Source organism: Mauremys mutica, chromosome 4, assembly GCF_020497125.1.
Source record: "Mauremys mutica isolate MM-2020 ecotype Southern chromosome 4, ASM2049712v1, whole genome shotgun sequence".
In the NCBI taxonomy this organism is placed as follows: domain Eukaryota; kingdom Metazoa; phylum Chordata; order Testudines; family Geoemydidae; genus Mauremys; species Mauremys mutica.
Window position 1 is genome coordinate 5,707,984 of NC_059075.1, and position 144,179 is coordinate 5,852,162.

The 144,179-nt window shown below is 46.2% G+C and overlaps 1 long non-coding RNA gene across 2 annotated transcripts; it reads left to right on the plus strand.

The window, feature by feature from the left end:
* Window positions 1-245: 245 nt before the first annotated feature.
* Window positions 246-116,182, plus strand: LOC123369883. 2 transcript variants are annotated; one of them, XR_006579171.1, is made up of 4 exons: window positions 246-655; window positions 101,758-101,811; window positions 102,493-102,537; window positions 115,784-116,182. It is a non-coding gene; the product is annotated as an uncharacterized LOC123369883 (long non-coding RNA). The 2 variants fall into 2 exon arrangements; XR_006579172.1 differs by lacking the exon at window positions 115,784-116,182 and adding an exon at window positions 110,548-111,491.
* The last annotated feature ends 27,997 nt before the right edge of the window (window positions 116,183-144,179 follow it).

Here is a 144,179-nt window from a genome sequence, read left to right on the forward strand (position 1 = left end):
TTTCCTAGTAAATGATTACATTGGCAGGAGTATTCCTGGAAACAGCCAATTTTAGGAGAATATTCATGGAAAGCAAATTCTGAAGTCATAAATGTGAGTTTCCCACTGGACACCTGATGTTCAGACTTACACTCATCTAATCAGGGGACAGAAACACCCCATGTGATCTACAGTTTGTATGCAACAACACAGCTGAACTGTGAATACTGAATACTTTCAACACATTGTTTGCAAACCATCTACAGAGCAAGAGCTATTCACTGAAATTGTTCAGCAAATAATGGTAAAGTTTCCCCTTAATTTTGCATTTGCTGGTTTTCTTAGCAGGGATATGGCCAATGGCTGCCCCTGTGAGTCAGCAAGCCTTGGAAGGACATGTGACTTGTTCATGTGACTCTGGACTCCATCTTGTGGCAGTGATTTTCCACAAACTGTTTGTGAGCTTTGTTTGGGACAGGCAAATTCCAAGGCATGGCAGAGGGTATAAAAGACCCTTGAAATATCTCCATGTTGCCTCTTTCCTGCTCTGATTCTTGGGACAATGGATTTACAACTAAAAGGAGCATATTGACTATAAACCCAGGATCTTCCAGAGTTACCAGAGACTTTACAAACGTCACTGCTACAAACCTGATATAAGAACATTACAATCATTGTAAGTATATGATCTATTAACCATGTTAACTCTTTTTCTTTTCTTTATTAATAAATTTTAGATTGTTTTAGTTACTGAAGGGTTGGCAGTAGCATGATTATTGGGTAGGAGCTGAGTTATATATTGACCTGGCTATGTGGCTGACCTCTTGAGATCAGAAGAACCCTTTGTTTGATGAAATTGGTTTTCAGGAACCATTTAACATGAAGTCTGGTGTCTGGGTGGTGAAATGCCTAAGGAGACAGCATTTTTGACTTCTTGTTAACCAGTGTGGTGAGACAGGAGTTTACTTTTGTTATTGGCTGGGTTTCTCTAATGATAGGCTAACCACCAGTTTAGGATGAGTCTGCCCTATTTCTCAGCAGTTTGTCCTGAATCTGGTATTCTCAGCTGTCACCCACTGAGGCATGGTGACTCTAGGGTTTTCAGAACCCAAAGCAGTGGTAACTTAACTGTTTTCCAGGCAGTGTCAGGAATAAATCTATGGGGACACAGCTCCTCCATCTGATTGATACAAACCATAGTACTTTTATCTAAAACGACTCTTTTTTGAGGTCCCAAGCACACATATTTTTGTTATAGTGATAGGTTCAGAGCACCCGAAGACATAATTACCAAAGCCTGAGATAGTTTTGAGTGAGTAACAGCAGGTCACTGTTGGCCAGTTGCCTTCCCACTGGGGAGTAGGGGTCAGAGAAGAGACTCCCAGGATTGCTTCCAGGAACTGCTCTGGGGTATTTACTATTACCTAATCTTTTGTAGCTAACTTAAACAAAGCACATAACTCATAGTGACTCCTAGTGGATCACCAATTCTCCTAGTTTGAGCAAAGTACTCATTATCTCTCATCAAAGCATTTCTTGTCATAACAACAGTAAAACCTATATGTGAGGAGCACTTAAAACCAAGGTTGCCTGTCCAAACATTCCTTCCATTCTCATGGCACATTAACTCTGTCCCATCCTCCCATTCTGATTAGCAAAACTGCAAACCACGCAGCAGTTTGCCTCTCAAAGCCCTAAAGATTATTCCTAGCTTTGTGGTATTTGGTTTTCAGCTAACAGTGGCTGGACACACAAAATGGCTGACTGAAGTTTGGTCAAATTCTTGGGTTACAGTACCTCATCCCTAAAATAATGTAAATGCAACACACCCCCACATGTTTGCCACAACTCCACATTTCCTAGTATTTGCATTTGAACACTTAATAAACTCTTGCATTCAGACAGGGTAAAATGATGTCTCTGCAATCCTCACAAAAAACCCATGGTCTAGTGAATGTATAGGGTATTCAACACCATGGTATCGAGCACATACATTCTCCATAATTTATTACGATTTACCCACCCAGCTCTAATTCTGGGCAGACTCTTCCATAGTTGCCCTTCATGTGCTCATGGGAGTAGTGGCTGCTTCAGAGCAATGAAAGGCACCGTGGGTCCCCTTTAAAATGTTTCCTTAGAGCTTTTTACCATTAGCTAATTGTCACAAAGGCATGCTGGTCCTTTAAGGGAGACAAGGGTCAAGCATGAGCCCTGTCCTGGTTCTGTATGGAACAAGGGAATTCTGGGAGTTGTAGTTCCGTGAGGGACCCTGGGAACTGTAGGCTGCAGCAAAGCATGCTGGGAAGGAATGCCTGAAGACACGAAGATAGAGGAGAGCCAAGGAAATGATGATTTAGGAGGAAGCCTGTGAAAGACCTGCTAGATGGAGGGTCGGCAATTCAGTGGAGTAATAGACTGTGATCTTCCATTGAAGGGTGATTGGCATCTGGGATAGGAGGAGAGGCATGACCTGGAGCGGGCACCTTCTTTTATTTTGGGTGTCAAAGGCAGAGGATTCTGGAGTGGGGAGGATGATTCCCCTACATTCAGGTGGGAAAACCAAGGGGGGACCCTGGGTAAAGGATTGTGTTGTTTCTTGTCACCCTGGAAGGGGAGGACTTTACGGTTGCACTAGAGAGTTAAAGTACATCCATTCACCCAACCAGCTGGAGGGGAAACTGAGGCACAAACTCTCCTACCAGCCTGGGCAGCCTGAGGGACAATGAGGCAGGGGTGCACCTGATGATGGACCAGGTAAGCCAACCACCTATACTAAAGCCATTAATGTCTTAGTGGCATTCTCCATTCTAAACCAGAGCCTCAGATGGTTATGGTGACTGGGGGTTGTGTGTATTGCCTCCCTGGTCCTGTTTGTTTCCTGGTTCCTGAACTCAGTGTTCCCATTGCTGTGTCTGTGTGTGTGTCTGCAGTATTTGGTGTGTGTGGCCTGCTGCTACATACCTGCCATTTGGACTGTTATGTTTTGTTCAAACTCTTGCTGACTTACCTGGTTCACGTTTATTACATGTTCTGATTGACCAATCCCTGTGTGTCTAGCTTCAATTTCCTTCTGTTTTTGGAATTGCTTTTGTAGGCGCATCAGAGCGTAACACTGGTGTAAACTGTTGTAGTTCCATTTAATTCAATGGCTCTTTGCCAGTTCACACAAGCTGAGGATCTGGTCCTGTAAGATCATGGAATGCCTACTCCCACTTGTAATCTTTGCCTATACGAAAAAAGGTGCTTGCTACATTACAATGAATGTATATAAGCAAAACTGTGAGGGTTTAATTGTGTCTTTCCCTGAGAATGTTGGAACTGTTAATGAGCAAAATTCGGAAGGTCTGAAGACAGATTTTGTTTTGGAGAAGCATCCAAAAAGTCACATCTACATCTAGACCTTAAATCTGAAACGTTGGGCTGGAAATCTCATGAAAAGAGAATTTCTCGTGAGATTTCCAGTACTTCCTGGTTTGAGTCACATGAGACGTCATGAGAATAGCCTCTATTTATTATTATTTGTATGATTCTAGGACCTGGTATCTCCATCCAATGTCAAGATCTCATTGTGATGGGCACTATACAAACACATAGCAAGAGTCCTAGTATTGACAAAAACATTGAGTCAGGCCCCCAAAATCATAGAATATCAGGGTTTGAAGGGACCTCAGGAGGTCATCTAGTCCAACCCCCTGCTCAAAGCAGGGCCAACACCAACTAAATCATCCCAACCAGGGCTTTGTCAAGCTGGGCCTTAAAAACCTCTAAGGATGGAGATTCCACCACCTCCCTAGGTAACCCACTCCAGTGCTTCACCATCCTCCTAGTGAAAAAGTTTTTCCTAATATCCATCCTAAACCTCCCCTACTGCAACTTGAGACCATTACTCCTTGTTCTATCATCTCGTACCACTGAGAACAGTCTAGATCCATCCTCTTTGGAACCCCCTTTCTGGTAGTTGAAAGCAGCTATCAAATCCCCCCTCATTCTTCTCTTCTGCACACTAAACAATCCCAGTTCCCTCAGCCTCTCCTCATAAGTCATGTGCTCCAGCCCCCTAATCATTTTTGTTGCCTTCTGTTGGACTCTTTCCAGTTTGTCCACATCCTTCTTGTAGTGTGGGGCCCAAAACTGGACACACTACTCCAGATGAAGCCTCACCAATGTCAAATAGAGGGGAATGATCACGTCCCTTGATCTGCTGGCAATACCCCTACTTATACAGCCCAAAATGCCATTAGCCTTCTTGGCAAAAAGAAAATACAGAAAGTAGGATTTAAGTGGTTCCAAGTAGTAGCAGACAGAACAAAGTAAGTTACCAAGCAAAATAAAATAAAATGCGCAAATCTATGTCTAATCAAACTGAATACAGATAATCTCACCCTCAGAGATGCTTCAGTAAGTTTTTTCTCAGACTGGACACCTTCCAGGCCTGGGCACAATTCTTTCTCCTGGTACAGCTCTTGTTCCAGCTCAGGTGGTAGCTAGGGGATTCTTCATGATGGCCCCTCCTCTGTTCTGTTCCACCCATTTATATATCTTTTGCATAAGGCGGGAATCCTTCGTCCCTCTGGGTTTCCACCCCCCTCCACTGGAAAAGCACCAGGTTAAAGATCGATTCCAGTTCATGTGACATGATCACATGTCACTGTAAGACCCCAAGCCTTCATTCCTCCCAGCCTGGCTCACAGGAAGGCCTGCCTGCAAACAGAGCCATCCAGTCAATTGTCCTGGTTGCTGGGATCCATTACGATTCCAAACCACCATTAATGGCCCACACTTTGCATAATTACAATAGGCCCTATGAGTTATATTTCATATTTCTAGTTTCAGATACAAGAGTGATACCTTTATACAAATAGCATGACCACACTCAGTAGATAATAAGCATTGTAATAATACCTTACAAGAGACCTTTTGCATGAAGCATATTCCAGTTACATTATATTCCCTCATTATCAAATTTTTATAAAATCATATAGATTGCAACATCACACCTACCCTCCACTGTATCAACCACTCCTTCCAGTTTAGTGTCATCTGCAAACTTGCTGAGGGTGCAGTCCACGCCATCCTCCAGATTATTAATGAAGATATTGAACAAAACCAGCCCCAGGACCGACCCTTGGGGCACTCCGCTTGATACCGGCTGCCAACTAGACATCAAGCCATTGATCACTACCCGTTGAGCCCGACGATCTAGCCAGCTTTCTATCCACGTTATAGTCCATTCATCCAGCCCATACTTCTTTAACTTGCTGGCAAGAATACTGTGGGAGATCGTATCATAAGACTGGCTTAAAATTATGAGGGTTTTTTAAATAATAAATGCTGGGTTCTCTTTATTTGCCTTCTGATTTGTGTTCCTTTAGAGTGCACTGGCTTTCCATTTTGAAGTTTCTCTCCACAACCCTGTCTCTTTCTCTGAAAGCTGAGACTTGCAATGCTGCTGTCCCTGCCCTGAGTAATTTACAATCCTTTAAATATGGCATCGTATTTTGACACTTGTGTTTCCCTTTCTTGCTAGAACTTGGAAGAGCACAAAGATGAAGAATATCTATATTTAAAAGTTAACTCAATTTTTGACTATAAAAAATAAAAAAAAGCTTGGTGTGAATTCACTTCAAGTTCTGGGTAAAATGTTTGTTTGCTTGTTAGTTTTAATGCAAACTGGCTCATCCAGCCTAAGATACAAGTTTAATATTAAAACTTAAAAGTCAGCTATTTGCCACCTACGGTGTCCTTGAAAGACTAAATCTCTGAGCAGAGAGAGAGAGAGAAACACAGATGCCAGGAACCTCATGTTCTATTTGGAGAAATGCTTCAGGGAGCAGGGTTGGACACAGGAAAACGATACTGTCTGATCCCTGGGCAACAATCAGAGAGCCCGGCAAAAAATGTTAGACAGAGAAGGTGGGGGGGAAATCAGTTTCTTACAGAAATGTGCTGAATGGCTTGGTAGAGCTGCCAGTTAGCTCTGTATAGGAGGATGCCTCTGTGACTGGTTATACAGGAATTTTTTCACAATCCACTAATCATTAACAAGGCAATGAGATGAGGAATAAATTTCTTGAATGCTACAAATACCATTTAAAAAGAAGAAATGTGTTTCTTTTTTAGAAAAGCACATTTTCATATTTCTCAGGCTAACACTAATAGGGAGTGACATGACTCCAGTAATAGGATGCTTCGTGTCATGACTTAATTAAAATAACCCAGCTAATTGGGGAAATGTATGTCAAATGAAATAACATCAAAGATCCTTGCTCATCGAAGAAACACTTGCAAATGTTGCCTATCTAAAAGACATCTTATAATTCATGCAGGTCCCTGTGATTTTTGTTTTTAATCTCAACTGGCAGAGACGGAGCTCAGATGCTCAGGCAAACAGGCATACTAATTGCCAACAGTTTAGATTGTGCAAGGCTTCGATGTCACCTATTAAAACTTTTTATGATGGTTTTCTCCTCCGTTTGGTTTCTCATAAACCCCACCCTATTCTACTCACCGTGATAATAAGGATCAATATCTGGCCACGCAGAAGAACGAACGGGTCAGTGAAATGTTCGTGTCTCATCTCACTTCAGCAGGTCACTTTGGTAATGAGCTTGGGCACTGACAGCTCAAATTCAGGACAAGAGATGTGCAGATATTCTCTGATGCAAGGCTCGTGCTGTAGCATGGGAGTCTCCGATAAAACGAGCTCTTTCTGAAGCAGAAGCCAGGAGATGAAATTCAGATGAATGCTGACTGAGATCGCCTCCTCAGTCACTTTTAAATGAGACTTTAACTTCTTGCTCCAGCGTTTCCCTCCCTGATGTTCCCTGAGCTGAGACTCTTGTGGTCACCTGCTAATGTTAAAAAGAGAAACTTTGCTTCTGTGAGATTGGAGAGAGTATCTGTATCTATCTGAGCCTCTTGGAAAGCAGCCACATAGTCATGGGAGATGAACCTCCAACTCTCTATGGGCCGGATTGTCACGGTCCTTGATCCCTTCACACAGGGTCGCAAGAGGGTGTAAGATCCCTTCAGTTCCCTTGAGTCTGACAGGGAGAGAAGGGACCATGTAACTGATACAATCCAATACAAGCAAGAAGGCAGGAGGGAGAAGAGTCCCGGACTGGGCAGTAGTGATCCATGGAGCACCAGAGAGCTGAAGTCCTTATAACCCACCCTATGGAAAAATTGGAGCCCAAGCCTTGGGGAAAAGCAGGAGACTGAGAAGCTGGTGGGTCCTGGAGAGGATCTGTCACTCACCTATTCGAAGCTAGGCACATGCTTAAATGTCCAGGTGTGCAAGGGCTACTGTGGTGAAAGATGTTACAGATCTGGCCATGTTCCCACTGCTGGACACTCCCACTGAGCTAGTGTGCTCAAAATTGTACCGTGGCCAGGGTAGCACAGGCAGTGGTCAGCGGCCGCCCAGGCACACCGACCCATGTGTAGATGTGGCCCTTGTGACGTACCCCCGTCAGCAAATGGCTGATTCCATACAGACTGAGGGGTAGTTATACAGCGAGTCCATAGCTCTGCAGTGAGCGATTCTCAAAACCATCACAGAAATCAAGGGGGAAAATCCTGGCCCCACTGATGTCTTTGGAAGTCCTGCCGTTGACTTCAGCGGAGGCAGGAGCTCGTGCAGAAAACGTAGCCCTGTATCTTTCAAATGTTGACAAGACACATGCGAAGAGGGAATTTTGGACACTTTACTTCTCCGGTGATTTCAATCACATAAAACTGATGAGGCGCAGGATTTATTAATAAGTTATTTAGATGATACACTTTTGACTACAGCTTTGTAATCAAACTGCAGCTACCATTCAGCCATGTAATAACCAGACCCGGCACATCTGCCTTACCATGCATATTTATCAAGAATGGAGGGCTAACATTTATTTACCTTTATTAGTTACATTCCCTGTGATTAACTGAGTCACTGTGAATAGGTTTCAGTGCTTGGACTAACTGCAATTATACTTACATTAAGGCTCTCCAATCTTTCAGTGTTCTCTTGCAGGCAGGTGTGGTTTTGTCAAGAGCATTAAAGCACAGCTAAAAGTAATCTTAAAACTCGGCTACAAACTGATCGTTCAAGGGAATTCACTGTGGGGGTAAGGGCCACTGGCTCTCCTGCTTATCTGCTAGTAGTTCAACCCCCAGCAGGCTAATGAGCACAACTGAGCTCCTGATTGGCTAAACTGCCTAACTGGACAAGGGATCAACAGCCCTTATCTTAACCAGCACAGCAGCAGGGTGCTCAAGGCTTTTGCCTGTGGTTCTGTTAGTTTCTGCTCCTGGACTGGACGCAGCCCTGGTCCTACCCTCCAGGTAAGCTGGTTCTGACCTTCCTCTCTGATTCCTGTCTCTGATTCAGGCTTGTCCCTTGGTTCTGGTATCGAGCCTCTGACTCTGATTCTGTCCCTCCTTCCACTTCCCTGCTCCAGAAGCCTGTTGTGACCACTCAGGAAGACCACCCATGCCCTGACCCGCTAACATTCACATTTACATAGGCACTTCTGGGTTTTTTTGTGTTAAAGTAGTGTCTGGAGGCACCAATTGAGAGCCTGTTGTGGTCGGTGCTGCACTCCTGCTCGGAAGAGCTTACAGTCTAAATAAACAAGACCGCCAAAGAATGGCAGATGATTGGAAATTGAAGGCACAGAAATCAAGTGATTTGTCCACAAGGCGTCCATGGCTGAACTGGGAAATGGACCCAGGTTTTCTGAGTAGAGCTGAGTGAAACTTTTTGACTAACGCTATTTTTTGGCAAAAAGTGTAGCTTTGGGTCGACCAAAATGTTTTACGAATTGGTGTCTATTTTTGGCCAATTGTTTTGGGGAGAAGAGTGGGTTTTTTTGTTTTGTTTTTTTAACAAGAATGTTTGTTTCATTTGGACATTTTTGAAATAAAATGTTTCAATTCTATTTTGAAATTACCTTTAATTTTATTTTTAAAGAATAGGTGAAAAGGGAAAAGCTCAAAACCAAATGGAAACATTTTGTTTTGGGCAACACATGCCGTTTGACCCCAGATGAATTTGTTTTCAGTTTTTTAGAATTGCCAGTAAACCAAAAAATCCAATATTTGCAAACCAAAATATCCCGAGTCCCCGTCCAGTTCCTGGACCACAAGCCCCCCACTCCTTTTTAAATTTTGTGTGTGTGTGTCCTTAGCACGGTTGTATAAACCAGGCCCAAAATCTGACTTCTTTTCTCCTTCCCCGGTCTGGTTAAACATTTCATTTAATTCTTTATGAATTTTCTTCTCCAAACAAACACTTCCACTTTCCCAGCAGCCCTCTGGCAATAAACCTGTGTGTGCAATGAAGGCAAAAGGAGGGGGAAACTGAAAAAGAAACAGATTTAAGAACGTACACAAATGAACTACATTTAAAAAAAAAAAAACCGCCATTGGACCTAACTCTCTGCCGCTGTGCAGCCCACACCCGTCACTTACACTGGTGCAAAGCAGAGTCGGTGGAAAGGTGTTTTTCAAAACAGTGTTTTGACCAAGTGCCTTATTGTGGTCCTGGTGCAATGGATTAAAATGTCTGAGCCTCAAGAATTTTCTGCCTGAGGCAGCCGCTGCCGTGCTTAGACTTATTTCAGCTGTTACTTGCTAAATGGTGTATAGGAAACAGAAGATCACAGATCAGGGCCACTGCACCTGTATTTCCCCAGCAGCGTTCCTGCAAGGGAACGCACTCTCTGGCTTCTGACTTCCCAGACATCGCCTCTCTTGGGTCTGACAGACGGGATGATAATTTAGAAAACCAGGACAGTCCAGCTTCAATCCGGATGAATGGTCTCCCTAGTGGAGACCCGTGACTCTCTCCCGCCTGCCTGGGGTATTCCCAGGCTGAGCAGTTCCTTGCCTACGCTGTGTTATTCCCAGCAAAAGACAGCCTGCCTGATGGGGCCTGCTTCTCTTCTCCTCAGGGATGGACACCGTGTAATTGCCACAGGCATAAGTTACCACCCAGCTCTTTCTCAGCAAGGACGTTTTATTGTCAGGCAGAAGCATTACAGAAAAAAACCTATTCAACAGTGAAAGAACCTACATGCAGACTAATCAGCTCAGCAGTGGTCACCTCCACTACAATTTGAACTCTGGCAGTGGCAGTCCTTCCAAATTCCCCTGTCCACTACCACACCCCAGACTTTTCCAGTCGTTTCAAGTTCTTCACCCCCTTTTCTCCAAGCAAAATCCCTCCTGGGTAAGAGAGTCACTCACTTATCCAGCCTGGCTCTTTGAAGAGCTTGCGAACGGGTAGACAGTGTGTTATATTAGGACCCAGCAAAGAAGGAGATAAACGCAGGGGAAGCTGATTTAAAAACACAATGTCACACAGTCAGTCTCTGCTCAAAGTGAAGCTTCAAAACGATGGGTTGGAGGGGGATCACTTGCGTTCTCCTCACCCCCAAATATTGCCAAGGTCATCCACTTCACACGCACTGCCCCCCAAAGTCCTCTGCAATTCCTAATACCTCCCACAGATTACATTCATCCTGCCTTGCTCCTGAATGAATTCTATGCAACCCCCCAATATTACACACCCATTTGCATGTTTAATACAATGAACTGCGCCAGTATTCAACTTAATTCAATAAGGTTTATTTTAATCCCATGAGGTTTGTCTGGGATATTGCCTTGTCTGTCACTCACATGCTGTGCATAAGGAAATAGTTATTATTTATATTGCATTGGAAGGACAGCCAGCATTTTGCAATTGCAGAGTATACTAACCACCAACTAAAAACCCTGCTCCAACGAGCCAGCAGTCTCTGGCCTCACTAAAGTCAGTGGAATCTCTGGCATTGTGCATAAGTGGGAGACCAATGCCAAGCACAGCTGACCAATACTGTCTCACTGTGCTCCCATGTCTGTATCCATCTGTTGTCTCTTGTCTTATATTTAGATTGGATTTTCTTTGGGAGCAAGGACTGTCTTTTTGTTCTGTTTGTACAGCACCTAGCGCAATGGTTCCTGGTCCATTCCCAGACACCAGGTAATACAAATAATAAAATAGTGTCCTCGGGAGCGGGCTCTAAAAGGTATAAGTGGGAACAGGAATAGCAGCAGTACAGTGATGCAGGGCTGAGCTGCTGCAGCCAGCTGTATGCAGGTTCCTATGCGTGTATGTCGTAAGTCTGGCTCAGTCACATAGTGTCGCTCATGACTTTGTGTTGTAAATTTGCGGGTGAAATTGCGCCGAAACTGGTTCTGTTTGCTGCCCCCATGACTGTTTTTCTGTTGGCACTTAATTATGGAGTTTAATTTGTTTCAGTTGGGAACCAGGTGGCTTTTGCCTGGGCTGAAGCCTACCCTGGTCCAATCTAAAATCCTGGATTTTTGTGATGTGCCAGCGCTGTGGGAAGGCTTCCTTAGCACTGGTTAACATTTGACCATTCCATTAACAGGGCGCAGCTGTGGCTTTTATCCACATCATTGAGTAGGGGGTGCTGGAGAGGCAGACTGCCCCTGGGGGCAATAGGGGGCACTGGAGAACCAGACTGCCCCCATCCTGGCTCTCCCAGACATGCCAGGGGGAGGATGCCTGCTGCACCATCCTGCCTACCCTCAGCCCTTTCTCATGCCCCCAGTCCTGTAGTTAGGACTCGCCCATGCATCAGGTGTACAAGGGTGCGAGGCTGCTTACATTCACCACTTCTTGTGCCCGAGCCTGTCACAGTCTGGCCCATGATGCTGAGAAGTTAACCATTTGCAGGCTGCAGAACACACGCGCACCCATCCTCCTAAGCAGCCATTTTGCTGGCGGTCTGGAAATGGCCCGTGTTAACGACATGCCATTTGGGATTCAGCAGAGCCATGCAGCATCTCTTCTCGTAGCTGATCATGACTTATTGTCTGCAGGTAATAGGGGTGGAAAGGTGGACTCGCTGCATTTACTTTATTTTTTTTATGTGACAAAAACATTTGGTACAACTGACCCCACTCAATTTTGCTGTCAAAACTACAGGCACCATATTTCTCTTCCAGCACCTTTAAAAGCCTCAATGCATGCCCGTAAGTTTTGCCATGTCCAAGCAGTACACAGACTTTCCCTTGTTTTGTTGCATGCTAGATGAGGAATCCCCGAGGGTTTCATTTTCATATGCTTATTGTTTTCCTTTTATGTTGTTGAAATCAGCACTAATCTGATGGCACATTCATGCTGCTGCTAACGTTCTTTGTTTCAGTGCTATCGATATGGATTTAATCAATGACAAATTTACAGTGAGATTCTTTCCCTACCGAGGCCAGTTAAATTAATATGAACTTTCTCCTGAATGCCTCCAAGACTGAGATCGTAGTGTTTGGCAACAGAAGTAAAATGGCACTATTGAAATTATGCTGGGATAAGGAGGAACTGTAGGATAGAACCAGGTGCCCACGATAAGGCAGCCCAAGTCTTTCCCCAGAGCTCAAACACTAACACTGTTTGCAATGGCTTTGAGCTGGAAGTGCATTCTGGGTACTAGAAGCCATCAATGAGCGTCTCATTCTGCTTCTGACTTTCCAGGCCTAGTTCTAGGCACTGCGGCAGTGTGCGAAATTTCTTTCTAGTTAGGGAAAAACACGTGTTCTGCTGTCCTGCCTGTTGGGGCTCAACTGCACTGGCCTGGTGTAGCTACATCCTAATCCCACTTCAACCAGTGGCCACGAACCTTGAGCCTAGCCAAACCCTGCTTGGCACAGGATGCAATGTGGGCCCAAAGGATCGAGCGTGGTCTTTGTTGTTTAGGTGGAAGATGGGGACTTGGAAGGCCTGTGTTCATGTCCCAAGTCTACCAGGCACTCTGTGCATGACTTCGGACTTCATCTCTCTGGGTCTGTTCTCCATCTGTAAAACAGAGAGGAGACTCCGCGTCTGCTTTAGAGTGTAAGCTCTTTGGGGTCGATTGTACAGCACTTACCACAGTGGGGCCCACGTTTTAATTGGACCTCCAGGACCATCTGCAGTAATGACTAACACCACAACCTGATCACTCGGCTTCAGGGTGGGGACGGCTTGGCCTTTGCAGAACTGCTCCATTCTCCTCCACAAACGGATTATCCTGAACTGGGATTATAAATGGGTATCGCTCTTCAATGCTGAGAGCATTAATAGCTTAAAAAGAGAAGAATCTGTATGTCACCAAGGGCTCGATTGCTTGACTATCTTCATTACATCTCCCAGAGACGGGATCCTTTGTATCACTTACACCATTTTAGTTCGTTTGTAAAGCATCTTAGAAAATGTCTGTTGGGAAAAGGCCATATCTCCTCCCCTTCTGCTTGCTAATTGCAGTCATTTTACCTGAGGAACGTCGTTAAGAATCTCTCTCAAATGTTCATCCTCGCAAGTGGCAACCAGAAATGCTGTTGGTTTGGTCACCACACAGTAAACTGTATTAATTGTTGAGAGATTTGCAATTTTGCGGTTTTAGCAAGATTTATCTATACAATTACACACGCACAAGTAGGGTTGCGGAGTCAAGCACTCCAAATTTAGGAAATGTCAGAATTAAGGTGGTCCTTGCAACTGTAATCCCGCCCCCAAGTGTGTATATGTTGTGATACAATCTTTAATTAGATGATGACCTACACTCTTTCCCACAGGACCCCTGCTTCATTCAGTGCCTAAGATGGATGGTGCTCACTGAATAAGCAGCTATTCAATAGTTTTTTCAGTCAGTACTGGGTTTACATTAGAGCCAGGCAGCTCCCCGCTGCTCGCTCCTCTTCACCCCTTCCCCCGGTGCGAGCGGTGGGCGGGGCCTCAGGGAAGAGGCTGTGGGGGGGTGGGGCCTAGGGGCGGAGTGCAGGTGGGGCTTGGGGGTGGGGGGAAGAGGCCAAGTGGGGGCAGAACCAGGGTTCGGGCACCGGGACCCACAAATGATTAATCCGGCCCTGTGTTCAGTTTGTGGCTTCTGCCATATTTACTGCCTATTATTCAAACCCTGCTCTGAAGACAGAATTGTTAATTTGCTTGTGGATTTTTCCCAGGTGCTCGTCACTGTAGTATCTGAGCATTTCATAAATATTAATGAAATTATTCTCTCAACACCTCTGTGCGAGGAGGGAGGCTCTTACAAATGGCAGCTGAGCACAGAGAGATGAAGGTTGAAAGTAGCTGTTAATTTTGGGTGCCCAATTAGAAACCCCTAGGAACGGATATTTTTTTTTTCCGAGTACTTAGCATTATAAAGCACTTTATGTTCAAATCATCACTCCTATTGTTTGTAGCTGTGAATATTGTAATAACTGGGCCTACAAATTTACCCGAATTGTGAGCTCAACTGATGAGTTGGCAAGTGAGTGAAGGTTCATCACATGTCACAAACTATAAGAACATCTGTTGATGGGAAAAGGTATAAAAAACTCACTGAATTAGTACACACCAAAAGGCCTCCTGATATAACTCAAGGACTGTGTTAAAATCACGCCTGGTAAACGAGAAAAGTGTAAGACCATAAATCAATTAATCGAAATTGGTGTGGTGGAAATTAGGTCTAATTAGTGGGCAAAACAATGGGCTATTCTGCCCATTGGGGGCCTTCAAAATAGACTTTGTGGGGAAAGCTGGCAAATGTGACACTGCCTGACTGAAAGACAAGAGCAGGAGAAGGAGTGAGCTTCACCGTCATGGGCAAGTCCCTTAGTTGCTCTGTGCCTCAGTTTCCCATCAGTAAAATGGGGATAATGGCATTTCACTCCTTCACGTGGGAGTTGAGGTTTGTAGCCTAATAGTTAATTTGGGATGTGAAATGCATTTGTCAGTAATACCAGGTTTCTTCTTTGGTGGGTACATGGAGATGAATGAGTAAAATGAGGGGTGAGACACCCACAGAGCCTAGATGAGTTTTATTAATACCCTGATTGATGTAAGCAAACTCACAGAACTAGAAAAACAAGGGTAAGAGTAACAGTCAAATCTGCTTTGCGTGTTCTCACCAATCCACGGGACTGGGGCTTCTCCTGAAGGTGAGATAAAGCATTAAAGTTGTCACCATCCTGGCATCCGAAGGTCCCACTGAGGGTTGGGTTTGATTCACTTTTGTGCACCTATTTCTTACACCCACCTATTTCCGAGACCATTATGTAATTACGTCTCAACCCCGTTGTCCATATTGGGTCACTCCTGCTACCCATCTGGGGGGTTCTGACAATTGTCATAAGCATTTGTGCAGATAGAAGGGTCTCCATACAATGCAGTGAAAAGTCTGGCTAAATAAAGCCTTTACAGTCTAGACAGATACTGCTAAATCTTCCGACCCAAGGATACTCACTAATGCTAACTTTCATTAGGCCTCATGTGGCTTTATGCTAACTATAACCTACCACTAGGCTTCAGGCTGACTGCAAAGCCCATTCTAAAATAATGTTTAAGTGTCTCTGCTTGTTCCCCCTTGCATTATAGCTTTGGTTTCACTTGCACTCATTTAGCAAGCGTCTTGAGTCTTTCTGAGATATAAATGGCTATTTACCTGAAGACCCGAGCTTAGGTCATGGGACAAAGTCAACAGGCGATGGGGTCTGTACAAGTACATTAGATAGAAGCTCTGGGTGGAATTGTGCCTCAGAAAGACTTTCATCCACCTGCTGGAGCACGCAAGGAGCAACACCCACTCTCCACCATTCTTGGTAGGATGCAGCATGCACACGCCTGCCGGCTCTGCTGGCTGATGCAGACGACTGAAGGAAGGTTGCTCTGCTCCCCTTGGGCTGGCTCACATCCTGGAGTGGGGCGGGGTGGGGAAGCACAACAGGGATCAGTCCCAGGAAAAGTGCCTATGGTGCCTTCTTGTGCAGCCATGCCGGAACCAGCCAAACCTGGCCCAGTGACTTTATTTCCTCTGGTTAAAACCAACTTAATGCTACCCCTACTTATCTGGGTAACTCTGAGCCCATGCCTGTGTTTAGAGCAGCAAAAAAATATGTATTACAAGGAATTTAGGCAGCACAACAGACTAATGCACTTTCCTTTACCCTAATCATGGTTAGACATTAGTGTGGTGGTCTCATCCTGGGCCTGTCTTCCCACTCTGCTCCAGAGACCCTCACGGGTGGCTGTGACGGGATGTTCACACCACACTTGCCCTGAAAGGGTTAATGAAGACAAAGATGGGGGCTAATTAACCCAACAGGCCACCGCTGAGGGGAATCAGGTGGCCGAGTAATCCCCGGACTGAGTGAGGGAGCCCAGCTGAAGAGGAAGGAGTCTAAAGACAAGAAATTGGAAATCGAGGGGAAAGTCTGCAGTCACTCCCTGGGAGAAGGGAGCTGCCAAACCCAGAGAGGAGGGAGGCCAGGCAGATGGGTGAGGGCTCAGGGAAAGGTAATATGGGCTAGAAGGGAAAAGACCTGGACTGCTGCCTAGAGGTCCCTCTGCTGGAGCCCAGAGTAGGGAGCGGGCCTGGGTTCCCTGGCCAGCTGCTGAGAGAGTGGCACTCTGAGGCGGTGAATGGGAAGATGGCCTAGGACTGCTGAAGGAAGACCTTGGTACCCTGGCAGGGGAAATGCACTGAGTGAGCTGGCCAGGGGGCTGAGGCATGAAGAGGCTGCTGCGGTTCCTGGACGGAGAGAGGGGCTGCAGGCCAGGGAGAGAGACGGAGTGACCGTGTACAACCACGGGAAGGGGCATCGACCTGAGGAGCCAATCCCCAAAGCGACCAGCAGGAGGCGCCAGACCAGCTGCACGTTTTATGTGCTCCAAAATGCAAGAATATAACTTGTGCTTGTTCCCCTCCATATGGGATCCTGAACGACCAGCTCCTCCCTCCAAACGCTGAGGAGTTTGAAAGGGATGGGGGGGGGGAATGGTTTGTTCTTTACACATCTGGAAGGTACAGTCAATATTTCTGCCCCTGCCGTGCTCTGCCATTTATCTCCTTTATTTTTACTGACTCTCTGAGCTTGTGGGCAAGTGCAAGTCTCTGTGACGCTGGAGACTGTAAATCACAGTTTCTCTCCTATCCATCACAATATTGCACATCAGCCCTGTGTCCCCTCCATTTGCTGGTGCTCTGTTGTCAGTTAGTTGTCTCCCCACTAGAAAAATACACGGCCATCATGCAGCCTTTGCTAGCTTACAGCAGTGTCTGTAATCTGTTTCTTGGTTTATACTAGCAGGAGGGTGGCAGGCTGGGTAAATTCCTCAAGGGCAGTAGTTACACTTTTGTTCTGTGGTCGGAGGCATATGCACTGTATTATCCTGTAACAAAAAAGTCATTTTCTCTGTGCAGCAGGAGCTCCCCTCGGAAGGCACTGCATCTGTGTGTAAGAGCACAAGCTGCAATAGCAGCGAGCAGCAGAATTGGAATGTGGCGGAGTGGTCTGTAGCTTTTCCTCAGGACTCATGGCCTGGATCTAAAAATATTCCTTATACACCCCCATACTGTACTTCCTATTTAGAATCTCACACAGATGCAGTTGAGCTCCAGAGTGCGCACATTCATAGAGGACTTGTTATCTTGTGAATGAGCACACACTCTGGGCTCTCGTCTCTCCGTCTGTCTGATCACGTCCCATTGATAACTATGTCAGTTACACAAGTACGCATGTCAGAGTCTAGCCAAAGCAGCTGGGACCTAATTCAGACCCTCTTCACTCTTACCCCGGAATCACGTAAAAATAATATTGCAATGTTGTTTGGTACTGTAGTCCACTCACCCACACAAGCGGCGCACAACCAACCCTGCAGGTAATTCATCCAAAGAGCACAAATAACCATAGCATAGCATAGAGAGGGTGGATGTTTAAGTGGTCAGGCAGGCACCCAGTAAAGGCTAAGCTTGTAAAGTGCTAAAGCCCCACAACAGATGTGCTGAGCTCTTCTGAAAATCTAGAAATCCTTGGTGGACCAGAACTTCCGTCCTTCACACAGATCTGGTTATAAACTTAATCTGTAACCGTGGTATTGAAAGAAGCTACTCAACAAAGTCACAGAAATGAGGTAAGCTGAGTTTGCCTGAACAAACCATTGACCTGAAGTTTTTCAAGGCTTCAGGTGAAGTTACAGAATTGGGTTAATACCAGACTCAGATGTTGTTACAGATAAGAGGAAGCTGGCAATTGGAATTGTTTTGATTGGTCAAGTTTGATGGGCTAAGTGACCTCTCATTTTGGACCATTTTGCACCAGCCGAGGATATGGCTCATTCCAGCACCACTGGACTCAAACCACCTTTGTTACAGAGGGCTACTGCCAACGACTGCACAACATACAGCACAACAGTTGGTTGGAAATTGTTGGCTTAGGGGTTTGCCCTGCTGTCCTACCCAGCTCTTAAGGGCAGGGAACATGTCTTCTTTTGTATTCAATAAACTCCCCAGCACATTTTTGACGGTGTAAAAATATCAGCCAGCAATCTCACAGAAGCTGTGTTGGGGTCATAAGGTCCACACAGAGCAGATCAGACCTTATGGGGTGATTGTGAGAAGTGTAGAGCACCCACAATTCCCAGTGAAGTCAATGGGTGCTCCAGGTGCCCAGAACCTTGGAGAATATGGCCACGGTTAGTTTGGAAGATCTCATCCCAGGTCCATAAAGCTATCCTGATGGAATTCAAACTGTTGGTTTGTCTCAAGAGGTGTCCCTCTTAGGGAAGACCGGCTGCTATCTGGTACACTAAATCTTTGCTTTAGCATGGAGAAAGTATAGCTACCTCAACACCCCACTGACTGAGGCTTCTTCTAGGCTACAAAAAGCCGGTGCTAGAAAACCATTTCCCAGGCTGATTAAACAATATTTCCCCATTATTCTCTACTATTCAGCTAACGCTGAGGTAAGTACAAAGGTGCATGTGATTGCAATCTTTCCCTGTACATTGGCAATGCTAAATTTAGATCTTGTGGCACCTTCCCTGGAACAAAAGCAGCTAAGTACTTTCAAGCTATGTCTGCAAATTTCATAGCACTGCATGTCTCGCTGGTGCCAGCCAGTTCAGTGCGTATTTGACACAGGCAAGACAATGGGGTTTTGTGAGTGTCAGGCATGGGGGCTAATGAAGAAATAGCAAGGAAATAACTGATGAATAAGCTTGTGCAGCTTCATAAATGAAATCCTTCAATTTCATCCAGCAGAACAACCTCACAAACTAATCAATGAGAGATTCTGATATTTAAGACGTTCCTGTTTGGATCTAAATTAGAACATTCCTGTGTCCCCCTAATTAGACTTTCTTGTAGTTCTGTTGTGAATTTCTTCCGAGCATTTCTCATTTTGGAACATCTGTAGCTTCATGGAGCAAATTCATTAGATGTTCTGCCATCTGTATCTTTATTTTTAATAAGAACTGGTGCTTTTAAAGTCTTGCAAATCTTGTTGATCTGCATCAAGAAGCACAAGAATGAGACACGTCTGGATTTTTTGCCTGCGGGTGATCAAAAGTTTTGGAACAAGCAACCAGGTTTTTTTCTTTTTTTTTTCCAGCTGACTAAAGTGTTAACAAAACTAAAGCTGGTGACCCAAATTAACAGCCCTCGAGCTATGACATCCGGCAGCTTATTTTCACCTTCAGCTATGCTCCTTGGGATAGAATGGACAGTAGCAAGCCTTTAATTAACAGCCCTGACTGTCATGTTGCAAAACCCATCGCATGTCAGTCTTATTTAATTTTACTCTTTGCTCTCTCAGACTTTAACTTCATTTTTTTTCAATAAAAGAAATGAACATAGGGTTGTTCATGCCACAGCACATGCAGACTGTCCATAGTAACCAGGAAAAATCAAATCATTCAGGAATTTCCGACCGTGTTACGTCAAATCTGGGGCACAGTTCATAACAGGGCAAATACAATGCCTTGCACAATGGGGTATATTGTAATATTATTGCCTCACCGGGGTATTTGTCATTCATGATGCTTGCCCCATGAGTGGTATATGTGCTACTGTAAAGTCTGATTGGTCCACAAATGTGATTTCAAAAGCCACTAAACACACAGTCACATGACTGGAAATAGTTTGGTGTTCAGTTTGGACCCAGATATGAAACGGCCACAGAGACTATGCTAGAAATCAAAATGAAACAGAAGATTCTCAGGTACTTCACACTATAAATCTTGTCTAACTTATAGCTTCCAATTTCTTCTTCTCACTCTCTCTCCTTCCTCCCAGTGCTACTTTCCTTAGTGAAATCATAGATCACAACAGAGAAAGTATACATTTCACTTGGGCCACTTTGCAGGAGTGACTCACAGAATGTGATTGTCGCTGACATCTTCCCTGCTTGACCAATGAAGTAATCAGTTCCCCTTATGTTATTCATGGTGTCTTTTAATCTTTCGACCTTTCCACTTCTGGTGATGAAATTCTTTGATCCACTCTCACACCTCAAGTGAGAGTACCCAGCTAAGAAGACGTGAAAAGGACAGTGTATCTTGATCTGTCGGGGCTTGGTCAAGCTTGAAGGATGACAGTACAAATTTATGCACAAAAATGGTTACAGAAACAACCCTCAGAACACACAGAATTCCAAACCTCATGAAAACTAGTCTTAGCTAGAGCTAGTGGGGAAAAAATGGTGTGAACTTTTTTCACCAAAAAATGCAGATTTGAGCCAACTGAAACAGTGTACAAATCTGGGTCTTTTTGGCAAATGGTTTCAATCGGGGGGGGGGGGAGAAAACAGTCCATTTCAGCATCTCCAAAATGAAATCTTTCAACGTCCTGTTTTGAAAAGACATTTTATTTTGTAATTTCTCTAAATTTTATTTAAAACAAACAAACACTTAAAATGTTTGTAAACCTTCATACTTGAACCAAAAGGGTTTGATCAAATCAAAACCCTTCTGACATTTTCATTTCTCTGAAAATTTCCTGATTTTCACCTTGGGCTGGCATGAAATCCTTTCTTTTCCAGTTTCATTCAGGCCTGCCACTGAGCTGAGTGTTTAGTTACTTGCACAGCCTTAATCATCACTGTTTTGGGTAGCTCTAGAGGGGGCTAACTGCAGTGTAGCTAATAATATTAGAGCTGCTAGAAGAATCCAAGAGTGATTCACCCTATTTTCATGAGTAATAGTGGCCTTCTACTAATTGTAGGCCTACTTGTGCGGCACCATTAGCAGGGCCTGAATCTTCCTCAACCCAACGGGGCCTGATCCTCAGCTGGGGAGAATCAGTGAAGTAGTAGCATAGTGCCATTTTGTGGGTCTTCTAGGCTACTTTCATGTCCCGAAAGACATATGGAGGCAAATGGACTTTTCTGGTGCCATACGTCATGTTGTTTATATGAGAGTTGAATAAAGCCTTTCACTGAAACCCCAGACATGCTACTTCCCTTAAGAACACTACAAAAGTCAGTGGAACTATTCCAGTTGATACTAGCTGTGGAATCTGGCTGTTCGTCTGGAGAAACTCTTCACCCCACGCAGCCAATATCAGGAGCACAAACACTTTCGCTCCCCCAACAGCATTAGAAATATCCCCGGTCAACTCCCAATCCACATTAGAGCTGCAGTAGCCGCTCTCCTAACAGCAGACTGTGGGGCAGTCTTTCTCAACCTTGACAAAAGAGAGGAGAGGGATTAGGCCGAGATGAACCCACAGGAGGTTAATGGCCCAACCACTGATTGGGAGGCAAGCAACGGAAGGGAGTCAGGAGAGAGAGAGAGAAGTGATTCTGATTCTAAAGGTTACATTGACCCAACAGCTGAGCAGTAAACTCCCTTCTCCAACCCCAGTTCTCCCATTCTGGACCTTTGGCTGGATTCTCCATACTGCAGGTAGGTTGTGGAAATAGATTCATTGCATTTAAGGCTGGACGGGACCATCCTATTAGATCAGGGGTTGTCAAACTTCATTGCACCGCAACCCCCTTGCGACAACAAAAATTACTTCATGACGCCGGAGTAGGGACCAAAGCCTCAGCCAGCCCGAGCCCCACTGCCCCGGCGGGGAGCCCAAAGCCCAAGGGCTTCAGCCCTAGGCAGGGGGCCTGTAACCTGAGCCCCATCGCCCAGGGATGATGTCTTCTGGGCTTGGGCTTCAGCCCCAGGCCCCAGCAAATTTAAGCCAGCCCAGGCAACCCCATTCAAAGGGGGTTGTGACCCACTTTGGGGTCCTGACCCACAGTGTGAGAACCGCTGTATTAGATAATCTAGTCTGCCCTCCTGCCTTACACCCAGTTACGCCTGTATTGTGCCCAATAACGTGTGCATGGCTAATGCATATCTCCCAGAAAGGCATCCAGATTTGATCTGAAGACATCAAGAGATGTCCCTTGGTAATACCACTTCCCTTGGTAGTTTGTTCCAATGGGTAAATCACCCACGCTGCTAATTATTTGTGCCTGAATTCTAATTTGAATTTGTCTGGCTTCAGTTTCCAGCCATTGGTTCTTGTTCTTGCTTTCTCCGTTAGATTAAAGGGACCCTTAGTACCTGGTGTTTTCTGCTCTTGAAGGGGCTTATTCACACTAATCAAATCAACGCTCACTCTTCATTTGGATAAACTAAACAGAGTTAGCTCTTTAACGCTCTCACTTTCTCCAGCCCTTGAATCACGTGTGTGGTTCTTGTCTGCATCTTCTCCCATTTTTCAAAATCCCTTTTAAAATGTGGACACCAGAACTGGCTGCATTGCTCCATTATTGGTCAAATATATGTCCTTATATGTCAAATCACCTCCTTGGTACTCCCATGTTTATGCACCCAAGGATCGCATTAGACCTTTTTCCCACAGCTTTGCATTGGTACCTCATGCTGAGTTGCTTGTCCAGTATGACCCCTAAGTCCTTTCCAGCACTGCTGCTCTCCAGGATGCAGTCCCCCATTTTGTATGTCCTGCGGTCTTTGTTCCTAGATGTATCATTTGGCGATGTTAGAATACGTTTTATTTGAATGGACCCAGCTCACCAAGTGATCCAGATCTCTCCATACAACTACCCTGTCCTCCTCATTATTTAACCACTCCACCAATCTTCGTGCCAGCCACAGTTTTTCTTGTTTTGTTTTTTTTAAATCAGCCATGTTTTTAGAAAGGATTGAGGCTAGACTCTAATCTGAGACTAACGCAGAAGATAATCTTTCCTAGATTAAGGTGTCTCTCTACCACTGCCTCTTTCAGCCTGAACTCAGACTTCAGATCTACGGTGAATGAATGACTTTATGCCTTGATCCAAAATACAATGTTTAATACTACATGCGGTAGGATGGAACTGGGAAAGTAAGAAAATTCTGTGATCTCCCTTTGCTGCTTCGTTTCACTTCAGTAACAACAGCATAAGCTTCCTTCTTGCCAATACATCTTCCTTCGACAGCAGCTGCTTAGTGACATCATGATACCATAAGCACGCTGCAGTTGTGACGATGGTTCTCCTTCTTAACACAATTCCAGCCTTTGATTCCTGTCATTAAGCCAGTTAGGAGAATAATGTTGCATAGAAAGGTTCATAATTTTCACTTATGTTTAAAGCAAAATTCCCTACTTAAAATCTTCTCAACAAGCGAAAATAATACAACATCGTGTTCTTCAACACAAAACACATCAGTCACAGCGAAGAGAAACACAGTGCATATTTTAGCTGCTTATTCAAACTCCTTCCCTACTTCATGAGTTGTTTGTTGTAGCACTTTGGATTTCCACTGTTACCTTTCCTTACGAAAACAGGAAGCCCGTTGCACTGGGACAAGGGGAGTGACACTGGTGCGTTATTCCATGCCTTCTCATCACTGAGTATTTTTAAATCCAGATGGGATACTGTTCTAAATGCTCTGCTCTGGGGATTATTTGGGGGAAGTTCTGGGCTCAGTGTTCTACAGGAGGTCAGACTCGATGATCACTACGGTGCCTTCTGGCCTTGGAATCTATGAAGCTGAGGGTACGTCTACACTACAAGCGAGAGGTGTGATACCCCGTTCATGTACGCATACTTGCATTAGTTCACATCGAGCTAGGGTGAGTATAAATAGCAGCATAGCTGTCGTAGCACTGGCAGTGACAGCAGAGTCACACTGACTGTGAACCCGCCTGACACTGCTGGGTATGTACTCGGCACAGCTCATCCGTGCCTCCATGGCCACTCTCGGTGCCACCACGGCGGCGCTGCAGTTTATTCTCCTGCTAGTTCAGTTAGCAGGGGAATTACCCCCTAGCCCACAGAGTACACCTAGCTTTGTTGTATCCCGTGCCTAGATACTATGTTGACTGAAGTTCTATAAACATTTGCGATAGCCAGAGCACTGGAACGCTTCACTGGTATTTTTAACATTCATATTCGGTCATGAACAAAGTATCTAGAAATATAAGGAAATTTTATAGGCCAGATTTTCTGGCTGGCTGCAGTCTGTTTGTGCCTCAGGAATGGAAAGCCACTAGCTCGCCTTGATGGGTCTTCTCTGTAGAGGACCTGCTGAAAGAGGACCTACAGCAGCCATGGTAGTATATCAGTCATCCCCAGCTGGCAAATGGCCCCTTGTGGGCCACAACCAGCCATCAGGAATTAGAGCAGCCCCCAACTGCTCTAGTGTATGATACGGCCAGTGTAGAACCAGCCCCAGGAACTGGTAGCTGCAGCTGGCTTCGTTTTAGCCCCCTGTGTTTAACTCTGTTCATGTGTTTCAAAGATTAAGTCACAGGTACTGCTGAATGTGATACTTTCCAGGCTACAGTGAGTATAAAAGGCCCTTTGGTGTAATCTGAGGCGTACTACACAATGTTGTGTGGGTTATTCCCCACTTTCTCATACTGAACACAGTAGCAATCCAACAGCAGGAGACAGCTGCTTTGCTCACAGTTCCAAGCCTCTTCCCAGGCAGCACTTTACCCCAAAGCTCTCCCTTAGTTTTCCTCTGGGCCACATTACAGGCCCTCCACTGGCTGTCTTTGGCATTGTGCTGCCTTCTCTGTGGCTTTTTGTGGTGGTTTTTCTCTTTCACACTGACACAGAGCTGCAATCCAATCAATCCCCCTCTCCTGCATTTATCAGTCCCTGGAAAACCCCTTAGGCTGCATGGCCCAACTTCTACTCCAGTGTCATACGTGGTATGTGTTTTTAGGCAGATGCCCCTGCTATTTCAACTCTCTATTCCATACAGGAGCTCCATTGTGTTTTACATTTATCCTGAGAAAAGCTGCCTGTTACACCCACCAACTTCAACAAAGTTTAACCCAACCCCCAACATAAGAAGGGCCTGGCCTTCCCAGCTAGGACCAACCAAAACACCTTCACTTGTTGACCGTGCTGAGTCTCTTAGAGGTAAGGTGGAGCATTCTCAGCAAAAGGCCCTGAGGACACATTTACACGGCAATAAAAGATCCGCAGCTGGCCTGGGTCAGTTGACTTGGGCTGCAGGGCTACATAACTGCAGCACAATCATTTGGTGGTTAGACTTTCCCCTCTTGCTGGGTCTCAGAGCTCAGGCTCTAGCCTAAATCTGAGTATCTACACTCCAATGTTATACCCTTCAGCCTGAGCCCTAAGAGCCCAAGTCAGTTGACCTGGGCTCCGAGAGTCACAGTGTAGACGTACCTTGAGTTATAATGTTGTGGTTCGGGCCCAGAATGAGTCCAAGCCTCACCAGGGTCAGAGCACAAGCAAGACGTGAAAACCTATTCACTGCGAGGGAGCAGAGGGATAATCTGGAGTCCCCTGTGGAAGAGGAAAGCAAGAAGCAAAAAGAAGCAAGATCTGGTGCCTCGCTGGCACAATGGTCAGCGCTTTACTGGCAGAGTGGACGCACTGCAAATCTTGCCTCGGTCTTGCTCCTGCTCAATTCATTTGAGTGAAGCCTGGGTCAGCTCTGCACTTGGCTGATAGAATTACAGCCTTTCAAGCCGCGCCTCTCCCCGAAATGCATTGATCGCCATTGGAATGAAATCCACCTCAGAACTGTTCTTTGCAGCCTCAGAAATTGATTGTTCCGCACCTCAAAGTGGAGACTGCTGTGGCCTTATCAAAGGAAGCATAAATCAAGTTAACGGCATACAAACACACTCAGGCTGCAGGAAAGGGCCGTTGGAGCTATTATGGCTAATAGAGAGCTGTGCTCTAGAAGCCTAGTCTGATATGAGCCCCGTCTGTGAGGATTTGTTGGCCAAAGCCAGCTGGACTCTGCTGCCTGAGTGGCATCGTAAAGCCCGGGGTGCTGGGAATTATGCACCCCCTGGATGGAAGAATATTCCCGAGGTAAAGAGAGATCTGCTGTTTGTTCTACACGCCAACGCCATTGGTCCATGCATCTCTAGGCCTGCTCATCGGCAGCTGCAGGCAGCAACGGGCGGTGGTGCCTTCTTGCCTCTGAAAGCTGCTGCCTGCATTGCTTCCCCTCAGCCACCACAGAGCAGCAGTAGTTCCTGCCAGCCTCCTCTCAGCTGTACAAGGAGTCTAGGAAACTTCTCCTCCTGGGGCAATCAGCCCTGACCCAGGGACTCTGGCCCAGGCCCTGCCAGATGGATTCCCAAGTCAGCTATATGCAGACCTGGATTCTGGCGAACAAGGCAGGCCCTAGGTGGTGGGAAGAAGAGGCAGAGGAGACCCACATGGGCAGAGGAAAAGGCAGAGGAAGCCTGGGTGGACAAAGGAGGCCCACAAGGGAGAAATGGGGCAGGAAACCTGAATATAGGAGAAGCCAGCTGTCCTGGGAGTGAGGGGAGGGAAGCAAGCAGCGGTAGCAATGGTAGAGAGAAGGCAAGCTACATCTCCTGGCTGCACAGGAGTGTAGAAAGGGGGTGTCCTGCCCCCCCAGCAGCACATCCAGTGGCATAGCCATGCTGGCACACCAGGGAGCACGCGCAGCACCAAGGCTGAACTCTGCGATTTACTCTCTCTCTCTCTCTCCAGCACAGCACGAGAGTGGGAGAGAGACTGATCCCCTAAGGGGATGCCATGCTTCAGCCCTGCATTGTGGGTGCAGCCAGGGCTCCATCTCCCCTGGATTCTTTCCAGGTCCTTTACAAAGCACAAGGTCTAACTCTGCTCTCGTCGAAGTGAACAGGGCCTTTCCATCAGCGTCAGTGTGTTGGATTCGCACTGGGCACTTTGGAAAAGCCCATGCCCAAAGGTCATAGTGAGAGGAAAGACCCTAGCAAGAGGGGACTCACTGTTCTACCTGATTGGACCCTGCCACATACAACTATGGCAGAAACCTCATTGCTGCATGGGACAGTCTCTGGGGTAAACTGAGTCGCAGGGATGTGGCACTAAGAAGGGCATTTTGTATTTGATGAAATCACTGTGGAAATAGGAACTAGCAAGTGGCTTTTCAGTACAAACGTTCTAATTTAGTTTAATTAGTAGAACAATGGAAAATTCTGCTCCTCGGTGTGTTCTCCCCTTTCTATTAAGTGCGTCAATTGAATTTGGGTAACACGCAGAGAGCAAATCATCTGACGTGCTCAAATTGCACCACACCAGCTCACGGAGCCATTCAGGGGCTGGTTAGCACTAACGGCTGTGTGGGGAAAATGGGCAGCAACTTTCCTGTCCTCTGCAGTCTCCCACCAGCTCCCTTCTCTCCCCATCCTCCTGCCTCTCTTCCTAGAGCTGCTTCATTATAACCCCTCCAGCTCTCTTCCTCTGTTTCTAGCCAATCCACCAAATTCTCCTCAGGTCTCTTCTGTTTCATCTGTCCCTTACCTTGACCCTGCCCCTCTGACTGCTACCAGACCTCTAGCGCAGAGAGAATCCACAGGAAACACCACTAGATGCCATGTTAGGGGTAGGGGGCCTTTCTGAGGAAGCAGCATTATGGAGGGAGAAGAGATGCAACAAGAATTTATTTTTAGTTGCAAGCGCTTTGGGGGAGGGACTGTCTATTGCTGTATGTTTGTCCAGTGCTTAGCACACTGGGATCTCCGTTGAGCCCTCTAGACCCTAAATATACATTACAAAAAGGAATAACCCTGCTACAGTACGGTAGCTTTACCAGCTTCACTGAAGGGTTTACCTTCAAAGACCTTTGGAAATGCATTAATTAGCGTCATGTAGTGCTAAAATCCAAATTTGCTAATTAACACAAAACCAAATAGCTGCTGTAGTTATGGGTTTCTGTAATAAATCCCTGTATAAACAAAAGCCATGAAACCATCAAAATCTGTGCTAAGCTAACAGTCTGAGTCAAACCCGCAATGGGATTCACAAGCAAGGCTAAAACTCTGAGGTGATGCCAGGGCCGCCCAGAGGATTCCGGGGGCCTGGGGTCTTCGGTGGCGGGGGGGCCTTCCGTTCCGGGACCCACCGCCGAAGTGCCCCGAAGACCTGCGGCGGGGACCTCCCTCCGCCGAATTACTGCCAAAGCAGGACCCGCCGCCGAAGTGCAGCCCGGTCTTCGGCGGTAATTCGGAGGCGGGGGGCCCCCACCGCGGGTCTTTGGGGCACTTCGGCAGTGGGTCCCGGAACGGAAGGGCCCCCCGCTGCCGAATTACCGCCGAAGACCGAGCTGAACTTCGGCGGCGTGTCCCGCTTCGGCAGTAATTCACCAGTGGGGGGTCCTTCCGCCCCGGAGCGGAAGGACCCCACGCCAGCGAAGACCAGGAGCCGAAGAAGCTCCTGGGCCTGGCCCTGAAAGAGTTTTCCGGGCCCCCCGGAGCGAGTGAAGGACCCCGCTCCAGGGGCCCCGAAAAACTCTCGTGGGGGCCCCTGTGGGGCCCGGGGCCTGGGGCAAATTGCCCCTCTTGTCCCCCCCTCTGGGCGGCCCTGGGTGATGCACAGTCCTTAATCGCTTATGCTCTTTAGTTTCTGCTTTAAAATAGGGTGAAATTAGGATAAAATTTACCCTATTTAGCATTTACTTTGAATTTGTTGGTGAGTTTACCCAAACCGTAAATGTATTTTGTCTGTGTGTGTGTGTGTGTGTGTGTGTGTGTGTGTGTGTGATTATAGAATGGGTGACAAAATACACATAATTGTATCATTAGATGTAAGCAAATTGTGTGGTCTTTGCTGGTACTCATACTCATCACAAATGACTTTTAAATCAAACACCATTAGTTGCCAGTGGCAGAACTCCTGTGAGCTGCACACTAGGGATTTGAACTCAGGCAAATGAGCCCCAATAGGTTGTTATTTCTCTCCTAGTTAAAATACAATTTGCCTGTTTGTTTTATTTTAGTGTGTGAATTCAGAATGGTGGGCAAAATAAATATAATTGCAGCTGACAAATATTTTGTACAAACAAACTTCAGCTTAAGCAGTGCACACCAAGAGCTGACAGTATTTCTTTGAATATGTGGTATGATTTCTGTTCCTTGATTGGATGAGCTGACTTTCATCAATTTCTTCTACATCTTAATTGGTCAGGAAATTAATTGTGTTTGGGGCAGATTCTGCCACTCTTATTAAGGATGAGTCATCCCTTACTCCATGAGTAGCTGTATTGACTAAATGTGATCAAACAGATCTGGGCTGTGGATCCAAAACTGGCTTTCCACAAATATTTGTACGAGCAAAATGACACTTGTACCGATGTTATTGAAAGGGGAATGACCACAGCTGAGAACACATTCAAAGAAAACTCCTAGTTGGAAGTTGTGGGAAAGTTTTTTTGTGGTAATTTTTCTCTGGAATAAATCCTGTTGATTAATGGCAATAGGGTTAAATATTTAAAAGCGCCTAAGCATCAGACATAAGCTATTTGTCTTTCCTATCAAGCCCCACCAGGACCTATCCCCGCCCAATCTGTCATCTCTCTTTCAGTATTAAGGCATCAACTTCTGCCTCTGATTGGCCCATGATGCCAGCTTCCATCACCCTCTTGCTACATTTTCAAACAAGCTTCTCTGCTTTCTCCCACGCTGCCCCCTCACACTTGGGAGGAGCTCCCCATGAACCTCTGTGATGCTACCTCATTACCCAAATGCAAATCCCTCTTCACTTGCTGTGATGCCTCCAAAAAAATTAACATGAGCTGGGCTGCTAGAGTGCTGAGACCACCGCCTGTCACACTGACAACTGTTCTCTTATTGTTCCAGTCTGTCTATAAATAAACCGTCGTCTTATTGTTCCAGTCTGTCTATCTGTTGTCTCTTGCTTTATACTTAAGACTATAATAGAGATGGGCAAATAGCTGCCATTTTGGTTTGCTGGCCATTCTGAAAAATCAGGGAGGGGAAAAAAATCAAATCAAAACTTTTTTTTTTCTTTTTAAATTTGTGGTAATTCGAAACAGTCCATTTTGGGTCAAAGTGTTGTGTTCAACTCAAAAGGTTTTGTTTGTGGGTGTTTTGCTGCTGCAGCAGCTCCTCCTTCCCCACTGTAACCTTGACCCCAGGGTTAGGGCCCTCACCTGGGATGTGGGAGACACCGATTCAGATCCTGGCTGTGGAAGAGGGATTTGAATCCAGAGCTCCCCTTTCTAAGCAGGTGCCCTAACCACCAGGCTAGAGAGTCATTCTCACACTCCCTCCCTCTGGCCCCGTGACTAGTCATGTAGGGTGACCAGATGTCCTGATATTTAACCCTTTGTCCCGCGTCCTGATCAGTGTACGATCAGGAAGCCATTTGTCCTGATATTCAGGTAAGGAGGCCAGGGGGAGGGAGGTGCTGACCCCGTCGGTGCTCCGGGGCTGGAGCATCCACAGGAAAAAATTGCAGCCAAGCTCCCCCCTCATCTCCTTCTGTCTCCCCCACAGTGCGCTGCATCCCCGCTCCCCCCCCCCCAGCGCTTCCCACCTCCTAACAGCTGTTTGGCAGCACTTAGCGCTTTCCAGGAGGGAGGGGGAGGAGTGGGGACATGGCGCGCTCGGGGAAGAGGTGGAGAAGAGGCAGGGGAGGGGACTTGGGGGAAGGGGGTGGAATGGGGGCGGGGCGAGGGCAGTGCAGGGGCGGAAAGGGGGGGGGCTGGGCGAGCATCCACCCGGCAGAGGGGAAGTTGGCGCTGTAGGGGTGAGTGGCAAGCAGGGGCTGAAGAGGAGAGCGGCAGGCGGGGAGGGGAGCGGTGGGTGGGTGGGGGACTGAGGAGGGATGCAGCAAGCCAGCGGCAGGCCGCGGGCTGAGGAAGTGCGCGGTGGGAGGGGCGAGCAGGGAGGGGGCGGGACCTGGGGAAAAGTGGGGGCGAAGCCTGGGAAGAGCGGGGGCGGGGCTGATATTTTAATGTGATGATCTGGTCACCCTATAACCATGTGTTTTACACAAAGTGGAACAGCTCCAGCAGGAGAGAATGAGCGACGCCCCGAGAATAGCCTCTCGCCTGGTGGTTCACTCCACCTAGCCTCAAATGCCCCGTGGATGCTCTAACCCAGGCCTGCACAACTCGTAAAGCGACGAGGGCCACATTCCTCCAAAGAAAACAGCCGAGGGCCGAAACCTCCCGGCCTCGCGGAAACACCCCGCCCCAGGGCCGCCCAGCCCTGCGGAAACAAACCCTCCTTCCCCAGCGCCGCCCCACCAAAACAGCTGTGGGCCAAAAAGGAAGGTTGGGGATGGGGAGGTGATACTTTATTTTAAATCAACCGGGGGCTCCCAGCTGAAGAGGTGGCTGGGAGCCCTCAGGGGCAAATTAAAGGGCCTGGGGCTCCGGCGGCTGGGGGAACCCGGCAGGGCCGGCTCTAGGTTTTTTGCTGCCCCAAGCAAAAAAAAATTTGGCTGCCCCCTGTCCCAGCCCTGGGCTCCCTCCTGCTGCCCCAGTCCTGGGCTCTCCCCCCACCCACACCCCCTGCCGCCCCAGCGCTGGGCTTCCCCCTTTCCTCCCTACCAGTGCCCTCCCCCCACCCCGCTGCTGCCCCAGCCCTGGGCTCCCCCCCACCAGTGCCCCCCACACCTCCTGCCGCCCCAGCCCTGGGTCACTGGTAACTCACTCCCAGGGTGGGTCATTCAGCAGGAATTCTGGATGTGCACAAAACACAGACAGGATTGGTTCCCATATGGTTACAGAGCTGCAGTAAAGTGGAACCATTTTCAGCTTGCGTGACTGGAGGATATCTGGATGTATATTATAAGACTGTCCTCCATAAATGAGGAAAAGTTGAGGTGCCTTTATTATTCTTTTGTTCCACTCTTTCTTTCTATGGGGAATTTGCCAATGCAATCTCACTGTCTTCCTTTTAAACAAACAAAAAGGCAATGGCTGTTTGAAAATATCAATTCCAGTGCTAATAAGCATTTCTTGCTCAATTTTATCCTACTTTTTCTACAGCAAGTTACAGTGGATCAGTATATTTGATTTGGGAGAAATGAAGTAACAGCTGCCCAAACTGAGCTTGAGCACTCCTGAATTTTGAGGTGTTCAAATCTGGAAGGCAGGTGCTGCTGCGGGGGGAGGCTGTGGGCTCCACGGGGGAGCATGGCAGCAACGTGTCTGGAGCTGCACGGAGCCAGACACGCTGGTCTGAGTGGCATGGTAAGGGGGCTGGGGGTTAGAGAAGGGGCAGAGGGTTCTGGGGGGCAGACAGGGAGCAGAGGGGTTGGATGGGGCGGAGGTTCGGGGGGGCAGTCAGGGGACAGTCAGCGGTTGGATAGGCATGGGAGTCCCAGGGGTTTATCAGGGGACAGGTGGGGGTGGGGTCCTGGGGGGAAGTTGGGGGGGGTCTCAGGAGGGGGCAGTTGGGGACAAGGAGAAGGGAGGCTTAGATAGGGGCTGGGGTCCCAAGGGGCAGTTAAGAGCAGGGGTCTCGGGAGGGGGCAATCGAGGGACAAGGAGCAGCGACATTTAGATAGGGGTGGGGTCCTGGGAGAGGGGTATCAGGGGACAAGGACCAGCAGTGTTAGATAGGGGGTGGAGGTCCTGGGGGGCAGTTAGGGGGCAGCCCAGAGCCCTTTAAATCCCACCTGCAGCAGGGAATCATAGGGTTCTGGGCTCCCCGCGGCTGCGGGCAGCCCAGAGCCCCTTAAATCTCAGCCGCGGCCGGGAGTCAGAGAGCTCTGGGCTGCCCGCAGAGCGCCGTGTGCGGGGGATTCAGAATCCCCCCGCGGGCCGCACAGTGAGGCGCCGCATGCAGCCCACGGGCCGTATGTTGTGCAGGCCTGCTCTAACCACTGGGCTGGAGGTTATAAAGAGCGACTGGTGGGCAGCTCCCCTGAGCATTCTGCCAGTGTCACCTAAATCCCCTTCTGAATCTAGCCCCACTTTTTCTTGGCCAAAGCTACCAAGTGAATTGGTGTCAAATTTGCAACTAGTTCTGGGGTTGTCAAAATTGCATTTTCTGGTGAATAAACGATTGGGCTGAAAAATGTCACCCGGCTCTCACTGTCAGCTCCTCGCTTTTAGTTCTGTGTTTGTTCCGCAGCTCCATGATTAGATCATACAACTACAGAATACTAGTAAGCGATGTAGATGCCTAAGTCACCTGGCCTGTCAATGAGACTTAGGCTCCTAAATGATGTAAGTGTTTTTGAAAATGTAACCCCTGATTCCAACACCAACACAGTGAGCTTGAAACACTCCACAGCCCTCCCGCTTTGGACTGTCCTCTTCCTTCAGAGCCGGTTTTCAGAGAAGGAGGCAGCCTTCGCTAGGCCTGCGCTGCTCAGATGCTGGTTGAAAGTGACAGATGTTACTTTGTCCAAGCAATAGCAGAGTTTTTAAAAGACTCCTGTTTGAAGTGATGTTTCAGTTCGAGCCTTAGGCTGCCTGGGGACCGGGTAGGTTTCTTTTTGTTTTCAGGCAGCGAGAGAATTGTCAGGTTTGCAAAGGAAGGCGAGACTTTGCAAGCTGCGGTGTTTGCTACTGAGAAACAAAACACAGTGGCGCTGGGGGAAAAAATCCTGCCATCCTTCCTCATTGAAAGCTCAGTGCCAGTGATTTCAAATGGTCCTTTGGCTACAGACTAAAAAAGGAGCTGGATAGTTGGTGAGGGGCTTCCATTGTTTCCGTCCCACTCCTCTGCCCCACTCACCCCTTCACCTTTATACCTTTTTTACCCCTAAGAAGCCAAACAGGGATCGTTAAGAGCTCTTAATTGCAGGTCCCTTGTACTATTCAGCAACACTTCAAAGAATCTGCTGCCTGCCGCGCTGCACAACAGCACTAGAGAACCAGCTGGGCTCCTTGTAAATTAAATTCTACTTATCCAAGCAAGAAGCTGTTCTGGGGCTCCCTGATGTGTTTGTCAGGAAGGAGGGAAATCTGAAAGTGGAAAGAGAGGGGTGGGGAGGAGATAAGGGGAGAGGGAGGAGGGGGTGGCTGGAAAAGTTGGCATGATCTACTCCTCATTAACAGCCCCCTGGTCCCCCCCACACACACACACGCACGCACGCCAGTCTACTGTATTAAAGAGAGTGGCTCAAATTTACCCCCACATTAGCTCCATTGCAGTAACTGGAGGTAAAGCCCAGGGTGAGGTCACTTCAAAAGGGACAAGGAGTTGTGTCTTTGTCCTGGTGCTGAGGGCCCAGCCGTGTTCCTCAGAAAGCTGGTGCACAGCTGTGATAGCCAGAACCCGGCTTGGGGAAAATCACGGCCTAGTTCATTGTTGCCCAGCAACTTGTGCCATCTACTCCAGTGCAAAGGGAGGGCAAAACTCTGCCCATCTAATGGGGTAGCACATTGCCCTGCAGTGATTTCCATGAAATGGGCCCTCAGGGTTGAGGTAAGTGATTTGCACAGGAAGGATCGGAATATTCCTTCCCTCTTTATTCATTCTGTGATGTTGCACTCCATATGCTTTATGGAAGTATGTTTATGAATATGATGTAACTGGGATATGCTTTATGCAAAAGGTCTCTTGTAAGGTATCATAACAAAGGTTATAAACTACTGAATATGTTACTCCTATTTGTATGAATGTATCATTCTCGTGTCTGAAGCTAGAAATATGAGGTATAACTCTGAGATCCTATTGTAATCATGCAAAGTGTGGGCCATTAATGGTGGTTTAGAATTTTGATGGCTCCCATAGACTAGGACAATTGGTTGCAAGTGGTTTATTTACCTGCAAGCCTTCCTGTGTATGTGTGGGCCAGCCCAGGAAGAATGGAGGCTGGGGTCTTATAGGACATGTGACCATGTCACCTGATACTGGAATTCATCTTAAATCTGGAACTTTTTTCTCTGGGTCCCCACCCCTCCTTCTAAATGGAAAAAAGATTCTTGCCTTGTGCCAAAGCTATAAAAGTGGGTGGAGCAGGACAAAGAAGGTCCCCGTCATGAGAGAGCCCCTGCTTACCACCTAACATGTCTGCTAGAACTAACAAGGACTGTGCCAGGGGAAAGGATTGGGCCCAGACTAGGAAGGAGTCTAGTCTGTGAAAGAAGCTGATTGGAACATCTCTGAGGGTGAGATATTACCTGTATTCAGTTTCTTAATGTATTAGGCTTATCATAGAATCATAGAATCTCAGGGTTGGAAGGGACCTCAGGAGGTCATCTAGTCCAACCCGCTGCTCAAAGCAGGACCAAACCCAACTAAATCATCCCAGCCAGGGCTTTGTCAAGCCTGACCTTAAAAACCTCTAAGGAAGGAGATTCCACTACCTCCCTAGGTAACCCATTCCAGTTCTTCACCACCCTCCTAGTGAAAAAGTTTTTCCTAATGTCCAACCTAAACCTCCCCCTCTGCAACTTGAGACCATTACTCCTTGTTCTGTCATCTTCTACCACTGAGAACAGTCTAGATCCATCCTCTTTGGAACCCCCTTTCAGGTAGTTGAAAGCAGCTATCAAATCCCCCCTCATTCTTCTCTTCTGCAGACTAAACAATCCCAGTTCCCTCAGCCTCTCCTCATAAGTCATGTGCTCCAGCCTCCTAATCATTTTTGTTGCCCTCCGTTGGACTCTCTTCAATTTATCCACATCCTTCTTGTAGTGTGGGGCCCAAAACTGGACACAGTACTCCAAATGAGGCCTCACCAGTGCTGAGTAGAGGGGAATGATCACATCCCTCGATCTGCTGGAAATGCCCCTACTTATACAACCCAAAATGCCATTAGCCTTCTTGGCAACAAGGGCACACTGTTGACTCATATTCAGCTTTTCGTCCACCGTAACCCCTAGGTCCTTTTCTGCAGAACTGCTGCCCAGCCATTCGGCTTAGACTTGCGTGTTTTTGTTTTGTTTTGCTTGGTGACTTTGTTCAGTTTGTTATTACTTGAAACCACTTAAATCCTACTTTTTATTCTTAATAAAATTGCTTTTGTTTATTAATAAACCCAGAGTAAGTGATATGTGGGGGAGCAAACAGCTGTGCATATCTTTCTATCAGTGTTATAGAAGGTGGACAATTTATGAATTTACCCTGTATAAGCTTTATACAGAGTGAAACAGATTTGGGAGCTGGGTGTCTGGGTACTGGAGGCAGGTAACCTGCTAAGCTGTTTTCACTTAAAGCCTGCAGGTTTGGGGGCGTGGTCCATATCCTGGGTCTGTGTTGTAGCAGGGTAGCGTGTCTGGCTCAACAAGCCAGGGCTCTGGAAATCCCAGGCTGGCAGGGAAAACGGGCTCAGAGGTAATTTCAGCACATCAGATGACAGTCCCAAGGGGATCTCTGTGACCGAAGCTGTCACACATTCCCTCTGGGGCACCTGGCATTGGGCCACAGTTGGAAGTCAGGATACTGGGCTAGCTGGACCTTTGGTCTGACCCAGTATGGGCATTCTCATGTTCCATTTGTTTAAACAAATGGAAGTTTCGTATTTTAATCCTAGATCAGCAATACCTTCAGCATCTTTCCGTCAGAGACAGCAAAGGTAGGAGCAGACATTTCCAAACAGGCATGTATCTGTTTCTATAACTTGTCTGAGATCAGAGGCATGATAATGAAGCTAGTCAGAATATTTGGGAAACAATATTCATTATAAATTAGGACCTCAATCTTGCACACACTTAAGCCCTTTTGTAACTGTAAAGTCAATGGAGACATCTCCACAGACAAGGTCAGCTCCCAGACAGCTGCACTCTGCAGCACGGTATGGGGAGGAGGTGACCAGCTCTCTGTGGAGAAAGAAGTAGTTCGGGACTATTTAGAAAAGCTGGACGAGCACAAGTCCATGGGGCTGGATGCGCTGCATCCGAGGGTGCTAAAGGAGTTGGCCGATGAGATTGCAGAGCCATTGGCCATTATCTTTGAAAAATCATGGCGATCGGGGGAGGTCCCAGATGACTGGAAAAAAGCTAATGTAGTGTCCATCTTTAAAAAAAGGGAAGAAGGAAGATCCAGGGAACTACAGGCCAGTCAGTCTCACCTCAGTCCCTGGAAAAATCATGGAACAGGTCCTCAAGGAATCAATTCTGAACCACTTAAAGGAGGGGAAAGTGATCAGGAACAGTCAGCATGGATTCACCAAGGGCAAGTCATGCCTGACTAACCTAATTGCCTTCTATGATGAGATAACCGGCTCTGTGGATGAGGGGAAAGCAATGGATGTGCTATTTCTGGACTTTAGCAAAGCTTTTGATACAATCTCCCACAGTATTCTTGCCAGCAAGTTAAAGAAGTCTGGGCTGGATGAATGGACGGTAAGGTGGATAGAAAACTGGCTAGATGGTCGGGCTCAACGGGTAGTGATCAATGGTTCCATGTCTATTTGGCAGCCGGTATCAAGTGGGGTGCCCCAAGGGTCGGTGCTGGGGCCGGTTTTATTCAATATCTTCATTAATGATCTGGAGGATGGTGTGGACTGCACCCTTAGCAAGTTTGCAGATGACACTAAACTGGGAGGAGTGGTTGATACGCTGGAGGGTAGGGCTAGGATACAGAGGGACCTAGACAAATTAGAGGATTGGGCCAAAAGAAATATGATGAGGTTCAACAAGGACAAGTGCAGAGGCCTGCATTTAGGACGGAAGAATCCCATGCACTGCTATAGATTAGGGACCGAATGGCTGGGCAGCAGTTCTGCAGAAAGGGACCTAGGAGTTACGGTGGACGAAAAGCTGAATATGAGTCAACAGTGTGCCCTTGTTGCCAAGAAGGCTAATGGCATTTTGGGTTGTATAAGAAGGGGCATTTCCAGCAGATCGAGGGATGTGATCATTCCCCTCTATTCAGCACTGGTGAGGCATCATTTGGAGTACTGTGTCCAGTTTTGGGCCCCACACTACAAGAAGGATGTGGATAAATTGTAGAGAGTCCAACGGAGGGCAACAAAAATGATTAGGGGGCTGGAGCACATGACTTACGAGGAGAGGCTGAGGGAACTGAGATTGTTTAGCCTGCAGAAGAGAAGAATGAAGGGGGATTTGATAGCTGCTTTCAACTACCTGAAAGGGGGTTCCAAAGAGGATGGATCTAGACTGTTCTAAGTGGTAGAAGATGACAGAACAAGAAGTAATGGTCTCAAGTTGCAGAGGGGGAGGTTTAGGTTGGACATTAGGAAAAACTTTTTCACTAGTAGGGTGGTGAAGCACTGGAATGGGTTACCTAGGGAGGTAGTGGAATCTCCTTCCTTAGAGGTTTTTAAGGTCAGGCTTGACAAAGCCCTGGCTGGGATGATTTAGTTGGGTTTGATCCTGCTTTGAGCAGGGGGTTGGACTAGATGACCTCCTGAGGTCCCTTCCAACCCTGAGATTCTATGATTTTATGATCTCGCATGCCTGAAGTTACAAACATGCCTAAGTGTTTTGAGCATAAAACCCTAGGTTACTAACTTTACAAAGGGTAAACATAATTGTTGACAACACTAGTGATTTCCTGACATAAGTATTGAGAGAGTAATGGGGTAGTTGCACTTTAAAAGGTTTCTTTTAGCTCTTTATTGAGAGGTAAAATATTATGAGTGTAGTTATTTCCCATTTTAAGATTAGGGAACACCAATAACCTCTGTGTCTGAGAAACCTTTTAACTGCAACTAATGTATTAATGGTGAGGCTGGTAGTGACACAACCTTCATAAAAAAGTGGAAGGGACGTGGGCATAGGCAGTCTGGCCTAGCAGCCACAGCTGGGCTGGTATCCACAAGTCAAGGATGTCCATGAGGCGGCAGTCAGTGAGCATGGATAGGAGCAATCACCAGAGCCAGGATCAATAAGCATGAGTCGGAATCAGGCTGGGGTCAGAGACTGGAGATCAGAGACAGCTACCAGGCTGGAATCAGGAGATACAAGTCGGGTTCAGAGTCAGGCTGGGGTCACAGACCAGAGATCAGCAAGTGAGGAGAGGTCTTGAGTCACAGCAGAGCAGAAGTCTGTGTGGTTGCCCAGACAACCTTCTGGAGCACCCTCCAGGGTTAAATAGAGTGCTTAGCCAATCAGAGGGCCGCAGGGCGCTGTCACTCTAGATCCTGTGGGCAGTACTTCCTGCTGCACCTATCACCACAGTTCTCCTCGGAGGTAGCTCTACATGGCTCCTTGCATGTGGTGATCCTTCCAGCTTGCATGTCACATCCCATTATAAAACCCTGGCTTCAGTTGCAGGGCTGCCCGGGGGGGGGACACAAGTGGGGCAATTTGCCCCAGGCCCTGGGCCTCGCAGGGGCCCCCATGAGAGTTTTCAGGGCCCCTGGAGCGGGGTCCTTCACTCGCTCCAGGGGCCTCGAAAACTCTCACAGGCCCAGGTCTTCTGCTCCGGGTCTTAGGCGGCGGGGGGTCCTTCCACCCCAGAGCGGAAGGACCCCCTGCCGCCGAATTACCGCCGAAGCAGGGGCCTCCCGCCGCCGAAGACCCCAGGCCGCCTGAATCCTCTGGGTGGCCCTGTTCAGTTGCTTATTATTTATAACAATTTAACCATTTGGGCTGAAAATTTCCATGCCAGGTGTCTTCCTCAGGCCGAATTTTCTTTGAAAATTTCATTCAAAACCGTTCAGCTGTTTCCAAGGACAAGACTAAAGAAAAACGTTTTGCATAATGTGTGTTTTAAAAAATCCTGGTGACTTTTTCTTTGGGAACCTGTAGCAGCCCCTGTGCCTTGAAGCAGGGATTTGAATGGCCTTTGTGTCAGGGGTATGACTTGCCATGCCCATGAAACGCCAGCCAAATGTGACCAAGTTATAAACCTTTGAAAAATCACAATATGTATGCACACCCAGTAGAGACCTGTTAGAGGCTCTCAGGTAAATTCTCTGAAGATTTCATCCACACTCCATGTGCTTTATGCCAAGACTGAGCAGGGCTGGAATTGCACGTTTAGAGGAGCCACCACTACAACCCCATCTCCACGCACATGCTGCCACGCCCCGTCCCAGTCAAGGAGGTTTATTCTTTTATAACAAAGGTTAAGAAACAAACAGATCACAGGCTTAAGTCAATACTTGGCACCCAGGCTTCAGGGCCACCCCTCCCAGGGGTCTCTGGCTCTCCGGCTCCTGGCAGCTACCTTGCCTACTCCAGCCTCGCTCCCTTCTTGGAGCGGCAGCTGTGAGGTTGTTTCCTTGATCCCCCAGACCCTGGCCCCTTTGCTCCAGGGACCCACCACAGGAGTTAGGACCACTCCAGTGTGGCCTCTGCTGACCAGAGCTCAGCCTGTCTCAGTCCTTCCTCCCCAGCTGGCTGCTCATCGCCCTTTATAGGCCCCGGTGTAGCCCCACCCTCGTTAACTAGTTAGATGAAGCTCAGCTGTACCAGTCCAGGAGAGCAGGGCTCAGCCTATGCAAAGGGACCAGCTCCCCTGTGACAGAGCTGCTGTGGGCTGGGCACTGGGCCTGTCCTTCCTGTGCTCTCAGGGACCAGCGTGGACGAGGAAGCCACCTGACTCAAACGCAGAAGGGAGAAGTGCTGGATCTTGCCGTGGGAGGAGTAGACTAGGACAAAGCCTCCAGGAGGGGGTCTGGGACTGACTGGGCAAGGCTACTAGGACTGCGGTATTCGAGGGCGGCGGAGTTGAGGAATAGCTGCCGAGAGCTTGGGGCTGCAGTGAGGGGAGGGGGTTATGGAAAGGGGATAAGTGGGGATGGGTGGGGGGATGGAGAGAGGTTGGGGGCTCAGGTGAGGGAAATGTGGGGGTTGGGGAAGTGGAGTGGTGGGACACTGGGAATGGGGATGTGTGGGTGAGTTGGCAGGAGACGGGGGGAGAATAGGGCAGGGGTGCCTGCCAGCTCCACACTCCCCTCTTATGTGTGCCCAAATATTGGGGGGGCTCTTGCTTCTGTAGGAACATCTGAGCCCCTCTCTCTGCCCCCCTCATGTGAGCAGGGTTATGGGGGTTTGCACCTTTGGTGTTGTCTGAGCCCTTCTTGCTGCCCCCAGCAAGGTTCTGGAGATCTGGAGTTTTGACTCCCCTACCTAACTCCCATGTGAGCCAGGTTCTGGTGGGGCTTTGTGGAGTCTCTGAGGTTCCCTTCCTGCTCCCCATGTAAGCCAGAATCTGGGGAAGTCCTGCCCCTTTGAGTGGTGAGGTGAGGATGGGCATACGTCATGCATATCCCAGGCTCTAAAGCCATCAGGAGGGAGAGGGGAACACTCACTGAGGTGAATGGAGCAGTTCCCACATCTCAGAGCTATCCTGTCAGGTTTCTTCATCTCCAGGGCGTGTTCTCATTCTGCTGAGAACATCCCATTGGACTGAATGGGGCACATCACAACCTTCAGAGCCCCCTGCACAGCAGGTGGATGTGTAGCGATCCCGTTCCCTTCAGCATCCCTTTAACCTTCCTGTTTTACACTGCACACTTGCATCGGTGCAGCTGCATCAGCAGAGCTCTCCCGTCGGCTTAATAATTCCACCTCTGTGAGAGGCAGTAGCTATGTGAGTGGGAGAAGCTCTCTTGCCGACATAGGGTTGTCTACACGGGGAGTTACGGTCAGTATAACTCTGCCACTCAGGGGTGTGGATTTTTCACACCCCTGAGCAACATAGTTCTACCGAAGTAAGTGGGTAGTGTAGACCAGGTCTAAGTACTCGAAAATCCTCTAGCTTGCATGGATTGTCTTGAAATTTGCTGTGCCTTGTGAAAGTACAGAGAAGGGTTAATAACCAAAAACTGGGATCATTTGAGCTAGGAGTTCCAGAGATATGTCCCCCCTCAAAATAACCATTTTTTAAAAAAAAGTTTCTAGTTGGGGCTTTTTTGCTCATAACTACAGATCAAAGTATTGCTGTGATGTGAATCAAAATGGTCTCAGCAGGTCAGTTTTTAGTTAAGAGGGCAGGGGGGAGGAATGATAGTTTCTATGCAGCCACTTAGTGCTTGCATGGGTAGTTTGAGGGAATGTGTCGATGCAATTGCCCTAATGAACACCCCCCATTGTACAAATGTACACCTGTGCAATGAGGATTTAATAATTCACGTTGCTTGCTACAAGTTGTCTTTGTTGTAACATAATGTGTTTTATGGAGGCATAGTGTGAATTCTGCAGAAGAGTCAGCAGCCGGTCTAACAAGGTTTTGCTATCTCAGGTCGGGAGGAGCCAGAGGACTTTGTGCATGTGTGGTGGAAGGTGGGACAGGGGAAGACAGGGAGAGGAAGAGGGGTGGCAGCTGCAGAGGGGGAAGAAATGAGAACGGGTGGTAGGCAAGCCTTGTATTGGTTGTTTGAGCAAATCTGTAGCCAGTTTGAATGTGGTGTTTCCAAAGTTGCCAGTTTGGAACTCATAGTGCAGGTACCTTGATAGCTGCAGAAAGAGAAGTTTGTGAGACGCCAGAGTTGCCAGTGTGTGGATTCTGGGTGATTCATGGATCACGAGGGTGCAGAAATTTATAGGAGAACATCAAGACTTGGGGACTTGTGACGACAGCCATATTTGGGTGGGGAGAGGTAGCCGGCATTACACTGTCTAACTGGTGACCTAAGAAGTTGAGATCTACCGGACTTGTGGTGATTCACTCAAACCTTATTCCTAGTAGACACCTCATTCCGTGAAAGCAGACTTGGACCAAAGCAGAGATTTGTGTCTTGGAGCTGTGAGAGTTTTCTCAAATTTGGCTGAAATAGAAGCGTTTGTAGACAGGATACTGGGCTAGATGGACCCTTGGTCTGACCCAGTAGGGCCATTCTTATGTTCTTGTATGCTAGGAGTGAAGACTTCAGGGAGAGGCGTTCCCTGCTTGAGGTGGGGGACCCCCGGTGCAGTAGTGAGGAGGGGCCAGGTTGGAGAGGGTGCCTCAGTGAATGGGTGAGGAGCATAGCTGGGGAGGTGTGCCAGCGCAGGTCTGGTGGGGCCCATCTGGTGTGCTAATTGTGGGCCATGATATGTACAGCTGCCTAAGTGACAACTATCTCCTGCCAACAACGTATTGAAAAAGAACTAGGAAATCCAGTGGCAAAAAACCTATGTTTACACAGAGTTCAGGTGGCTTGGTGGTGTGTCATCCTCTAGCACAGTGGTTCTCAAACTAGGGCCGCCGCTTCTTCAGGGAAAGCCCCTGGTGGTCTGGGCCGGTTTGTTTGCCTGCCACGTCTGCAGGTTCGGCCGATTGTGGCTCCCACTGGCTGCGGTTCACCGCTCCAGGCCAATGGGGGCTGCAGGAAGCGGCGTGGGCCAAGCCCATTGGTCTGGAGCAGGAAGTGACCAGTGGGTATTTGCATACACGCCAGGTGCAGCCAGTGCGTTAGGTGTACAGACAGCCCCGGACTTACGCAATCGTTCCGTTCCAGAAAGCCTTGCGTAACCTGAATTTGACGTAAGTCGGAAACGTGTATTGTGCAAGCATAAAAAACAAACAATTACAACAAAAATATTGCAGATACCTTAATCCTGTTGTTATCCTGGCACAATGAAGGCTGCATTTTGGTGATGGATGACAATGGGCTCAATTTGTAGATGAGGAAGGAGATGAGGAGACAGGCATGATTGGAATGAAATAATAGGGTTAAATAACAGAAATACTACTGAAATAACATGAGATTGAGAGGCTGTCAGAGTGCAAAGCCTTCCCTTGTAGGAAATGCTGCTGCTGTACTCCTCCACACACCACACTACAGTACAGTACTTTGTGTTTCCGTACGCTACGCAATATTTTCCGCAACTCAAAATTTGTATTTATATCTTATGGAACTTTTTGTGTAAGGTCAAATTTGCCTAAGTCGGATCTTGCGTAACCCGGGGAGCGTCTGCACCTACACTAAATGATGGAGTCAGCTATTGGGCCTGCAGGGTAAAGGTGTGTGTTTGACCCGAGGACAGGTGTGAGTTACTTTACAGTGTGTGGCAGAGCTGTGATTGTGATATGAGGAGATTGGTGTGTTGTGCAGTCTGATGTGTGTGAGCAAAGAGAAGGGTGGCATGTGTACTGTCAGTAGTCCCTGTGCATTGTTTCATTGCAGAATTGTGTTTATTATATAATTATCAGGGCACAGGGGGTTATTATAAAGGGTATTGTCAGTAGTAAGCTGGGATACGAGAGCAATTTAAGCATTTTTTTATCTGCATGCACTCCAGGTAAAGTGAGTGCGCTCAGTGTGAGGAGGAGGCGCCATAGTGAATGGCAGAGGCAGTAGTTCCCTCTGCTTGGTAGAGGTGTGTTTGCAAGATCTGTAGATTACTTTGCAGTGTGTGACAGAGCTGCAACTGTGAGACGAGATTGATGCTTTGTACCCTCTGCTGTGTGTGAGCAAAGGGAGGAGCTGCACATGTAGTGGCTGGATGCAGTATGCCTCATTTCTACACAAAACTGTGCAGGTAATGTCAGTAGCAGGGCCTAGTGTGTTAGACTGCAAAGGGTATGGTCAGCTGTGAGGTGGAGTACCAGAGGGTGGGTGGGTGACCGTGTAGGTTGAGATGGTAGCCTGGCAGTAAGTGTAAGGGAGCTGTAAAGGGCGGTGAAGTGGTTCTTAAATTGTACCGGTGTGCGCTCCTTTCTGGGGAGCGCTAAGTGTGCAAGTGTATGCCCAGGATCTGCAGCCCCCTGAATCATACCGGGCCCAGACCAGCCTGAGAGTGTGCGTTCTGAGGTAACTTTTTTTCTATAAACAGGAGACAACAAGCTTCTCACCTGTTCAGATAAAGGATAATTCATGCTGCAATTGATGGAACTGATGGAGAGTTAGCCAGTGTTTTATTATTTGTGTTGATGGAACTGATGGAGAGTTAGCCAGTGTTTTATTATTTGTGTTGTGGTAGCGGGCTCGGAGCACTACCGCATCACAGCACAGGTCTCCTTGTGCTGGCCATGCTGAAGCCTAAAATAGAGACAGCCCCTGCTCGAGAGCACTTCCTGGCTATGTAATGCTTGTGAACAACATGACTTCACAAACCGTAGTGGCCTGAATGTGGCCCATTGCATCCCTAAAAAATTCAACAAATAATTGTCTTACTATCTAAATGGGCCCAGTGTGTTAGACTGCAATCCAGTCTGACTCCTAAATAAGTGACAATTGTCTGCAATGGGAGTGAACCATCCTCAGCACCAACTATAAGGGGATGATTGGCCACGGACTTATTCAGAGAGAAGGTTGTGAACAGTTAAAGCACTTAGAACACTTAAAGACAAAGATCACTTCCTGCACTGTCTGGAACCAGAAGTTAGCAGGAACCTCCTCAGAAGTAGAGCAAATGTTCTACAAACCTTAGTCCTGACGTGGGATTTGCTCCAGTGAAATATGGCGCAGAAGTCGTCACATCCGTCTCGTTGATTCGGAGCTGACCGCAACTACCTGTTGTCTTAGCCACAATTGCCGTTAATTTATGTGTTGACTCATATAGCTCCCTCAAAACTTTGAGGACCTACCATCAGACTTAAACCTGCATGGATGTCTATAACTGAAAAAATACAACTTGCTGCTTACAAGGTTGAAAATGGTTCCAACGGGTGCAAATACGCAGCGCACGCTTCATATTGGGACCAACAGCTATGTCCTCACAGGTGTGCTGACAAATTTCAGCAGTCCTGATTTACATTCACTTATTTGCAGCCTGGGACACAGATCCTGGATGAGGCTTAGCAGGCCGCTGACTGGCATAGCCAGCATAGCTGCTGCCCTGCAGAAATTTGGCATAATGTGTCTGCGGGGCAGCAATGCAGATAGTCATACACATGCACAATTAGACGATTGGAGGGTGGCTTGCAACATCTTGCTACCCTCCACGCTGAGTCAGTCAGATGGCTGAACAATCCAGATATCGACTTGTGACGCGTACGGAAAAAGATGCCTGACCACCTACATTAGTGAGAGACCCTGCGGACCTCTGAGTGAAACTGGCCAAGGGACTCCCTTTCACACCCTGGTGTCCTGAGCTTCCGGGGTCTGTTCCCAAATCCCACCACGGACCAAAAGCTGAAGACTTCTGTTTGCTCTGCTAACTGCTGCTTTCCGTCCCTCCTGGTGCAGTGACGCGGGGTGTGTGTGTGTGTGTGTGAGTATAGCCAGTTATCCTATTCTATCCTATCCAATCCAATCCAATCCACTCAACCCTCAGCGAGCTCAATTGGCACTGGGCTGCAACTGACCTGCGCCCAGCTTGCCTTCCCCAGTATGAGGCCTGCCTGACTGTCTGCCTTCATTAATGTAGCAGGTTCACTCCTGCTCTAAAACGCCTTCTGTTAATTGGAACAGCTGCATAATTGGGATGCGAGACTGTCTACTGGGGCTTTCCTTATTAAGTGGATTCCACTGTGCCCATGTAGCGTATCCCCATACTATTTTAATAAGAGATTTAAGAAGGCATTTAATAGCTGGATTTGTTACCTTGGGGTAGTTGCTTTCTCTGTGGGTCAGCAGTTGACTGCATCGCTGTTATGCAGGTCAGAGTATCTCCACCGCAAATCGGTTTTTGTTAAAAGAGATTTTCTTTGGCTATTTCATGAAATCCAAACGATTCCCCTGTCACAAACAAAATCACTGCATTGCATACTAACCCGAGCCTTAGACTCTGCCTCCCTTAAGTCTTCATTTGTAGCTTGGCATTTCTGTGTGTAATTTGAATTTATAATAGCTTCATCCAGGATCCATTGTATGGATTACAGTTCCATTTGGAGCCTTTTCAATAATATCAAAATAAACACTGGGCCATCCTCACAAGAAACTTCCAAATGAATATATCTGCCAAACTCTGACTGAATACAAATAGCTTCCTAGGACTGGAAATTATAACGCTTTTTTGTGTGTGTGTTTTGCCATGTAACAAATTTGGTTGGTTCCTGGCAGCAACAAACCATACTTTGCTTGATATCCCTTTTTCTTTTGGGATGGATTTTTGTAATGTAGAATATTCAATAAACCTCCCTTTTGCCCAGCACTAAGGTATGGTGGGGAAGAGACCCTCCACTGGCCATTTCCTTGCTTTCAAGCCTTTGTGCAGAGTGGGGGGAGGAGTTGCCAATGAGCAAGCACAACTGGCTTGTGTCCGTTTGTTTTGAGGTGTCACCTGAAAGTGGATTGTCCTTAGCAGAAGGCTTTTCGTGCTTTCTGCAAATTACACAAAACATGTAGGACCAGATCCTCTGCTCCACTGAGCTACCACACTGCAGTGGAACTGTGCTGATTTTACAGGAGCTGTGAAGATCTAGCGCTTAACCTTTCTGGCTTGGAACGCCTGGATATTTAGCTTTCTGTGAATTTTGGGAAGTTTGTCTGTATTTCTAGAGTGCCTCAGCATACTCTTCTGTTCCATATGTGCACTTCTTTGGTCAAGGGCCTACAGTTATACCCTCTGCTGTGTCAGATTATTACTTTTTTTTTTTTTCTTTCCAGAAATACCTAAGAGGGCGGTTTCCACTACAAATAGTTTAATTTGTTTTTTTAAATCAAGCTGATCTGTGTGTAGATAGTTCGTGTGCAAATCAAGGATTGATTCTGGCCCTAACAACATCAGCAAAACATGCAGTTTGCAAGGCTTTGCCCGTAATGGACCACTTGAGAAGGACCGTCTTCCTCCTGAGATCAGAGGAGATCACGTTTTGCTGCAACAGCAATTAATCCAATTGTAGGAGTTTGGGGTTTTGTTTTTTTTTACTCCAAAACTTATGCTGGGTGGATTGATAAATGCAATGATCACTTGCCTTTCTGGCCAAGATAAACGCCTTTCAATAACCTGGCGGCCAATGAAAGGCCAAGCTCCAACCTTGCTCTTCTCCAGTGACCACAGGCACTAACAGACATACTGGGGCTCAGCCTTTGGCATGCTCAGCAGTGCATTCCTCCCTCATCCAATCCTCTTCTCTCAAGGCAGCTCCCATTTGGCAGATGTCAAGTAGGCCTGTTCCCCTCTAGCTGGCCACTCAGCTAGAATGCTCTGTTCTCCTCTTTCTCCTCCCTTTCCCATGAAGTGGCTCAGTTCTCTTTGCTACGCTCTTGCGTGGCCTATCCGGCAACCAGCTAGTGTCCTGCTGTGTTTAATGTCACTCAGTCCACTCTCAGCCTCCCTTGTCCAGCAGGCAAGCAACATAAGACGCTACTAGGTCAGACAGCACTTAGCCTGTGCCTCTGTTAGCATGGTTGTTGTTATCCCAGTATTGCCACCCCCAAGCACCCAAAAAATCCTAAATCATGCCCCAAAAATCATGAGATTTTTCAAAAATAATAAATGTAGTGGTTTTTTTAATTTGCTTCTAGGTTCTGAGCTGTTACGGGTGCACTAGAATGAAATTTTTCTCTGCAACCATGAGGACTAGACACTTTTTTTTAAAAGGAAAACTGAGATTCAGATATAATCCCCTGACTCCTGCAGTTGGGGCTTTATGATTTTTTATGTGAGACTGATGGTAAAATTCTAAGAATTGGCAACACCAGGAACCCACTGTGCTAGCTTCTGTACACAGTTCCAAACAGCAGGATTTTCCCATCCTCTCCCGTTCTCTCCATCAATTAGCAAACACCTTATTACTCTTTTCCAAGAGTACTTCTGTTGATCTGAGATTGTTTATCCTCCTTTTGGCAGGTGAAAATGCTCTTGTCACCTCACCCAATCAATCACTCGCCTTATTTGATTTTTGCAAGCACTTCAGAGACTACCAAACTCATTAGCGGAAGCGAGGATTAAAAGGTAAATTTTAAGTCTTCACAAGCAGATAAGACATCTGAAAATGTGATCGGACCACACAAAGGTAGGGCACAGGCTGGTAATGTCCCTACGCTAAACGATCACAATTCCAGGTAATATAGTTGTCATGCTTCTCAAATGCCAAATCTAAATTTAATAGTGAGATGGGGTTTATTATTTTTTCATTTGCTATGCAAATCAGAGTGAAGTCATCAGAAGGAACAAAAGAACTGAGGGGAAATGCCGTTCAAAAGGCATTGTGGGCTAATCAAATGTCATTCTTTGTTCAACATTTCGTTTAAAAAAAAATCTCTGTCATCCTCGAGCTGCATGAAAACACAAAGTTAGACAAGACAGTTCCCCTCTGAGTCTGCAGGAACAGATGCAGAGCTGTATATTATCTGCATACAAATGCTAACTGAGCCTCCATCCATGACTGATGCCAGCAAGAGGCCTCTTATTCTGGAAGTGGCAAAAGGAATGGGGACTAAGAGCGGGAACCTGCGAATCAAGAGGCTAATTCAGACGAAAGCCTGCTCTGTAAATCTCACTGCTGCATTTTAAAATCACGCTTCTCGTTAATGGCACATTCTGCATTGTTTTGTCATGACCCCTTTACAGGGAAAGTTGCAGATAAACATTAGAACAACCCGCCTACTGCAGTGCTGATCTCTATTGTGGTCCCCGGTTGCACAAACGAACCAAAAGACCTAACAAGCGGCAGCCCGGCCACATGTCCTCTGAAGCCATCTCCCCACCCCCACGAGGTTTCAGACTGTCTGAGTTCATTAGGGCCAGGCTGAGTCCAGAATTTTATTTGAAATGGTGTTGGTGATTCAAAGGGTAGTGGTCTCTCGGAGTCAGTACTGCCCCACAGTTCTGCTGAATGCATTGGGCCCAATTCTCCACACCATTGGGCTGGTGATGCAACATAAAGAAACGCTCCATAGGCTTTTAATGGGGCTGTGAAAATGTACTCCTGCCTATTTCTTGTCATGATAGATTCCACAGCGCTGTTTACAAAAGGTTCTGCGGTCTGCTAAATTCTACCTACATTCCCCATGCAGTTTTAATTATATAGGGTTTTTCATGACTTCCTGTCCTAAACTGGTGCAGTGTCCCATTACACATGTAATGCAACAGCTGCAGCAGGGATTGTCAGTGGGGCTAGTCGGAAAACTTGAACTCCAGTGTGCGAAACATTTTGAGGTTTCAAAATCTATTTTTGTTCTGCAGCGGAAAACACAAACAAGAATCGGCAACTCCTGACAAAAAATATTTTGTTCAAAAGTTTACAACCAACTCTGCCAGCAGCAGGAATTGAATCTGGGACCTCTGCTTCTAAAAGTATCACCTTATCCTCCCTGACCTAAAAGGCATACCATTGTTCCCCCTTTAGAGGTAACTGTATTACATTAGTTTGTGTGTTTAATGTGGGTCTCCATGTAAGGCTCCCATTCGAGCGCACTCCTGCTGTTATTAATTTATTAGGTTCCATGTAACGTTTATTTTCAGATCTTAGGAAGCCCTGACTGGGGTGTTCTCAACATGATGAAATAATCGCAGGAAACCAGCTGTAGGCAGGTTGGTTGGATTAGAACTGGCTGTACTGGGAAAATAGCTTGCCAGGCTCATCAGGCTTTTTAGCCTTCGTAGACCAGTGTTATTGGAAGTGTTTGTTGAGGGGGAAAGGCTGTGGAGAGCTGGAGTGGCCAAGAAGAGGTCAGAGCGGATGGAGTTCTGATGTCTCAGAGGGACTTAAAATTACTGAGCTGATAACGGGCTGTGGGAAGATGGGGAGAGGCCTAGACTGATTGTAGTGGGGAGAGAGCAACGATGTGACTTCTTTGGACGTGTTTGGCTGCTGTGGCGATAAGCATCCTAGAAACATTTCCTCTGCTTCCGCCTCTGGGGGAAATGAGCCGGGGCTGCCATCAAGGGCTGCAGAGAGGCAGGAGAGGCCACGCAGGCCCCTTTCCTGATGTAGGGAGCCCCAGTGCATGGTAAGAGTGTTGTCCTCCTCTAACAGGAGGACCAGCCCTAGCGACCATCAAAGGGGCCGTGACACTTACCTCGCTTAGCATGAGGAAGCCATGGGCCAAGCACTGCCTTCCGGCTCCGCAGCCCCGTACTCCCTTCACAGGTTAGCGACAGGCACGCTCCAACCTCCGAGCGTTCCCCTGGGGCGCCCAGCCCCAGATCCCCCGGACACTCACAGAATCCCTGGATTCTCTGCTCCCGAAGGACAGCACCCCACAGCTTGCCAGTTACACCATCGGTCACAGCTCTGCGTAACACCCAGCACTTGGATGCGTTTAGAGTAAAACCCGGTATGAGTTTATTTATCAAAGAACAGAGATGCCAATGGAAACAAAGGGCTACATACAATCAGGGGCGGCTCTAGCCATTTCGCCGCCCCAAGCAGGGCAGCATGCCGCAGGGGGCGCTCTGCCAGTCGCCGGGAGGGCGGCAGGCGGCCCCAGTGGACCTCCCGCAGGCACCGCTAGTCCTGCGGGAGATCCACCGGAGCCGCGGGACCAGCGGACCCTCCACAGGCACGCCTGCGGGAGGTCCACCGGAGCCACCTGCCGCCCTCCCGGTGACTGGCAGAGCGCCCCCCCGCGGCATGCCACCCCAAGCACGCGCTTGGCGTGCTGGGGCCTGGAGCTGCCCCTGCATACAATTCAATCATAACGCGCATACTAGAGCCTAAACTTAACTGACAAGACATTCCCCTATCTCATAAAGGTTAACTCACCCAGCGTTTCTTTCCCAGAATCTAACAGCCAGCCGGGCTGTGCTCCTACGTTCATAGGACAAGCCAGCGGGCAGCTTGTCCCCTGGCTGAAGGATAGCACAGTTCCCCTTTGCAACCCCAGATACATCAAAACAGTCCTCTGATCGTTAAACCGAACCCCGTCCTGCTGTGTGTTCCTCTCTATAGATTTTGCAATTTCTTAATCTTGTTAAGCTGGTGGCTCAGAATGCAAAGAGGCTTTCATTGTGCAGTGTACAATACACAATTTGCATGTAACCAGACAGATAGATAAGCATCTCCTGCCTGTCTGAAATGACTGTGTTTGTCAGCCCCGGTGACCTGCTTTAACTCACAGACTTTAAGAACATAATTTCCAGTTTAAGCACATAACTCCTTCAGTATCTTCCTTACCTACCTTTTGCAATGGTTTTGACAACCAGTGGGTCACTCACTTCCTTTAGTGAATTATTATGCATAGAACTGAGCTAGGGATCCCTGTAAATCTCTCTGTACCCGCTGTGTGCTCCACCAATTGGCCTGAAGAAATGCCTGGGTCACAGAGGCTGGAGGGGAAGCTAGACATATTGAGTAGCTAGAATGGGTTGCTTCCATCTCCGCTGGGCCTGAAGCCATCTCTGTGGGTTAGGCAGTGATAGGGCGCATTGGACAGTGGGGAGAGAGGGAGAATATAGTTTAGGACTGTTTATAGTGTAAGCTCCTCAGGGCCTTCCCATGTGTTTTCACACCGCCTGGCATAACAAGGACCTGATCATGACTGAGAGCGCTGGAATATCAATGCATTGCTGTAACGTAACAATAAAACAAATGAAATCAGAGAATGACAAGGACTCGTAGTGGCATCCCTCAAAGATCAAGGCAGGAAGGAAAATATGGGACAAGGCAGGGGGTGTGAATAAGGTTAAAGAGAGTCTGATGGGGAGAAAATGAGTTCTTTATTCAGAAGCCCTTACACAAATGTACCAGATGAATGAACTCAGAATCACCACACTTTTTTCTAGCTTGCCAGTGGAGCAAATGTTCTGTGGCCTTCCTAGGGCCTGATCTTGCAAACTCCTACACCCCTGTGTAAAATTATTCCACCAAAGTCAATGGGTCTCACTTCAGAATGAAGTTATATGTTCATGTGAATGTCTGTAGGTTTGAGCCCCTCGTTTAGACTGGCCGTTGCAGCAGGCAGCATGTCGATATCACATGGCAAAGTTGGCACATCTGGAGAAAATGAAAGGTTGTGTTTAAAAAAACACCACCACCTTCCTGAGGTTTAAAAAGCAATTGTGAGCTGACAATTGCATTATGGCTTAGGAGGAAAGTATCATTAATGAGTATCTCAGTAGGGAGACTTGCACTAAATTTCCTCTTTTTGATGTACTACTGAGTAGGTATCTTGAAGTCCCACTTCCTCCCTCATGTTCAAATCAGTAAATACCTATTCCACTTGGGCTTTCAGTTTAAAATAGAATTTCTCCAATAGCACGCCATTCTGTGTCACTGATGTGATATTAGGGAAGGAATCTGTCTCAAACTGCAGCAGAAGAAACAGCCGATTCATATTAAAAGTTTTAGCTTTAAAGAAAGAAAAGAACTTCATGTGGATTTTATGTGTGCTAATGCATTCTGTTAGATGATACCTGGTACTGTGTAAGTGAGTGGTAGCAGCTTGTAACTGCATTTCACAGGACCAAGTAAATACAATACCATGAAACTGCATAGGAATTGCATCTTTCCTGCAGCTCCTTTGGTAATTGCTTTTAGTGACAATCATAAGAACATAAGAACGACCATACTGGGTCAGACCAAAAGTCCATCTAGCCCAGTATCCTGTCTTCTGACAGTGGCCAATGCCAGGGCCCCAGAGGGAATGAACAGGACAGGTAATCATCAAGTGATCCATCCCCCATCAGCCTCTAGCAAACAGAGCCTAGGGACACCATCACTACCCATTTTGGCAAATAGCCATTGATGGACCTATCCTCCATGAATTTATCTAGCTCCTTTTTGAACCCTGTTATAGTCTTGGTCTTCATGCAATCATGTGATGGCAACATTATTTAGGAAACAGAAATAGCTCTATGTTTTTCCTAGGATTTTTCCCTTCTGCTTTGGAATCTCTTAACAGGGACACCTACATACACACAGAATCCCAATCCAGGTTCAGGGCTTTTGTTTGTTTAATTAGCTATTGAAATATCATGTTTGGCAAGATGCCCAATGCTCTAAAAGATGAAGTCCTTTAACACCAGAACAGAAGCAGCACAGGCAGTGGTTAGTATAAGCCGCCCCATTCCCCACACTATCTTGCTGATACTCCTGAACCCTGGTGGACCCCCTATGGAGTTTGAGAAGGCCTGTAGCTCAGGTTCCATACCTGTTCAGTCCTCTGCCTCTCTGCACCTGATGCCTTTACGGGTGCTAATTCCTGCCAGGTGAGGTGGTTGTTTTGTGACTGGGGAGGTGGGGGAAACAGTTCTAGTAGGAATAGAACTAAAAGCTGGAGCCAATTTCACACAGGCACCTGAGCAGCCGTCCAATGGACTCTGAGTCACATGTTCTTAACCTTTGGTCACTACTGACCTGGGCTGAATTTAAACCTCCTGTGGAGGGGATAGAATCAAGGGACCTTTCTCAACCACAAGAGCCACCTTGGTTCTTGCATGTGAATTTCCTACAGCTACCTGGAACCGGCTGTCTGATATAATCAAATAATTTCACATGACGCTAATGTAACTTCTTCCCATGGCCAGCCAAATGAGCGTAAGTGGGGAGATTCCAGGAGTGAATTCCAAAGAGCGGCCAAGCATTTACTTGTGTGATTCCCGTTAGAGTTATTGGAGCTTTATCATTATACAGTGCCAGTAAAATGTGGCCTCTGCAAGAGACCATAGGCAATGTGAGCACTAAATGCCCCCAAGTCATGACCCTGGTACCTTCTAATACAGTTGTCACGATACCCCTGCTCAGGTTGTCAGTAGGCAATGAACCTCAGAGGCAGAAGCATGACTCGTTATTGCTGGAGCAGCAAACAGGTCCAGTGGCAGAGGGTCTCATGTTGTGATCATACAGTGGTTAGTACGCTGCATTGTGCTCACCTTGGCTTGAATCAGAGTCAAGGCAACCTTTTCATCGGCTCCAGACTTGGCACTTGCCTTTCCCAGCCATTAGCCACGAAAAAGGCTCTTTCTTTAACAAGCACTCGGGGCAGTTCTCTGACGTATGTTACGCAAGAGGTCAGATAAGATTGTCACAACTGTCCCTTCTGTCCTTGGAATCTATGACTCTAAAGGATGGGCTCCATAGCAAGGGGACAAGCAGTGAGCTCATAAACTTCTTTACATGCTCAAGACACTAGAGGGGGACAAAGCACGCGTCTGACGAAGTGGGTATTCACCCACGAAAGCTCCTGCTCCAATACGTCTGTTAGTCTATAAGGTGCCACAGGGCTCTTTGTCGCTTTTTACTGACCAGTAGGTTACTACAATACTTCTGTTGCTGGGTTTCTCTAGTAATATATTTACACAAGGCTTCAGGGTCTTTAAGCACCCCTCACCCTATCACACCCCTCCAGGCTGGCAGTATATGGCACGTTTTGCTATTTGCTTACATTCTCTGTTTTTAATGGTACCTGTTGAAGACATACCTTTGACAGGATGTTCTGTCGGGTTTGACTATTGTGTCAACGGACGTCCTCACAGTGGCAAAGCCCGGGAACAAATCCTCCCTCAACAGGAACACTCAGCTTAATATTTCCCTCAGTGCCAACGAGAGAGGCCAGGAGGACGTGACAATGCCAGCACTGTTGGCTCCTCACGCGCAGCAGCATTCTGAGCTGGTTGCTCACGGGCAAAGCGGCTTTCTGATGCCTTGGCTGCCTTCCTATCATTTCTGTGGCTCCGTGCCTTCCCCTTCGGGAGCCCTGCACACATGTTCATGCTCGAATGGGCCTGCACAAAACTTTCTCATTGTGACATTGTCACCACATCGCGCCTTTTGAATGTTCAAAGTGAATCGTTGACAGCCATTGGGCTTGCTGTAGGCAGCAGCTTTCAACTGAGGCGATTTGGGGATAATTGGGGAGTGCGGGACGGGCACTTTGCTTTCTTGAATTTCTGAACATGGCTGAAAACCCCTTATATGGATGGGGGTGGGGGTTGGCTTAAAACCAACAAAATGCTTATGTACTGTGGTCATTTCTGCTGCCCCTTTACTCTCAAATGTTGATAGTTGATGCCCTTTTTCCTATAAACACATTTTGTAGGGGGGAGGGGGAGTTATTGTGATAATCAGTCTCTTTGCCGTCTCCTGGCTGCCCCTCCCAGTCTTCTGTGTTCAGGAGGATAGCAAGGAGTGTCACTGGCACGCCCCACGCATCTCCCTTCGGACCAAACAAGGATCTTCCGGTTGTCTTGGTCTGCCTGTCCAGCAGGATTGCGATGGGGTGGGGAGGGGGAGAACGTTTCCCTCCACCCCCAAGAACTGTTACCCTGTTTAGTGCATATGCCACTAGCTAGGGGGAGATAGCAGCAGGAGCCTGGTACAGCTCCGGGCCCTAAAGAATGTGAACCACAAAAGGTTCAAGCATTTGTTCCTCACCTCGGACCTTTCTGCTGTGTTATAAATTATCCTCTCAATGAATTATTCTTGCTGAACAGTAAATTATTCTAGCAGCATTTACTATCCTACCTGTAACAACCTCCTGCCTCAGCCATTGGCAGGGTGTGGACCTGAACTTTCTGATCCACATTACAGGCCATTACCACCTGAGCGAAAGGAGTAACTCCGTTGGCCGGCCCACTTCACTACTGCTACCAGCCACTAGAAGGGGACACGGCACACACTCTTACATATTCCTTTACAGTGCTTAGGACTGAGTAGCTGATAAAGAGGCTTCCCCAGATGCAAATATCCAGTTTCTCTCTGTTTGACCGCAGATGTAGTGATTGTCCTTGCATCTTCCTTCATCCCTCAGACATAAAAATTAACAATCCCAAGAGCTGTCATGGCATCTCTGATCTCTGGATCTGCATATCAGTCCTGGCATCCTCCAGTCCGTCGTGTCATCTCATTAGCACCATTGTTCTTTGCTGTTCTTTGCACTGGTGCTGTCTTTCACTACACACCAGGGACAGTGTTTTGTTACAGACCCTTCTGCCATTTGCGTTATTATTTGAGCAGTGTGTGTTTTAGCAGAACTGTAGGAAGCAATCCAGTGTGCACAATATTACTTAATTTGATTTAATTACAAACCAGTGCTTAATTAAAATCCATCTAAAGCAAAACCAACCACCCTCCTTTTCTAAATTATACTGATTTTTTTATATAGCACCCTTTACTTTTAACCAGCACCACTTCACACTGATCTGGTGCCCATTTTGATTGACCCTAATCTGTCTCCAACACCCAAGATACAGTGTGACCTTTTCCCCCACCACCTATAAAACCTGATCCAAAAACCTGTACCACGGCAGCAGATGCTGCAGTGCTGAGGACCAGATGAGAACTTCTATAGAGGGTTCACTCCTATGGAGAAAATGGAGAATGGTTTAAAGTCTCCAGACCTGGTATGTGTTTATGGAAGGGTTAAGGGGAAGGGTGTCTCTAGCCTCTGTTTGCCAGAAGCTGGGAATGAGCGACAGGGAATGGATCACTTGATGATTACCTGTTCTGTTCATTCCCTCTGGGGCACCTGGCACTGGCCACTGTTGGAAGACAGGATACTAGGCTAGATGGACCCTTGGTCTGACCCAGTAGGGACATTTATATGTTCTTATGTTGTTACGTTAACGGAGTTCCTGTAAACTTGGAGCGGGTAATTCTGTGATGTCCTCCAGGTCAGCTCAAGTTCCTCAATGGGTGCAGATTACTATGATCTAGAGTGGGTTGGAAAAATGAGGGGTTTGTTTCCCACTGAAAAATTTGACAAAAAAAGAGAAAAAAATCTTTTTGTTTAAATTCTCCATGGAACATTTTGACTTTCAAACACACACACACACACACCACCTCCACATTTCAACAGCTGAAATTTAAAAAAAAAATCAACTGAAAACTGCCACAAATTGGGTGGGAAAAGGGTTGCAAATTATCTGGTTTAGGTGTTCCAATGAAAAATCACATGTCAAGGAAAACAGACACTTTCCATGAATTTTGGTTTAATCAAAAGTCCCAATTTTCCATCTGAAAAAAAGTTTTGATGGGAAATTTTCAACCAGCACTACTACGGCCAACGAGACATTCACGCCACTCAATGCACCTTGTCCCAGTATGGGAGGGGTGCCACACCAATGGTGAATTGACAGTGTGGGGTGGGACAGGCAAGCTGTGCATAGGAGAGAGGGCGCTGTGAAATGATGAGGAAAAGAAAAGATGGACAAGGAGCCCTGCTCTGAACAAGGCAAGACGGTTTAAGGATATTTTTATGGTAACAAGCATACCCAATGTAATCATGCCACGGGCGTGGAATTCAGAAGATGTGGGTTCCATTCCCAGTTCTGCGGCAGGTCCCCTTGAGGAAGTCACTTAGGCCCAAATCATTAAAGGTATAGAGGTGCCTAACTCCCATGGGCATTCAGAAAACTCACATGGGAGTTAGGCACCTACATACCTTTAAGGATCTGGACTTTAGTCTCTCTATACTTCAGCTGCCCACCTGTAGCATGGGAATGAGAGAGATTCCTGCCCTCTAAGGCTAAATCCATTAATGCCTGTGAAGCACTTACCACCTATGGTGATGAGGGCTGTATGGTTATTTAGATATAAGAAGGCAGCATTGAGGAGGAGAGAGCTGACATGGGCGTGGGATGTTCTGTGGTTCTGTTCTAGAGAAGAAACTGTGCTGGTGGAAGAAAAGGAAACTTTGGGTTCCAAGCCAATTTACTTGTTTGAGCTGTAAAGAGATTCCATTTGGAGGTGGAAAGTGGATGCCGTTGGGCCTAGCAGATTATCAGAACACCTTGTGTCGGGTTCAAAAGGACCTTGGCAGTGTCCGGATCAGATTTTTAAATCTCTTCTCTATATTTGGCTTACTTATTAACAACACCTTCCCACCTCCCCAAGATGCAGTCTGTCTCCACTGTGAATGTGTGCTTCTCCCTCCGGAACTTTGGGGGAAACACAGCAGAATTGTCAGTATCTTGTCATTTCCTTGTTCCTAAGCAAAGAGACACTCCACTCCTCCTGCACTGATCTGGGAGCCTATAGGATTTACGTCCGTCTTTCTACTTCCTAAGGGAACAACGGGCATGATCCAAAGCCCATTGAAATTAACAGAAAGCATAGTGTTTATGTTACATATGGCTGCAATGTTGAAAGCTATGTCCTTCCTACTTCACAGCTTTTCCTGCAATTCAGGAAGGATATTTTGCTGGGGTTTTTTTTTTTTTAAATATTGACTGCTTTCCTTTATGAATCCAAACATCGTGAAGTTAGCTAAATGAGTGAACCTGTGTAGTCATGTGGTATCTGAGCACCCCCCCAAGTATGAATGAGTGTAACTGCGCCACCCTCTGTGTGGTGAGGAACTGTTACTGTTCCCATTTCACAGATACAAACAGCATGGCTTGTCCAAGCTCACACAGGGAATCGGTAGCAGATGAAGGAATTGAATGCAGTTCTCCTGAGCCCACGTCCAGTGGCTTGAACCTTAAACCCATCCTTCCTCTGTATTCACCAGCCAAATAGGACTTTGGGAAACAAACCTGCCTTTCCAGTTACCCGGACACACAAAACATTGACTGTAAAGTAGGCAGAGCAAATTCAAACGTTTTAAAATGTGGCAAAATATTAACGTCTGGGCTGAAATCAACCTTTATTTTCCAGCTATTGAGGGTCAGACTCTACCATCCTTACTCACATTCAGGAGAACCTTCCTTCGGGAGTAATCCCATTCATTTCAATTTGGCTTTACTTGCAGAGTAAGGTATTTCTCAGTGGGAGTGAGTGCTAGTGGGCTACTCTTGTTCTAATTGATCATTATGGAGGATGAGCTGAAGCTGCTATTTTAATATCACTGACATTACAGGATAGGAACTTCTACACAGAGCCGCACAAACTCTCACACTGACAACTTCTAAATAATGGTCCCTCCACAGTCTTCTGCTTTTAAGTTGTTTTTTAAGGTTGGCCTAACCTGCAGAACTGTATTCCTGTTGTTGAACATTTAGCGGCTGAAGGCCTCAGCAGGTTTAAAACAAACAAAAGGAAATATTTCTTCACACAAAACACAGTCAATCTGTGGAACTCCTTGCCAGAGGATGTTGTGAAAGCCAAGACCATAACAGGGTTCAAAAAAGAACTAGATAAGTTCATGGCTATTAGCCAGGATGGACAGGGATAGTGTTCCTAGCCTCTGCTTGCCAGAAGCTGGGAATGGGTGACGGGATGGATCACTTGATGATTCCCTGTTCTGTTCATTCTCTCTGAAGCACCTGGCATTGGCCACTGGCAGAAGACAGGATACTGGGCTAGATGGACCTTTGGTCTGACCCAGTCTGGCCATTCTTGTGTTCATGCTGGACCACATTGTGTGAAGCACTGTGCAGACATCGAACAAATGACAATAGCTGTTGAGTCTCTGCTCCACAGCATACTGCCGCGGCTGATTCTTTGAGCTTCCAGTATCAGCTCATCCAGAAGAAAACAGATTTTTTTTATAGCAGTAGGGGATTGAGGGAGCTAGCTGGAGCTGACCTCTTTCCTCCCAGAGCTCAGATTCCTACTCCCCACTCCCCCATAGCCTAATGCTACCTGGGGAACCCTCCTGGGAATTAGAGCCAGGACCCTGGGAAGAAAGCAAGTCCCTCTAGAAGCAAACAGGGACAGATCCAGGGCCCCTCCCCTTTGACATCAGAGATGAAGGATGGTCCTGTGATTAGGGTGCTAGCCAAAGACTTGGGGATACAGTTACACTATCTACAGGCCCACTGGCCAAGGGTCTCAGAGCCCAAGGAGGAACAGCTGCACTGCTATTTTGAGTGCTGTCGTTGAGCCTGAGTCAGCAGGCAGGGCTCTGAGACTCACTGCCACAAGATTATATTTTTTTACAGTGTAGCTGTACCTTTGGAGACATGAGTGCAATTTCATACTCCACAAACCCCTTGGGGGACCTTGGGCAACCAACTTAGCTGCTCCGTGCCTCAGTTTCCCCATCTGTAAAAAGGCGATAATACCACCTTAGGAGCGGTTGTGAGGACAAATCCATTAAAGATTGTGAGGTACTCAGATACTGTGGTGATGGGGCCATGTAGGTACAGGTAGATAGATAGAAATCAGTGGATAGACCTGCATGAAACTGAGTAACACAGCAGTGAAGAAATGTTTGTAGGCTTAAAAAAAAATCCATTTGATTTACAAATCTCAGCTGGATATCACCCTGGTATCTTTTAGTGCCATTACTCGCCGATCAGCCATTGCCTGCAGATGGCTTAGACAGAGAGACAACTGTGCAAAAGGTTGTTACTTGTGTCTCGGTTTTTTGGCATTTAAAATAGTAGATGAAAATTATTATTTTCTTACTGCAGCACCTGGCTGTACTGCTCCATGGTGGCAGTGCTGCTCGGATAATTTTATTTCAAAGATAATGAACTGTAGATAGTCTGTGGAATGGTTTAATATGTTATCTTCAAAGTGAACTCCTTATACATTCCAGTCCCTAGACAGCTTGGGACTATTATGTCCTTCTAAGTTGAATACATTACATGAAAACCTCTTCTGTTTCAAGGCTGTGCAAAGGTGAAATCAGATACAAAACCATTAGATTTAAGGACCAGGATTTTTCCAGCTCTTAAACAGACATAAAACAATACCCTAGCTCCTCACTTCAAGGGGTTGGCTTCTCTTAATTGCTGTGTCTATGTGTATTTGTACACAGTTGCTGTGACTAGGTTCATGCTTGAAAACAGGCTTCTCTTTTGTGCTCTGAGAGTGTGTAACACCATATACCTACCTGGTTAACAGAGATCTCTCCCCGAGAAAGAGTGACAGGTTGATTATTGAGGTTTTAATTGGATTTTCAAGGTCATTTAGAAGTGTTAGTTAATTAGGTGGCTGATGAGAATAGAGAACCCTAGAGCAGACTCGGCACTCGGAAATACTTCTAGGCTGGAAATCAGTCTCTGCAGCAGCCCAGCTAAAGGCCTAGACACCACCTAAATCCTCAAAATAGGTCTGAAATCACACCCATCCTTTGGAGTGGTCCCTCTATGCTGGAGTGAATTTCACCCCCACACTAGGTCCTCAGTTGGCAGAAATGAGCATAAGAACATAAGAATGGCCATACCAGGTCAGACCAATGGTCCATCTAGCCCAGTATTCAGTGGCCTATGCCAGGTGCTTCAAAGGGAATGAACAGAACAGGCAATCATCGAGTGATCCATCCATCCATTGACAGCAATGGTTCGCAGTCAAGTACCTTAACCATAAGACGATCCCTCTTCTGCATGTCTGCCGTAACCATTCTACAACTAGGATGGTGTCTCAGGCTGCATCTACACTGCATTGTAAACCTGGGTCTGTGGGACCCAGGCTTGTGGACACAGTGTTACCAAGCCTGTGCTTGAGCATCCACACTGCACTGTAGACCTGGGTTTACAATTTCGGGACCAGGTCTCACAGTCAAGCTAACGTGTCCCTTCTGACTCGGGACCGCGGCTTGAGCTATGTCCACTCAGCAAAACGCCAGTATTTAGACTTGAGTCACGCAGGGCCTCAGGCTCTGACCCGCTCCCCTCAACAGGGTCTAGGACCTGGGTCCTGAGTGCCTGCTGACGAGAGCCAGACTGATTTGTGCGTGAACAGAAGGGGGACTTGGGCTCAAACCTGAGACAGAGCCTGGGCTTAGTGTGCCTATGTAATACAACCCTATGTCACACAACCCTTTTTATATCACACCATTAGCAGCTGAGACGCCATGCACAGACACATGGCATCGGGTGAGGAATAAGGCAGAGGGAGTTTAACCCGTCTAGATATATTTTAGCAGAATGGTTAATCCCTTAAAATGTAACCTATTGTCCGCACCGATAAATTCATTAAAACTACTTGTCTAAATTTCAACCTGTGACTTATACAGGGGGAAAATAGCACTTTAAAATATCTGTTTAATAGCACACAAAAAAACGAGTTCCCTTATGTCCCTTAACTTTGTGCCATTGTTTAACAAGCACATATATTTAATCAATGAAATCATCCACTTGTAATTAACTACTAGGAAACATCATCCTTGTCAACTGACCTTTCTGTTTGATGGGACAAATATAATTACATTGTCCCTTCGGTTTGGTTTAGCAAACAACCAGAAAATGTTCTTTAATAAACTGCTACATTGAGGATGGCAGTTTATGGTGGTTTAAAAGAATGTTTAATCTTAGTTAATTAATACTGTCTAATCTACCAGAACTAATGAACTTTCCACTACAATAGTAGGTCACGGCCATTGTCTTCAATGACACACAAACATTACTAGTTGCAAATCCGTCAGAACTTAAATGACACAGGATAGAAGTCAATGTTGACCTTTACTAAGTGGATATTTTTTAAAATGTTTGTTCGTTTCCCTATAATTACATAGTAGGTATAAGAAACATGCTGACCAAGCTGGTATTCTGTAGCTCCACAGGAAACCACCGGTGTGGGACCCAGGCCAGCGTATGGGAATAATGCACTGAGATAGTCCATCTATAACACAGTGAAATTATCAATCATGAGTATTTACTATTTGGATTACAGCTATGTCCCAACTGGCAGCAGGGTCCCCACTGTGCTAGGCACTGGACAAACACATCGTAAGGCAGCTTTCAGCACCAGAGAGCTTCCAGTCTAAACAGACAAGACAGATGGGAGGAGAAACTGAGCGACGGTGAGACTTGCCCAGTCACACAGCAGATCAGTGATAGATCTGGAATTGGAACCTATTGTTCTTGATTCCTAGTATAGACTAATGAACAGTCCACTAGGCCACCCTGCCACCCCACTAGCTGTCAAGTGTAATTGAGCCTATATGTTTCCTCATCTTTAATAACAGAGGCTAAAACCCTGATCCTGCAGCTGGCTCCACGGGGGACAAAACTCCCACACCACAGATCCAGTTGCTGGACTAGGGCCTGATAACTCTACTCACTACTCTGTCTCCTACAAAATTCAGCACTCGTATTTATTGAGAGAAATATTACGGAGTTCTGTAACTGGAAAGGAGCAGGATGATGTCCTTGTAGCATATGAGGATGAGGAAGTACCTTCTTGTCCATTAGGAACAAAGGATGTTAAACATCAAGCAGGCATAAACATCTATAAATCAACAGGCCTGGATGACTTGTACCTAAGAGTTCTAAAAGAGCTGGCCGAGGAGATCTAGCCCGCTGATGTTAATTTTTAATAAATAATGGAATACCAGGAAATTTCAGAAGACTGGAAGTATGCTAATATTTTGCCGATATTCAGTTGGGTTAACCCAGGTAACTACATGCCAGTTAGCCTGACAACAATCCCATGCATAGTAATGAAAGCTGATATGGGATTCAGTTAATAAAGAATATGGAATACAATGGCTGTCAGCATGGTTTTGAGGAAAATTGGTCTTGTCAGACAAACCAGATTTCGTTCTTTGAGGAGATAACCAGTTTGGTTGATAAGGATAACTACGTCGATGTAATGTAGTTGGACTTCTGTAAGCATTTGACTAGGTACCCCATGATAGTCCAATTAAAAAAAAAACCCCACTATATCAATAAAGCATGTTCCATGGAGTAAGCACTGGACAGCTGACAAATCTCAAAGAGCAGTTGTCAGTGAGAATCACTATCCAATGGGGAGGTATAGCATGGCGGGCACTCACCACTGCTGCGCCTCCTGCTGGTCGTCCGGGAATTAGCTCAGTTCCAGCCTCGGAGTGCCTCCTGCTGGCCATGCCTTCCTACCAGTGCCTGCTTCCTCCTGATCACCGCCATTTGTAGCACTTCAGGCCCCTTACCTTGGGGTGCTGCCTTACCCCGATGCCCCACAGCAGTGCCCTCCCACTCTGGGTCTCCCCTTCCCTGGGGAACCCCAATCCCCTAAGCCCACCTCGCCCCCGTAACCCACTGCCAGTTCTCTCAAGCCCACTCCCTCATGGGCAAACTGCAGTCTGAAGTAGCCACTCATCAGCAGCAAGGACCTGCTGCCTTTCCAGCCCCAGCTGCCTCTTTGCAGCCCTAGTACCCAGGGCCGGCTCCAGGGTTTTTGCCACCCCAAGAAGCGGGGTGGGGGGGAAGAGAGCCGTGATTGTGATCGGTGGCAGCTCCACCGCACCACTTTCTTCTTCGGCTGCAATTCAGCAGCAGGTCCTTTCCTCCGAGAGGGACCGAGGGACCGGCCGCCGAATTGCTGGCAAAGAGCCCGACTTGCCGCCCCTTCCCCTTGGCTGCCCCAAGCACCTGCTTGCTGAGCTGGGGACTTACCAGGCCAGAGCTCCTCAGCTCTTCCTGCCTTTCCCCGGCCCTGCTCTGCCCCAGGTCTCCATTTCTTACTGTCTTCAGATCTGATGCCTCTATGTCAAACACAAATCAATACAGAGGGAAGTGGGTGAAACTTAGGGTGTGTCTAACTGCAATTAGATGCCCACGGCTGGCCCAAGCCAGCTGACTCCGGCTGACAGGGCTCAGGCTTTTTAATTGGGGTGCAGACATTTGGGCTCAGGTTGCAGCCGGAGCTCTGGGATCCTCCCACCGTGAGGCGTCCTAGATTCTGGGCTCCAGACCAAGCCCAAACGTCAGCACCACAGTTAAACAGCTCCTCACCCCAAGCCCCGTGAGCAAGAGTCAGCTGGCCTGTGAAATGCAGGAGGCTAGACTAGATGATCTAATGGTCCCTTCTGCCCTGAAATTCTAGGTATCTATGAGTGCGTAATGCATGTGCTTAAATTCTATTGAAGTCAATGGGCCAGAGTCATGATTTAAGTGCTTTCCAGAGCTGAACCCTTGATGACTATCAATACGCTCTAGATGTAGCTGAGGTATTGGCTGTTTAGCTATCATTGCTCATATGAATCCATGAAATACGATTATTTATCACTTGTATTACCATCACCCCCCATTGTGCAAGGCACTGCACAAACACAGGAAATGACGACCACACTTGTCATGCCACTTTTTGGACCCTTTATGAATCTAAAGATTTTTTTTTATAGGGAAGAATATAAAAACAGACCATCTGGCTTGGCTGAAGTAAGCACCTTTACATATTCTGTAAATAGAAATTATAGGCTTAATCCAGGTATTACCGGGTAGAATTCTCTGGCCTGTGTTATCCAGGAGGTTAGGTTAGATGACCACAATGGACCTTTCTGGCCCTAACACATATGACTCTGTGCAAAACAAATGTCACCTGTATTGAACTGGTGGGCTAAAGAAAAAAAATTTCTTCTTGCAAGATTTCCAGCCAAGTTTTGTAGACCTACAATAAATAAACACCCAAATCCTTTCAGCCAAGTGCTTTTCTTCACTCAGCAGTGAACCTTAAAACTTTGCCCATCTCTTGTTGATGTTCATCTGCTTAAACACCTCTCCAGTTACTAGACACAAATACATAGCAGATGCAAACTTGATGAAATTAGGTGCTGGATGAGTTTGTGAGAAATGTGAATATTTGGAACCTTTCAGCCAGTTGGTTTTATGATTCTTTTTCCCATTAAAACTCTTTTCCTGGCAAACAGAATATTCTCTACTGGATTTGGCTTGTGCAATAAAATAGCTTTTTAGCGGAATTACAGAAGTGCCGGTGGCTATTTGCTTGCAGTCATGAATATAAGGTAGGATCAGAAGCTAAAATAGAGAAGGAGCAAGTTAAAAATTACTTAGACAAGTTAGATGTCTTCAAGTCACCAGGCCCTGATAAAATACATCCTAGAATACTCCAGGAGCTGACTGAGGAGATCTCTGAGCCATTAGCAATTATCTTCGAAAAGTCATGGAAGACGGGAGACATTCCAGAAGACTGGAAAAGGGCAAATAAGGTGCCAATCTATAAAAAGGGGAATAAGGATAAACCAGAGAATTACAGATCTGTGAGCTTAGTTTCAGTACCTGGAAAAACAATAGAGCAAATAATTAAGCAATCAGTTTGCAAACACCTAGAAGATAATAAGGTGATGAGTAACAGTCAGCATGGATTTGTGAAAAACAAATTGTGCCAAACCAACCTAATAACTTTCTTTTACAGGGTAACAAGCCTTGTGGATGGGGAGAAGCGATTAATGTGGTATAGCTTGACTTTAGTAAGGCTTTTAATACCGTCTCGCATGACCTTCTCATAAACAAACTAGGGAAATAGAACCTAGATGGAGCTACTATAAGGTGAGTGCAGAACTGGTTGGAAAATTGTTCCCAGAGAGTCATTGTCAGTGGTTCTCAGTCAAGCTGGAAGGGCATATCAAGTGGGGATCGGTTCTGGGTCCAGTTCTGTTCAATATTTTCGTCAATTATTTAAATAATGGCATGGAGAGCACACTTATAAAGTTTGCAGATGATACCAAGCTAGGAGAGGTTGTAAGTGCTTTAGAGGACATGATTAAAATTCAACATGATCTGGAAAAACTGGAGAAATGGTCTGAAATAAATAGGATGAAATTCAGTAAGGACAAATGCACAGTGCTCCACTTAGGAAGGAATATTCAGTTGCACACATACAAAATGGGAAATGACTGTGCCTAGGAGGGAGTACTATGGAAAGGGAGCTGGTGCACCACAGGCTAAATATGAGTCAACAGTGTAACACTGTTGCAAAAAAAGCAGACATCATTCTGGGATGTATTAGCAGGAGTGTTGTAAGCAACACAAGAACCAATTCTTCAGCTCTACTCCACGCTGATTAGGTCTCAACTGGAGTATTGTGTCCAGTTCTGGGCGCCACATTTCAGGAAAGATGTGGACAAATTGGAAAAAGTCCAGAAAAGAGCAACAAAAATTATTAAAAGTGTAGAAAACATGGCCTATGATAGAAGATTGGGGAAAAATGGGTTTGTTTAGTCTGCAGAAGAGAAGACTGAGAGGGGACATGATAACGGTTTTCAAGTACATAAAAGGTTGTTACAAGAAGGAGGGAGGAAAATTGCTCTTCTTAGCCTCTGAGGACAGGACTAGAAGCAAATTGCAGCAAGGGAAGTTTTGGTTGGACATTAGGAAAAACTTCCTAACTGTCAGAGTGGTTAAGCACTGGAATAAATTGCCCAGGGAGATTGTGGAATCTCCATCACTGGAGATTTTTAAGAGCAGGTGAGACAAACACCTGTCAGGGATGGTCTAGATAATACTTAGTCCTGCCATGAGTGCAGAGACTGGACTAGATGACCTCTCGAGGTCCCTTCCGGTTCTATGATTCTGTGATTTTTAAGAGCAGGTTAGACAAACATCTGTCAGGGATGGTATAGGTCAGTTTTTCTCAACCAGGGGTACACATACTGCTGGGGGTACGCAGAGGTCTTCCAGGGGTGTATCAACTCTTCTAGAAATGTGCCTAGTTTTACAACAGGCTACATAAAAATCACTTGTGAAGTCAGTACAAACTAAAATTTCATACAATGACTTGTTTATACTGATCTATATACAGCACACTGAAATGTCAGTACAATATTTATATTCCAATGGATTTATTTTATAACTATATGGTAAAAATGAGAACGTTGGCAATTGTTCAGTAACAGTGTGCTGGGACACTTTTGTATTTTTATGTCTGATTTTGTTAGCAAGTAGTTTTTAAGTGAGGTGAAACTTGGGGGTGTGCAAGACAAATCAGACTCCTGAAAGGGGTATGGTCATCTGGAAAGGATGAGATCAGCTGATCTAGATAATACTTAGTCCAGCCATGAGTGCAGAGGACTGGACTAGATGACCTTTTGAGGTCCCTTCCAGTTCTATAGTTCTATGGTCCTCGCTGCTAGGAGGAGAAATGGCATCTGCTTCAGCCATCCAAGGAAATAGAGGAAGAGATTATTTAAGGCTCATTTGTGTAAGTGCTTCTCTGGTGCTCTATCCCTGCATGCACACATTGGCCAAATAGGACCTCCGAAGACCCACTAAGCATGTGACAGTGTGCTCAGGTCCTTTGGCATCTCCTACCTTGCCACAGCCTGCTGCAGGATGCCCCACCAATGCAGCCAACATGGGGTTAATTCCCGGGCAGGATTCGGAGACAGCTCAGGGAGTGTCTGTCAGCAGGGAGCTAAGGTAGTGGTGTTGTGTCTGTTTAGACTCTACACTTTAAGGAACCGTGTGGCCTTCCCTGAAGGGACAGAGCTACAGGGGTTGAGGGTATAAATTAGAAGCCAGAACAGGGGATCTGGGGGGAATGCAAATGCTGCCCTGGATGGTTGGGTTTCTTGTTTGCTTCCAGCTTTCCCAGCTGGATGGCAGGGATGTGCAGTTAGAGACTGGTGTCTGCTATATTAATGAAACCTGATCCCTTGCAATGAGCCCATACCCAGAGTGGGTGAGCTTGTATTCAGATCTGGGTTCCCCTCTCATCACTCTGCCCCGGTCCTTCTACATTGTCCTATATCCATCTCCTTACTTAGCACCCGTCAGCATGGTGCCTGATCCCCAGTTCTTTGTCCCTTCCAGCCTTCTACGCTCGCTTCTGCAAAAGCCTGGGGAAATGGATGAGATTTGCAGTGTGTCCTAAACGATTGGAGAACATGTCTTATAGTGATAGATCCAAGGAGCTCAACCTATTCAGCTAAGAGAGGGCAGGTTAAGGGGTGACTTAATTACAGTCTATAAGAACCCACCCACTTAAATATTTAAATCTAGATTGCATGTTTTTTCCAAGAGATCTGCTCTAGTTCAGACAGAAATTAGATCAGGGAATTTCCATGGCCTATATTATACAGGAGGTCAGACTAGATGACCATGATGGTTCCTCCTGACACATCTGGCTTTGAGGGGAGCAGGAAACCATGCCCCTTAAGGAAACATCAAAATCAGTACCTAAAACTCCACTTGGCACTCAGTTTCGCCCGTGCCCGCCACCCTTGGGGTGGGACACAGCATGGCACATGGACAGTCGCATTCTGCACTGGCTGCAATGGCCCAAAGTTCTGTAGGAGCAGCACCAGGCACAGCACTTTATCCCAATCCAGGTTTGAGATGACAGAAGCAAGGATAAGGTGTGGTGAAGTCTGCACGCTGAGAAGAGGTCCTGCCGCCTACCTCCCAGATGGAAATGAGCCGCAGTAAGCTGGGCAGTCAGAAGTAGCTAGGGGAAAAGAGGACAAAGTAACCCGCCCAGCACACTGGAACAGTATCACCTTGCAGTCCAGGGAGATGATCAGGTTTTTTTGCAGCAGCACTTCGAGGACCCTGTCAAGCACAGGTCCCTCTAGGCTAGGCTTTGTACACTTGCCTAGTAAGAAACAATCCCTGGCCCACTGACTTTACAATCTAAATAGACAAAGACTAGATTATTATCTCCATTTTAAAGAGAGATGAAGTGGCCTGTCTAAGGTCACCCAGGAACTCCATGGAAGAGTTGGGAATTAAATCTACATGTCCCACACAAGACCATCCTCCTGGAGTTATTGATACAATATTTACCAGTTCTGTTTGCTTCCCCCCAGCCTATGCGCTTTTGACAAGAGGACTAGGAAGAAGAGGGGTTTGCTCACGAGGCTCTCTTGATCTCTCTCTTTTGTTTTGTTTTTGCATTCTTAAAGTTCAGTCCAATATAAAGTTTTAAGTCTAACCGGTGTGATCAGCTCTGGTTATTTTCATTTGATTTCCTCACCACATCTTTTCCTCTCCATTTCCCTTGTTCATTGTGTTCATTACGTCCTTAAAAGGTATTTTAAATTAATTTACAGCGCTGTGTGAACGCTAGTAAAAATATTAGCTTTCAAAGAGTTATGTCAATGAAGGAAGCATGCTCATTCTTCCCTGAAGAAAGTATATTATAAAAACTATAACCCATAAAACAAAAGCTAACTTGCATTTTTCCGCTCTTTAAATCCATTCCTGAGCTAATGCAATGGATTTTAGCACTTAATTTATAATAAATATGCATGGAAGAGCCAGAACACCTAACCAAACAGGCTTATTTACAGTGTTACCCATGAGGAAATTATTAGTATATCAAAAGAAATAGTCACACTCTGCAGCAAATTCAAAAGGGGCTCAACCCAATTCCTGTCGAAATGATTTTTCTGCTTCTGAGTTCCGGGGGCAGGCCAGGCTGCTGGCGCTGACCGTGCGAGTGCCGTGATCATTCTGACGCAACAACAGGTGACTGCTAATGGAATGTGGTTACTAGGTTGTAAACATCTTTCTGCGGCACAATTTAAGAGCTCAGAGGTCCTGCAGCCACCTCACCGCTGTGGCGTGTTAAGGATGCCGAATGAATTATTGGGTGCGCTCGTCACATAGTGGTGCTATGCGGAGGGAACAAAGGGCCGTCTTTCTTGTCCACGGCCCGCTTTTTGCACAGCCTGTGTATTCAACAGAGCACGGGGACTCCTGCCAGATCACGCCTCCGCCAGACCCGGAGGAACTCACCAGAAAGGTGGGGGGGGAATAGATGGCGCCACAGCCACATTGTGGGGAGCATGGAAGAGATGTCTCAGACTGGGCTCCCCCCAGTGCAACTGCTGAGGTGGATTCCTGCCCCCACCCCCCAATTCTCTGTACCGTGGGCTGTCCTAAAACCATACTCGAGCCCTACGCAGGGGCAGCTTGCCACATGCTGCAGTAAAAGTGCTTGTTGAGTGGCCAGTTACGGCAGCTCAATAAAGAAGCAAAGAGTCTTTTGTATGAAACACCTAAGCAGACAGGAGAGCACTAGCTAAAAAGCAGGCGGAGGATGGCTCCTGGAGAGTGGTAGAGAGACTGCATGAGGAGGAACTTTTCTAGGAAGGTCAGAGGGGTAGGGGTGATAGTTACGATCCCCTAATTTTAAAGAGCAGGATTGTGATAAGCCAGCAGGTGAGAATGTTTGGTGTGAAGGATCGTTGGCTGATGGCAAAATTTTGTTTTTTTTTTTAATTTATGTGTTTGGGGGGAGGCGTTTTGGTTTTGTAGCAAAGCACCAGATGACAAAAGATGAGCCTTGTGGGAGATCTTCGTCCAAACTGTAGGGGCTCCAAACATTTCCCAGTAATCCGAACTGCTTCCTAGAGTCACGCCAATCGTTTTCTCTGCCCTCGCTCTCAGAATGGCTGTCACTTTCCCCCTTCATCCACCCCACCTTGTGGAGTCACCTGGGCCCAGGTCCCAAAGGACTCTAGGTGTTGTGATGTTGAGGGTTGCAGCCCCTAACTTTTAGGCACAAGAACAACTTTGTAACCCACAGTGCCCAAGTTAGGCATCTAAGCTGCCTGTACAACCGATGGGGAGAAAGAGATGCCTGAGAATACAATTGATAAAGCCAGCATGCTAGGCGGGGAGCCGCCTGCACTAGCCAATGGCTGATGTCAACCATAGAATCATAGATTCATAGAATATTAGGGTTGGAAGAGACCTCAAAGCAGGACCAACACCAACTAAATCATCCGAGCCAGGGCTTTGTCAAGCCAGGCCTTAAAAACCTCTAAGGAAGGAGATTCCACCACCTCCCTGGGTAACCCATTCCAGTGCTTTACCACCCTCCTAGTGAAATAGTGTTTCCTAATATCCAACCTAGACCTCCCGCACTGCAACTTGAGACCATTGCTCCTTGTTCTGTCATCTGCAACCACTTTGACCAGCCTAGCTCCATCCTCTTGATTTAGTTGGGGATTGGTCCTGCTTTGAGCAGGGGGTTGGACTAGATGACCTCCTGAGGTCCCTTCCAACCCTGATATTCTATGATTCTATGATTCTTTGGAACCCCCCTTCAGGTAGTTGAAGGCTGCTATCAAATCCTCCCTCACTTTTCTCTTCTGCAGACTAAATAACCCCAGTTCCCTCAGCCTCTCTTTGTAAGTCATGTGCCCCAGCCCCCTAATAATTTTTGTTGCCCTCTGCTGGATTCTCTCCAATTTGTCCACATCTTTTCTGTAGTGGGGGGACCAAAACTGGAGGCAATACTCCAGATGTGGCCTCACCAGTGCCGAATAGAGGGGAATAATCACTTCCCTCGATCTGCTGGCAATGCTCCTACTAATACAGTCCAATATGCTGTTAGCCTTCTTGGCAACAAGGGTACACTGCTGACTCATATCCAGCTTCTCATCCACTGTAATCCTCACATCCTTTTCTGCAGAATTAGCCAGTCAGTCCCCAGCCAGTGCATGGGGTTCTTCTCTGATTCTTCAACCAGAGGGATGTGTCAGAAGCCCTGCCCCCTCACAGAGTTAAGCCAGAAGTCTGCCTTGCAAGGAGATGCCTATCTCTGCTTGCAATCTGCAGATAGGCAGAAGATAGGCATTCAGCCACCTGGGGTGTGTGTGAGGCCTGAAACAAAATGTCTCAGAGAAGGAGGCTTTTAGCCCAGTGGGTAGGGTATGCCCTCAGTATGTGGGAGACCCTCAGTTCAAATCCCCCCCTCTCCCTGAGGAGAAGGGATTTGAAACATGGATCTGCCAACTCTTCATTGAGTACCCTACCATCTGGGCTATAATGTTTTTCCAACTCTTTTTTTCTGATCCAATTACTATTTATTTCTCCAATGATATAATTAAAGAGCTGATCCCTTGCAAACAGTAACAAGACCAGAGAAGCTCCAGAACTTCTAAAAGGCAGGGACCAAAACCAGTACAACTTGCTCGCAGGTGGCTCGCTGTTGCTCAGGCTGTGAGGCTGGTGGGGGTTGAGTGTGGGTGAAGGCAGGGAACGCGATCTCTGTGGCACGCTCTCATTTAACTCCAGCAAATACACAGCAGAAATAAAGGCTTCTCCTTGAAATCAGTCAGGTTACAGCAGCTCAAATAGGAGTAATGCATTGGTAAATCAGGCCGCCAGTGGGTATCATGTGCTGTGTTAATTGCTAAGTAATTTATAATGATCTACAGAAAGACCATAGTTCAGATACATAAGGAGAAGGGGCAGAGTTAAGGTTACATTTGCGCTTTCTACCTCAGTCCTCCATTTCCTGGCTTTTGAGGCTTTCTTGAACTTGACTTTGCAGTGACGTTGCGTTTTGCATGGAGCAGTATTTTATGCAGGTAGCAAATAGCTGATCTAAAGTGGAGTGAAAGCTAAAGTTACCTTCAGCATATCTGTAAACTAATGGATATTGTGACTGACTCTGGGAATTGCTTTCAGCGGGTTCCACTCATAAAATATCTTAAAACCTATCAATATAATAAATCCACTCTCAAGTTCCTATTCATAGCCTAATAAAGCTGTCAGAGTAAAATGTTTGCAGAAGAAATTTCCATTGAAAGGTGTCTTCTGCCAGAAGTTAAAAAGTACAATTGTTTTATCTGAGTCTGGGGTAGCCTATGAAGTGAATCCAAATTGGTTTGGAGGGGAAATCTGCCAAGATTGTAATTCCCCCTTTTCAAGTAGACAGACTTCCTTTGAAGAGGAGGACATTTTTATTATTATTAATTAAGACATTGCAATCAAGAAAGGAGTCGATTCTTTGATCTCTGGATCAGCTGCAATGCACTAGACATGGCAGAAATGACTAGAGGCTTCTGCAAGTCTCTTTGAAACACAGCATTGTGATTTTCTTTTGTAACAAAATAGGTTTCATACATGCTGAAATGAACAACCTTAACCAAGCTAAGGAACATCTTCCCGACCTCCCTTTACACATTGTGTTCTTTTCATAAGTACGAATGAAAACACAAGTGGTAACAGAGAAACGTGCAGAAACAAAAAAGACAATTTTCTTTGTTGAGCTTAAAAGGAACATTGCGGTACTTGTGTTTGTAAGAATACAGTTGGGTCACATCAAGTCTACCCAGTCGTTATTATTTAGATCAACACGTTGACAGTGCTTTCCCAGTACTAACCAACTTGAAACTCAGAGCATGGCCAAAGATATTTTAATGTAGTAAATCAGAGGCTGGGCTCAGAAATAGGTCTAGTCTAAGTCGAATACCTTGGTGTTCACCTGAAAACAATGCTCAGGGGAGGAGGCGGAGCAGAAGTGAGCTGGGGTGGGGAGCGGTTTCCCTGCGTGCCGCACCCCCCTTACTGGCTGCAGGTGACCCTCCCCACACCCCCCTGCCCCAGGTCCCTCCACCTAAATGAGGACGATGACCGGTCGCCGCCGAAGGACCAGAAATGCTGCCCCCGAAATGCTAGCGTCCTAGGCGACCGTGTAGGTCGCCTAATGGGTTGCACCGGCCCTGACTATATCAAGTGTAGCTAAAAACTAACCTGTACTTCAATTGGCAGCTCTTCGGAACATGAACTGTCTTTTTTTGTTATGTGTTTGTATAGCACCTAAATCAATGGGGTCGTGGTCCAGGAATGTGACTTCTAGGCACTACAATAATACAAATAATTAATAGAAACAATTGATAATAGAATTCAACAGTATAATATTCAGGACTATTCCAATTATTTTTGATTGAATTATCTATTTGAGTTAGTGTTACCAATTCTCTCGATTTTATTGTGATAAATTGGGATAGGTGATGGGACGGGGGGTTCTTAAAGCTTTAGCTCCTGGAGTCTTGTGGTTATGGTAGAATCTCAGCTTTTCTATAAAAATCAAAGTAAGTTTTCTGCCCTCGTGGTTATGGAGAAAAGTTGGGAAATGTGACTCCTAAATGCTGAAAAACCAGAAAAGAAATAAGAACCTACAAAGTATTGTTTTTTTTAATCTCATGATTTTTAAGCCAATCTCATGATTCTGGGACCTGACTCTCAATTTTTGAATGCTGCTGAGTTGAGGATTGATCTTTTTCCTGTTGGCTACCGACTTTCGAGATCTAGATGTGGTCTGGTCTTACATTCTTCCTATGTTTTAGGTATGATCTATGCAGATATGGCCAATCCAGTTGACCTATAAATTGACTGACCTGAAAGTAAAATTATGCATCCACTCAGGTTGCACATATTTTTTCAAAACTATGCACATGCGGGGTGGGTAGCAATTTACTGAAAGATGGATTAGGCCACCTGTTAACTGCTAATCCCAGGAGCAAGGTGGAAGCAGGGAAGAAATTATGTCTCTGGGTTGTCTCTGCCTCCTAGTGCTATGCCTGGGTTGCTGATCACCTCTTGCACTGGGCTTCACCTATAATTGCTTTCTAACCATTTATATATGTATCTCCCATTGTCCTGCTGTCTCATTCATTTGCATGCAATTTGAGTGCTTTTTTATTTTTTGCAAAGCACATTAAAATATTGCAAGGGCAACCCCTGAATTCTCCCGTGCAACCTGCATTTTCAGTTCTTTAGCATTCCACTACTCGTGCATGGTATTCAGCTGCTCTCATTCATGCTGAGTGGCACCTGACTCCACAACAAATTAATTACTCAGCATGGGGGTTAGGTGTTATTCACCGTGAGTAAGACAATCACAATATAGCCCTCAGAAAGCAGGTCAGTATTAAGCATTTTAATTCCAAATTATAGATTCAATGGGCCATATCGTTCCCTGGTGCTCAGCACTGTGACATCAGGGGAAAATTTGTCCCTATAGCCCAAAGCCAGAATATTTCCTATAGCTAAGTATTCTATCCAGACCCAAACAGTCTCTGTGGCTGCAGGCAGGCTCTGGGAAGCTTTTTGTGTTTCTGTGGATCATCATCCAGGAGGGTAACGTCCAATTCCAATAAATTATTTTACCTCCACGGCTGCCCCTGGCTCTCAGGCTCAGATATGCCAGGTTGGTTAGTATTTAAGCAGCTTCTAGATCAGTGTCCGCTTTGATTCTGTCCTTTGCCTTCCCAAAAGTGCCGGTGGGAGAACATCACAGCATTAAATTATGCTGATTGACTCAGCCTGTGCTGTTTAGCATAGTGCACGATGCTGAAATGGACGTGCTGATCAGCATTGGCCTGTCATTTGCAGAGCACCCACCATTCCATCTGAAATCCGTGGGATCTGGAGGTACCTTGGACCTCAAAGAAACAGGCCCAGCATGTTTATTGACAAGTAAGGCTTTTGGTACTCTCTCGCATGACCTCCTCATAAACAAACTAGGGAATACACCTAGATGGAGCTACTATAAGGTGGGTGCAGAACTGGTTGGAAAAGCGTTCCCAGAGAGTAGTTATCAGTGGTTCGCAGTCATGCTGGAATGGCATAACGAGTGGGGTCCCGCAGTGATCAGTTCTGGGTCTGATTCTGTTGAATATCTTCATCAGTGATTTAGATAATGGCATAGAGCAGGGGTAAGCAACCTATGGCACGGGTGTCGAAGGCGGCACGTGAGCTGATTTTCAGTGGCACTCACTGCCCAGGTCCTGGCCACCGGTCCGGGGGGCTCTGCATTTTAATTTAATTTTAAATGAAGCTTCTTAAACATTTTAAAAACTTTATTTACTTTACATACAACAATAGTTTAATTATGTATTATAGACTTATAGAAAGAGACCTAAAAACGTTAAAATGTATTACTGGCACGTGAAAACTTAAATGAGAGTGAATAAATGAAGACTCGGCACAGCACTTCTGAAAGGTTGCCGACCCCTGCCATAGAGAGTACACTTCCAAAATTTTGTGGACTATACCAAGTTGGGAGAGGTTGCAAGTGCTTTGGAGAACAGGATTAAAATCCAAAATGATCTGGACAAACTGGAGAAATGGCCTGAAGTAAATAGGATGAACTTCAATGAGGACAAATGCAAAGTACTTCATTTAGGAAGGCACAATCATTTGCACACATACAAAATGGGAAATGACTGCCTAGGAAGGAGCACTGCAGAAAGGGGTCATAGTTGATCATAGGCTAAATATGAGTCAACGAGGTAACACTGTTGCAAAAAAAGCAAACATCATTCTGGGATATATTAGCAGGCGTGTTGTAAGCAAGACTTGAGCAGTAACTCTTCCGCTCTACTCCACGTTTATAAGGCCTCAACTGGAGTATTGTGTCGAGTTCTGGGCACCACATTTCAGGAAAGATGTGGAGAGATCTGAAGAGAGTCCAGAGAAGAATGACAAAGATGATTAAAGGTCTAGAAAACATGACCTATGAGGGAAGACTGGAAAAAAATTGGGTTTGTTTAGACTGGTGAAGAGAAGACTGAGAGGGGACATGATAATAGTTTCCAAGTACATAAAAGGTTGTTACAAGGAAGAGGGAGAAAAATTGTTCTTCTTAACCTCTGAGGATAGGACAAGAAGCAATGGGTTTAAATTGCAGCCAGGGCAGTTTAGGTTGGACATTAGGAAAAACTTCCTAACTGTCAGAGTGGTTAAGCACTGGAACAAATTGCCTAGGGAGGTTGTGGAATCTCCATCATTGGAGATTTTTAAGAGCAGGTTGGACAAACACCTGTCAGGGATGGTCTAGATAATACTTAGTCCTGCCATAAGTGCAGGGGACTGGACTAGATCGAATCACAGAATATCAGGGTTGGAAGGGACCTCAGGAGGTCATCTAGTCCAACCCCCTGCTCGAAGCAGGACCTAATCCTGAACTAAATCATCCCAGCCAGGGCTTTGTCAAGACTGACCTCCCGAGGTCCCTTCTAGTCCTACAATTCTATGATTCTATGAAGTACAGTATGTCAGCAAATCTGCTACATCACATCCCAACAACCTATGCCATGCTAAATGTGTTACACCCGTGCAGGTGGGCTCCTAGCCTGCGTGGCAGGAAATTCCTTATTTCATACACAGATCCCAACATAGCGTTGAGAGCGTAGACCAGTTTGCTCCTCTAGTGCTGCCTTTTTCATACCACGTTTCCCTTCAGCTTTCTGTCTGTTTGTGGGAGATGGCCCAGCTATGCCAACCCAGGCTGGAACTGAACTTTAAAAGATGCAGGTGCGACAGGAACTAGTGCTGACAACTGAGCAGATGGCTCCTTCTGATTTGCTATTTCTCCAATGCTCCAGCATAATGGTTATCCATTAATAAGGTACTCAGTTGAAACCACCAGAAGAATTGACAGGGGCAGATTATATTTAGCCTAGTGTAATGACCAAAATTCCAAAAATGTAGGTAATTATTTTCTGCTTCCCTAAATTCCTCTATGATTAATAACGTGTAGCTTTTGTATAAAAGTTGCAAAAGATGTTCCCAGGCATAATGCTCCTCTCCCCCCGCAGTGCTAAGCTGCTGCTGTTTCACACTAGAGGTAGTTTTGTTTTTAATTGTGGATAAAATGGTCTCTGTATATAGCATTTGCAAAGCCCTTTAGGATCCTCTGAATGAAAGGTGCTGTGTAAGTGTGAATCATTCTCCTGAACTAGAGTCACCATACTCTGAATCTTTGCATTGTACCTTCCGAATCTCGGCAGTTTCCTTCCTGTAGCAATATGACGGATGCATCTCTAGTTCTTGGTCTCCCGTTACTGTGTGGGGCGCCTGTTGAAATATTTATAATGAAAACATTAAAGCAAAAATAAAAATGAATTCTTGCTCTTTCTAGCTCCCTTTTATTTCCAGCAAAATGCTCCTTCCCTGGCTTTCCATTCCAAAATAACCTAAGAAACAGTCTTGATAATTATTTGGGAGGGAGGGGGGGAATTTCAGTAATTTATCATGAATAATTTAGGTTAATATTCAGAAAAGTGGAGAACAAGGCCCAGATCTTCAAAGGTATTTAGGATCCTAACTGTCCATTGATGTTTGGAGGGTTCTTTGGAGGATCTGGTCCCAAAGCCCAAAAGAATCTTGAACTATTGGCCTTCCATTAGACCGTCACCGGATGGCCGGCCCCTTTAAATGGAGTAGGTGCAGCATCCCTGATGACCAAGCAGGAGCAGCCAGTTGGTGGCCTGATGGGGGCGGGGGACACCTGGCTTTGAGAGTCAGCAGAGACTTGCAGCGAGGAAAGGGAAGTTCCAGCTCAGCAGCGCCAAGCAGGCTGGAGAGGGAGCCTGGAGAAAGGCTCTGCACTGAAAAGCTGCACGAGAGGCCTTCAGGGTGAAGGAAGACCTGGGGAGGGCAGTGACATGAGCCCAAACCAGCTGCGAGTCCCGCGAGGTCTGGGGCGTGAAGTGCAGCAGGAGAGAAGGTGGCCCAGGAAAGACCGTGGTATGAACTCTGAAATACTATGATAATCTCCAAATGGGAGGACATTCATTTGGGCTGGCCGTGGTGGGGACCTGGGGAGTGCTCCCCCAGGAAAAGATCATCAAAGCCCTGAAGACCCTGGTGCAGTGGAATGGGAATGATAAAAAAAAAAACCATACCGGCAATGGAGTTGCTTAAAATGCTAAAAGGGGTCTGTGAAATTATCATTAAGGGACCAGCAAAGGGTGTAATCCTGGCAAGAACTGTGGGTCCAGACCTTGGCTAGCAGAGGATGAGCCAGACGTAGACCCAGTGCCACAAAGGGTGTGTCTACACTGCAATAAGACCCCTGCGGCTGGGCCGTGCCCGCTGACTCAACTGCAGTGTAGCCATTTGGGCTTGGGCTGGACCATGCAATGCGGGAAGGTCCCAGAGCTCAGACCCCCGCCTGAGCATCTACACTGCACTTAAACAGCCCCCTAGACCCAGGCAAAGTCAGCTGTCACGGGCCTGTCACGGGTGTCTCATTGCAGTGTAGACCTACTCTAGCCGACTAAGGCAATAGGCCGGATCTGACCTAACGTCCAGTGAAGTCTGTGGAAAGTCTCCTATTGATTCCACTGGGCTCTGGACCGAGCCCCTGTAGAAAGCAGATAAGAGCGGTAGTTCGAGTTTTGCTACCTTTTCCCCTTGTCCCTCTGAAAAACCCATCCTGTCTTTCTCTATTTTGAGAGACATTCTGCTTCAAGTTGCAATTATTTTTGTTTATACATGTAAGTATTTTCCAGGTTTCTGGCCAGTTGAGCAAAAAGATTAGATTTAATTGGCACGGTCATGCATGAAATTATTTCTTTTCAGGCAAGTAATGTTACCAATTGACATCAAGTGAAGAAATGATTAGCTTAATGCTAGTGAAATGTATGAAGTTAAAACCTTTTGACTCAGTATAACTACGGAAGTTCTTTGACATACTTCTGGAACTTTAACTTTCTGCGTGTAGGTTGCAAGAGCATTTTACCTTTCCTAAGAACGCCGTGGAAGTGAAAGCATATTCTGCCCGAGATGGCAAAAAAACACTTGCCCAAAGATTTGTTTTCCTGTTGGAGCATTTGATAATACTTACATAGTTTACACTCTCCATCAGCTGCAAGACTTGGTCAAAAAAATGGGTGGGGGGAGGCATGAGGTTTTTGTGATTATGGAATTCTAGAATAATGGGTCTTTCCCACCTGCAGTAGCTGGGTACAGGTGGGTGTGGATTGAGAAACACTGTCCATTCTGCAGCTTAACAAAGTGTTCTCTCTTGGGGGCTGGTACCAGCGGTGAGAAGCTTCAGAAGAGGCAGGTGCTGCGATGTGAGGACTTTGGCTGCCTGGAGGTTGGGATTTTTTAGACACTCTCCCCTCATTCCCTTAATGTTACATCATTCCATTAGTCTGGTAAATCAGCTTGTGCCAAACATTCATAGCAGGAGATTCTGGGAGGGAGCAAACCTCTGCCAGATTTCCCCAGGGGGTTTTCCCAAATCAGGTGTTCTGGAAGGTGAAAATTCACCCCCAAGGAATGGGCAGCAGTTCTACCCACCTTCCCTGCCCCCTGCAGATTTCCCAGAATCTTAAGGAAGCCAGGAGAAGCCAGGGTCCCTCCACCACTTCCCCAGCTGCCTGGCAGGGTCTCTCTATTGTCACCGGGCTGCTGGGCCTGTTACCTAGCCGCAGCTGCCTCAAGGCATACCACCGTACTTCCCTCTCTGCAAATGGGATTCCCCAGTAGGCAGGGAGCTGTGGAACAGTCACACACCTATAGGCTGCATGGACTTCCCACCCTCTTTTCCATTGTTCACCAGCGGGATTGACGTACACCTCTTCCTGAGCTAAATATCCCTGGCCTCTGCTGGCTCTGGGTTGGGGTGGTCCCTGCAGAGGAAGCTGATTCTGGGAGGGAAGACGAAGAGCCACATAAAGGGTCTCTCCCACATTGGAAGTAGTGAGAAGCAGTGAGACGAGGCCCTCGGAGTTCTAGCTTCACCACACAGCCCTATGAGAATGAGTGTGCTGAACACGGGGGAGAGAGAACTGTTCCTGCTGTCACCAGAGGCAGCTGCTGCGGGAGGAATGGAGCCCAGTGGCTTCTGCTTGGATCTGCCAAAGTGATCAGTAAATTTTCAATGGACAATTCTGCAAATCAAGGCAGGGATCTGGAGCTCCCTTCACCAGAGGGCTACAGTTGCATTTTGATGAATTTTAGGATGATTTTTCTTGGTCCTCTTTATCCAATTGCTTTCCTGTAGGACCCAGAGGGGGCTCAAACTAACCGTTCCATCCACGTGTCTCCCCACCCCGATCTTGCAGAGACATCTTGCATCAAATTAACAGCAGATCCAGGACTTATACTCAGGAATGCTGACTCCCACTCCTCTGCTCTACTCACTCTACAGACACAGCCTGCAGTTCTCAGCAAAGGTCCGGATGCTGCATCCATGGGGTTCTGGCTTTGTCTTTCTACAGGCAACAGTTCAGCTAATAAAAGCGGCAGATCTCAAAACTAATTGGGAAATTGATTCATCAGTTACACTAATTGAATGGATAATATGATCTGATTCAAAACATTAGAGATAATGCAATCTGTCTAGGCATACATCAGACAAGTCTGAGTTGCCAGGGGCTGTCCTATGGTGGAGAATAGACTGGAAGTGTAGCTGTGTGTCCTGATGGCAGCTGAAGGACCAGACTGGAAATCTCCCAAGAGAACTCTTTCTGGAGGGATCTATTGTACATCCTGATTATTATTTTTTCTGTGTTAGTGATATCATGAAATACAGTCAGACCCTCCCACCACGTCCTGTAGAGCCCCTCTGCACAAAGAGGAGATAAAGCTGGAGTAAGCAGACACCCCAGGATTCCCGTGGTGTGGAGGTACCTCTAGGTGGCACAGAGTCAGGATAGCCAGTCTGATCCCGCCATCCCCATCGTTAGGGGACTCTCTGGAATACTGAGTGTAAAGGAGACTTTGTGCCACCTTTCTCCACATACACCTCCCCACCCACCTCTGCTCCTGCACCAAGATCTCCATGTTGTCATTTGGGGATGTTCACAGCTTCTTCTCAGTTGTCTAAGTCAGCAGTGTACTGAGGTGCCACAGCAGCCAAGGCCTAGCTAGTAAAAGCCTGCTGAGCTACAGCCTCCACCTAGCAGCCTACATGTCCAGAAGACCCGTTGTGACAATCTGCAGGGGTTCCCAGAATTGTGAGTGACTGTGCTACCCTCTCAGCCTCGGCAAGTGGGAGTTGTGCGTGACAGTGCCCTGACACACCAGCTCGTCTGCCTTGCCAACAAACTCTTCAGGACTGTGACAGTCCAAACCGTGCCTTGCGGATAACAACCAGTGAACCCCCAACTCCCAAGTTCCCCAGAGATGTCTCCCTGCGGTGTCCAGCCCCGTTATTGAACACTTACAGAAGTTAAGTCTCTTTCTTCTTTAAATAACGAACGCACTGCAGCCTGTTAGCTGGGGGAGGCGGTTAACACATCCTCCCCTTCAATCAGTGCACTGACTGATTGATAGTAAAAGTAAAACAGGTGCACTGAAAAGGACATAGTTATTAAGTGACACTAGCACCAGGGATAAAGATAGAAATGGTTACACACAAGCAAAAGTAAACATACGCTCCTCAGACTAAAACTTGGTTTAACAAATTAGCTCCAAGTTTGTTCAAAGACGTGTTTCTCGCCACAGCTCCTGTTCAGCGTGGTTGACCAGACTCTCTTCACAGAGCTCAAAGCCTTCAGTTCCTTTGTTCCTTCAGGTCAAAGATGCCAAAATGGCTTTTTCTCTCCCCTTACGCCTTCCCAAAGTTCGTTGACCCTGCTTCAAGAGGCAGGAGGGTTTCCCGGGGGCGCAGTCTCCATCCCCCGTGGAGATTAAGTGGTCATCTTTCCCCATTTGCTCTCCTGATAGATTTGCTTACCTTGCATGTAAGTGTACCTTCATTGTCTCTGACTTACGAACCAGCTGGTCAGATAAGAAAATACGCATTCCTTTGTCTAGGGCAGACTGGGCTTGTGCATAGCTTGCCAAACACATTTCAAGAAAGTAATTCTAGCACATATTTTAACCCTTTGTACACACCCCACATATACACCTGTGGCATGCTCAGGGCACAGGCTAGATTGATGAATAGCTGTGTCACCCCAGACCTCTTACCTGGGATGCCCTTTACACTGCTTTGCTGCTGTAGTCGCCAGGCTGGATGGCTCGTAAGCAGCCGCCAACATGTAAGTCACTCTCAGCTATGTCTGTGTGTGAGCTGCAGGCTGCCAGCTCCACATTGGCTCTCATTAGCCTGAAGTACACTGCAGTGTGACCCCAGCACACCCCCGGTGCCAGACTTTTCCCCAGAGGTATACGTCTTGTACTGCCCACCCCTCTCACCTGTCACCTGTCAGGGATGGTCCAGATAATACTTAGTCCTGCCATGGAGCAGATGACCTCCCTTCCAGTCCTACCATTCTATGATTCTCCTGGACAATACAAGCTCATACAAAGTCCTCAGTCTATTAATAGAAATGATATGCACAAATCCTGATACTCCAAATGGAATTTCCCAAGCACTTCTATCCAAACACACTGGTTTAGAAAAAACAATAAAACAAGTTTACTAGCCACACAGATAGATTTTTAAGTGAATACAAGTAACGAGGCATAAAAGTCAGAAATGGTTACACGAGAAATAAAGATAAAAAACCCAACTAATGCCTAACTTAACAAACTACATTAAATTCAAAGCAAAGTTTCTCTCACCACCTGCTCTCAGTAGTCTTACTGGCCAAACATCTAGGCCAGGACCCCTTCTTCTGTGTAATGACTGCTTCCTTTGTTTCCTATGGTGCAGTGAATGAATCGATGAACAAAGAGTGAGGGGAGCCTTGTGGTGTTCGTTCTTCATTTTTTATTGTGTCAGCCCTTCTCTTAGAAAATATTTCCAGCTGAGTTTCAGGAGTCCAAAAGTCTACAGCACAGGATATCTCCTGCTAGTTTTCCCACCTGTTGCAACTCCCTTTATATTTGGTGACTCTATTTACTGCTTAAATGCAAATTAAGCTGAGCACACATTCCTTTGTTTGAGACAGACCCGTTTCCCAACGTCTGTTTGGAACATGTGTTAATAACACCATACAGTGGAATCTTATAACTTCCCACATATAGCGTTGCCACACATATTTTACCAGGACAATATTGCCCAGCAAATCATGAGTTCTCCAGTGATACTTCACAAGGCATACTTGGTACAAAGCTTATTACAATAGGGTGCAAGGGGTGAACACAGGGTAGAGACTGTCACAACACCACAAAATGTGTTGCCAGTTTATGTATGATGCCTTACATGACCTTATCTTGTAGATACAGCTTATGACAAAGGTGTGTTAGGTGTAGTGAGTATGTCAGGCCTGACGAGAGGTGCTGAGCCAGAGTAGTAAACCACCAATGGGCCTCTGCGTCACACCCACCTTCTTTTTTATGGATGCAACTGAAAGTCAGTTGGAGGCATGAATCTTCACACTCACCCTTCCGACTCTCTAACTGCATGGATGTCTTCAGTGTGTGTAAAGTTTGAGTTACAAAGAGGGTGGGGAACACACACATTTGTGTACAATACCCTAAGCAGGTAAAACAGCTTTAATAACCAGTTCAGATTTTGTTCTACCATCCACACTGCGTTGTTTTTTTAATCAAAATTGGAAAACATCATCAATTGCTCATTCTGATCTGTTTGGAAAACTCCAGCCAGGTTTCTGAACATACCATTGCCAAGAAACAGCATTAGTGATGGTATCTAATGATTTACTCGTGGCCAGAGATGGAGGATCTTGGCCACTTTTAGTGGCACTTGTTCTTTCAGCTGCATTTGATGTGATAGGTAATGGTTAAGCTGGGTGACTGGTTAGAATAAATTGTACAATAATTATAATGTGGTTTTGGAGGAGGAAGAAGACAGAAGTCACAAACGTAGAGGAAAAATAATGTCTGGAGTCAGAGATTGCATTATTTTATTCAAAAGTTTCTTCATTCTTCAGCTAAAAATGAGTTAGGAGTTCCACATATTTTTCAAAAAAGAACCATAGGCTGGGGTTAACATCATAAACAACCTGAATAAGCTAGCATTAATATTCAGCTGAAATAGAGATATGCTAGAGATACAAAAATATACAGTCAAAATGGCAAGAGTTGGAATATATTTTTTTTAAAAGGTAAATAGGAAAGGGGGTTACATATGATGTTGCTTAGCACAGCAACGCCTCACTCATCCCCTGTAATCAACATTTTCTGACTAGCAAAACAAAACAAAAACCCCCACAATAAAATAGAAACTTTTTTGCAAGCCTTGTAGAAAAAAGATTAAACAAGCTGCAAATCAACTGCTGCCTTATTGATCTACATGTCTTGAAGAACTTGCAATAATTGAAAAAAGTTAAAGTTAGAATGGAGGTGCGTGTCCTTTGTGTTTGTCATGACAGTCATGACAAATTTAGATATATTCTGATTAAAGGTAAAGCTTTATGTTTAGCATTTTCCAGGAAATCTACACTGATTAGTCGGTTGGGAGACCTTAGCTAAGGCCAAGGGCTCCACAGATGTATGAGATGGTAGAATGCCTGGGTATAATTCTGCCAAACTAATCAACGGCCTTGGTATGTTCACATTCAGAGTCTCGGGATTGCTGAGTCACTTCATTTCCCAAGCTCTTTCTTGTCTATGGTCTCTGCCACCAAACTGCCGTGTATTTATGATGTGTTTTCAGGGGTGAAAGTAACGTAAAAGTCTTACCAGTCCAGGGGCCCAGCCTCGGATGGAAGGGGCGGGGCCTCAGGCAGAAGGGGTGGGGCTGGGTGTCAGCCTCCCCCAGCCAGCCCTTCAGCGCTGCCCGGGGGTCCGGCAGCGATTTAAAGAGCCCGGTGCTCCAGCCGCTGCCGCAGTAGTGGCGGCAGCAGCCAGGAACCCTGGGGCCTTTTAGATCACTGGGCCCCAGGGCAGCTGCCCCTTTTGTCGTCCCCCCCGCCTCAGTGGCCCTGGGGGGCGCAAAAGGAGCAGCGATGTTAAATTGCTGCCGTGGTAGCGCTTTAAGGACCCTACCAGCCGGCCGGCGACAGGCAGTGGGCAGAAGGGCCAGCGATGGCAGCACTTTAACGTGGGCTGCGTATGGGCCTGTACCGGCTGCCACTCTTACCAATATGCTGTACCAGCCCATACCACCCACTTTCACCTCTGTGCGTTATCCTTTTTTGCAGGCTGATTTACTGTACAATGATCTATTTCCCTGCCGTTCTGCGTTCTAGGTGCAATGACAACACAGTAGAGCGGTTCAATATCAACTCAGTTTCACAGGTTAACCTGAGTTAGGGGGGTAGGGGAATTCCATGGGTGACACACACGGGTAATGCAGCAGATACCAGCTACGGAGAATGTGTCCATTATTTGGATCTCTTGTGCAACACCAGAAACAAACTCAACCAACTCCGCAGGGGAATCCCACTGGCCACAATTAATGCAGCCATGGTACTTGCAATGCAGTCATTAACTGTGATTATTTGTATTATAGTAGTAACTTCAGGTAGGCCCTGCTCCAGATCAGGGGCCTATTGTACTAGGGCAAGGGTAGGCAACCTATGGCACGGGTGCCGAAGGCGGCACGTGAGCTGATTTTCAGTGGCACTCACACTGCCCGGGTCCTGGCCACCGATCCAGGGGGCTCTGCATTTTAATTTAATTTCAAATGAAGCTTCTTAAACATTTTAAAAACCTTATTTACTTTACATACAACAATAGCTAGTTATATATTATAGACTTATAGAAAGGGACCTTCTAAAAACGTTAAAATGCATGACCGGCACGCAAAACCTTAAATGAGAGTGCATAAATGAAGACTCGGCACACCACTTCTGAAAGGTTGCCGACCCCTGTGCTAGGGGCTGCTGATAGTAAGAGACAGACCCTGCCCTGAATTGCTTGTAATCTAAATAAACATTTTATATATGGGGAACTCAGGTGCAGAGAGATTGACTTGCCTGAGGGTACACAGGGCTGGGAATTGAATACTGGTGTCTTGAGTCCAGTCTAGTGTCTTAAGTGAAAATCTCTCCTTCCTTTCTATTGCCGCTTCCTTTATAAACTCTATTTTTCACTGGTTTGTAGCTCAGACAAACTATTCCCTTTGAATTGAAACCTGCAGTTGAGGTCTCAGCTAGGGACATTCTTGGAAAATCTAAAACACTAGATAAAGATAATATTGCATAGTTTTTCACATGCATTTTTATATTTAAGTGTTTTTCCCTATTAATTAAGCTGTTACTTTATGTGTTTGGTCACCTTGCAACAGCAATGTCATGTCTGCTTCACACACAAAATTCTACTTGCTTGTGCCAAAATGTGACTAGCAAAAAGGTCTCTATGCATAGTCCTTAGAATATAAACATCATCCCTCTGTTTTTTAGAACAGCAAACCACACATGGTAATGCAGGAACAAATGTTCTTTCTACCATTTGGGGAAAGAGAAGGACGAAAGTGCGGCAGAAATCAAAATCTACATAAATGGACAAAATTAAAAAGCAAGAAACTAACCGCGAAGTATGAAGCCATTGCAATATATTTCTTCCTCGGCCTTTGTTCTTACAGCACCAGCCCGATCACAATTCTTTGCTCCCTAAAGCTTGGCACAATTAATCAATGTTGTTATAACAGAATTACATTAACTCTTTACAAATCCTCCCGCTGAACCATTTAACTCAATAACCCTGCAAAATGTCAAGCAGAATAGACAAAGCAGCTGACTTGTGCAATAGTTAGAAACATCTTGTAGAAAATACCATCTCCTACAAAATGCCAGTAATTGGATCAGCTGGTACAAATTGGTATAGTCCTTGTTATTTTGATGGAGCTTTGCTGATTTACACCTGCTGAGGGTGGATCCATTTTCTTGACCTGAGAAAAACTGGCTGCAGGGAACTATTACGCAGTCATAATTCCTCCTTTGCTGCCTCTTTGCTCCTGGGAGGGGGAAGTAATTTGCTACAGCCCTTTCCTGGGTCTAGTATATCCCCCACCTTGTGCTGGCTCAGCTCTGCTAAAGGCCCCCTCTCAGCCCACTCCATCTCTTCCAGCCCACCTGCTCATGGGGGAGTATCAGGTACACAGCTTGGCTCCTGTGCCTGGAGCCAAGGTCTGGACAGCTGTACCCGAGCTGCAGAAGGGCTGGGGGCTGCCTTTCTCCCCTGGGCGGCATAGTCTGACTCAACATGGTTCCCAGCATTGCTCACTGACGGCCTGCTCTTGGACTCGGGGAGTCTGAGGGAGACACCGTAGCTGACATTCTCCAGTGCAGTTGCCTTGAAACAAAATCACTTTTCCTATTGATCTGGAGACAGTCAATTATTTGTCCTGTCGGCAACCAATCTGAAGCCAGGTCGGCTGCTAATTTTGAAAAATGAAAAAAGAACCCAAACTTGATATTAGGCGCAATTAAAACTGTCCATTTCTGGTGTAGATGGTAAAATATTGGTTTCTTAATAGCAAATTCAGCCCCTTCGAAGCCAAAAAAGTGCTATGTGGATGAGTGCACTTTTTTCTGCAGACCTCATGGAAAGAGGTAAAAGAGAAAGAGACGTTATGTGGTAAAAACATCAGAATGGTTGAAATATGAGAATAGTATAATTGTAGTTTAATATGCTAATGGGACCTGAGAAGAATTAAAGTAATTTGCCCATATATTACTAACTCCTCAGCGACAGGTAATATGGGAGTCTGGACACCATTATTAATTGGAAACATTGCCTAGAATTTATTGGACATCATCACTGAATGGAAACGTTGCTTGGAATTGAGGGCAATAAACTCCCCCAACTACAGTTTATTTTTTCCAGTTGTTTCTTGAAGCCATTTCGAGCACATGAAATGTGTTGTTTCTGCAGGCAGAGTTAATTGAAACCAATAGTTTTTCATTTTATGTCTTGAATCCTTTGAGGTTCGGGAAATTAAAGTCAAAGAGTAATTGCTGACTACTGAGATTCGGTATATGCTTGGGCAGGTACATTGAGACCTGCAGCTCTACAGCCGGGAGATCACGCCACGGTAAGTTTTGCCACTGGGGGCTTCATCTAGCCTGACTCTGTTCTATTAAGGTTTTTGTACCAAGCTCTTCACCATGGTATCTGGCACCCAAATCCTCAAAGGGATTTCGGTGCCTAACTCGCATGGATTTTAATAGGATCTGGATCTAATCCCTCTAGCTAATGAAGCCCTGGACTCCTCTACATCCAGAATTCCACCGATGTAATTCAGGGAATGATTTAAAACAGCTTCAGTTAAACCAGTGCAGGAGGCTGTATAGATCTTCTTAACTCAGTTTAAGCCCCAGCTTTATTTTGGTTTTGCTTACGCTGATTTGGAAGAGGTTTACCTGAACTGCAGTGAGCCACTTTTATATCAAAACGAGCGTCCATATTAATTCAGCCAGTGCACATTCGTGTTTTGTAGACAAGGATTGGAAATCTCTGATCTGCTTTTCTGGAGCACAGGGCTTTTCTCAGTGCCCATCGACGTCTTCATCCCTGACTTGGATTTTAAAAGCCAGAAGAGGCCAGTAGAGAACCCAGTATGACTTCCTGCTTAACACAGGCCCTTAGATGTCGCTCAGTTACACTGAGCCTAATAACTTGTGTTTAGCTAAAACAAACCTGCCAGAAAGGCAGAAACAAACCTGTCTTACTAATCTATTAGAGTTCTTTGAAGGGGTCAACAAACATGTGGACAAGGGGGATCCGGTGGACATAGTGTACTTAGATTTCCAGAAAGCCTTTGACAAGGTCCCTCACCAAAGGCTCTTACGTAAATTAAGCTGTCATGGGATAAAAGGGAAGGTCCTTTCATGGATTGAGAACTGGTTAAAGGACAGGGATCAAAGGGTAGGAATCAATGGTAAATTCTCAGAATGGAGAGGGGTAACTAGTGGTGTTCCCCAAGGGTCAGTCCTAGGACCAATCCTATTCAATTTATTCATAAATGATCTGGAGAAAGGGGTAAACAGTGAGGTGGCAAAGTTTGCAGATGATACTAAACTACTCAAGATAGTTAAGACCAAAGCAGATTGTGAAGAACTTCAAAAAGATCTCACAAAACTAAGTGATTGGGCAACAAAATGGCAAATGAAATTTAATGTGGATAAATGTAAAGTAATGCACATTGGAAGAAATAACCCCAACTATACATACAATATGATGGGGGCTAATTTAGCTACAACGAGTCAGGAAAAAGATCTTGGCGTCATCGTGGATAGTTCTCTGAAGATGTCCATGCAGTGTGCAGAGGCGGTCAAAAAAGCAAACAGGATGTTAGGAATCATTAAAAAGGGGATAGAGAATAAGACTGAGAATATATTATTGCCCTTATATAAATCCATGGTACGCCCACATCTCGAATACTGTGTACAGATGTGGTATCCTCACCTCAAAAAAGATATTCTGGCACTAGAAAAGGTTCAGAAAAGGGCAACTAAAATGATTAGGGGTTTGGAGAGGGTCCCATACGAGGAAAGATTAAAGAGGTTAGGACTCTTCAGCTTGGAAAAAAGGAGACTAAGGGGGGATATGATAGAGGTATATAAAATCATGAGTGATGTTGAGAAAGTGGATAAGGAGAAGTTATTTACCTATTCCCATAATACAAGAACTAGGGGTCACCAAATGAAATTAATAGGCAGCAGGTTTAAAACAAATAAAAGGAAGTTCTTCTTCACGCAGCGCACAGTCAACTTGTGGAACTCCTTACCTGAGGAGGTTGTGAAGGCTAGGACTATAACAATGTTTAAAAGGGGACTGGATAAATTCATGGTGGCTAAGTCCATAAATGGCTATTAGCCAGGATGGGTAAGAATGGTGTCCCTAGCCTCTGTTCGTCAGAGGATGGAGATGGATGGCAGGAGAGAGATCACTTGATCATTGCCTGTTAGATTCACTCCCTCGGGGGCACCTGGCATTGGCCACTGTCGGTAGACAGATACTGGGCTAGATGGACCTTTGCTCTGACCCGGTACGGCCTTTCTTATGTTCTTATGTTCTTATGTAAAGGGAGCCACTCTAGATTTGCCACTTTGCCCCAGTGATTCAGTGACAGTTCAGTGATGGACAAACTAGGCTGGGGGTTTCTTGAAGTAGATGCTAGTTTTGCTCCTGCAGACGTGCCCCCCTAGCTGAGCTCCCCCCAGCCTGTATCCAGGCTACATATCACAAAAGAAGAACTCCAAACAGCTTTACACAACACTGGAACTCTGCAGGGGCCTTCCAGTTCCCTCGGCCCTGTACACGTGAACCCACTGAGACACCCCCAATAAGGACAGCCTTCTCCACTCCACCTGCCCTCACCTGTGCGGCAGGCTGCAGGTGTGCATCCATTCAGAGCCTCATCCTCAGCACGTCCTACCAGTTCCGTTTCTGTAGTTTCCCCAACAGCCTTTAGACTTGCTGACTCACACACATAGGTAAGATGGCAGTGGTGGCAAAAAGATTTGTCCTCCATCTGTGTTGGGCACGAGGGAGCTGCAAGTTCAGGACGATGGACTGCAAGGCACACCGTCCTGCACTTTTCTTGGGCTGATTCCGCAGTGTAGGAAGCCTTCATGTGTGGGGTCCAGTGTGTGTACTGGTTGTCAGGGGAGAGGGATGGGGATACAGATGTTTCAGATCCTACTGACTGGCTTGTGCGTAACCATCCCTGCTTAGGCCAGGTGCGGGATTTGAACCCTGGAACCTCAGTACCGATGAAGCATGTTCCCCTGGCATTTGAGCTAAAGGATCAAGTCCCCCAACTGGAGCCTGAGGCAGACTCCTTAACCCTTTATGTCAAGCAGTGACTAGAGCAGGCTAAAGACAATGGCAATCCTCTTCAGTGTGGAATAATTGGGTCAGAGAATAGTGGTGACCATGAGTTTCCTACCCACTTTGAAATCTCAGGATATGGCACCAGGCCAAAGTCCTCTTTGTGTGTTTGAGAGGTGTGACGAACTAGGAATGTTCTTAATGTTTTCTCTGAATACTGTGTTGGTGCCTCAGTGTCCCCTAGGCAGTTCTTAAGTATCTAGCAGAGCAAAGGGCCAGTGCACCTAAATGCCTGACCCTCTGTCTCCTAGCAACTGATGGTCTGGGCCCCTCCCCTGCAAAGATGCCAACTGAAGGTGTTGAAGACAAAGAGGTCAGGTGACCTCCTGGCCCGAGAAAGGAACTGAGCAGAGGAGGAGGGGCTGGAGGGGGTTTTCAGTCTGGAGCTGGTTGGGGACGAGGAGTGAAGTGCAGACGTGGGGGTCTGGCTCACTGCCCCCCAGAATGGACCCGGCCGAGGGGTCCCGTTCGCTGTACCTACAAGCTCTGTTTTAGACCATGTTCCTGTCATCGAATAAACCTCTGTTTTACTGGCTGGCTGAGAGTCACGTCTGACTGCAAAGTGGGAGTGCAGGACCCTGTGGCTTCCCCAGGACCTCGCTGGGGCAGGCTCGCTGTGGGAAGCGCACGGGGAGGGGCAGAGGATGCTGAATGCTCCAAGGAGAGACCCAGGAGGTGAAGACATGTGAGCTTCTTGCCCTGAAAAAGTCTGCTCCAAGGAAGAGGAGGCTCCCCAAAGTCCTGACTGGCTTTGTGGGGAGCAGTTCCAGAGCATCGCCCGGGGACTCCGTGACAAGAGGATGTTCCCCAGCAATCTAAAACGGGCCTGTAAAATACATCTGTGTGGCACAAGACTTCAGGGGCATGTTTTCTCCATGTGTCGAGAAGTAGCACAGCCCCTGGAAGTAGACTGAGTGACGGGTACGCAGTTCCTCTCAGGCCACACCCAACTGTCTCCAGCCCCATGATGCCACAGTCCTCATGGACACCAGCCCCAGAGAAACAGCTCAGGCTCCTTATGCTGATCCCAGTGTGGTTCATACACATGAGGCAGAAACGTTGGGAAACAGCACCATCAGGCCTTGGAGCCTGGCCGCCTTGCTGTAGGAAATCAACACATGTCTCCTGGGCTTCCATTCAGACTGGCCTCTAAGCTTCCTTCCAAATGCTACTCGGTTTCAGTGGACTTTTCTTTCTGTCTCCTTCATGTGAGGCACACCACCCTGGTGGACAGGCCATCCTCAACTCCGGTCTCTGGAGAAGGAGGCTCAGACAGAGCAAATAAAAAGTTCCTCTCTGATTCCTCTCTTGTAGACTTATTGAGCACACACTCCCTATTGGTAGCACTAGCTCGTTCTTTCTTTTAATTAACCGCATTCCGTAAAGAGATCTTCAGGGCTAACACATGGAGTTACGTGTGGAAATGTGCGATTACCATAATCCTCTGAAAGGACTGATTGTGCCTTGAGACAGGCTCTGGGCATTCTTGCTTAGTGAGGACTGGACACATCGAGGAAGCAAATATTAATACCTGTGGTAGAAAGAGCCTGCCTTTATTTTAAAACAGATCAGAATACCTGCTTGCCTGCAGTTTATTTCCGGGCTATTGCTGTCTTGGGTTAATTGGTTATTTTATAGAATACTGCATGTGGCCAGTGCCAAATCAATCAACCCGCTATTAATGTGGCAAAAATGGTAAGAGATGCTCCACATATGTATTGGCGTGAGCCATGTCTGGGAAGGTCGATCAACCTACAGAAGGGGTGAGCAGCCATTGCAGACACACCTACCAAGAGGGTGGGGAGTGGCTGCATGGTGGAGTGCAGACGGGAGTGGATGTTACACTGTCTGCAAAGGTAGCACATCTAGCAGGCTTCCCCTGCACTCCCCAGAGCGAGGTGAGATTTTCCCTCCTCCAGCTACTTACTTCCACGTCAACCCTGCCATGCAGCGAGGCATCGGCCATGCCGCTGTCCAGCCTCTGGTGTTTTGAATAGAGCTGCTCAGGATGGAATCTTCCACTGGAAATCTCGTCCCCCCTGAAATCACGGATTCCCCAAATCCCCAAAACTTTGCAGAAAAGGGTCAATTTTGATGAATCTCCTGATTTAAAATAAAAATGGAGTGGGCAGAAGGGGGAATCGTCAGAACATCCTATTTCAACATTTTCCAAATGAAAAGTTTCCTGTTTTGCTTTGGAAGAAAATTTTGTTTTGAAACTGTTGTTAATTTGTACTTAAAGTTAGGGGGGGAAATAAAAAGATCAAAACCGAAATAATACGTTTAGAAATGATCAAAATGAAATGTTCTGATTGACTCAATCTGATTTTTTCCCCAGACTTTCAGTTGATGACAACTTTTGCAATTTTGACTTTTTGTCCCACTTTGGGGACAGGGTATTTTTGTTCAAAATCTTGAAAATTCTCACAGGATGGGAGTATTGTTTCCCATTTGAGACCCATGTGGCCTTTCAGAAGCCACGGCCATGTGAGGAGGCTGAATCTGAGACAGCCCCTGGACATGACCTTTATAAAGGAACTGAACACATTTGGGGAGTTAAAGTTGCCAGAATCCCACAACCTTCTTGAAGTGACCCCGGCTCTTGAAGTTGAGCATCTGTCCTGGCTCAAAGCGATCATACTAACTCCTCGCCTGGTTCTGTGAGATGCTGAACACCCAATGTTCCTGTTGGCTCCTACGGGAACTCTCAGCACACCTGAAAATCAGACCATCAGAGCATGCTGTAAATATACAGAAACAGGTGAGGAAAGAATATCCTGAGTCTATCCCAACAAAGCAATAACCCAGTCCTGGTGTCAAAGCCCTTCCTGACCCTTCCAAAGTGATGGAAATTCAGTGGGTTGTTTGGTGTCTAGTTAGAACATTGGCAATGTTGGAGAAAGGACTAACTCTGACTGAACAAGGAACACACACCTCCAGAAACATTGATGTGCTACTTTCTAGCTTGCAGTTTCAATTAGTGGCCAACACCTGGGTCATTAGGGGAAAGGGAATGGCTCAGAACATAGTTCAGATTTATATTCTGGGCAAGAGGCCACACTCTTAAAATTGATCAAAGCAGGTAGGTATATGATTCCGAGGAAAGCTAATGCACAGATTTGTACTCTAATTTGCTAAGAACTTGGAGCGTGGCAAGAGGCATGATCTGCTTTAGTGATTGTGTAGCTAGAACTGCTTTAGCTTTGCCTTCTATTGTCTTGTCTCTCAGTGACAAGAGCTATGTATCATCAGTCTAATTGCACGTAGGTGCTCCCCATGGTTTATGGGTGCCATGATAAATCTCTTCCCCATTCTCCATGACTGCACACGAGTTAAAGATACTTCCCAACGCCCATCAGGGCTGAGGAACACTAGTTCCAAGCATCTCCCAGGCAGCTCTTCTTACAGGGATGCACAAGGTAAGGAGAACACCTCCATAGCCCAAATATGCAACATATAGCAGCACAGAGGAAAAACACTGGATGGAGATCCATGAATGCACTGGGAAACAGGTCTTGTAGGCTATGACCATGAAATCCTAAAAGAGTACCCTTACTCAGTTCTCTGTTTATGGAGGGGATGATAAGAGCGCATTGCCTACAATGGCATGCGGCCCAGTGGCAAATGTCAGTAGCAAAAATCCCCAGTGGCCTGAGATGGGACACTAGATGGGGAGGGCTCTGAGTTACTATAGAGAATTATTTTCCAGGTATCTGAGCCCACATGCTCAGGGTCTAACTGATTACTATATTTTGGGGTAGGAAGGAATTTCCCCCAAGGTCAGATTGACAGAGACCCTGGGGATTTTTCACCTTCCTCTTCAGCTTGGGGCATAGGTCACTTAGAGGTTTAAACTAGTGTAAATGGTGAATTATCTATGACTTGAAGTCTTTAAACCATGATTTGAGGACTTTGGTAATGCAGCCAGAGATTAGGAGTCTGTCACAGGAGTGGGTGAGGTTCTGTGGCCTGCAATATGCAGGAGGTTAGACTAGATGATCCTGGTGGTCCCTTCTGATCTAGAAGCTATGTATCTAAGAGTGCTCTGGTGGGCAGGAGGAGACCAAAATTCAGCAAAGTCTCTATCTGATAGCAAGAATTGTCACAGCGGAACACCTGATATAACCCAAGATCTCATTAGGGCCCAGGTTAATAGTATATATTTTTCTTCAGTCCAAATCTGGATTTCTTTGACTCTGGTTAGACACTAATATCCTACTAACGGAAAAGCAAAAGCCTTCGCATGTGTCGTGATTTTCTTTTTTTTAATTCTTGGACTGTCTTTATTTTCATTGTTGCTTCATGCAAAGAATTCTGGATCCTTCCCAATCTAGGACACTTTGTTAGGGGACATCAGATCCCTGAAGTGTTTTGGAAAATGTCAGTGAAATATGGAGGACAAAATCTAGCAAAATTCTTCAGAGATAATTTTCATTGTTCAGCCAGCTCTGCTGGTCATACACAAATCCCCTACAGCGAGCTCATGTGCAGGCCTGCCCTACTGTTTTCAGTATTGGATGTCTGAGGCATATGTTGCTGCTAGAAACGGGTTGCTTCCTGGGAGCCTGATCAACAATCACGACACCTTCCCTTCCTATTGACTTCAAAGGGAGCTAAAAAAGTTTAGCAGCCCTCAGGATCAGACTTTGTTCCCCCTGCATCATATACAGTAACCAGTTCAACAACCATCAGGAAATGCATGGGATTGATCCATCCTATAGTTACCTATATTATCATTCTCCCATGTTTTCCCCTATGTTGCCTTTTACTTGTGGGAAAATTGCTCATCAAAATCTGGAAAGCCAACGCTTTCAAATCCCTCTTAAGACTCAACTTTGCCATGATCCCTACACAATCTCACCTGCTCACCTTGGCTAGGTGCCTGTGATTATTCCCTATTATCACAGAACATCCTCATTTTACTGTTACCTTGTCCTTGCTACACATCCCATGCAGCCGTCATTCATCTGCCTGTTGTGTCCTGTCAACAAAACTAAAACATGAGCCGTGGGGTCAGAACAGGGGTGACCAGGGTGGCCATGCCCCTCCCACATTTTACCAGCCATAAGGGCGAGCGACAGGAGGAGGGGCCAGAGAGGAGCAAATGGGGGACAGGGTATTGGGGGGAAGAAGCAGCGCGGGAGGGGCCTCAGAGGAGGAGGAGGTTGCGGGGGAGGCGTGTTGGGGGAAGGGATGGCATGAGGGGAGGAGCTCGGGGAAAAGGGGTGTGGCTTCAGGGGGTGGCATGGCACAGCACAGGGTGGGGCCACGGTTTGGTCGCCTGTGGCCCTCCCACTTTTAGGGCGCTTCCACCACTCTTGATGTGAGCTCCCTTGGTCAGGGACTGTATTTTTCATTAGTTGTTTGTACAGCCCCTAAGCACCATGGGACCCTGATCCTGGATGGGATCTCTCGGCTCTATTGTAATCCAAATAAATAATGCCACATGCAGTAATTACCTAGCCCTTCGTTAATAATCCCCTTCCTGAAGCAATTGTCATCTGTAAAAGGTCTAAAAGCTCTTTTTGTGTGGTGACGGTTTCATGAAAATGTCTCTAGTCCTAGTCTAGAAGGTGGCATAGGGGTACATAAGAACGGCCATACCGGGTCAGACCAAAGGTCCATCTAGCCCAGTATCTGTCTACCGACAGTGGCCAATGCCAGGTGCCCCAGAGGGAGTGAATCTAACAGGCAATGCTCAAGTGATCTCTCTCCTGCCATCCATCTCCATCCTCTGACAAACAGAGGCTAGGGACACCATTCCTTACCCATCCAGGCTAATAGCCATTGATGGACTTAAGCACCATGAATTTATCCAGTTCTCTTTTAAATGCTGTTATAGTCCTAGCCTTCACAACCTCCTCAGGTAAGGAGTTCCACAAGTTGGCTGTGCGCTGCGTGAAGAACTTCCTTTTATTTGTTTTAAATCTGCTGCCTATTAATTTCATTTGGTGACCCCTAGTTCTTGTATTATGGGAATAAGTAAATAACTTTTCCTTATGCACTTTCTCCACACCACTCATGATTTTATGTACCTCTATCATGTCCCCCCTTAGTCTTCTCTTTTCCAAGCTGAAGAGTCCTAGCCTCTTTGATCTTTCCTCATATGGGACCCTCTCCAAACCCCTAATCATTTTAGTTGCCCTTTTCTGAACCTTTTCTAGTGCCAGAATATCTTTTTTGAGGTTAGGAGACCACATCTGTACACAGTATTCAAGATGTGGGCGTACCATGGATTTATATAAGGGCAATAATATATTCTCAGTCTTATTCTCTATCCCCTTTTTAATGATTCCTAACATCCTGTTTGCTTTTTTGACCGCCTTTGCACGCTGCATGGACATCTTCAGAGAACTATGCACGATGACTCCAAGATCTTTTTCCTGACTGGTTGTAGCTAAATTAGCCCCCATCATATTGTATGTATAGTTGGGGTTATTTTTTCCAATGTGCATTACTTTACATTTATCCACATTAAATTTCATTTGCCATTTTGTTGCCCAATCACTTAGTTATGTGAGATCGTTTTGAAGTTCTTCACAATCTGCTTTGGTCTTAACTATCTTGAGCAGTTTAGTATCATCTGCAAATTTTGCCACCTCACTGTTTACCCCTTTCTCCAGATCATTTATGAATAAATTGAATAGGATTGGTGACCCTTGGGGAACACCACTAGTTACCCCTCTCCATTCTGAGAATTTACCATTAATTCCTACCCTTTGTTCCCTGTCTTTTAACCAGTTCTAAATCCATGAAAGGACCTTCCCTCTTATCCCATGACAGCTTAATTTACATAACAGCCTTTGGTGAGGGACCTTTCAAAGGCTTTCTGGAAATCTAAGTACACTATGTCCGCCGGATCCCCCTTGTCCACATGTTTATTGACCCCTTCAAAGAACTCTAATAGATTAGTAAGACATGATTTCCCTTTACAGAAACCATGTTGACTATTGCTCAACAGTTTATGTTTTTCTATGTGTGTGACAATTTTATTCTTAACTATTGTTTCGACTAATTTGCCCGGTACCTATGTTAGACTTACCGGTCTGTAATTGCTGGGATCACCTCTAGAGCCCTTTTTAAATATTGGCGTTACATTAGCTAACTTCCAGTCTCTGAGTACCGAAGCTGATTTAAAGGACAAGTTACAAATCTTAGTTAATAGTTCCGCAACTTCACATTTGAGTTCTTTCAGAACTCTTGGGTGAATGCCATCTGGTCCCGGTGACTTGTTAATGTTGAGTTTATCAATTAATTCCAAAACCTCCTCTAGTGACACTTTAATCTGTGATTTGTCACCTACAAAAGCCAGCTCAGGTTTGGGAATCTCCCTAACATCCTCAGCCGTGAAGACTGAAACAAAGAATCCATTTAGTTTCTCTGCAATGACTTTATCATCTTTAAGCGCTCTTTTTGTATCTCGATCATCAAGGAACCCCACTGGTTGTTTAGCTGGCTTCCTGCTTCTGACGTACTTAAAAAACATTTTGTTATTACCTTTGGAGTTCTTGGTTAGCCGTTCTTCAAACTCTTCTTTGGCTTTTCTTATTACACTCTTGCACTTAAGTTGGCAGTGTTTATGCTCCTTTCTATTTGCCTCACTAGGATTTGACTTCCACTTTTTAAAGGAAGTCTTTTTATCTCTCACTGCTTCTTTTACATGATTGTTAAGCCACGGTGGCTCTTTTTTAGTTTTTACTGTGTTTCTTAGTTTGGGGTTTACGTTGAAGTTGGGCCTCTATTATGGTGTCTTTAAAAAGCGCCCATGCAGCTTGCAGGGATTTCACTTTAGTCACTGTACCTTTTAACTTTTGTTTAACTAACCTCCTCATTTTTGCATAGTTCCCCCTTTTGAAATTAAATGCCACAGTGTTGGGCTGTTGAGATGTTCTTCCCACCACAGGGATGTTGAATGCTATTGGATTATGGTCACTATTTCCAAGCCGTCCTGCTATAGTTACCTCTTGGACTAGCTCCTGCGCTCCACTCAGGTTTAAATCTAGAGTTGCCTCTCCCCTTGTGGGTTCCCGTACCAGCTGCTCCATGAAGCAGTCATTTAAAGTATCGAGAAATTTTATCTCTGCATTTCGTCCTGAGGTGAAATGTTCCCAGTCAATATGGGGATAATTGAAATCCCCACTATTATTGGGTTCTTAATTTTGATAGCCTCTCTTATTTCCCTTAGCATTTCATCATCACTATTACTGTCCTGGTCAGGTGGTCGATAATAGATCCCTAATGTTATATTTTTATTAGAGCATGACATTTCTATCCATAGAGATTCTATGGAACATGTGGATTTGCTTAAGATTTTTACTTAATTTGAATCTACGTTTTCTTTCACATAAAGTGCCACTCCCCACCCTGCACGACCTGTTCTGTCCTTCCGATACATTTTGTACCCCGGAATGATTGTGTCCCATTGATTGCTCTCAGTCCACCAGGTTTCTGTGATGCCTATTATATCTATATCCTCCTTTATCACAAGGCACTCTAGTTCACCCATCTTATTATTTAGACTTCTAGCATTTGTGTACAAGCACTTTAAAAACTTGTCCCTGTTTATTTGTCTGCCCTTTTCTGATGTGTCAGATTCTTTTTTATGTGACTGTTTATCATCTGATCTGGCCCTTACATTATCCTCTTCCATCCTCTGCTCCTGACTATAACCTGGAGATTCTCTATAATCAGACTCTCCCCTGAGAGAAGTCTGTGTCCGATCCACACGCTCCTCTGCAGTGGTCGGCTTTCCCCCATCTCCTAGTTTAAAAACTGCTCTACAACCTTTTTAATGTTTAGTGCCAGCAGTCTGGATCCACTTTCGTTTAGGTGGAGCCCATCCTTCCTGTATAGGCTCTCCCCATCCCAGTAAGTGCTGGTGGCCTGGCTTGCTTTCATATACACATGGAATCAGATTCATCCCCGGTGTAAGTCTGTAGTGTTACAGCAGGGATCCATTTGGCCCATGTTTGTTTAAAGAACAAGGGTGGTAAATGTTTTGCAAGAGGAGAAAGAGGTAATTATGAATTGCCCATCACGGTCTCCTGACAACCGTATCCTAAATGGAAGAAAAGCCTGTTTCATTAAAAGCTGTTTCTCAGGAAAGTGAATAAAAGATTGTAGCTAGCAATAAAAAAACCAAACAGGTGTTTTTATAAACTTTATTGCACTCAAGCCACATGATTAAAATGTACTGCATATAAAACTGTAGAAAAAGACAACGAGACAAATCTCAGGCTGTGGCCTGGCATTCTGCCCAGCACACAGAAAAACGATAGGAAATTCACCTTTCTCTAGTGATGAGAATCTGAGTCGAACCAAGAAGTCTGGAGTTGACTTATGAAAGAGGAACAGGACAAGCCACTGTTCTCTGCGTTTGTGTTAAGAGTGTTTTCTCCTGTCTCCCTCTTCAGACATATGCGCTGCTGTCAGAGAGAGGAGCTGCAGTCCTGCCTGCTCTGCTCAAGGTTCGCAACACTGAGCCTGATATGTAGTGTGTATGCGCACAAACAGAAAATGGAGGAGATGCCTGGCCGTCTCTGTAAAGAAATGCTGTGCCCAAAGCTCTTGCAGGCAGGAGACATTGCAGTATAATGGGGGAGGAGTCACAGGTGTATTTAATGGGTTAGCGATGCCCGATGGGGTCATGGCCACCTACCCTTCCCATATTGCTTAATGGGACCTGGCTGCATCCTGGTTAGATGGGAGAGGCATCCGGGGGGCAGTTCCAGTATGGGAAAGTCTGAGACCTACTGATTTATATGAGCGCACCAATGCATTTGCAGGACAGAGATTTCAACTTCTTTGTTTCTCATTCCCTCCTGGGAGAAATAGCTCAATGGTTTGAATATTGGCCTGCTAACCTAGGCTTGTGAGTTCAGTTCTTGAGGGGGCTATTTAGGAATCTGGGGCAAAACTCTGTCAGGCCAGTACTTGGTACTGCTGTGAAGGCAGGAGAGTGGACTCCATGACCTTTCAAGGTCCCTTCTAGCTCTATGAGATTAGTATCTCTCCATATTTTTTAAAAAAAAATGTGTTGCAGGGGATTAATGTGGGTGGGGAAGAGGGCTGGATGAAGTGTATGTGCATGTGTGTATATATATTGGATGCAGACTCGCCCCTTCACTTTCTCTCCATTTGCTTTAAAGCATCCAGACGCCTGCTGGGGTACCGGCGATATAACCAGCAGTAGGGTAAGTCGGTATATGCCATCACTAAGGTACAGTAGAAGCAGCAAAGAATCCTGTGGCACCTTATAGACTAACAGACGTTTTGCAGCATGAGCTTTTGTGGGTGAATACCCACTTCTTCGGATGCAAGTGGTGGAAATTTCCTGGGGCAGGTATATATAAGCAAGCAAGAAGCAAGCTAGAGATAACGAGGTTAGATCAATCAGGGTGGATGAGGCCCTGTTCTAGCAGTTGAGGTGTGAAAACCAAGGGAGGAGAAACTGGTTCTGTAATTGGCAAGCCATTCACAGTCTTTGTTTAGTCCTGAGCTGATGGTGTCAAATTTGCAGATGAACTGGAGCTCAGCAGTTTCTCTTTGAAGTCTGGTCCTAAAGTTTTTTTGCTGTAGGATGGCCACCTTAAGATCTGCTATTGTGTGGCCAGGGAGGTTGAAGTGTTCTCCTACAGGTTTTTGTATATTGCCATTCCTAATGTCTGATTTGTGTCCATTTATCCTTTTCCTTAGAGACTGTCCAGTTTGGCCGATGTACATAGCAGAGGGGCATTGCTGGCATATGATGGCATATATTACAACCGTATCTGCTCTAACCCCACAGACAGAGACCAACACCTAGAAAATCTCCACCAAGCATTCTCAAGACTACAGTACCCACACGAGGAAATAAGGAAACAGATCAACAGAGCCAGACGTGTACCCAGAAGCCTCCTACTGGAAGACAAACCCAAGAAAGAAACCAACAGGACTCCACTGGCCATCACATACAGTCCCCAGCTAAAACCCCTACAACGCATCATCAGGGATCTACAACCCATCCTGGACAATGATCCCACACTTTCACAGGCCTTGGGTGGCAGACCAGTTCTCGCCCACAGACAACCTGCCAACCTGAACCATATTCTCACCAGCAACTGCACACCGCACCATAGTAACTCTAGCTCAGGAACCAATCCATGCAACAAACCTCGATGCCAACTCTGCCCACATATCTACACCAGCAACACCATCACAGGACCAAACCAGATCAGCCACAACATCACCGGTTCATTCACCTGCACTTCCACCAATGTAATATATGCCATCATATGCCAGCAATGCCCCTCTGCTATGTACATCGGCCAAACTGGACAGTCTCTAAGGAAAAGGATAAATGGACACAAATCAGATATTAGGAATGGCAATATACAAAAACCTGTAGGAGAACACTTCAACCTCCCTGGCCACACAATAGCAGATCTTAAGGTGGCCATCCTACAGCAAAAAAACTTTAGGACCAGACTTCAAAGAGAAACTGCTGAGCTCCAGTTCATCTGCAAATTTGACACCATCAGCTCAGGACTAAACAAAGACTGTGAATGGCTTGCCAATTACAGAACCAGTTTCTCCTCCCTTGGTTTTCACACCTCAACTGCTAGAACAGGGCCTCATCCTCCCTGATTGATCTAACCTCGTTATCTCTAGCTTGCTTCTTGCTTGCTTATATATACCTGCCCCAGGAAATTTCCACCACTTGCATCCGAAGAAGTGGGTATTCACCCACGAAAGCTCATGCTGCAAAACGTCTGTTAGTCTATAAGGTGCCACAGGATTCTTTGCTGCTTCTACAGAACCAGACTAACACGGCTACCCCTCTGATACTTAAGGTACAGTAGTAACCCAAGCATAAGGTAAGTGTAACAGGCTGGCTTGTCTCTTAAGGGCTGGAGGCCTGGGGCCAGCCAACCCTGATTACTAAAGAGGCTGCCCTGAGCAAGATCAAGGGATTCGCCTATCAAAGCAGTAGAAGGCTGCAGTGAAGGGAACTAAAGGAGACCAGAGACTGTTTCTGCTGGGCCTTGCTCACTCCTGAGTCCTGGAGCTGGGACTGACACTCCAGCCAGGTAGGGCCTAGGAATGGCCTGCCAAAGCAGGAAAGCCCCAGGTAGGAAGAGAAACTTGGGCTTCGGGTGGATTTTTGTTGGACTTGAATTTGGGGCTTGGAGTTTTATTTAGATTTTATGTTTATGTTCCAAAGCCTAGACCCCTGGGAAGGGTATTTTTGGCCACAGAAAGAAGTGTGGAGTTTATTGAGCAGTCCAAGAGGGGAAACTGAGGCCATAGACTGCTTGCAGGACTACATGGAGGCTACCATGGCTTGCCCAGCAGTGGCCACTCATTGACAATAAATAGAGCCCTACCAAATTCACAGCCATAGAAAATGTTTCACGGAGCGTGAAAGCTGGTCTCCCTCCGTGAAATCTGCTCTTTTGTGCGCTCTTACCCTATTCTATACAGATTTCATGGGGGACACCAGTGTTTCTCAAATTGAGGGTCCTGACCCACAAGGAAGATGCAAGGGGGTTGCAAGCTTATTTAAGGGGGTCGCAGTATTGCCACCCTTGCTTCTGCGCTGCCTTCAGAGCTGGGTGGCTGGAGAGCGGCAGCCGTTGGCCGGGTGCCCAGCTATGAAGGCGGTGTCCCGCCAGCAGCAGTGCAGCAGTCAGGGGGACAATACCATACCATGCCACCCTTGCTTCTGTGCTGCTGCCTTCAGAGCTGGGTGGTCGGAGAGAGGTGGTTGCTGACTTAGGGCCCAGCTTTGCATACAGCAGCGCAGAAGTAAGGATGGCAATACCATGCCGTGCCATCCTTACTTCTGCGCTGCTGCTGGTGGGGCTCTGCCTTCAGAGCTGGGCTCCCGGCCAGTAGCCACCACTCTCCAGATGCCCAGCTCTGAAGGCAGCGCTGCCTCTAGCAGCAACACAGAAGCAAGAGTAGCAGTATCACGACCCCCCCTATAATAATCTTGCAACACCCCCACAACTTCTTTTTGGGCCAGGACCTCTACAATTACAACACTGTGAAATTTCAGATTTAAATAGCTGAAATCAGGAAATTTATGATTTTTAAAATCCTCTGCCTGTGAAATTGACCAAAATGGACCGTGAATTTGGTAGGACCGTAACGATGAGTCATTCCAGGTACTAGTCACTCATTCTTGGTCACTTTTCCAACTTAGCTCAGCCTGGGGTTAGCTGGCATAAAACATAGTCGCCTCCCAGAGCAAAAATGCTGCTCCCATGTCCATTAGAACAACAGCCAGGCTGCACCCCATTCCAGCTCCACTCTGTGCTCACCAAGAAGGAGACCACCTACTGCCTGGGCGTCCCACTATCTCCATTCTGAGCAGCGAGAGCCAAGACTTAGCTCTGGTCTCTCTTATGGCAGCTCCCATCCAACAAGCCATTGGACCAGTCCATTGCTTGTGCACTTGCAGTGCAATGGTATGTTCACCACATGTGGAATTGCAACGAGATGGGAACCCTTTGAACAAAAGCGTCTTGGTTTCAGTTCCTGGGAGCCTCACCCCCAATTCCAGTCTTCCCAGAGACTCCCTCCACACAATACTGTGTGAGTATATTCAATATAGAAGGCAACTTTCTCTCTACTGGTGCGACAAAGGTTATATCTCAGGCCAAAGGTCTGACTTTCTAAATATATTCCACTCCAGTTAGTAACCTTTCATAGCAAATAAAGCAAGAGAGGGTTCAACTGTCAGTCAATGTTAGAAAATGTGTCAATACAGGGGAACGAACCAGCAGGTTAGACTGTTGTAATACTGTGCTCAAGACAGAAAATGTCGAGGGATTGGAAAGACACATAGGAATTGACCAGTGACCGTAATGTTCTACTCTAACGAAGACATTGTGTTATTTTCAAGTAAACTTTTTTCTAAACTGCAAAGCAACTATACTTGGCCAGATCCCTCAGCAAGTGTAAATCACTTCAGGAGAGTGATGGCCATTTAAACCAGCTTAACTTCTGTCCTACTGTGTATACGTACCTCAGAAAAACCAGCTACGTAGGGATACGGATCTAGGACATTGCTAGGGCAGATCTCAACTGGTGTGGCTTACCACTTACCAATTCATATAATACTTGGTTCCTGCTGGAGGTTAGATGAGAAGGGGTAATGGAGTCACCTTCCTGGTTGCAAAGGCGCCACGGCTTAGGAAGAATCATGCTTACATGTCAAAGCATGTTTCTCTTCTCCACACTGCATGGCAGGTCATGCCCTTCCCAGGGAATAGTCCCTAGGGGTACAGATGCAGTGTAATCCAAAACGTGCAGCGCCAAGTCTCAGAGCCTGAGTCAATTGACTTGAGCTTGCAGGGTTTGGGCTGTGGGGCTAAATATTGCAGGGTAGACTCATGTGCTCAGGCTGGAGCCTGGGGTCTGAGATCTTCCTCCATGTGGAGTTTTGGAGCCCAGCTCTAGCCCGAGCCTGAATGTCTACACTGCAGGTTTTAGCCCTGAAGCCCCAGTCCCGCAAGCCCAAGTCAGCTGACCTGGGCCAGCCATGGCCATGCCACAGGTCTTCTATTGCCGTGCAGACGTACCCTAGAAGACCCAAAGCAAAACCAGTTGCTCACTAGGAAGTTTTTTTAAAAAGTCACCCTCAGTGGAACTTCTCTGAGTTGCCACTGCTGTGAGAGAATCATTCTGCACCCATCACTATAATTAGGATGACCAGATGTTCTGTTTTTAAAGGGACAGTCCCGTATTTAAGCCCTCCAGCAGGTGTCCCAACTTTTTCCTAAAAATGGACAAATTGTTCCATATTTTCTGTCTCCCCACACCGTCCCCATCAGTACTGGCAGGTCCTGCTGTTGGCTGGATCCCACCCACCCACCAATGGTGAGTGGGTGGGGGGGGTCCAGTGGCTGACGATGAGGAGATCACTATCATGCCCCCCTTAATCTCCTCTTTTCGAGTCTAAACATACCCAGTGCCTTTAGCCTTTGCTCGTATGGCTTGTATTCCATCCCTTTGATCATATTTGTGACTTACCTCTGGATCTTTTCCAGTTTCTCTACATCCTTTCTGTACCCTGGTGACCAAAACTGGACACAGCTGAGTCTGCCCTGTGCTTAGTAGAGTGCTACTATCACCTCCCGTGACTTCCATGCTATGCCTCTGTTAACGCAATCTACAAATACATTAGCTTTTTTTGCAAGAGCATCACATTGTTGGCTCATGTTGAGTGATCCACCACAACTCCCAGATCCTTTTCAACAGTGCTGCTGCCAAGGCAGTTATCTTCCATTCTGTATCTGTGCATTTGGTTTTTCTTCCTTCATTGCAGCACCTTACATTTGGCTTTGTTGAATTTCATTTTGTTGTCTATAGCCTAGTTCTCCAATTTATCAAATTTCCTTTGAATTTTAGCTCTACCCTCCTAAGTGTTTGCAACCCTGCTAGCTTTGGGTCATCTGCAAATCTGATCAGTGTGCTCTCTAGTCCTACATCCAGGTCATTAATAAAGATGTTAAATGACACCAGTGGAGCCCCACTTAAGACCTCCCTCCAATCTGACATCATTCCATTAATGGCTACTCTTTGTTTGCAGTTGTTTAACCCATTATATAGCCACCTAATGGCAGCTCCTTCAAGCCTGCATTTCACCAGCTTACCTATCAGAATGCCATATGGGACTATGTCAAAAGCCTGGCTAAAGTCCAGGTACATTATGTCCACCGTATTCCCCCTATCCACCAAACCAGTTGGCTTGTCAAAGAAGGAAAACAAGCTGGTTTGACATGATTTGTTCTTAGTAAATCCATGGTGGCTCCTAGTGATCACCCCTTCATCCTCCATGTATTCACAAATTGAATGTTTTATTCCTTGCTCTAGTAGCTTCCCAGGTATCGAGGTCAGGCTGACTGGTCTATAGTTTACCAGCTCCTCCTTCCCCCCCCCTTTTTAAAGATAGGCACTATGTTATCCCTTCTGCAGTCTTCTGGGACCTCTCCTGTTACCCATGAGTTTGTAAGTACTATTGCCAGTGGCTCCGAGATTTCTTCAGCTAATTCCTTCAGTACTCTTGGGTGAATATCATCCAGCCCTGTTGATTTGAATCCATTCAAATTGGTCAGAAGATCTCTGACATATCCTTTACTTATCCCAATCTGCATCCTTTCCCCTTCATTGTCTGTAACTTTGCTAGTCGTCCGGTCACATACTATTTTTTGTGTGAAGACTGAAGCAAAGTAGACATCGAGCAGCTCTGCCTTCCTGAGATTTTTCCATTACCAGGTCACCTTCTCCATTGAGCAGCAGGCCCACCCTGTCCTCCATCTTTCTTTATTGTCTGCTCTATTTGAAGAACCCCATCTTACTGTCGCTAACATTCCTTGCCGGCTGTAACTCATGCTTTGCCTTGGCTTTCCTGGTTTTGTCCCTACAAACTCGCTCTATTCCCATGTATACTTCTTTGGTGACGTGCCTCTCCTTCCATTTCCTGTATGGATCCCTTTGGGGTTTTAGATCACTAACAAGCCCCCAGGGCAGCCATATTGGCCTCCTATGGCTCTTCTTATCTCTCCTCTGCATTAGAATAGCTTGATATTGAGCCTCTAGTATTGCAGCTTTTAAAAAATGCCAGCCCCCTTTGACTCTTTTTTTCTTCCTAATTCATCTTTCCATGGGACCGTGCCTGTTTCTCTGAGTTGGCAGAAATCTGCCTTTCTGAAGTCCAGTGTCCTTGTTGTGCTGTTCTCATGTCCTCCTTGCAATAGGCCCTGGGCATATTACACAGCTCTGTATCTGTTCATTGAACAGGGACACTTGTGGTGTGAAAAATGTTTCTCTGAAGTCTGGTCTTGACAAAAAAATTGACCACCCCTGGGGTAGAGAGTCTAATTGTCTTGCCCAACATAACACAGGAAGTTTATGGTGGCACAAGGAACTAAACTCTGGTCTTTTAAGAACAAAGCTAGGGAACCTAATCACTGGACCAGCCTTCTTCTGTGAATTAGCTGCTTGGAACAGCCACATTGAAACTAACACATTTGTTTTCTTTTACCTGACGGACTTTTATATTGATGAGCTTTTTTGATGGAGCTTGAGCTGGATAATGCTTCAAATGGCACAGCAACACAGAATTGATTACAAATTACTGTGGCATCTTTCTGTGTGCTGAGGGAGGAGTTTTCATTTCATACATCACTTGCAGCTAGCTGCAGCCCCTACAATAAGCCTGGCATCCTTAAGACAAAGTTAAGGAAGTTATAGATGCCATGGTTTGTTGGTTTCAGTGCGGATCTACTGTACCTCAAAAATATAATTGTCAGGAAAAAGTTCATACTACTGTTGTATTCCATGCATTCATGAAATCTCATGGTTCCAGCCCACAATTTAATAGACCGTTTAAAAACATTAAGTATGAAAAAATACCAAACCAAGGGAAATCCTTGAACAGGAAGTTGGCCAAACATTTTCCTGTGCAACACACACACATTCTGTAGAAACTTCTGGATAAAAAACAATTTTAATATAGAAGGAAATATTACCACTTGTTCTTCTGCCCCTTCCCTGTCCAGAGTCACCAGGGTCCCTTCGATCGGAAGGAAGCCCCTTCAAGAACAGGATAGGTTAGTGCTGGCTGACAACTGCACAGACTTTAAGGTCAGAAGGGACCATCATGATCACCTAGTCTGACCTCCAGCACATCACAGGCCACAGAACCTCACCCACCCGCTCCTCTGATTATTAAACACCCTCAAGGGCCTACTGTCCTTCCCTCCCATCCTTCTCCACTGTCAGAAGACCAAGCCCAACAACTGTTACAGAACACATGCAGATGGCAGTGCCATCTGTGTCAGCCTAGTGCCAGCTCAGGCAGTCTTCCATCTGCCACTTCATTGAGGGGAAACACAGCGTGCTCAGGAGTGACTCGAGGTTAGGTGGGGCTCAGCCAGTGAATTTGTGATTGTGAAGGAGGGTTGTTCTATTTGTCACAGCTCGGAGCCAGGTCAGTTCTGTAAGCTGCATCTGAGGTAAAGAAAAGGTCAGAGTCACTGAATTATTTCAAAACAGTTGGGTCCCCAATGTTGATAGCTGCGCGGCAGGGGGGAGCGTGTTCCACCATGGTCTGAGGGCCCACAGGTTGCTGATGTCTCACTTAGCTACACACCAGAGCATATCACATAGATTCCCTTAGGCCCCTGAGTTGCGCTTCTTCTCTGTTCTAGCAGCAGCCTCCTAGAGACCAACTTCTCCACCAGCCGGAGAACAACTGAAGGCTGACAGATGGTGACGCCTTATATGGGAGAGTATGACACCATTAGAAGCTTTCCTGTTCTGTCTCCATCTTCTGACTGGGAGAAGATAAAACCCCAAGTGTTTAGGTTGGAATAGACCATCAAAAAGGGATATTCCAATTATTCTCAGATAAGAAATGGGTGCACATCACCCTCAAGAGGTGCATGTCAAAAAACAAAATTATGTGAATATTCTTTCAAATGAATGAACCCAGGCATTGCCAGACTGGATCAGACTGATGGTCCAGTGTTCTCTCACCAACAGTGGCCAGATGCTTCAGAGGAAGGTGCAGGAAAGCCTACAAAAGGCCAATGTGGGGTAATCTTCCCTCTATGAAGTTCTCATCCCAATCCCTACTAGTTGGAGATTGATTTAAGACCTGAAGCACCAGACTTACGTTGCTTCCCATACTCTTTGTTAGCATTAACTGTGTGATAAATCTAGATGTTCTTGTTATCCATACAAATGTCCTATTCCTCTTTGCATATTTGCAAACTTCCTGGCTTCAGCGATATCCTGTGAAGCCAGTTTGCTCTGGCTGTGTTTGCCAACTGGTTTGCTGGTGGTAATGTTCACAATCGCAGCACATTTTAAGCAAGTCTTGCAGAACATTCACAGACAGCAACATTTTCAACTAGTAAGTGCTGTTTGCATGGGAGAGCTATTTCTCAGAGCGATGCCCATCTAATGAAAGTCATGGAACAGAAACATACAGTGTGACCAGATTTGAGTGCAATCTCAAAGCCTGAAAGTGGATTAACAAATACTTGCAGTGATCAAAAGTTCATCATGGAAATATATGATGGAAAAACTGTGGATAATAAATAAATTCATGAAAAACACAATCTGGACAATTTGTGAAAATAAAGTTTTCATCAAACCAATTATTTGTTATGGATTATTTGCCAGTCTTTAGATGGTGCTGTGATGCAGAGCTCACTGGTCAGTGTTAGGTTTTACTCCCTGTTTCCAGCTAAAAACATTAAATTCTTTCCTAATATTTATTTTTTCATGAAAAAACCTGCCTTAGGGTAGAATATTCAAAAGCACTCAGTGTTGGCCTAACTCAGGTCCCATCAAGTTAATAGGAATTTTGCCTTTGACCCAGGTCTTGTGCTTCATAAGGGTGAATTCCACCCTGTGTGATCAGTCACTTACATCATCCGGCATTGATTGTGCTTCCTAAACCTTCTAAACTACTGCTCCTGCCCACAATGAATTTTATTTTGGCCACTCTAATGGGCCAAAGTTCACTTTCTGAGAACATTCATAGGAAAACTTGGATTCCACAAGCATTCACATGACCTGACTACACTTCAGCTCACCTGTCTCCTTAGGCTTGCTGGTGCCTCCCCTAAAGTGTTGCCCCCTGTAGCCATCTGGAACACACCTCGCTGGAGAAAACCTGTGCCACATACCCTTGGACTGAGACTGAAGAGGTATCTTTGATCTCATAAAGTACACTCTCCTTCAAGGCTGAAGTGTCCTTTTCCCCTTGGGGTGAACTGCTTCGACCTCACACACAACTGTAGAATATCCCTTAAAACAAGATTTAAAAAAAAAACCAGAGGGAAATGGTTTTAAAAGAAAAGAAACAGCTTGCTGAACAGTCTAGATTTACACTTCCCATAAGCTGAATAGATAATGCCTCCTCGGCTGAGTCACAGAAAGCAAAAATAAATCTTCAAAGAGGAAGTTCTGGCTCTGGCCTGTCTTGTGGGAGTTCCACCTCCCCCTCACTCAACCTGGTGTCCACGCCTCAGGTGTTAGATTATTTAATCTAATACGGAAACAGACTCTTTCCCCCAAAACAGATTTTTTTTTCAAAGCCTCCTTCCTCTCTCCTCAGCCAAGCTACTTCCACCCCATGGGAGTTTCTCTAGTTCCAAGAACAGGTATTTCCCTCCCCAGCTTGTTCTGCCTAACCCATCCAGTTGACTGGTTTCTAGTTCTTGAGGAAATTAGTTCCATCTGGCTGGGTGGAATTTTTTTCTAAATCTAAAACTCTCCTCCCTTGGATATGAAATATTTCCTGACAGACCAACGTCAGTCTCTTGCAGTTCAGAAAAGCAAATAGAAACATGTGCAAACGCACAGTCAAAGCAAACTTCTATTTAGAAGCCACGAAACTGCTCACAAATAGTTTTTCAGACTATTCACTCGGTTCTCCTCTGTGACCTCTTTTAGAATAAGTTGTCATCCAAAGTTCAATCCCTAAGTAATGTCTAACCACACTTGCTTTAAACCACTGTTGATCGTTTTTCTTCCCCCAGCCTTTGAATTTAATTAATAATTAAATTTTAACAAATGCAAAATCCTGCAGCTTCAAAGGGCAGGGTGATGTGTGCAAGCATTTGCAGGTCATTTGAATTGCAATTCAAGTGTATTCTGCTCATTTGCAAGCCTTCCGAAGATCAAAGAATCATTTATAACCCTGAGCTCTGTCATTACCCAAATGACATTAAGGGTTGAAGAAAGCCTTTTCCAACTGGCTGGTTTTATATTGTCGCTCTATAACATTATGATTGGAGGCAGCAGAAGACCCAGCAAACCTTTTCGTTCTCTGCTTGAACTAAAAAACCAACTACACAGCTAATACAAAATCATGGACCTGTGCAAAGCTACTGATGATCCAGCTGCTGAACTAGGCTCATAAAAGTAGAATGTCTTAGGCTAGATTGTGAGCAAAATCCATTGAGTAAAAAAAAAGAGGCGGGGAGCCCACAGAATAGTTAAAATAAATCATTACCCCAAGGCTTTCCTGTATTCTAATAGCGAACACATTTGATCCCAACTATGAAAAAACAACGTATCTAGGGGAAAGAGTGACAGCTCTTGTTTGTACTTAGTTTCCAAACAAATACACTTGGCTGTGCATGAAAACCTCCACTGGAAGTAATCTGAGGGGCATCTCCTTAGCTGATGTGAACTATGTAACTCTGTTGACAAGTGGAGGGTCCAATCATCTGAAAGTGCCCCCACAAACAGTTTGTATGTACAGAAGTCAGTTGTCCAGCTGCTCAGAGAAGAAACGAAAGGGGGATGGAACAGTATATAGGGAGCTGCATTGGATTAACTGTTACCCAGGGTTTTCGGAACCCAAAACAGTGGTAACTTAACTATATCACTCCAGGCGATATCAGGAATAAATCAATGGGAACACAGCAATTTCTGTCTGATAAATGATTGATACAAGTAAGCGTGCTCTTATCTAAAACTACTATTTATTAGATTTTAAGCATGTGCGCACGCACACACACTAGATTTTAGGACATCCCAGATATAGATACCCACAGTCTGAGATGGTTTCGAGTGATCACCAGCCAGACTTCCAGGGGCTTTCTTTCCATCCAGCTGATGGGAGTTTAAATTTCAGCTCCTTGCCCGAAGGAAAGCTCCCTCAAACTGCTCTGCGGTATTACAGCTAATCTTTTATAACTCACTTTGACAGCACCCATAACCTATAGTGACTCCTAGTGGGTCAGCATAACAACCTCTACTTAGTTCTCCTAATTTCAACAAATGACTCATTATCTCAAAACACTCCGAGTATTTCTAGCCATAACAACAATATGTCAGGGGCACCTAAAACCAAGGTGACTCTTTTCCATAACTTTCTGTCCCATCCTTCTGTTCTGATTAACAAACTGTAAGTATGCAGCTGCCTGACCTTGTCTCACAAAGGCATAAGATTAGTCCTAGCTATGTGATGTTTGGTTTTCAGCTGGCAGTGGCAGAACATACAAAATGGCTGACTGCAGCACTGTCAAGTTCTGGGGTTCAAGCAGGAATGTCAAATTCCGGGGCAACAGAACCAGTTTGGGGCTATCTTTTCCCATCATTCCACCAGCTGTAATTCTCAGCGACCCTGTAGGATGGGTACCACATCGCCCTGCATCTGGAGGTTCCCAAACTGGGTGGTCGATTTTTAGTCTTCGTTGTTTGTTCCAGATTTCAGTAACGTTTTACAGTTTACAGAGAACAAGGAAAGTTGTCCAGGCAGCCTTTTAATAAGTGAGAACTTTAATTGGATGATGGAAGGAAGAAGACAAGTTTAATAAATGTTAGGCCATTTTCCAGACCCGGTGCACTAATATACCTTAGGATTCCATTTATTTGGTGTATTCATATCACGCTTTCGGCTGTCCTGACATGTTTCATTTGTCTAGCTGTTGTTTTTCGTATCATGTGTCAGTTTATCATCCAGCCACAAATTTATTACCAATTCAAATCTCTTTAAGGAATTGGAGCAGAATCCTAATAATGAATTTGCTGCTAACTGGTGCCTGATAGAATATCTCCTGGTAGTGATTAAGCATGTTGGCCTGGCTGCAAGCAACCTACCAGTATTGCTGTTCCCTGTGAAAGGCATTTCCCTTTTCCTGTTAGCTGAATATCTATTAAATGCCCTGCCAGCTCCTCTGAAAAACCATAGACCCAGGTAAGAGGAAATACTGTCTCTTCTCCAGCCAGTCCTAGTTATCTGCTGTGCAGTATGGACTGTGTGTAGGATGATGAAGACAGTACGAATGGGTGTATCAGTTCACTGCAACCAGATAATCGACCATGCAAAACCAAAAGAAGGGTTGTGCACTTGGGTTTCAGAGCATTGGTTTAGAAGTAGGCAAACTTATTCCTATGCACTCTGTATGATCACAAAGTACACAACACTCCTCTGCAAGAGCAATATACGTAGACACTGGTTAAACCCACTCTCGCAGTCAAAGATTGTGTGCCAGCCACGTTAGGGAGAAAGAGCAACACCCAGCTCTCATTTCATCAGGGACAAAAGGGTGAAGAAGTACAAGGTTGGCCTCGGGTTACAACATATAAGCCACCAGTCAATGATAATGGAATGGTTAGTTGATTTCTATAAATTGGTCAGTGCATTTCACTTTCGGAGAGTGTCCGGTAGCCAGTGTAATCTATTCCACCTGGAGGCATTGTGTCAAATCCATGAAAGAGTTTGTGAAGCATCAAGAGGGATTCTTATTAAATTGTCAGGGTTCTTTGTGCTGGAGTCAGACTTTCAATATTTCATGGTTGAAGTTCCCTTTTTTACATGCAGTGCACCGTAAACCAATGCAGCCAGGAAGAAAAGATGGATCTCTGTTGCGACAGCTATTAGTCTTGATGTTAAGAGTGGTTTGTTTTGTTTTTCCCCCACAGTTCCTCAATATCTAAAGCTGCAGCTGAAGATAAGAAACTGCATGAACTGGGCTTTCCTTTTGGAAAATGGGCCAACTTTTGTATATACTCAAGTAACACCTAATTTGTGTATCCAACGCAGGGATTGGCAACCATATGTCATTGTGTATGTGTGTGGATCTGTCCATGCAACCTTTACTGATGCACACAGATCAGGTTGTTTGATCACACAGCTCGAATATGCCTTTTCTCCCCTCAACTAAAAAACATGCAAACTTTTAAGTGTCAGACCTATTCTTTCTTTCTCTATAACAGATGCTTGTGCACCAACTTTAATCTAGAAGACAGGTGCATAATAAGTTTTAATGGTTGAAAGTTAAAGCCAGCGAAGTTCATACTGGAAATAAGATGTAAATTTTTAATGCCAAAGTAATTAACCATTGGGACAGCTTATAAAGGGAACTGGTAAATTCTCCATCAGTCAGAGTCTTTGTATCAAGACTGGATGTCTTTCTAAAATATACGCTCTAGTTCAACCAAAAGTTATTGGGCTCAGTGCAAGAATCACCGGGGATAAAATTAAATGGCTTGTGTAATTCAGGAGGTCAGGCAGGAAGATCTAAATAATTAAAATCTAAGTTACTTGAGTTCCTATTCCAGTTTGGGGACTACAGAGGATTTGTATTTTGAAAAAGGCCTCTCTGCAAAAATCAATTCTTCATAGATGACTGAGTCAATTTTTGATTTTTTCACCTTGTTAAAAGCTATTGAGGTTTTACACTTAAGGAAGTTGATGCAGCCAGTGGAGCCAGTCAGTTTGACTTCAAGACAAGAATGATTCGAGGTTTGGAAAACATGCCTCACAGAGAGAGACTTTAGAAGCTCAGCCAATTTCATTTACTCAAAAGAAGGTGAAGAGGTAACTTGGAAATGATCTACAGCAGTGGTTCCCAAACTAGGGGCGCAGCTTCTTCAGGGTGAGCCCCCTGGGAGCCGCGATCGGCCGAACCTGCGGACACGTCAAGTAAACAGACCAGCTTGGCCTGCCAGGGGCTTTCCCTGAACAAGCCATGCCACTGGTTTGGGAACCACTGGTCTACAGGTACCCACATGGGGAAGTATCAGAGGGGTAGCCATGTTAGTCTGGATCTGTAAAAAGCAACAACGAGTCCTGTGGCACCTTATAGACTAACAGACATTTTGGAGCATGAGCTTTCGTGGGTGAACACCCACTTGGTCGGATGCATGAGACGAAGTGGGTACTCACCCACGAAAGCTCATGCTCCAAAACGTCTGTTAGTTTATAAGGTGCCACAGGACTCTTTGCTGCTTTCACATGGGGAAGAGATTTCTGGTAGTGAACCAGGGGCCTAGCCATGGATTGGCCTGGGTGGGCCATGGCCCACCCACTTAGCATCCAGGCCCATGCAAATCGTGCCTCAACCCTGCTTCCCAGCAGGAGCACTGGGCAGAGTAGGGTCGGAACCTGCTCCCCGGCAGGGGAACCGAGCAAGGGAAGCCCCCGCACCTGGACCCCGCTCCCTGGTAGAAGTGCTGGATGGGGCACTTCTACCGCCCCCCGCACCCCAACCTCATTTCCCTGGCTGGAGCATGGGGGGGACTGCAGTTGGAAGGGGTGTGGAGGGACCCCCACTTGTCCTGGCCCAGGGCCCCACAAAACTGTAATCCCCCTTACCCCCCGGTGATTGCCTGCACACCTGAAAGCTGGGGCCTACGCAGTTTTCCTGTCCAAGCTATGCCACTGTAGTAAACAGCTCTTTAATCTAACATAAAAAGATATAAGGAAATCCCATGGTTGGAAGCTGAAGCAGATAAATTCAGACTAGTAAAATGGTGCAAAATTGAGGTGTGGGAAACTAATCACTTGGAGTCTTTACCTCAAGACTGGATGCCTTTCTAAAAGATAAGTTCTAGCTCAACCACAAGATATGGGCTTGATGCAGGAATTACTGGGTAAAGATCTATGGTCCGGGCTATTGAAAGATGAGACTAGATTATCACAATCAGCCCTTCTGGCCCTGGCAGCCTCTCTGCTCTGGCAGGACCCAGGAAGAGAGTGCGCCAATGGTGGAAATAGTATTCATACATTAATTGCTACGGAGTCTTGAAATAACAATTGTAGAAAATGTTGCTCCTGGAGTCAACACTGGGGCAAGCAGAAATATTAATGGTACAGGCCTGAGAGATGAAAAAGTAACACGGGGCCGAAAGACAAAAGGGCAATGAACATCGCAGGAAATGGTATATACAGAGATAGAGGGGCACAAACTGCCTAAAGTGGTTCCGGAACAAACCTCCCTGAGATGCAGGTATTTGGTTTGCCCCATTATAAAAAACAGGCGATATTCAGGTCTGGGTTTGGACTTCCAGCATTTCCCTAATTCACTGGGGTTGAGTGTGTGTGTGTGTGGGGGGGGTTCAGACCTTTTCCAGCATGACACTATTTAAATGTTATGTGCCAATATCTCTCCTCCTCCTCTCCTGTCCTCCCACAGTATTAATCGTCGAGGTGAGCCCCAGTCACATTAAGGTCATACCTGGAATTAGATGCAAATCTGGACTGTCACAGCTTGGGCTTATCTCTAAATAAATGCTTCTGTTCATTTTAATAGGCATTCAGTACATGTGCCCTGTGCGGGTACCACACCAGATCTGCACTTTTTTTCAGAAGAACTAGTAGATTTTCTGTGAAAAGAAATCTCTCCTAGAGGCAATCGTAACTCTCTTCAACCCGAACTGAAAAAAAATTGCCAGCTGGTAGCATCAATCATGATTCCTACCGTCATAGCCTATTATTGGCGCCAATTATGGACATTAAGGGTGTGGTCCCACTCCCATTAGAGTCAATGACCAGACTCAGTGACCTCAGTGGTAATTGAATCAGGCCCTAATGATGTAGACCCAGCATAGCAGTGGGGCTCTGGTCAAAATCATTCTGCTGGCTACAGCAACCCAGTGCACAGTCATCCATTTGTTCCCCCATCCCAAGTAGCTGATCTAATGTCAGTGGGGAAAAATCCTTTCCTGGTGTCCTGGGCATGACAACAGACTTCGCAGTTCAGGAATTAGGTGATGGACCATTGCTCGGGCAATTTGTGTGTAAAAATAAAACACAATGTAAGCGATCTCCAAATCATACCTCAGACCACCACCAATAATAACTAAGCAATACAGAGCTTGTATTTGGCATTGATGCGGACGCTGCTGGAAAGTTGTGTTCAGTTCTGGTGTCTACAAGTTCAAGCAGGATGTGAAGGGGTTCAGAGAAGAGCCATGAGAAGGATTAAAGGTTTGGAAACAATGCCTGATCATCAGAGACTCCAGGAGCTCCACCTGTTTAGCTTAACAAAGAGAAGGTTACGGGCTGACTTGATCAGAGTCTGGAAGTACCAACATGGGGAACAGAAAACTGGTGATAAAGTGCTCATCAGACTAGCGGAGAAAGGTCTAATAAGATCCAATGACTGGAAGTTGATGCTGGACAAATTCAGACTAGAAATAAAGCACAAATATTTACCAGTGTGAGTAATTAACTGCTGGGACAATTTACCAAGGGCTGTGGTGGATTTCCCATCACTTGAAACATTAAAATCAAGATTGGTGTTTTTCTAAAAGTTTTATGCTTTAGTTCAAACAGAAATTAATTCAAGGAAGTTCTCTGGCCTCTGTATTCAGGGGGTCAGACTAGAAGATCCCAATGGTCCATTCTGGCTTTATATTGATGAATCTATTTTTTAAAATAAAATCTACCTTCCTAATTTCTTAAGGGATGTGTCCAAGCACCCCTTTGTTTAGCTTTATTTCTTCCTTTCAAACAGTAACAAAATGCTTAGGACTTCTTTTGCCGCAGTTCACAAAAAAAGCAGGTGTCACTTATTGACCATCTGATGAACTTGATGAAGGAGAAATGAACTGTCAGTGAATCGCTTGCTATTACTCTCTGCCTACAGCTGGGAAGGAATGCTGCTCTGTTTATAGGGCCGGTGTTTCTTTATGCACAGTGTGGTGTAATTTAGAGACTTTGTTCCTACTGTTTGCTTTTCCTCTAACTGGTTTATGCTGGGGGTTGTGTATTATTTCAGCAGCAAGCCCTCTTAACTATCTCTCCGGGAGTCATTTTGTCATGTAGGATTGTTACAGGAGCTTTGCACACTTGACTACAACCGTGCAGCAGCACGTGGGAGCCAAAGCTTTGTAAGGGAAAGTCAGAGTGTCTGTGTGTCTGAGCAGGTGGGAACGCTGCTCTTTGGTCAGTGTGGGGTCTCTCTCCTTACTGCAGCCAGGCAGACTTAATGCAATAGAATAAGTGGAAGGAGCGAGAGTTCAAAGAGATTGGCCCAAAGCCTCCCACCCAGTACAAATCCCCAGTAGGGGAGGGGCATTGGGTACCTCCAGGGAGAGAGGGGGCTGGGGAAGAAGAAACCCTCCCCGAAGGCTGTGGAGCAGCAGCACTTGGGGAAGCAGGAGCACAGGCTGAGGCAGCACGGATCTCCCCACTCCTGCACAGATGCAGGGCTCAGCCATCTCCAGCTGAGGGCCCATTGGAAGGTGGGCTGAGGAGCTGTATGGGGGCAGAGAGAAAGCTAGTGCGGGTGGGGGGAAGGGCTGAGATATGCACATCGTCCCACTTCTGGCTTGGCAGAGACCAGATAATCAAGCTTGGAGGCCCTTCAGTGCGGAGGATTTTCATTACAGAAGGTCCCCCGAAGAAAGCCCTTGGTAGCTGCCAGGAACCTGAGATGTGTGTTGGGGTGACGTAGGTCCGAGCTGCACCAGAGGAACACGGTTGTAACCTCTAGTGTTTCCCAGGATGCTGCGGATTCCCCCGCATGGGGCAAGCCCCTCTCTGAAGGAACGATACGTGGGCTCTCTAAACCAGCTCCCCTGGGTTTTGCCAGGGAACCATTCGGACTGTTATCCAGCTACCCTCTATCTATCGTACTTACATAGCCCCCGTTACCATAGTATGTGAACGCCTCATGATCTTTAATGTATTTCATGTGCACATGCTTATTGCACATTTTAATCACAGTTTATTGGAAGCTGGTCCTAGGCCTGCTGAAACCTTTGGTAAACTCTCCTAGATTTGAATAGGGAAAGGACAGGGCCGGATTTTGATTCGGCGCTAAGTAAGAACCAGTGTTAGAAACCTCCTCTGACATAAACCGTAGGCAGAAACTGATCAGAAGAGAAAAGGTAATTTACCGCTAACTGTAACATTGCTAAATCATCTTAGGAGAATGACCCTTTGTCTCGGCAGGTTATTGTACTTGTCAAACAGAGCCAGAAACGTCCTTCACGAAAAAAGAAAATGAATCAAATACATGACAGATACATTGTCCAAGGGAGAATTACATTTTCTAGGAATGATTAATTATCATAGAAACAGTGTGCAGAGAAACCATCATGGCCTCTGCCATTGTTCGCCTGCCGAGCAGCAGCACGTTAGTTTGGTTCCAACTTGGTCCAGGTTCTCCTCTGACATCAACCAGTGCAAATGCATGGACGTCAATGAGTGCAGACTCTGCAGAGGAAACTGGCGCTGACTAGGCCAGATGGCTGTCGACTGCACAAAGGAAACAAAGTGAAACGAGAGACAAAATAATATAATTTCTTTTATGGAGAGTAATATTCCGAGTTATTTGTACCATCAACATCCTGGAATATCTGTGGGAGAATTCCCTGTATTGAGTTTATGTATCATTGTGGATCAGGGATTGTCTGATGGGGGAGGGTGATCACACTCTTTAGGAACAGCGGGAGGTGATTAGGCAAATTCTCTCCGGTGGTAACACCTCCAGAGAAGTACTGCCACCTGCAGAGGCTCGCATTTACTGGTTCAAACTGGATTATCCACAGACCAACAGCCAAAGAAAGGACTTTTGGATAACTAGCCTGAGTCAAAGATGACTCGGGGCTTGTCGGATCTAGTGTGATGGCCCAGGCCTGCGAGTTCCTAGACAGCTGCCGCATCTGGGCCTCCACCCAATGTCAACTGAAACCTGTGGGCTGAGAAGCTAGGAGGACTATAGGCTCAGCCAAGGCACTGCCCACGGGACCCCTGATTGGAGGATCACTCAGCTCCACTGATTGGTCCAACCAGGCTATTTAAAGCCAGGAGGAGGCACTGGAAGTTGTCTGAGCGAATAGGGGATTTCCTGTTGTGCCTGTGTTGGACCCTGCTTGTGCCTGCCTCCTGCACCCAACCCCGTTCGTGATACCTGCTCCACTCCTGCCTCACCCCTGCCTTTGCTCTTGTTCCCATCATGCTTCTGCTCCAGGCCTGATCCGTGCCTCTCCTCCACTTCCTGCCCTTACACTTCCCCTTCAAACACCAGTTACCAGCCCTGGCTCCAGTCCTGGCCTGTGATTTCTGACTCCAGCTTGACCTCTGGATCTGGCAGTTGACTCTGGTGCTGGCCCTCGACTCTATTCTGCAAATGAGATGCCTGTTCCACTCACTAGACCTAACTCCTGCTCTGACTACTAGTCCATATTGCCTATGTCACGGGCCATGACATCCAGCAGACAGACAGACCGTCTGTCAGAGGGGCCTCCTATCCTTCCTGGGAAGGGTTGGAAAGACTTTAGCCTACTGAGACCCCATAAAAGAATGATGAGTGACTTCTGGTAACATTTAGCATGCATGTGGGAACTTTATTTGTTTTTAATATGTTTTCTTTGTAATGCTTTTACCTTAAGAATCAATGTGCTTGCTTATGTCACCCACTCATCTGGCTGTAGTGCTCTGTCCCATCTAGACGTATTGGAGCATGAGCTTTCGTGGGTGAATACCCACTTCATCAGATGCATCACCCACGAAAGCTCATGCTCCAATATGTCTGTTAGTCTATAAGGTGCCACAGAACTCTTTGCTGCTTTTACAGATCCAGACTAACACGGCTACCCCTCTGATACTTGTCCCACCTAGTGGCACCGAGACCACTTAGAGAGAGAGATAAAATGAGTCTGCCCTACAGCCTGAGCTGACAGCCAGTTGGCTTTTAGCTCCTGCAGTAGAGGCTCATGCACTAAGCTCCCGACGACCGGGGGCTGTCGCTGTTACACTTAGAAAGAGCTCTGCGGTAACTTGTGCCTGCTGGCAAGTGCACTGTTCAGAGCCTTTGGTAAGACGGCAAAGCACAGATGCTGGCCTGGCTAGACAAGCTGGCTCCCTGGGGATAGCACAGTGTAGGCAGGGAACTGTGGAGCCCGGAAAAACCCCAGTCAGGAGGGAGAGAGATGCAGGTCTGGGCCCAAGGGAGGTGATAACTGAGGAGCTGGGAGACTAGATCAGGTGCCCTTGAGGGACTACGGAGGGGGCATACAGGTGTAGTTGCCCGTGACAATGGGACTGGAAAAACTCCCGACATTTCACTCTGCTGATAATAAATAGAACTGGGCTTGTTTTTTCTGTGAGTGCTGGTGGGTTTAGTACAGTTCAATCTGAGAAGAAGCTGCAACGCTGCCCAGCTGTCAGAAACGAGGATGGGAAAGAGATTTTACAGCAGCTCAGCTAATTTTACTCCAGGAATTGCGTAGCTTAAAATACAAGGAACTGTGGCGGCGTGTAAAGCTATTGAAAGATACCAATTCCACTCCCTGACCCTATTTCATTTTAGTTCGTTACATGCTTAACTGTGCGGAAGTTAGCACGTATTACTCCATTTAGTCCTCTGCATGTGATCCTGCCTGGCTCCTGCTCTCAGCCAAGCTGCAAGGATTCAGGGATTCATAGCTATATCCTACGAGCTGGATTCTTCTTGGCCAAAAGCTGGACAGCCGCGCATCACTTAAGCCACAGCTTCCACAGCTGAAGTTAGATCAGGGTGGGTTCACTTGAAATGTGTTGCCATTTCATAGCCTTGCAGTAGCAGATGCGTACATGGAAGCAAGTCCCGTGGCATAGCTAGGTTATAAGCAAACAGGACACAGCGTATAAAAGATGTGTTTGGGCATGAAAGGTCCTTGCAAACCCAGCGATGGAAACAGTTCCTCTCCTCATCGTTCAGCTTTAACTTTTACTTCATTTGCCCCTGTAACAAGAAACACAGTGGGATGCATTGAAAGCTGAAGACAACAGAAATGATGAGGGGTATGGAACAGCTTCTGTATGAGGAGAGATTAAAAAGACTGGGACTGTTTGGCTCAGAAAAGAGCTGACTGAGGAGGGATGAGACGTCTATAAAATCATGCCTGGTGTAGAGATAATAAATAAGGACGTGTTATTTACCCCTTCACATAACACACAAACCGGGGGTCACCCAATGAAATTAACAGGTAGCAGGTTTAAAACAAACATACTTCTCACACAGTAACCTTTGGAACTCATTGCCAAGGGCTATTGTGAAGGTCAAAAGTATAACTGGGTTCAAAAAAGAGCTAGATAAGTTCATGGAGGACAGGTCCATCAATGGCTATTAGCCAAGATGGTCGGGGTGCAACCCCATGCTCTGGGTGTCCCTACACCTCTGACTGCCAGACGCTGGGACTTGATAAGTTGCCCATTTCTGCTCATTCCCTCTGAAACATCTGGCACCACTGTTAGAAGACAGGGTACTGAACTAGCTGGACCATTGATCTGACCCAGTGTGGCTGTTTCTATGTTATTAAGACAAGCAAACAGGTTTCTTTTCACAAGTGGCTGCTCAGGTTCTGAAGAATTAGAAATAAAACCTTGAGGTCTAGAATTTTTTCAGGTTTTGGTTTTCGCTAATGAGGCTCTCCAGTGGACTTTAATGCGGATAGGTCTTGAATGATTAAGTAAGAGCTTTTCACCTCCAGTTAGGTGGTAAAAATCATAGAATATCAGGGTGGGAAGGGATCTCAGGAGGCATCTAGTCCAACCCCCTGCTCAAAGCAGGACCAATCCCCAGAGAGATGTTTGCCCCAGATCCCTAAATGGCCCCCTTAAGGATTGACCAGGCCAATGCTCAAACCTCTGAGCTATCCCTCCCCCCGTTGTCAGCCCACCAGCAAAGTACAGTACTTGGGAATATTTTCACACCTCATGCCATGAATAAAATATATATTCACTATTCAAACAGCTGAGGAGTTACTGTATTGCCCCTCTGAACTATGAAAGAAGTTATTTCAAATTACACTTATCACCATTGTTTGAAAAATATATTAATATTGCATGGAAAACTATTTCTCACTCCCATCTCCCAGGTCACGTAAGTGTTTATTTACGTAGATCGTGCAAGAGTAGAAGCAAGGAGGGTTGAGGCATGTAGCCAAATATATTAAAACATGATGGTCAGAGATAGATTACCTCAGGGGCCAATATGGGGCCCCAGAAAATCTCCCCCCCTCAGGGCCTTAGCAGGCGGGGGCAGGAAAGGAATGAGGGGAAAGGGAAGGGGTGGCATAGGCCCCTGGAGACCTTAATCCGGCTCTGATTACAGTAGCTTTGGTCTGAAAATTGTAGTCTTCTTAAATGGGTAGGTTTGAAAACAGAGTTAGTCTTGTCTCCGAGGAGTCTCATGACCTAGGATGTCAAGCATAGCCCAGCAAGTTAAGTACCAGTGCTGGATGAAGGAGTTAATATGAATGTTGCTTGTTATTGCACTGGTTGGGAAATCCTGAAAATCATTCATGGGAAATGATGATGATGATGATGATTTTATTTATTATTTGTATTGGAGCCTTGTCATGGAGCAGGACCCCCACTGCTAGGTGCTGTACAGACACAGAACAAAAGACAGCCCTGCCCCAAAGAGCTGATCATCTAAAAGTGGAGACAGATACAGACAGGCCAACGGGGAGGTACAAGGAGACAATGTGACCACACGGGTCAGTGTACTCAGCGCACAAGGAGCCCTTACGCTTGTGTAGGCATCCTGGCAAAGGAGAGGGTTTTGAAGGAGACACTGAATTAGTTTTAAGACTTCAGGAATTGTAACATTCAAAAACCAGTAGGTGAACACTTCAACCTCTCTGGTCACTCAGTAACAGACTTAAAGGTGGCAATTTTGCAACAGAAAAGCTTCAAAAACAGACTCCAACGAGAAACTGCCGAATTAGAATTAGTTTGCAAACTAGATACCATTAACTTGGGCTTGAATAGAGACTGGGAGGGGCTGGGTCATTACACAAATTGAATCTATTTCCCCATGTTAAGTATCCTCACACCTTGTCAACTGTCTAGAATGGGCCATCTTGATTATCACTACAAACGTTTTTTTTCCTCTGCTGATAATAGCTCATCTGAATTAATTAGCCTCTCAGAGTTGGTATGGCTACTTCCACCTTTTCATGTTCTCTGTATGTGTATATATCTCCTCACTATATGTTCCAGTCTATGCATCTGATGAAGTGGGCTGTAGCCCATGAAAGCTTATGCTCAGATAAATGTGTTAGTCTCTAAGGTGCCACAAGTCCTCCTGTTCTTTTTGCAGATACAGACTAACACGGCTGCTACTCTGAAACCTGAATTAGTTTTGCAGACGTTTACAGGGAGCTCCTCCCAAGCATGAGCGGCAGCAGCGGAGAAAGCCTGAAGGGGCTTGCTTAGAAATCTTGTGCTGTCCAAACAGAGGACACACAAGACAGTCCCTGCTCCAGTGAGCACTGACAATCGAACTATCAGACAAGAGACAACAGCTAAATACAGAGAGACCGGGGAGCGTATAAGGAACCAATGAGACAGTACTGGTCAGCATGACAGGTAGGGGGGTCCGCTCACCAAAAATGTTCCCTGTTTCTTTCCTTTTCCTTTCTTTTCTTTAACAAACTATAGAATGACAATCCCCCAAGTGCTGGCAAAGAAGGCAGCTGTCATGCTTGCTTTAAAAATAGGCCCACTCATGGAGAAAGGTGCTTTTCAGTATGAATGAGAATCACAGTCTAGTCCTCTGCATGCATCCCCCTTCCAAGGCTAGCAAATAATTCACTGACTGATCCTGATGTACTTTGAATGAATTCATCATTCGAAAGCATCTGCCAAATAGTTTGGACAAATAATTTTCATCCCGTGGATTGTTCCCAAACTGTTTGCTTGATCTGTTCTCAACTCATTGTTTGTGATGTATAAGTGGCCACCAACTCACATGGTATTGTTTCCGCTCCCTGATTGTATCACTTGAACTTTTTAAACAGGAGAATAATGAATCTCAAATAGCGATTAGTGAACAATACGGAACGGTTTCAAAGAAATAATCTTTTATGTTAAATGTCAGGCTTCATGAGCATGAGTGTGAATAGCCAGCAACTGTCAGAACACCCACAAATAATAAGAATAGCAAACCTGAATGCAGGGCTTTTATTCATAAAAATATTTAATCCATCCATTTGTATATTATTCACACAGCTCTGCTAAGTACAATTGCAGCTTGAAGTAGTTGGTGCAATCCAAGAATATTACATGTACTAAGACATTGAAGCACCAGCCCTTCTATTTTCTCAAATTTCCTTGCTTTAAAATTTCACGGGCACGATACTTTCATGTGCTGCTGCAAGGCCAGCTAGGAGGTCCTGAGCCTCCTCCCCTCTGCATGAAATCACTAGGAGGAGAGATTGCTCAGCACCTTGCTGGCTCGGGCCCAGAGCTGTGGGTGTGAACAGTGAATTATCCTATTTGTTAGCCTTGGTGAAAAAATATCTTAATAGCCCTTTCAGTTATAATTGGAGCATGGTTAGGAGTGAATAGCTGTTAAACCTGTTTCAAAAGAATCTGTATTTTTTATTGTGCATGAAGGTAAATAATAATCCCTGTAGTTTAGCTCACTCAGGGCATGTCTCCACTTAAAACACTACAGTGGCACAGCTGCAGCACTGTAGTGCTTCAGTGTAGACCAGTGATGGCAACCTGCGGCCGCGGGCCACACGCAGCCATCAGGGTAAACTGCTAGTGGGCCACAAGATAATTTGTTTACATTTGCATGGCCGCCTGCAGCTCCCAGTGGCCGCTGTTCACCATTCCTGGCCAATGGGAGCTGCGGGAAGCGCCGCGGGCCGCAGGGACGTGCTGGCTGCTGCTTCCCGCAGCTCCCATTGGTCAGGAATGGTGAACCGCAGCCATTGGGAGCTGCAGGAGGCCGGCAAATGTAAACAAACTATCTCGCGGCCCACTAGCAAATTGCCCTGATGGCTGTGTGAGGTCCACGGGCCGCAGGTTGCCACCACTGATGTAGACACTAGCTATGCTAATCCACCTCCCCAAGAGGCGGTAGCTACATTTTCAGAATTTTTCTGTTGACCTAACACTCTCTACACAGGGCTAAACTACACCATGCAGGGGTGTGGATTTTCCACAGCCCTGAGCAACGTAGTTATGCTGATTTAATTTTCTAGTGTAGACCAGGTGTGAGACACCTCTCCCTTTCTTTTAGCCTTCAGAAAAAGATAGAATCCTTTCACACACTGCAGAGTCGTCTCTCTCTGGACCTACAGACAATGGACTATTTTCCTGAGCTGCTGCTGTTCTGTCATTACCCTTGAGTTCCTATCTCCCTTAACTGGTAGGCCAGATCCAAGCTTTTGTACCATCTAGGCCAACTGCAGGACGTGGACCAGGGATCACCAGAGCAGAAACCATGACCATCTTGAGCCAGGCTCTCAAGCTGGGAGCTGTAACAAACTCATTATATCCGCTGTGGCTCTGGCATGGGAAAGCATGACACACACACTGACCAGTGGGTTACACACCCCTTTCACATACAGACAGACATCCTTCGTCCATCTTCCCTGTTGAAGGCAAAGGCCTGGGCAGGGACCATCTCCAAACCCTTTATATGCAAATTTTTTGGAGTCAGGTGTTTCGTTGAACCCAACACTGGTTTTCAAACAATTTTGGTTTTGACTACTTGGCATTCTCTGCCAAAAATAGTTTCATCAAAAAATTCCTGACCAGCTCTACCAGTAACCCAAAGTTTGCTCCACTCCAGCTGATGAGATGGCACATGAGGGAATAATTATAAATGTTCTAAAATTGGAAATTCACTCATCATTTTTAGTCTACATACTTGACACTGGTAGCATGAACTGGCTAAGAAAATGAAAACAATACATAGGACTGACTTTTCTGGCTGCAGTGAAGAGAGATCTTTGTGATAAATGCTCCCTGACCCCCAAATGAGCTTCCCCTAATGTAAACTAATTAAAGGTTTTAGCCAACAAAAATGAAAATCTGCTGCTTTCCTTTGATCTGAAATTCATTACTAAAAACTTCAGGAAATACATTTATCTTTTCGTAGTTCAGTCCTTTGGGAAGCATATAACTGTCATAAAGCCTGTGTGGGTTTTAAATGACACTTTAATGACTATGGGAGAAGATCAGAATTGGTCCACTTGAAAAGGCTTCCAACATTAAAAGAAAGATGGGACTGAATTATTCAGCCTGCCTCCAGTGTTATTGGATAACTGATTGCCAGTTATTGAGCTTAAAAAATGCAGGTGTTGCAATAATCATAATATATTGTTGTATATAACTCTTCAGTTTCAGCTCCAAAGGGTATTAAATCAGCTTATTATAAGGCATGAATATTTTGTTTTGTTTTGTTTGGCAGCTGTTTCTTTTTAAACTAATACGAACATCATTCTAGATTTTAGAAGGCTGCCAAAAATGACTTGCCTTTGCCTTTGCATGGTGGAGTATTTGGTAATGTTCTCCAGTATTTTCAACTCCTGTTGCTGCCACCAGAAAAATAAATGAAAGTAAAGCTGCTATAACTAGTGTTTTAATAATCCAAAGGGTGCGTTTCCTTGGAGCCTAACTAGAAAGCCAGTTTTATTTTGAAAAGCATTACTGTGTAAGATAAAACCGGTGTAAGGCAATGCAATGAAACAGAAGTACACGTCTGTGGATGGGGGACCTGCCAACACCCCTGCAACAGAGCCATGATGGGGTGACACAGCAAGGGCCTCCCCACACAGCGCTCACCATTGGTGGGGGAGCGGGGCGGCGGATGGCTGGTGTGTTTCTCCTCATTCCGGCATGGAAAGCTGGTGTTTAACAACTGTTGGTTTTATTTAAGCATTCTATAGCACTAATGCAGCGGCAACCAGTGCGAGGTGTGGGCTGCCCTCCCTAGCTTCCTTTGCTCTCTGCAGCCACGCCCTTACATGACAATGAGACCAGCTTGGGACAGGAGGTAGATAGAGCTCGGATTCTCAATTGCCTTCATCTTGCCCCTGTGCCAGATCTCTAGATCCCTGCAAATCTGCCACCCAATAAGTGGTGACCTTTCCATTTTAATCTGTTGACCAGGGTGTGGCAAAGACTGTCCTGGCTTCAATAGAAACAGCCTTGGGCCTGGTCTACACTACGTGTTTAAACTGGTTTAAGGAGCGTAAAACCGATTTAACGCCACACCCGTCCACACTAAGAGGCCCTTTATATCGATATAAAGGGCTCTTTAAACCGGTTTCTGTACTCCTCCCTAACGAGAGGAGTAGCGCTAGTATCGGTATTACCATATCGGATTGGGGTTAGTGTGGCCGCAGATCGACGGTATTGGCCTCCGGGCGGTATCCCACAGTGCACCACTGACCGCTCTGGACAGCAATCTGAACTCGGATGCAGTGGCCAGGTAGACAGGAAAAGCCCCACGAACTTTTGAATATTTCCTGTTTGCCCAGCATGGAGCTCCGATCAGCACGTGTGGCGATGCAGTTAAAAATCAAAATAAAGAAAGAGCTCCAGCATGGACCATGCGGATGTGATTGCTGTAAGGGCAGGCAAATCTGTTCTATCAATCAGCGCTCCGTTACAGAAGACGAAATTCAAAATCATTTTTAAAAAATCTCCAGACAGACGCCATAGCAGGGACTCAGCGCACTGCTGCGTGACAAACGTAACGGAAAGCCAAAGAATCAAATGGACGCTCATGGACTGGAGGACTCAAGCTATCCCACAGTTCTTGCAGTCTCCGAAAAGTATTTGCATTCTTGGCTGAGCTCCAAATGCTTCTAGGGTCAAACACAGTGTCCGCAGTGGGTCAGGGCATAGCTCGGCAATTTACGCACCCCCCCACCCACCCCCAGAAATGAAAGGGAAAACAATCCTCTCTTGACTCTTTTATATGTCACCCTATCTTTACTGAATGCTGTAGATAGATGCGATGCTGCAGCACTCAACACCAACATCCTTGCTCCCCCCCTGCCATGGGTGGCTGATGGTGCAGTAAGACTGATATCCATCGTCATCATCAGCCTATTGGCACATGGGGCAGTGCAAAAGGACTGGTAACCATGCCGACTAGCATCAGTTAGGTCGATCAAGGGTGCCTGCCCCTAATTTTTCCTGGTAGATGGTGCAATATGGCTGGTAACCGTCTTCATCATAGCAACAGGGGGCTGAGCTCCATCAGCCCCCACCCTTCATATGTAAAGAAAAGATTCAGTTGCCCCTGGACTAGCAGTGGGATGCTGGGCTCCTCTCCTACACACTGCTTAATGTCCTGTCTGGACTATCATAGCAGCTGGAGGCTGCCTTCCACTCATTTCTCACGAACAAGTCACTGTGTCATCACACAAGTGGGGGGACAATGCTATGGTAGCCCAGGAAGGCTGGGGGAAGAACAGAATGAACAGGTGGGGTTGTTGCAGGAGCACCCCCTGTGAATAGCATACAGCTCATAATCTATGCAGGATCTGACACAGAGCAGCTGTGCTCTCTGGTTCTCTGATACAGTGGTTCTCTAGTACACTTGCCCATATTCTAGGCAGGACTGATTCTATTTTTAGATACCAAAAAGGAGGGATTGACTCAGGGAGTCATTCCCAATTTTGGCTTTTGCGCCCCTGGCTGATCTCAGCCAGGGGCACTTATGACAGCAGCAAATGGTGCAGTGCAAAAGGACTGGTAGCCACGATCATCTTATTACCAATTTATGGTATGGTAGATGGTGCAATATGGCTGGTAACCATCTCTGCTATCATGCAAAAGCAAAAGCATGCTGCTGTGTAGCGCTGCTGAATTGCCTCTGTGAGCGGCATCTAGTACATATACGGTGACAGTCACAAAAGGCAAAACAGGCTCCATGATTGCCATGCTATGGCATCTGCCAGGGCAATCCAGGGAAAAAAGGCACGAAATGCTTGTCTGCCGTTGCTTTCCCAGCGGAAGGAGTGACTGACGACATTTACCCAGAACCACCCGCGACAATGATTTTTGCCCCATCAGGCACTGGGATCTCAACCCGGAAATTCCAAGGGGCGGGGGAGGCTGCGGGAACTATGGGATAGCTACGGAATAGCTACCCACAGTGCAATGCTCCAGAAATCGACGCTAGCCTCGGACCGTGGACGCACACCACCGATTTAATGTGTTTAGCGTGGCCGCGCACACTCGATTTTATACAATCTGTTTTGCTAAACCGGTTTATGTAAATTCGGAATAATCCCGTAGTGTAGACATACCCTTGCTTTGCTAATCAGCTGCTTGTGCACACATCCTGCTCAGGGGCTTTGCATTCCCCGGTATCCTTTCGCTGGTCACATCTGGAGATGTCTGCAAAGTATCCACCTCCTTAGCCATGTTTGCTCTACCCTGGGCAGTAATTGTTGGGCAGCACCTCCCTTTGGAGCAAACACCAGGGATGGGTTTTGCAGGCTGACTTTGGGTGTCATCAGGGCGTCAGCTTCTGTAACGTGTCGTTATTCCCTGCTGTCCTTTGATCCAGTCGGCAGGGGAGGAAGTGAAAGGGGAGCTAATGTGAAACCTCACTGCTCTGCATTCTGAGACTGGTTTGTTATTGCACAAAACGCTTCTCTTGAACCTCTCGACAGGAAGATGTAAGGCCTTCAAATGGTGCAATTAATGCCAGTGTCTACTGCAGACAAAATATGTTGGGTGTAATTGATTCTCCAAGAGGACAGATGATATTATTTTATATCCCACTTCACAGGCTTTGTTCTTAAAGGTAAAAGAGGAGAGATGAATGTGCAAAGATTGTTTGTGACTCTGTAGCTTGGTCTGGATCTCTCAGCAAATTAGCACTTAAATCTGGACTATTTATTTCAATTTTTTCAATCCACTCTCAAAAATGTTTTCTCTCCAACTTCTAATGATTGACCTCCAAGTTGTAAAAGCTCCTTCTGCCTTCCAGGACATCTCAGGCTGGCTGCTGGACAGCCTCTTCCCTGGTGAGCTCCGTATTTGCTGCCCTGGGTCATGTGGGAGCAGTGGGGGGGGCAGCTATTTTGAACCTGTAGGTGTGGTGAAGGTGTAGCCCAGGGGTTCTCAAACAGGGGGCTGCGAGGTTATTACATGGGGGGGTTGCGAGCTGTCAGCCTCCATCCAAGACCCCGCTTTGCCTCCAGGATTTATAATAGTGTTAAATATACAAAAAAGCATTTTTCATTTATAAGATGGGGGAGTCGCACTCAGAGGCTTGGTATGTGAAAGGGGTCACCAGTACAAAAGTTTGAGAACTGCTGGTGTAGCCCATTGGTGAGTGTGTAATACAGTTCCCCCTCGCTGCTGGCCCACAGAGGATGAGTTGTTGCAGCCCCCAGCTAGCCAGCCTTGGCTCCTCGTGCTGGTAGTTTGGGCGGTCCCTGGTTCAATCCCTCATGTGTTGGCCATCACAGAAGGGGATGCCTTTAACGGGACAAAAAGTGATTCAGTCTGGGTAGAGTATAGGGCAAGGATAAACTAGATTAAAACACTCCTAGGGCAAACTAATCTATAGTTTTGTACAGTGCCTACATTCTTCTGCATAGTGAGCCTGATTCTCAGCTCAATGATGCAGGTTGAGGTGCGGGGCCCACTGGATGCTCCTACTCTATGGTGGGAGTGTGTTAATCTCCAAATCAACTCCATTTAGATCACCTATTTTCCAATGCAAGATTGGCAAAATAAGTTTTATTTAATGATTCGAGTCAAATGACATGGTTGGGTCTTTATTTAGCTTGTTCCGAGAGATGTTATACTGAAGATCCATTGAACACGGTAGCTCTGGTGGCTGCAAATGGCAATCACCGTGCGTCGTCACTTTAGCGGTGTGTTAGCTCATAAGGCAGCTAAACAGTGGTGATGGCAGTAACTCAGAGGTGTAACGTGCTAGAAAATGCTCTTTTATTACTGCTAGCTATTGTTGGTGAAAGTTTGTTGTGCTGGAAGAGTTGCGCTCAGGGTAACAATGCCATTCACATGCCATTGCTCATGCTGCTACAGCTCTCTTTGAAAGGTGTCTTCCTATGGAGATAGAGCTTTCTAAAGAAAATTGACAGGCAGTTTACATGTAGGGTAAATTTTTCCCTCGGTTATTGAGTCTCCAAGTTTCTCTGGGCAGAAATTGACCTAGTATTTACTGATGAAAAATTCTGTGGTCCGGATCCCCAGGTGAGGTGACTGGTGTAGTTCCGTTAATATCCAAGGAGCTCGGCTGAGTAACCCGCCTAAGACACTCATAGCTGGCAGCAAACCTATCCTAGTTACCCATATACATCTCTGAATATCCCTGTGTTTATCCTAAACCGCTACTGTGCCTAGAATCTAACGTAGCAGTAAACTTCAGCTCTGTCTGTCTAGATATCTGCCTACCGCGGACACTTCTAAAAACTATTCACTTGCTTGACCTCACTAATATTATCTCAGTGTTTGCAGTATTCCCATATGCCAAATACTGAGACAGCATTAACCAGTAATCTGGAAAGGTTTTCAAGGGGATTCTCTCTCTCCCCATATGATAGATGGGGTGTTGGAAATAATTTTGTTGTGTGAAGAAGCAGGATTTGGTGGTTCCACTGAACAGGTTTTGGAGTGGAAGAGCGATATATATGGAGAGAGAGAAAGAGAGAATCTACTGAATTTGAACAAATTGGGAGTTTTCCCATTGGCTTCAGTTGAGCCAAGATTTCACCCCAAGAAGTTGGTGGCTTTGCGTTTTTTTTGTTTTAAGCCCACCAAGATTGCAACTTCATATCTTCAGAGCACGAGAATTTGTGACCTCCAGTTATAAGGGCTCAAGTCTTCTCCTGCTCAGCCTGGTGTGACTTGATGAACTTGCTCCTGGTGTAATTCCACTGAGCAAGGGGGAACAGTCAGGTGTAGAATGTAAAAGCTATTCACATAGCTCCACTGAGCATGAATTACACAGTAACGTGACACACATTTTCCATGTCTTTACAAAAGCAATAAGAGTTTCCATCACAGCACGAGAGCTCACATTTCTTCTCTCCAGCTAAGCATCTTCATAAAAATCGTAACAGCGAGGATTTCCGCAAATCTCCATTTCCTTTTCAGTGATGGCGCATCTCTTTCCTTTTTCTCCTATAGACATTATGCTTTCAGAGCTTTGGTTTTACTCTGTTACTTTGGTCAGCATGGGCCAAACCTCCAAACGGCTTTCATTTTGGTGCATGTAAAGCTGCACTGGCATGGAACTATTTGCACCCAATCCATATGTGCAAGTGTGTTAATTCTATCAAGTGTTCATTCAAGTGAACAACGCAACACATGAAAATGGCTTTCATGGTAACGTTCCATTACCCGTGATAGGCATAGGATGAGGGGCAAAGAAAGGCATCTTATTTGTCCCAATCTGACTGGAAATGAGCATAGGAATGCCCAGTTTCCACGTAATAGCGTGCCATCAAAATATCTAAGCAAGTAATGCCTCTTAGTAAAGAACCGTATAGGAAGGGGCTAATATCATATCTATTGTGGAGGCATCGGCTGGGTGATGGTACGTGTATTGATATTAAGCATCCCATGGTTATCTGAACTACCACACTTATTCTGGATACATTCAGATAGTGAAATCCCTTTAAGCAGGTGAGCTCTTATTAAGGGGTGGAGCTTATAAAGGCAGCCAAGTGGCACAGGAGCCAGCAAACAGAGGAGTTTGGAGGAAGGAGTGTGTGGTGGTGGTGGTGTGTGTGTTTGTGTGTGTTTCTTGACAGGCGCTTAGGCGGGAAGGCTATGACCGCTACAGAGGCAGCAGTGGTAGTGACCAAAGGAGACAATGAAGACCCAAGAACAGACAGTGAAGATGACAGGATGTGGAAGCTGCAGGATGTACATGATCCTGGAGCGGGCACCTGACAGGTGCTTCGTTTATATGAAGTGCCACCGGATAGATCTGATGGAAGAGAAGATCCGCGGTTTGGAGATGCAGGTGGAAACAATGGTTGAGTTTTGAAGGGGATTCAAGCAGATGGTGGAGGGAAGGTGAGAAGAGGCTGAAGGGAAAACTTGAGACTTGCAGATGCAAACCGGACTGGAGAACTGTGAGGGTAGATTCTTGGGTGAGGAAAGTGTCCAGTGGAAGCATGTGACTACGAGATCCAGGCAGAGGAAAAGACTGACTAGTGAAGCAGAAATAGAACTGAGGAACTGGGTAGCTGAGTTGGAAAATAAAGAAGGGGCACAGCAGGCAGTAACAGAAAATGGGAGAACAAGGAAGAAGAGAAGAGCGACTAGTCCTACTAGAAGAGGGGAAAGTCAATGGAAATAGCGAGACTTCACAGCCCCAGGAGGACAGAGGATGACTTACAGAAGAGTGAAAATTGGATCAAAAGACAAGAGGACTTGCAATCAGAAAGAACAGAAGGAGGAAGGCTGGAGAATTGCACCAACGCCAGGAGGAGGCAGATCTACATGACTGGAGGCACCCTGCTAAGAACGGATAGGCCTGTCACCAGAGCTGATCTGGAGAACAGAAGGGTGTGCTGTCCGCTGGGAGCTAAGATACAGGAAGTGGACCTGAGGCAGAAGAGGATCTAGTGGAAAGAAAGAATCCAGTGAATATCCTTCATGTGGGAATAAATGACACTGCTAGATTCTCATTGGAATGCATCAAGGGGGAGACTATGCCAGGCTTGGGAAGATGCTTAAAGAAATGGAGGCTGTGATGTGAGGTGGCTGTGAAAATGGCTAATGCAATCCTAGGATGCATCAGGCGAGGTATTTCCAGTAGAGACAGGAATGTGTTCATACCATTACACAAGGCACTGGTGAGACCTCATCTGGAATACAGCGTGAAATTCTGGTCTCCCATGTTTACGATGAATTCAAACTGAAGCAGGTGCAGAGTAGGGCTACTGGGATGAGTAGAGGAATAGGGAATCTATCTTATGTGAGGAGATTTAAAGAGCTTGGGTTGCTTAACCTACCCAAATGAAGGCTGATCAGGGATATGATTGCTCTCTATAAATAAATCAGAGGGATAAACACCAAAGAGGAAGATAAATTATTTAAGTTGAGGCTCAAGAACAAATGAATATAAACTGGCCATCGACAAGCTTAGGCTTGAAATTGGATGAAGTTTTCTAACCAGTAGAGGAGTGAAGGTCTGGAACAGCTCCCCAAGGGGAGCAGTGGGGGCAAAAAAACCCATACCTGGTTTCAAGACTGAGCTTGATACATTTATGGAGGGGGTGGTATGATGAGATTGCCTTCAAGGCATTGCAAGTATCTCCAGCAGCCAAAGATGGAGACACTAGATGGGGAGGGAATACAGATAAATCTTTCCCAGGTGTCTGGCTGGTGGATCTTGCTGACGTGCTCAGGGTTGAGAAGGAATTTTCCCACAAGTCATATTGGCAGAGACTCTTGGGGGTTTTCGCCTTCCTCTGCAGCATGGGGACGGGGTCACTTGCTGGTTTTAAGTAGAGTAAACGGTGGATTCTCTGTAGCTTGAAGCATAATTTGAGGACTTCAGTAACTCAGCCAGAGGTCCTGGGTCTATTACAGGAGTGGATAGGCAAGGTTCTGTGGCCTGCAAAGTGCAGGAGGTCGGACTAGATGATCACAATGGTCTCTACTGGCCTTAAAGTCTGTGATCCTATGAGCAGTCCCATCAAAGTCGTATGATTAAAATTAGGCAAATTAAAGGTATTTAAGCTCCCATATCTCATTTTCCAAAGGGATTTAGGCACTTAGGAGTCACAATCCCACAATTGACCGCTGATGGGATTTAGAATCCTAAGTGCCTAAATCACTGTTGAAAATGAGATTTAGGCACCTGAATCAGTTAGGTACTGCAATGCTGAGCACAGCAATGCCTACAGCCCTACAAATCTAGATCAGGGCTTATGCGTGCAAGGCTCCAAACCCCACACGGCTGATAATTCACCAGACTACTGTAGATCCTGATTCATTTGGGTGCTTAACCACATGCCTAACTTGAGTACAGGAGTAGTCCTACTGGAATCAGGGCCTTTGGTCTTTTCTGACCATCACAATATCAAATATTATTCTACCATAAAGTTTCAAATATTGTGGCTGTGTCATGGAATTAGATATAGTCCCCCAGAATTTTTTACTTGTATTTGTTTCTGTCTCTGCCTTTCCCCTAGCCAAGGAGACAGTGTGGTCCCAACTGTTGGTTTAAAAAATACAAAGGCGCTGATGTAAGGCAGTCTGCAATGGGGCTCATTCTTTCTTCCCATCACAGGATGGATTAATACTTCCATCAGATTTTGACAGCATTAGAAACAGCAAAACCATCACTCTTCTGTGAATGCATCTCAGAGGCAGATCCTGAGAGGCAGCAAAAAGGCTGTACCTGTATTTTGGAACCAGGTGTTATGGCTGAAATTAATGGCAGTGGAATCCAGGCAGTGTCTACGAGATGAAGTCATTAATCACCAATGGACAAGTCTGCTGGGATTTCATAGAATGGCACAACCGTAATTCATTCAGTTCTCTGACCCACGTGGGTGGAAGGCTCCGAGTGAAAGAAATTTGAAGTATCTAATAATATTCCAATTTCCAGTGGAATTCTCTCCCGAGTTTGAAGGTAAAGTCCCTTCTTTGACATGTGTCCTATTCTCTATGGGCATGAATAATGCCTGCTGACTCTGTTTCTAGTACTCTGAACAAGTTTAACAGCGCTGCTGAATGAGAAATAAAAGATGTATACGTTCAGAAAACATTTTACCAAAAGGTTTCTTTTATTGAGCACTAAGGTAAGGGAACCTGATGCTTCAGAGTGAAACAAGATACTAAAACCAGCATGGGCGAATGATGAGCAAACTGAGGCAAATTGGGGGCATTGATTCCAGCAAACATCCTGACGTTCCCACTCTGATCCAGCTCTTCTTAGGATTCCCTTGGAGCCGGGGCCCGAAGTCGTGTGAGATCTAACTTTCTCAAGAGATTTCCAGTGCTTCCAGATCTCCACCCAACTAGAACTAAGCCAAGAGTTGTGCAAGTGCCAAACCCAGGTTGTGCTGAAAATTAAACCTGAAATGGAGTCTGGGTTTGGTTGACATTCTGGGTGAAGATATAGGATGATGCTCCTTCTGGACTAGACTGCAGGTAAGCACTTCCCCAGCGGGAGCATTGGAAGGCATCCCTTGGGACTATGGATGGACCAGTAGCACGTGGCTGCACCTTGCTGTGTGTGCAGGAGGGATGTCACAAATTAGAGCAGTGTTTGGCTTCTGCCATTTACATCAGTGGTCATTTGACCCCCAGAGCACCCACAGAATCCCAAGAGTGGAAAGGGGGCTTGAGGTCCCCTTTGCCTACCCTCCTCCTGGAGGTCTCTACCATGACATTTAAGGAAGCTAGTGCTTATACGACCATGTATGTGCTCTGCACCTCTGCAATGTGCAGAAGGCCAACACCTCCGCTGTGCCACCCCATCGGAGGGCAGCATGTCCCCGGCACATCTACCTCTCCACCCTTCCCTGCCACCAGGGAGCAGGCCCAGTGCTTGGGGAAGTCCAGCCACTCCAATGTGAGTAGCTTCTGTCACAGCTAAATTCTGGCCCTTAACTCAAACCATGTCATCTCTCCCTCGTGTCAGAGCAAAGTCGTCCTTTATATCACCAGGACCAGGATGCAATGCAGGGCCGTGCAGGCTGTTGGTCCCACAGGGCCAGGAATCGAGTCATCATGCATTTGTACATCTCCCTGCTGGAGGGTTTAGGGATTATGGCAAACAATTAATAAGAATAACACCATGAGAATTTCCATGGCCACACAGGATGAACCCAGAATCTGCTTTGAGGAATAACCTGTAAAATATAGTTCAGGTCTCTCTTTCTCCCTCTTCCAAAGTAGCAGAGTTTATGAGCTTTCTGCAGTTCCCACAGTGGCGCAATCCTGGAACTCATTAGCAGTTCTGGTTTGAGGTCTGGAACCCATACGGCAATGGACTATGTTATTGGAGACTGGGAAGCCGGTGAGGATTACTTCCAGGAACTGTTTGTCTGGCTGGGAACACCAGCATGGACTAAGGAATCTCCTGCCTGAGATATGCAAATTAGTGAATTTACAAATGGATCCCAAATTCCCAAAAGAGAAGTACTGTGCTAAACCAGATTTCAGATAATGGCTCGTGTCATTCGTCCATCCTCGCTGCTGCCAAAAATAGTCACATGCGCCTAGTATAGCGAGCATAGATCCATCAACGTCAACAGAGCTAGGGTAATTTACACCAGCTGTGTACCTGGCCTGTGACATACAGATCTATAACCCAATATAACTGTACTGTGCAGGACACTTCCACCAAACTGTATTCCAGCTGCCTGTACAGAACGATAGGACACAAGTGCAGCTTCAAATGGAAGGAGTGAAAGGAGATTGGAGTGAAGAGGGAGCATCAAGGGAGGAATGAAGCATTTTCAGCTGAGATGGGAAATGTGCCATGGCAGAGACCCCCTAGGCACTGTGTGCCAGGTGATGGGAGCTGTGGAGAAGATGCTGTGGAAGGATTATGGGACGGGGCAGTGGGCAAGCCCGGGACAGATGAGCAAAGAGAGCAGGGCGGGGAGCAGAGGAAGACAAGGTCTGTGGGGTAGGCCCGAGCGAGTCCAAGGTTGGCTGCTGAAAGGTGTCTTTTCCTAGCACTCTCTGAGGACAGCGGAGCTGCTCTGGGTCACTTCCAAGCAGCCAGCTCACAGAGAGCTGCTGGCTGTTGTGTATAAACCAGAGGACAAAAGTAGAAGAATGCAGGGTCAGGCAACAGCATCGGATCTCTTTTCGTAATGCAGCTCGGGGCCTTTAGACAAAGCCAAAGCCAGAGCAAGTTCAGTTCTAGTAACGTTATTGTCCTCCCTGGATTTAGACCTGTCACAGTCTTCAACACCTCAGCTGGGTACGCCTGGGCGTTTTATTCCAAGGACTGTAGCCCTCTCTCCTTCAGTCATTTGCTGAGCCCAAGGAGCCTGCAGCTAAATATGCCACTTGTGCGTCCAGGACTAGACGGAGCCTTTTCCTGGTGACGCTCCCGCAGCTCCTTGTTTTTTCCCTCCCTATCAGTGAGTCGCTGTTTCCCCTCCAAAGACAGAAGCAACAGATACATGAATCCCCGAAATAACTTGTCTGGGGAGGCTGCTCTAACTAGGGCAGACTGCACGTACAAAGCCTTTTGGCAAAACTTGGGCCTGCTCCAACTGATTTAGCTTTCCTAGCGTGATGATTTGCATAATATGCCCCCATGATGCTTTGCAGTAGCCTTTTGCTTCCAATGCCTTTTTTCCTCAAGTGACTATGCTTCTGAATCTGACATTTCAAGCTTCTTTCATTTACAACAGCTACCTTGCAGAAAGAATCCCCTCAGACTTGGCAGTGAAGTTGCTAGAAACTCACTAAATCTGTTTAGCTTGGAAGTGCCCAGTGCTTAAGAATCCATTTCTCCTTGTGCCAGGGAAAACTCAGCAACACCAAGCATGTAATAGGTTCAGAAGGGCCCTGTGTGGTTTTGTTGGTTAATTCTTTTAGCTTTATCCCTGGGGAAAAACCCTCTATATTTTTAAAAGTTGTGTGAACAGTTCTTACAAAAGAAAGACCCTGGTGGTTGAAGTCTTGATGACAGAGCAATACAAATGCAGAACAGCTGCAGATATAGATTTCAAAACGTGCATCAACACAGCCCGCCGACGCTAACTGTAATGCTCCCGCTGGGTTCAAATCCTGCACAGCTGCTGCCTTCCCATCTCCCAGGGCTGACGACCTGCACAACCAGACTTGTAGCTACTTGTCTCGGTTCTTGTGTGGCGTCCACCACGGTAGTATCTGAGCATCTCCTAAGAAATAGTGGCGACAATATTTCCATCTCTTCCTTCTGAGCCGGTAGGAGCAGTGGGGCACATGGGGCTGGATTGCCACAGCCCTTGCTGGGCAGAGCAGGATGGTAAGAGAGGGTAACCACCTTTCCTGCACCATTTACTCCTCTGCTCATTCCCGGTCAGATTATGACTCCAGCTCAGGGGGGCAGGGCAGGAGATATAGGACCATTACTCCCCACTCCAAGCAAGTGAGAGAGGTGAGTTGAGGGACCAGGAGGATCCCTGGCTCTGCCCCTTACTCACCAGCCTGAGTAGGTGGATGGGAACCCCACAGGGAGCCAGAAAAGGGGATGAAGCAGGTACTCCCCACCTAGCGCAAGTAGTCGAGCAGAGGCGGAATTGCGACTAAGTCACTGTTTGATCTCCAGTCTGCTACAGCCGCTCCAACTCCGGGCAGACTGTGGCATTACAGTCTAGTTCCTCCTTACTGGCTGGGAGTTGTACTTGGTTTTGTGGTCGGAGGATGCTTCTTCTGGAGCTGAAGAGATGAATGGGGCAAGGTTAGAGATCTTTCCAATCTCTTCTACCCATTTCACCACATAAACTCCATAACTGCCTGGATGCCTTGTGTATCTTCAGCGCTAGGGATTAGAAGTCAGCATGTGCCAACACACAACATATCATAGTATCCAAAATATCCAATTTCCCCCCATACATACAGCAGGAAACATCTCAGGTAGCTCACGTCCACAGACTGCAGCCTATCGAGCTGACCAATGTTGTCCGATTCTTTCCTTGCACTCCCCGATTGATCTGTCTGTATCCATCTGTTGTCGCTCGTCTTTCACTTAGATTGTAAGATCCTTGGGGCCGGGGCCTCCTTTTAGTTCTGTTTGTACAGTGCCTAGCACAATGGGGTCATGGCCTGTGCCTGGGGCTCCTAGCTGCTATGGAAATACTGCCACAAATGAGTCTTACTAGAAAATGTCAGCTTTATACTGGAGACCATTGTAAGTCTCCATGTTACCCGCCTGCCTAGTGAGGGAGATTTGCTGGTGCTATATTGCATGATGGCTTCCTACCACCCCAGTCTTCAGCCAGCCCAGCAAATGCCCAGGACTCTGCCAGTCCAAACTTTTCCTTGCAGAGTTAACCCTTGGTGCTCTTCAGCTCCCAACCCCCCTGGAAGAGAGGTTCCCATGCAGCAGCCAGCCCACCACCGGATGCCCACAGCAATACCAAGTCCGCTGGCTCCATATAGATGAAATTCACACCAGCCTGATGGCTTAGCGGAGGATGCTCCCCTCCCTTTAGTATAACAGCATGGAGATGAATTTATAAGAAAACAAGAACGTTGGTTAAGAAAGAACAGAGATTTAAGTGCTACTCAGTGGAAAGAATAGAAACAGAAAATGGTTACAAGTAAAACAAAAGAATAACATACTTCTGAGGCTAGGTCTACACTGAGGGGGAGTCGACCTAAAATACGCAACTTCAGCTATGTGAATAGCGTAGCTCAAGTTGGCGTATCTTAGGTCGATTTACCTGGCTGTGAGGACGGCGGCGAGTCGACTGCTGCCGCTCCCCCATCGACTCCACTTCTGCCTCTCGCCACGGTGGAGTTCCGGATTCGATGGCAAAGTGATCGGGGATCGATTTTTATCGCATCTACACTAGACGTGATAAATCGATCCCCAATACATCGATCACTACCCACGGATCAGGCAGGTAGCGTAGATGTACCCTGGGAGTCTACGTGCCAACTTAGCAGGCTCCGAGCTTTGTCTAAGGCCATTTTGACACCTACAGCTACTTTTCAACGTCACCTAGCCACACAGTTGGGGATCCAGCATTCCTGGGTGCAGAGAGCTCTGGGTTCTCTCTTTCTTCAGTGATGGAAAATTCCCTTATGCTTCTCTTTTAAATTCCCCAACGTTCATTGCTTCTGGCTGAAAAGTCAGGATGCCCCCCGGGGGTCAGGCGGTGGCGTCCTCCAGTGTGCTGACACCAAGGTGTTTCATCAACCTCCTGATAACTTCAGGTGCAAATGAACTGCCTCTTGTCCCTGGCATTACCATGCTCCCATTCCCAATGGGAACACAGGCAGATCACTCTTTTGTCTAGGACAACCTTGTTTATCAAGTCTGCCCCCAAATCATATTTTGGGGACATATTTCCAGCGCATGTACATAACTCTTTGCACACCATCCAGCCATCATGCAGTGATATTGACTGGTGTGTCACCACGTTCCATTCAATACTACATAGGACACTATTTACAGAATAGTACGATGACTATAATGTGTCAGATGTAGCGAGTGTGTCAGGCCCGGTAGGAGTTCAAAGAACAGTGGGCCCTCTGCTTGTTGGCATTGAGGGGCTCCTGTTGTCACAGTAGCCCCATTGATTCCAAAGGCACCACTTATATGGTTAACATTAGACTTATGCTTAAGTGCTTTGCTTGATGGGGTCAGAGTGTTCTGCA